This window comes from Nelumbo lutea, chromosome 3, assembly GCF_056320005.1.
Source record: "Nelumbo lutea isolate HS-2025 chromosome 3, American lotus-T2T, whole genome shotgun sequence".
NCBI classification, from domain to species: Eukaryota; Viridiplantae; Streptophyta; class Magnoliopsida; order Proteales; family Nelumbonaceae; genus Nelumbo; species Nelumbo lutea.
The window spans coordinates 27,479,153-27,597,007 of NC_142686.1; the positions used below are offsets into that span (position 1 = coordinate 27,479,153).

Here is a 117,855-nt window from a genome sequence, read left to right on the forward strand (position 1 = left end):
TGAATTCGCTTGGTGCAGGTCGGGTGCTTTAATTTCGCTTGGCGTGGTGAATCTAAGCGCCCACCTGCACCAACTGAGTTCAGTCCCTCGGCGAAGCAGCCCTTCTAGTTAACTTATTAAGTTTCTTCCATAATTCGACATCAAGGTCTTTTACCATCTCATCTCTTATTTATATTTGATCGTCTCATGTCTCTATGTATCTGTTTTGATTTTGGTTTTGTTTGATTTATTTCGAGTTGGTGGGCTATGAGAAACACCAGGCTTGATTTTTATTTGCATGTAGAGATGAAATTGGTTCTGTTATAGATACAAGTGACTTGCATTTCGAATCTGGATATCTGTATTTGTTACTTCTGAAATTTAGGTAGATGAATTGCTGATGGTAGAAAGAGGATTAGATTTTGTAACCTTGTGAAGCTAAGATCTATTACAGTTTTTTTATTAATGTCGAGTTGAAGAGCTATAACTTATAAGAGACAGTAGGCTTGGGATGAATTTGGATCTGTATAAGATGGCAGTGAATTATTTTTGAATATATAGTATCTGTATTCTTTACTTTTGATACTTGGATAGATGAACTTCTGATGGATAACTTTGTGAAGCTAAGATCTATTATTGTTATTGATTGTTGGCTTTCCTCTTTAACTTCAATATTTCCCTTTAGTTGTTGAATCTGAATATCAACAGGTTAAAATTGTAAAATTTGATCAATGCATTGCTGAAAAGTACGTCCTGGAAGTATGGATGAGAGAAACCTTATGATTATAAGTTTTACAGACTTTCTCCTAATTTGCATCTATGCAATAGTTTCCTTGCCAATGTGTTTTTTTATTTTTTTATTTTTTTTATTTTTTATTTTTTATATTGTTTTTTGTGATTGTATGTCCTCTAAGTTTGGTTTGTGTTGTAAGGCCTATTTAATTGTTACTTTATAGTTGTTGTTAGTAGGTTGTCCTCTTAAGATACTGTCAGTTAGTTATTTTTCTTTCTTTTTTATTAGTTTGTCTCTAGGGTGTGCCGCCAGGGGCATACTTGTAATTTCTATTCTTTTTATTAAGTTAATATAAATAGTGAACTGGTGGCCGCCAGAGATGTCGGTTCTTTTTCTCTCAATCGTATCTTCCTCTCCTTCTCTTTCTCTCTCTCTCTCTCTCTCGTCTCCCACTCTCCATGAATGATTACATGGTATCAGAGCAAGTTTTTGGGCTGCAAAAGAATTTAGTCTCTCCTATTTTGAACCTGCTCCACATCTCTTTTCCTCCTTTAAATCCTTTGATGTGGAAGACAGAGAAACCCTAGCAGACTACTGGTGGCACCTCCTTTGGGTTCTTCCTTGGTTGTAATATCAAGGAAACCCTAGTCGAAAAAGGGCGATGCAGATAGAGACTCCCTTTCTTCTCTGTTCGATGCTATAAAGTCAATTTCTGGTTGGCACCTTCATACAGGTGCTAGACAGGTATGTGTTCTTGTTTTTTGTGTTTTGGCCAATGCTGTGAAGGCCTTATTCCTTGGTTCTATACATTTGTTTGGATGTTGGTTTGTTAGATTGTATGGGTTGTAGTCGGACTGATAGTAATGTCTGCCTTGGCTGTGTTGGACTGATTATTGGGCTGGTTTAATGACTGAACCATCACAGAGTTGATTTCAGTAGTTTCTTGTTTTCTTTTCCACATCCTAGAAGTAAGTTTCTTGAGGGGTGGTATTTTGTTTGTGGCTGTTGTGTAGTTGTGTGGGATTTGGACTGTTTTCAGCAGTATTCTATGGCAAATTATGAATCAACTTCATCGGGGGTTACACCGACCCGTAGCATAGCTGGTATGGGAGGTGAAAACATGATGTTTCCCATGCCCATTACCCCCTTAAATGGTCTAAACTACCTGGAGTGGGCTAAAAGTGTAAAACTTTATGTAACGGCAAGGGGAAAAGCTGGTTACATAAATGGAATGGTGAAAGAACCCAAGAGTGAGACAGTTGAACATGATAGGTGGGACCAAGAAAACAGTACGGTGATGTCTTGGCTCCTTGCAGCCATGGAACCTGATGTGAAGAAGAATTTTATGTGGGCAGACACCGTTAGTGAGACCTGGAAACAGGCCAAAACTACCTATTCTGAGCAAAGGCATTATGCCAAAGTTTACCAGTTACAAGCTGAATCCTCAACCTGTAAATAAGGAAATCGTAGTTTGTCTTCCTATTTCTCTGCCCTTACTTCCATATGAAAAGAATTGGATCATTATCAGGCTATAGAGTGGAAACATGATGACGATGCTAAGGCCTACAGGAAGTTGGTTTCTCAGCAGCGTGTGTTTGCCTTCTTGTTGGGACTGAACCCTGCCTATGAACCTTTGAGAGTTCAGATCCTAGGAAGCAAAGAGTTGCCGTCAGTTCACGAGGTATACTCCCTTGTTCAATTGGAAGAAAGTAGGCAGAGTGTGATGGTTACAGCTGAGGGGGAGCAACAAGTTGCTTTGGCTGCGATGAATAATAACAACACGGGAAAGAAAAGTGGCACCAAGAAGACTGATGATAAAGACAAGTTGTTTTGTACCCACTGTCGGCGTTCACGGCATACATGTGACACATGTTGGGACATTCACAGGAAACCCAAGTGGGCAGTAAAGAACTAAGAACAGGGTAAAGGTCAAGGTCAGAAGAAGATGAACACAACATAGAATGCAGCACATGTGGCAACCCAAGATACTCAGGTTGCCGGTACTACCCGAGACCACCTTAATAATTCTGACCCCAAGGAAGATATAATGAACTCCTTCAGAGAACACCTGGAGTCTTATGGTAGGGCTTTGCAACAAATGGATAGCTCAGTCACTGGTACTCCCTCTACTTCATTTGCATCTACATCAGGTAATACGGCTTCTGCATTCCATGTCACTCCCACGGGTTCCCCTTGGATCATTGACTCAGGGGCCTCCAACCACATGACCGGTAAGCCGAATGGACCAACTTTGCATCTACATCACATGCTAACACGTATCAATATCTACATCACATCCTTTTGTCAGGAAGGGATAAAGTGAGACTTGCAGTTGGCTCATTTTCCTCCATTGCAAGCCAATGATCAATATCTCTTCCCCATGGTCTAAACCTGAATTGTGTATTGCATGTCCCTTAACTTCCTATAAATTTTCTTTTAATTAGTACTATCACGAGCTCTTTAAACTGTAGTGTAACATTTTTTCCTGGCTCATGTGTTTTTCAGGACCTAACTTCTAAGAGGACGATTGGTAGAGGGAGCCTAGTGGATGGTTTCTACATTCTCGATAGCAAAGCTGGTCTCTCGGTGTCATCCTCAGAGTCACATAGTCACTTAAATAAGAGTCAATTTTTTTTGTGGCATAGTCGATTAAGTCATGTTTCTTTTGAAATAGTAAAGTCTTTGTTTCCGGTTTTAGTTAAGTCATGTTCAGTGTCAGAGTTCTAGTGTCAAACGTGTCAGTTGAGCAAACAATGTAGAGCTACTTATCACTCAAATAATAAAAGATCAAGTGTTCCTTTTCATGTTGTATATTCTAATGTATGGGGGCCTACTAATGTAATCTCTGAGGGCGGATATAAGTACTTTATCACATTGATCGATGACTACTCTCGCTATACATGGGTATTCTCTATGCGTAGTAGAGACGAAGTTCCAAAGATTGTGAAAGACTTCCAGAAGATGGTACTTACGCAGTTCCATGTTGAAAAACAAATCTTCCAATCCGACAATGCAAATGAATACTTCCACGGTGAGATCAATGAGTTCTTTGTCTCCCACGGATCTATTCATAGGAGCTCATACGCCATAACACCACAACAAAATAGTGTTGCAGAAAGAAAAAACAAACATCTCCTTGAGGTAGCTTGCGGGATGATGTTACACATGAATGTTACAAAAAGGTTTTGGATGGATGCTATACTTGTAGATGCTTATGTCATCAATCGCATGCCCTCCAAAGTGTTGAACTACATGGCCCCTCATTGGTTGTTGTTCCCTCAGTCCCCTTTATTCTCCATTCCCATAAGAGTTTTTGGTTGTCGTGCCTTTGTCCATGATTTGTCTCCGTCTCGAGGTAAGTTAGACCCTCGGTACATTTCTTGTATCTTTCTGGGGTATCCCTCCTCTCAAAAAGGATATCGGTGCTTTGATCCCGTTAGTCATAAGTTTTTTGTGTCTATGGATGTGTCATTCTTTGAGTCTGAGTCATTTTTCCATGCTTCTCCTCAGGGGGAGAGTAGTAGTGTGGAAGAGAAGAAGTAGATCCAGGTCCGCAAAGTCTCTCTTCCTTCTATTCCGGACATTGCTCCCTTTCGTGTCTTCCAACGTACATGTCGTAGAGATCAGCAATGTGATAGAGATGTGGAGCAGCCAAACATTGAGCAACCGACACCGTTAGACTCCCAAGAGGTAAGTCCAATCCTTGTTGCACCTATTGATACCCCCCCTACTCCTACTGTGGATGACTTTGACATTCCCATTGCTCGACGAAAGGGAGTCAGGTCATGCACTATCAGACACCCCATTATCCATTTTGTCTCCTATGATCACCTTTCTCCCTCATACCGAGCCTTTTTATTTGCAGTTGATTGCATCCTTGTTCCTAGAAACGTTGTAGAAGCCTTAAAATGCCCCAAATGGACAGATGCTATGAAGGAGGAGATTAATGCTCTTTACAAAAATCAAACTTGGGAATTAGTGGATCTTCCAAAAGGGAAAAACCCCATGGGGTGTAAGTGGATGTTTACTGTTAAACACAAGGCAAACGAAATAGTTGAAAGGTATAAAGCAAGATTAGTAGTCAAAGGGTACACTCAAGTGTACGGGGTTGACTATGATGAGACTTTTGCTTCAATAGCTAAGATGAACTCAATTAGGATTCTCCTGTCATTAGCTGCTAATTTTGACTGGGAATTGCATCAACTGAACATAAAGAATAATTTTCTGAATGGTGACTTAGAGAAGGAAGTATACATGGTTCAATCCCCTGGATTCTGTGCCAAGGGAAGTGAAAATAAGGTGTGCAAACTGCGAAAGTCTTTTTATGGTTTAAAACAATCTCCTAGAGCTTGGTTCAATAAGTTTCACATGGCAGTTCAGCAAATGGGCTTCAAACAATGTCAGTCTGATCATACACTATTTGTGAAGAGATGTCAGAAACAGGTTGTTGTATTGATAGTACATGTGGATGATATCATCATTACAGGAAGTTGGAGTTCAGAAATACAAAAATTGAAACAATTCTTTGCCTCTAAATTTGAAGTGAAAGATCTAGGTCCCCTGAAGTATTTCCTTAGAATTGAAGTCGCCCGCTCAGAAAAGGGTATCTTTATCTCTCAAAGGAAATACACCCTTGATCTATTACAGGACACAAGCAAATTAGGTGCAAGGCCAACAGATACTCCCATGGATGTTGACTACAAGTTGGGTGACTGTGATGGTGAACCTCTGAAAGATGTCAAACAATTCCAAAGGTTGGTGGGAAGGCTGATTTATTTGTCCATGACCTGTCTAGACATTGCCTATTCAGTTGGGGTTCTAAGCCAATTCATGCACTCTCCTAAGAAACCACACATGGAGGCAGCAAAGAGAGTTCTTAGATACTTGAAAAAATATCCTGGAGCAGGTCTACTATTCAGTAAACATAATCACCTAAAGGTGGAAGTCTTTACAAATGCTGATTGGGCAGGTGTTGTGGATGACAGAAAGTCCATGAGTGGGTATTGCACATTTGTGGGAGGAAGTCTAGTGACCTGGAAAAGTAAGAAACAAAGTGTGGTAGCAAGGTCAAATGCTGAAGCTAAATATAGAGTTATGGCACATGGGGTAGCTGAAGTCCTTTGTCTAAAGAATCTTCTAGGGGAGCTTGGAGTTGTTCATAATCCTATGTCTCTTTACTGTGACAACAAGGCAGCCATAAACATCGCCAGCAACCCTATCCTACATGAGAGGACCAAGCACATTGAGGTGGACAAACACTTCATAAGGGAAAAATTGGAAAAAAGAGAAATTTGCATCCCTTATGTCAACTCCAAGGAACAACTCGCTGATGTCCTCACAAAAGGGCTTTCATACTCGCGGCACAATGAGTTATGTGACAAGCTGGGCATGATAGACTTATTCAACCCAACTTGAGGGGGAGTGTTGTAAGGCCTATTTAATTGTTACTTTATAGTTGCTGTTAGTAGGTTGTCCTCTTAAGATACTGATTTTTCCTTCTTTTTTATTAGTTTGTCTCTAGGGTGTGCCACCAGGGGCATACTTGTAATTTCTATTCTTTTTATTAAGTTAATATAAATAGTGAACTGGCGGCCGCCAGAGATGTCAGTTCTTTTTTCTCTCAATCGTATCTTCCTCTCCTTCTCTCTCTCTCTCTCTCTCTCTCTCTCTCTCTCTCTCTCTCTCTCTCTCTCTCTCGTCTACCACTCTCCATGAATGATTACAGTTTGCATATTGCATATTATAAATAATATTGTTTTATTTGTTTTTAATTAGGCTTTGATGCAGTATTTGCAAAAGTATCATTGATTTTTGTTGTTTATAATCTGTAGGTCTTGCACTTGACCTCAGTAATGAGATGAATTGGATTTTTTGAATCGTGGTTAATGATTTGGAAAGTTTTTACTCATCTTTATTATCCATAGATCCTATTTCTTCAATGTTGTCACCTTGCCAGTTGTCTATTAGAGAGATAGATAATAAATATTCTATAAATATAAATGAGAACTATATTATACATGCTTTTCAAGAAGAAAAATTAAAAAGATGTTACATGAAAATACCGAGTGGTTAAGTGCCTAATTTTAGGCCTAAATGCACTCATATCAAGCCTAAGTACCATATTGCCTGCCTAGCTGGTTGACTAGATATCAGATTGTCTGATGCAAAGTGAATGCCTAGACCAAGCTTTGATCATACTAGTACAAAGTAATTAAAGTTCTAGATTAGAGGTCAATTATTCTTCGAGCAAACTCTTTTTTGTTTGGGATTTAACTAATATCAGATAATTGTTTTTACATCTATTACTTATTTTGGAACTTGATGTCAAGGAAATCTGGTATGTCATTTTTTGACAATTTACATTTTTTATTTTCTCCTCTGTTAACTCTAAATACTTAAAGGATCTTGATAGACTCAAGCTGAATTTTGATAGGAGCTCTAGTGGAAATCCTAGAACATCTGGACCAGTTGGTGTAGGAGACCCTATGAGGGAAGAAATATCAGTTTTATACAGGGTTATCAAAGCAGCTGTGGTTCAGTCAATTTGAAGTGGAAGGTGATTCCCAATTGGTAGTAAGCTGGTTGAAAATGAACAGTAGAGGATATGGAACCATAGACAAGCTATGAGGGAGGTGAGAAGCCTAACAAGGGATATGGAGGTCACTTTTAGCTGGATGAGAAGAACTGCAAATGGGTTGGCACTATGAGATACTGACTTAATAAGGAGCAATTATTTTGGCAGATTCTTTAGCCAAACAAGGGACTAATAAGGAGCAATTATTTTGGGATTTGTTGTAATAAGCTGAACCATGATGGGGTCTTATTTTCCTCAATTGTGGGATGCTTGGAATATTTTAATATTCTAAGTTTTTCTTAATTAATAAAGTTTTCATGTTTCCAATCAAAAAAAAAAGTCAAGGATTTTAATTTCAGTTCTGCTGGAGAGCAGTCTGTATAGCCTGGTAGGTTGTTGTTTTGATGTCAACGAAGTATGTCAATTAGTCTGCTCTTTGGACATGCCTCTGTCAATAAATTTAGCTGCAATTAATTGATCTGATTAATGAGCTGATCAAACTTATATTTGTTATAGTGGTCAAGGTTTATTGTAGGTTTTAGACCTATAAAATTGAGCTGAAGTAAAAGGCATTTGGTTGGAGCTTAAAAAAGGGGTTGAACCAAGTTAAGCTTCATTAGTTTTTAGCTTCCTCTGAAGTGGAAGAAAAATTTCCTTCAGTGTTTTATTATATATAATGATTCCATGTGTTTTACTCGGACTCCTAGATTATAGAGATGATAGGATCTTACAATATGTTAGGTTGTCCCTCCAAGTTGGAGAGATTGGATACTTAGGGTTACCATTTGATCACATGAGGCATCCTTGTGAAGCATTTAGGATTACATGTTCTGTATTCATGAGCAGTTGTGAGCTAACCAACTTGTTGACCAGGTATTGCAGACATTAAACTTGCTTGTTTATACTGAACTGTTTTGTTCTTCTCTGCTGGCTGCTGCATTTCTTCTTTTTCTCATGATGGACTTGACTGAACCTTGTGTGTATTTTCATGGTAACCCCAAAAAGATGTTGGTCAAACTCATTATCTATCTTGCAATTGAAAGCCTTCAAGTATGATACAGAAACATCTAGGTTAATTAGTAAAAACAAAGAAATTTTGGATTTCAAGCCACCTGTTTGTTTGGTACTTTAGCTTGGATTACATTCATAATTCATTAGCTTTGAGGTTTAATCTTATGTAATGGTTGGCACGATAAGATTTCTTCCTTAGTCACAACCATGGTTTCCAATGCAATTAGTAAAGGGAAAACATGGTACTGCTATTGGTTACAGAAATAGGTAATGTAAATTCTTTGTCATATGGTCATGACAGTTGCATGTGTTGCAGTTTGCATACCATGTTGAACAGAGAGGTATCAATTATCCAACCTAATCAATGCCATCATATATCTCAGTAGCAGATTTTCTTCAGATGATTATAATACATTCCAGGAGCATGCCATCCGACTGACATGCAAATTTTCCTTACCGTTAATCCCTAAGAAGATGGTGATGGTTCTTGAAGCCCAAGATTAAGGAATTTGTTCTCATCTTTTCTAACTTGTGTTTGGGTATTATGTTCAGCTGTATAATAATTTGGTACCTATGAAGCATATCCCATGATCCCATCTTTGCGATTTTATCATCAAATGCATGTTTCTTAGGAGATTAGATGGCTCAATTTCTGTTGGTACTGACATGTATATTTAAATAATAGTTTGAGGCATGTATTTTGAAATTTTAATTGGCATTGGAGATCCTAACGACCCACAAGTCAGTTTCTGTTGTGCATCTGCATGAATCAATCTATCACCTTCTTTTGTTTCTTGTGACCCTTCTGTTCAGGGTTACTGACAAGTATTGTTCATACATCTTCTCTAATTCTTTATGGTATCACTGAATGTGTACATGCATGCTAAATTGCTTCATGGGTCGTTTCATCTATTGGTATCATGCATTCTGTCAATGTTTATCTGGTTGTTTTGTATGAATTCTTTCATCTAATTTTCACTATTCAACTTGTTGACAATTTGTAATTGGTTACTGTCTTCTACTGCTAAACAAGGTAAAGATTTATTGATCCTCCAACTTTTTAAGTTTATTCTTTCAAGATAAAATTCTTAATTCAACCCATACAAATAGTGATTCTAGTGTTCTACGAGAAGATGTTTGTAGTTAACAGTTATTATGGCAAGGATAATACACCACCGCAAAATAGGTGTTTCCTCCAATACTACTAGGCTATACAACCAAGAGTTGTTCCTACTGCCTTCTCCAAACTTGGTCTTTCACTTGGAGATGCTTAGTGGGAATAGTGATATTTTGTCCTTGGGATCAATACAGAAATAGAAGATGTTGTGAACCAGAGGATTGAATTCTGTTTCACCATGAAACAAGTAACAGCTTATTTGTTTATTTATAATGCCTGCAATGTTAACGCTTATTTCCCATGCATCACACCAGCATATCTTTTGTTGATTATTTTTAGCTTCACATCTATATCAGTTTGGATGAATGGTTCTTGGTGAAGAATTGTGCCTTCCTGCCTTCCTCCCAATAAGATCTATCCTTCGTCAATGTGAATTATTTTTTAACTCATCATCATCTAAGCTTTGTCCCAAATATTTGGAATCAGCTACATGAATCCTGTTTTGCCATCCCGTTCTTTTCATTGGAATATCCATTGTTAAATTATAAGCCATTAAATCATTTTTTACTACTTCAACCCATCATCTTTTTGGTATCAACTTGTAACATATCACATCTTCTTACAGGTGCTTTAGACGGTCTTCTTTTCACATGACCAAGCCATCTTAATCTAATTTCTCTTATTTTATTACCTATTGGGGCTACCCTTAAGTTCATTCGAATAAGTTACTTTTGGATAGTATCTTTTCTAGCTTTCCTACTCATCCACCTCAACATAAACATATCTTCCACTCAATTTTTGGAGATGTTTCTTGACTGCATAACACTATTCCATAATCCATTTAACATTGCTGTCCTTCCAACAGTCCTATAAAAATTTCCTTTTAATCTGTGTGGTATTCCCCTTTCACATAAAACTCCTGATGCATCCCTTCATTTTGCCCATCCTGCTCTAATTCTATGGGTAACATCCTTATGGAAAGCCTATTTTAACTGTACCTCCTGATGGCTCTCCCACTGTTGTTCTTATGTTGGTCATTGCACCTCCATACATACCTTAATCAGTTCAATATACTCATAAAATCTGTAGCACGATTTAAGTGATGTTCTTCAGTTGGTTCTTCATGAACCAAATGCTATTTCATTTTCATTTTGTTTTTTCAGGCAAAAGGAATAAAAACACTTTCATTCAGTTAACCATAATTACATATACCTCATCCAGTCCAGTGACTTTCCTGTATATTTGCTATCATTCCAAGTGCTTCTTTCTTTACATGCCAGTTGTTGTGCTATTACATTCTTTTCTCTACATTCGTAAATCAAGAAAGGAATGTGAGGATAGGACATGTTCCTGTAGTGCTTGCTCCATCCATTTACTATACTTGTCTTTGAACTTGTAGACTAATAGTGCTGCATCCACAAAATGTTGCACCTTCGTATAACAGAAGTTCGATCCATTCTCTTTTTCCTTTTTTGATAAAACAAACAAAAAAAAAAGGAGAGACATGCTCTATCCTCCACTAAACCTCCTCTTCAAGCATATCAACACTCCTTTTGTCTACTTCATTCCAGATGAGAATTGCATCTTCTACCTACTGTTGCAATAAGCAGGCCATGTAAAGAAGCAATTAAAAATCCAATAGCCACCATTAGGGCATTAATAGTATTATTAGCGTTGATCCCTAAACAGTGATGTTTTCCTGTTCAGTCCCCATCAGCCCCAGCATCTACCAATGGGGCTCTGCCCTACTCCGCCCCGGTTGGGGCGAGTTTTTTACCACTGATCAGGGTTCGGGCAGGTGTCAAGGAAACCAGAGGGGATCAGGAACCGGGTGAGGATGGTATTTGTCCAACCCACCCCGGCCCTGACCCTGGACCCGCCTCGATTATATATATATATATATATGATTGTACTATACTAACATTATATTATACTATATTACATTACTTCCAAATAAATAAAAAATAGAAATTTGTAAGTAGGAATGACGGGGGTGGGACGTGGCAAATTTGGGGATCCCTGTTCCCTGCAAGGATGGGATTTGTAGCCCTAGAGGGGTTCAATGTGGGGACAGGCGGGGTATTTGAGTTTGGGGTCGGGAATGGGGCATGCAAAACCTGGGTCCGACCTGGCCCACCCTGTTGCCATTCCTACCTCCATCTTGCATGTTCTTCCTGTTTTGGTTTTTTAAGATACAATGCTCCATTCTAAGTTTTTCTCTACATATTAATTTGGATTAAATGTGACTTGGCCTGAAACCTTACTTCTCTCACAAGAGGACATTTAATAAAAGTATCATTACGAATTTCCTCAAATTGATATAGAAAAGGAATATGATCATGTAAACTCAACTTTGGGATTATATATTCAAAAGAATGGGGTTTGGAGTGAGATGGAGGAATTGAATGAAAGTTTGCACCTCTATTTTGGTGTTCTCAGTTTTAGTTAATGGTGTGACTTGGCAGTGGGGGAGGTCCAAGATCTAGAGAGCAATGGGCAGATGGGTGGGGATGTAGAGTGCGTAAGTTACCATGTAAATACTTGGTTGTCTTTTGGGGTTAAAGTGTAATTTTAAAGCTATATGGGAACTCATTGTGGAGAGAGTAGAAAAAACTCTGGCCTCTTGGAAAGGCAAGTACCTACCAAAAGAAGAAGATGGGGTATTTTTTGTGGATGGGATGGAGAGAAGAAAAGAAGTACCACTTAGTGAGTTGGGATAAGGTGTAAGTTTTAGAGTACCATTTAAAGAGTACGGTTTTAGAAGAAGAGTCCTGCTCCGCAAGAAATATATTCATCTTTATATGAGCTGGCAAGTGGCAACAGACAGGGAGGCACGGGTAGCTGATTACCTAGCATAAAATAATTGAGAAAGGGTGTGGAATCCTCAGTTTAGGAGACAACTTAATGACTTGGAAACTGAACTTCTGATGGATCTGATGAAGGACAGTGGACAGTGTAATTAAGGCTCAGTTTGGAAAGAGTACAAATACAAATTTGTAAAGTACAAAACCTTGTATTTTATATGTATTTATGCTGTATATATTTGTATTTGTACTCTTTCCAAACTAAGCCTAATGGTCAAATAAATAGAATATGGGGAAATCCAGTTCCCCCAAGAATTGAAACTTTTGCCAGGCTGATTGCAATGGACAATGTCCTCACAATAGACCATCTAAAAAGTAGGGGGTTTTGCTTAGCTAGCTACTGCTACATGTGTTAATAAACTGTTCTCCACTTGTTTTTCTCCTGCCACTTGGCAAATTTCATCTGGAGCTTCTATTCTTTCATCTTTGGGATGCCCATCTTTCAACCAAAGATTGAAATATCGATACAATACGTTCGACATGGAGTGTATCGTATCGATATCATTAGTGTTCGGCACGAGACACACTACGACTAAAGGTGTATCTTGCTAGTCATGCGTATCGGGCCGATATGGATGTATATCAATCCGTATCGCATTGTATTGGTCGATACATATCGATATGGATCAATATAGAACAATATGCTACCCATGAGACACGAATGCTCATGCATATACTCTTCTACTAAAAAACAAAGTTGCAAGGATTCAAACCTATGTCAAGAGCTAAGAGAGAAACATCCATGCTTATAAACCACCACGCCACTCCATCTTTTATGCTTATGAGTAAATGAATATAGCTTTTATTTCTTTCTTGCTTAAATGCAATTCAAATAAATAATACATATTACAGTTAACTCCAACTAAAAATTTAAAAAGTAATATTTAAAATCAGTATTTTATAAGATAATAGAAATAAATAATATATCAAATTCACATTTATATCAAAATATTATTTAAATCTCAAAAAATTATAAAAATATAATATTAATAAGATAATAATTATTTTAGTACTTAAATTTTATAAATTTGCACATGATATATATATATATATATATATATATATTAATTTACATTACATAAAATCCTATTTATTATTTATAAAATAAAAAAATTGTTTACAAAATATTCAAGAATATAATCTTAAATTGAATACAAAAAAAAAAGATTTTTAATTAGAAAATTATAGGAATGAAAATGTAATAATGGAATAATCATTTTAAAAATTAAAAAATTATGAATTTGCATATGATATGTATCTTAGAAATTTTAATAGATTTGATATATTTTAAGTTGAGATTATACATTTTATAAATTATTAATGGATATTTTAATTTACATGGAGAACTTACTATTTGCTTGATCTCTTTATTAATGTAAAAAAGTAAAAATAATAAAATTGAAAACAATTGATATAATAATTAAAATATAATAAAAAAATATGTTTTGCATTTTGGACTCTTGATTGATACATTATCAATAAAACTGTATGATATCTATACATCATATTGTATTCAATGCAATATATTTTTTTTCATATACATCATTAAAATATATATTTTCTATGTATTTATACATTATTTATGGTTAGTTGACCTTAAATTTAATATTATTAATGTATTCTAAAATTTTTATGTATTTATCTAATATATCCATATTTTTTGTCCATATCCATGCGTTTCTAAAGCGTATCTGTATCTGTATCCATATTCAAGCTGTCCGATTCGATACACGATACTGATTCTTTAATCCTTGCTTTCAACCATCATCAGCAGAGATCTTTTCTAGTTGGAAAATGGTATTCTTGTGTTAATCTACACAAACTATTTAAGGGATTATAAGTCTTTTTTTTTTTCGTATCCAAAAATTCTTTTGTTAATGGCCATGGGGTGATGGTATAGGGTTCAATGATGTATCTTTCTGTACATTCCCTTTGTACAGCCTCTTGTTGTACAGGGGCCATCTGTTTTTGTTTATTAATGAAATTTTCTTTACCCTATCTCAGAAAAAAAATCTCCTGAAATTGGTGATATAAAGCACACTCCTTATCCTTTGCTAGTCCTCTTCCACAGATAATTGCTGTTAGGTAGACCATAACAATACAGCTTTATAAAAAATTTCAAAATGATATGTCATCTTCAACTCCTAGATTCTCATCCATTTTACTTGCCATGACGAGAAATATTTCTATTGGAGAAGGATCTGTAGCCTGATCATACTGAGTATCAGCCATCTTTAGTTCTTTTTCACATTAGGCAATCTTTTCCACCATGCAATGAAGGTACCCAAGAGTCCTCAAGTATAAAGATCTCCTTTCCATCTCTCACCTCCCAACAAAACTCCTTCTTGACCTCTTCCTTTACCTTCAAAAAAATTTCCACCATGACGAAGGTTTTGCTTGAAAAAAAAAAAAAAAAAACAACTTCTGCTTCAATTTCCAGACTTAAGATGCCACCCTGTAAGCTGCAGATCTAGAAATATTAGCCCTCCATGCTTCATGAGTAATTTGTTCCTTCACCTCTTTTTCCCCTGAATATGTCACAAGGAAAACTGTAGACCAATCTAAAATGCCGTTCATGCATGCCTTCATTTAATAATTTGATGGAAGTAGTATTTAAATGTGCTGAAATTAATAGGAATGTCTTGAGAATTATTAATTTCTCCATTTGAATCTAGTAGTATATATAGCCAAGAATATGGAACTATGACCTAACTTACCCAGACGTGGCAAGGACATGGCTGGACAAGGTGTCGCATATGGAACTACCACTAAAATTTGAAGTACCCAGCACAATCAGGCGGGTTCGGCTTCAGTTAAAGCTTTATACGTTCGAACCCCATTCGAACATTACGAGAAAAGGACACACGTCTATAGGCGTGTGCATATTCCATAAACGTGCGAGGATCACGAACGCCGTTAGCCATCTCCAACCGGCGATGAAATCTTCTTCGGCGACTGGCGACATAGAGCAGGTAAATCTTCTTTCTTCTTTACTTCTCTAAAACACAGTCTTCTGCCATGAAAAGCCTGACCCTTATTGTTGATGACAGTGATATTGGCTTCATCTGCAACTGATCCGCCAGTGATGCCACCAAATGTCCAAGCCTGACCCTTCTTCTTTACTTCTCCAAATGTCCAAGCGATGCCAAGGATGCCAACTCCGTCACGATCACCACCGTTGTGGGCCTGGTCAGTCTGGCTTTTGTAACCGATGATCGTCAACACAGTAATGTAGAGAAACAAAAGAGTGGCAATGAATTCAGCGATGAGAGCCCTGTAGAAGGACCACTTGGTCAATTCCACGGAATCGATCAAAGGCACCGGAGGTGGGTCGTGGTAGTCCTTGGCGGAGAAATGGCCATGTTCAGCAACCTCAACGTCCTTCCCCATGCCGTAACGAGGTCAAGAGCTCGAAAACAATAAGTTTACAACAGCTGGGAAAGAAGGGAGGGGAGGAGAGAAGGAGAAAGGAGGCACTCGTTGTTATGCTTGGATGGGTGTGGGAATGAGTGAGAGGAAAGTAAAGTGGTAAGGGGTGAATCTGAGGAAAAAGAAATCAAGGTTTATTAAGTTGATTTTGCCGCCCCTGCTCCCACTGAAATCGATTTTGTCCCTGTTTCATGGGCATGGGCCCCTCTCTGGCAGTCTGAGAGGTAATGTTGTGTTGGGAGATATTTCCATTTTTGTTTTGGTAATAAAATTTTCTATGATTTTTCATGGTAAATCAGGAACTGCTGCTGGCCTACTCGTTACCCAAGATTTATCGCCGGTTGCTGGCGGATCAGTTGCAGATGAAATCGTTCGTCGCTGGCGGAATATCACAGCCATCATCAACAGTAAGGTGAGGCTTTTCATGGGAGAAGACTGTGTTTTAGAGAAGCAAAGAAGAGGAAGATTTACTTGCTCTATGTTGCCGGTTGCCGGAAGAAGATTTTACTGGTGATGCCTTTTCTCTTCGCCGATTGGAGAGGATAGCAGGGGTTCGGTGGGTTGATTTGGGTGGAGACTGGAGAGTGGTAAACGTCCGCTTATCATCCTTGCACGTAATGTTCGAATGGTGTTCGAACATATAAAACTTTGACTGAAGCCGAACCCAACTGTCATAGATTTTATGTTGGCTTCAGAAAATCTAGATTTAATTAGTTTGGTAGTAATATTAGTATAATAGATTTGCAACTCCTTTTTGCACAGTTTTCAAAACCGGATCGGATCGGACGGTCGGACCGGAAAAATCGAGAATCGGTCACTTGATTGGTTCTGTTTTCTTCTAAAATCGTTTTTTCCCTTAAAACCATTGATTTTGGTCAGCAAACCGCTGAGTCGGCTGGTGAACCGCTTGAACGGTTTTAACCATTTTTTATTTTTTTAATTTTTTGTCAGAACGGACCAGCCATTCAGGTCAAACGGTCGGACCGTTCGAACTGGTAACCGGACCCTTGACCGGTTCTTTTTAAAAACCATACCTTTTTGTGTAATCAACGGTTTGAGTTTTCTTCTAATAATAATACTTGATTTCGTTCACACTATCTAGTAATAATCCTTCTCTAGCATCTACTTCATGTGTAAAATACTGTGTTTTTGTCCTTCAGCTTAACCAAAAAATTAATTATGAACACATCTTATTACATTGAATTCGTTCTTAATACCAAATCGTCCAAGAGAACACGTAATTAATTAAAAAACAACCTATACCATTTTTGTTTAGTTGACGCAGGGTAGGAATAGTTGCCTTATTAAAGAACCAAGTTCGGATATATTAATTAATTAGTTTCTTTGCTTCTCAAAGGAAAAATTACAGTTTCTTCTTCAATAATATAGTTTTTATGAGTTAATAATCAATTACGCATCTACAATAACATGCTTGCTTACTGGAGATAAGTAGGTTCACTCTAGCAGTTTCCACATGTTGAGCCAAATCACAGTGGATGGATAGGATCTTGATGTTCAATGACCCCAATCGAAATGGTACAAAGGCTTGCTATGTAATCTCATATCAAGTGACTTAAGATGCTTTTTAATTTGAAGATTTCCAGCAGAATAAACCATAGAAATAATTGAATTTTATGCATTATACTTGCATTTGGCAAACTTTCGGCCCAGATTTATATAACAATTGTCATCCCATATGTTCTACTATAAAAATGCACAATCCAGTTTTCTCTAACAGAGTATTTCCTCCATATCCAATAAAGCTATGGGAATGACAAGTAGGAGACAGGTATTTCAGGTCTTAGTGTCCTGATCAATATCCTGCCTAACTTTGAGGCTAGGACAGGTGGAAATGACAGTATTGAATATGCAAAGAGAAAAATCATGTCTTTCCCATTTCCAACTGATAATGGAAAATTTTCTTACAAAATTACTATTCCGAACCAAAGTAAAACTAAGTTCTCCTCAAGTAAATTTATTTATCTAAGTTGTGGTGGATGATACAGGATTTATCTAAGTAAATTTATCATTTCCATGGTCATGTCTTCAGCTTTCTTTTAAAGGTCTAGTTTTTGAGATTTTTGCTTTTATATTCTCCCACCATTTACATAAATAAGTGTTATGAAACTTTTTTGTAATTCCTTTGTGATTTATCAATTTGATCACCTTAATAAGCTTTTCACCACCATGTATTCATTTACCTTTAATAATTATTGTTGAATATTTTCTGGCGCTTTTATTATTGTTATTTTATCTCACTCCTATTGTTTATTCTAAGAACTCATAGAAATTAACCACTGCAGAACTTTATGCAGATAACCATAACACATAGGAAATCAGGAAGAGAAGCCTCAGAAAATAGCACAAAATGAAGTCCACGACTGTTCAGTAGACTCCAGAAGTCTGTATGACATCACATAAAATGAACAGTCGTGGAGATGGTATTTCCCCTCTAATCATCAAACTTCATGACTCCGTCTAAATGACCAAGTTGACACATCAGGGTTGATAAGAGACTGAAAGATTTCTAATGAGGCGAGCTCAGAACCAAATTAACGTACTACATAACCAGGAGGTATGGATGAAGGGCATATCAATCAATGATTCAGTGTCATGCAGGTACATAAATAGTGACGATCCCCATGTTTACTTTGAATCTTTGACGATGCAACTAAGCCCAAGGACGAAGCAGGAGCAGGGCGTCTCTCTGTTTTGATACCAATGGAAAGTATGTTGCCATGGCAACCATCTTTGGAGCTTGAGGGAAGCATCGTTAGCTTCACCCGTAGGCCGTAGCTATCCTCAAGAAGGTGCTTGAGTGATTCTTTACAACATCATATTAACAATTTTCAAGAACGGAACTGTTGGGTGATACCAAACCATTTATGATGTTCCACTTCATAAAGTTTGTATACAATATGACAAGCCAAAAGCTGAAAATATCCTTTTTTTTTTCATTTTTATTACAGGATTCTGCCTTTTGAGTGATTTGTGTCTAGATTGGTCGCGTAAATAATCAACCTTTGCAAGGCAAGTGTTAAAAGAGTAGTGTAGTAGCTCAAAGAATGGGTACAAAATTTATAATCCAATCAAAGTCCATTTCTCGTTGAAGCAAAGCTCATTTCTTAAAGCTCTAACAAACAGTAGTCATTCATCAAGGTTAATCCCTACGAACCTTCTTAAACTAAAATCATACCCATTTACCTTCCTCACAATAAAAACGAGGAAAAGATTTCTCATGGATCAAAATAGTAGGAAATGATTTAAATATCCATAATTTATCCATGGATATTGCATAAAACAGCGGAATTATGAAAAAAGATTCATGTAACTAATCCCGTATAGTTGGGATAGGCCTGGATGATGATGATGATTTCTTGTGTAGAAATGGATTTCACGTCGTGTTAGTGTTAGTGTTAGTGTTGTGTCATCTAAAACAAGATCAATGAAGAAAGAAACAGGTCACAATATCGACCCCCATAAATTTATGGGATGTTGACTTGTTTCTCGCCCAAGAAATTTGTAGATACTGAAAACGAAGTTTGCTTTTTCTGATTTTTCCCTCGGTTGGTTGGGCGAAAAACCCAGTGCGAAAACTATGCTTGGATGGATCAAGTGTTTTGTTTTTTTTGGGAACTCGGTGATTTTTCATGTACCACTTTAAACCTGTTGAGTCTGTCACTTGCAGAAATCCCACCGTGGCCACATTAGAGGTAGGTTTTTAAAATCGAACCAGACATAGAACTGTTTTGAGGACCGGTTCCCGGTCGAGTGGTCTGACTGACTGGTTCAAACAAATGGCATGTTCTGACTTGGAAAAATAAAAATAAACAAAAAAAATGACTCAAAACCATTATTCCGATCAACGGTTCAACCACTCAAATCAATAGCTCATAGACTAAATCAATGATTTTTCGCTAAAAAATGGTTTACTTAACCAATTTCTGTGTTTTCTGGTCTGACCGTCCAGTTCGGTCTGATTTTCAAAACCTTGAGTAAAGAAAAAGGTAGCAAAATGATTATGATTCTACCGATGATAGGAATAATGGATCAGTACAGCTACTTGGCTGATACTTGCATTGATTTTGATGCCGGTCAAAAGTTAAATTCAATATATCAACTTATATCGTTATCAATTAATTGCACACATATAATTGTTTAATATTGCTAATAGACTACACTAACTAGGTATTATGGTCTGACGATGATAGGTCTAAGTCTGCATGTTGGGATCCATGTAATCGACGTACTGACGTCGATATCTCCATGCATGATGCTGGGCTTTGGGTGAGGGCCGTGAGGCACGAAAATGAGTTGGGCCGATGGGCTGTCGAGTAATTGTATCAAACTATCGATTACTAATTTTGACGGGAAAAAAAAAAAAGGTAACAGTTACCACAGCCTACAGGGTGTCTACCATATGGACCAATAACTCTATATTGTGAAGAATTAGTTAATACCATTATGAAAAATAAGCCGATCTTTATGGTTACCGAGCGGAGCCTTTGAACTTGTTCAAACTTGAAAGATGAAATGGCATTGATCATCAAGGCTACAAAAGAATTAAATTTTTGCATTAACTACCGGACTTTCACCAGGGTCCCACAGCCAACAGAACGGAAGGGACCCTTCACTTAGGGGTGCTGCATGCTTTCTGTTTGGCTTTCTCAATCAAAGGCTTGAGCTGCCTCTTTTCTGCAAGAATCTTGAGGAAGTTGAACAAAAATGGTATGTAGTTGTGTTTTCGACGAATATCTTCTGTTCTCCGTTTCTTGAATTTCTCCTCCTCCATTAGTATCTTCTCGGTTGCACCCTCAATCCCAGAATTCACTTCTGCAAGTGATTTGTTTAATGCTTCAATATTACTATTATCCCCCATTCTGTCCGACTGTGCAGCAGCAAGCTGCTGCAAGAGACGTTCCCTCTTTCTTTGGAGATCCTTGAGTTCAGCAGTGTACATCTCCTTCCTATTCTTGATAATTGCCATAAGGTTGAATCTTATCTCACTTCTAGAGTACCTTTCAATGCGTTCCTGGATCACTGGCTGCACCATTCGCAACCAGTCCATATCACCTGATCCACCAGGGCACTGTCCAAGGCTAATGGGTCCCTCCTTCAATCCATCAAGCTCATACAGAACACCATCAACGGGCAAATAGCTTATAAAATGGTATACATCATCATCCTTGCTTGCAACCTTTTGCTCATCCGGTACGAAAGGCTCAGGTCTTGCAAAGCTATTGTGTGCTGTACGTATGGCTTCACTATTGTTGATTGCCAAGCCTTTTAGTTCAGGTGGAAAGTTCTTTGTGAACTCCTTCAACATTGACAGTTCTGGCCCAATGTCAATGTCCGGACAATTCATAAGAATGGAGAGAATTGCTTGGGTTGCACATGCATTATTAATAACCTGCAAGAACAACACTTCGTCATGAACACATATAGGTAAATGCTCAGAAAAATATCCTTCTTATTTAAACTAACCTGGCTTGCAAAAAATAAATTTGGGTTTGGATCCTTAATTACAAGGCGATCGTCCTTTTCTCCGGGACGCCATTTGAAAAGGAATATCAACCCATACACTGGCCTGTAAATATGACAAGATCAGCAACTCTTACACACACAAACACACACACACACACACACACGCACACACACAGAGAGAGAACTAACCGAAGATTGCAGAGAGAATCCAGGTCTAATGAATATAATTCTTCTACCTGCTAGCACATCAGTAGGAAACATATTTTCCTATATTAACATAAGGTGCTTGAAGGAAAACCAAGTATACTTCTACAAGATTTTCTTTCCTTTTTTGGGATTGGCAACTTAATTAATTAAGAAATAAGATAGGTACAATAGAAGTATCCCTATAAGTGGTCACTATCAAGATCAACAAAGCACTATACTTTCCATTAGGTGGGAAAGAACACAACAAAAAAATAATAATACAATAACAATAAAAACAGGAAAGATTGAATGTGATTCACCACCCAACCCAACCCCAAACCTGTAGTTTTGCCTCTCAAGATTTAATATTTCAGGATATCACCTTGCATTCCATAATTAGATAAAACATCAACCTCATAACAAACATGATAGAGCCATCATTCATAAAAAAAAAATAATAATAATAATAGAACCATGACACAACTGGAGATTCAATGGAAGAGCTTTATGACAAATTATGGCAGTCACTTGGCCAGGCCATACACATGCTGACATGCATCAACTTTGCTCTGACTTGAAACCAGAATGGACCATGACGCAACTGGAGGTTCAGAAAAGAAACTTTCATGACAAAAGATATCTCTAACTTGGCCAGGTCATAAACATGCTAACACGTATCACTTTTGCTCTACCTTGAAAGCAGAATGTGAAGGACCATCAAGGGCATTTTCCCATAAAAATTTTAATTTCATCTGGTAGAGTTTGGGAGGATAGAGGAGAGGAAGAATACTCTTGTGGACCAAATTGAAGAGATTAATCAAAAAGAGGAAGATGGGAGTCTAGAGGAAAGAGATAGGGAACAAAGATGGAATTTAAGAAAGCAGCTTGAGGATGTTTTATTCAAAGAGGAGATTAGTTGGAAACAAAAATCGAGGTGTAAGTGGATCAAGGAGGGTGATAGGAACACAATTCTTCCATGCCCTAGCAAATGGGAGAAGAAGTAAAAATTTCGTTTCCAAGCTAGAGGTGGAGGGTGTTGCCTTAGATCATCAAAATGAAATAGCAGAGGTTTTTCCAAATCATTTCAGATCAATTTTCAGGAAGCCTCTGAATGCGAGAGTGGATTGAAGGGTTGGAGTGACCTAGGCTGAATTTTGAAGCGAGAGTTTGGTTAGAAAGAAAGTTTGAATTGGAAGAAATCCAAGAGGCAGTTTTCTCTATGGATTGCTCCAAAGCTCCAGGCCCAGATGGATTTACAATGGCCTTTTATCAGGTTTGTTGGGATATACTGAAGGAGGACACCTTGGGAGTCTTTGAGGAATTCTATATAAGGGGAATAATTAATCCTAGCTTGAACTCCACCTTTGTGGCCTTAATTCCCAAGAAGAAAGAAGCCATTCACCCAAGAGATTTCAGACCGATCAGCTTGGTGAATAGTCTTTATAAGATCATAGCAAAGGTGAAGGCCTGAATTTTGAAGTGAGAGTTTGAGAAATCTCAGATCTGTCTTTCTCGCACGAGAAGGTGAGAGAGAGAGTGAGATCTGAGACTGAGAATGCCGCCGTTGTTGCCGCTGTAGTTCGCCATCGCCGTCGCTGCTGCAAGCCTGCAAGTCCTCCTCCTCCTCCTCCTCCTCCCCCTCCTCGTCCTCCTCTTCTTCTTCTTCTTCTTCTTCTTCTTCTCTTCTAAACTCTTTCAGTTCAGCCAACAGTTTTCTTTCAAGTTTCAACCCTTGTTTTCTCTTATATAGTATGCATCTTACCCTAATATTCCAATCTAATGGGTAAGATGCTCAAACCATTCGAACCGCTTGACCCGGACAGTCGAACCGCTGACCCAAAAACAGGTGGCCAGAACGGTTCCGTTTCCGGGTCAGTTTTTTAAACCTTGGGACACTGAATACTTCCCAATTAATTCCCCCTGAAGTTATAATTCCAATCTCAGCATTTTTCCACAAAGTTTAATTCCCCCTGAAGCTCCCCAAGATTGTGCGTATGCCCAACTTATGTCTCTCCCTGACCATATACTTCTAACCCAATTCCTATTTTACTCAGACAACTTAGATTCTTGAATCAGCACAATATCTGGCTTTTCTCTTCTCAATAGATCCCTAATCACTCCTCTTTTTCTTGAGCTTCCTATCTTGTTAATTAGAAAAGGAACAGGAAAAAAAAGAAAAGGAACACCAAGAACAACAACAAAAAACAAATGAACAAGCAAGAGAAAGCAAAAGTCTCTTTTAATGTAGATACAGGGAGGACTAAGTGAAATTTATTCCACATTTAATACACTCAGAGAACATAAATAGGCTAAAAAGTGGTTCTATCTGTTTCACCAGAACATGTAAGAAATGAAATGGTGTAATTCAAAATTCAATATGACATGCTAGGAAATTCTTGAGTTATGATTCAGTCAGACAAAGCAAATTGGGTAATGGCTTTTTTAGCATCACTTCAATAACTTGGACCAATAATATCTTTGAATCTCCCTCTACTTCCAATTGCTGAAAATTTGATTGCTTGGAAACTCATAATCCTTGTAGTGATGCCATCAGCTCAGCCTTCAATGAATCTCCCAGCACCAAAGGTCCTGAAAACATAGCCAAAACCTTCCCTGTGCAGTCTCTAAATACTCCTCCAATACCTACCATTCCTGTGCTTCCCATGGAGCTTCCATCGAAATTTAATTTTATTTTGTTAGCCATTGGTGACCTACTGGCCTCCACTCCATAACGAATTGCTTTTCCACTTCAGTCCATGTCCTCAGTACATCATTCACTAAAAATTTTTTGAATAGGTCAAGTGTCTTTTCCAATGTGCTGCTCTGATTTTTATCACATCAACCATTTCCTCTTTTGATCTATATTTTTCATTAAAAATTCTCCCTTTCCTTTCCTCCCAAACAATCCACACAACTGCAGCCCGAATTGCTTTCCACATCATTCTTCCTCTCTTTGTTGGTTGCTTTAGGAAACTTGGGCTGAGAAAGCTCCTACATCCTGCGGAGAGGTCCACTTGCATCCAAAAAGAGAACAGAGGTCCCAAACAAAAGCACAAAAGGGCAAGATAGCAATAGATGAGATAAGGATTCACCACTTGCAAGGCATAGGAAGCATATGTGGGGCAATAAACATTTGTTTGGCCTTCTTTTTTGGAGCATATCACTAGTGTTTACCTTGCCAAGAAAGACTTCCCAACACAAAGCCTAAATTTTAGGTGGGATGGGCTTGCTCCATATTTCTCACAATGAAATATTTCATCCACATTATTGGACTCTGTGTTTTAAAAGCGCAAGGTGCAAAAAAGGCACAAGGGCCAATTTGCACCTAAGACGCAAGGCGAGGAGCACGCATTTTTAAGAATGGTGCAAAACTACAAAAAAACCTAAAAGTCAAAAAAAAGTTAGAAAATTCAAAAAAATGCCAAAAATATTTTTAAAATGCAAAAAATTCAAAAAAAATATTAAACATAATGTTAATAAAAATATAAACATAAATTTTAAAATAAATGTCTTAAAAAACCAATTATCTAAAATTAAAATACATAAACATAACATGTAAAGCGTATTCAAATAAAAAAATAAAAATAAAAGCAAACATATAAAGCATTTTCAAGAATGTAAAGCCCACAATCTCTTTTTTCCCTTAATTGCATTGCTTCAAGTAGCTAATGTGATGTAAAACATATTGCATTCTTGATTTATGAGTCGCCTTTGCACCACACCCCTGAGGCAAGCCCAAACAAGCCTATGTTAGGGTTTGATATTATTATTTCTCACGTGAAAAATAATAATTTTATAACTTTAATTGCCTTTTAAGAAGATATTTTATTGGAATGAACAAATGAACAAGGCGCATCAGGCGCACCATGCATGTGCCTTTTGAAAGGGGTGCGCCTAGGACCTGGGCGAGGCACATACCCCAAAATGCGCCTCGCCTGTGCACCTAGGCGTTCCTGAGGAGCGCCTTTTAAATCACTGGTTGGACTGTAAAAGAGCATTGAGGAAAGAACCTCCACTAACTGATCCAAAAAGGTTAAATGAAGTTTGTCCAACAATTGGATAAGTGCCCCACATTCACCATCCCACAGTCCCCTTCTAAAGCCAAAATCCCAACTTACCCCTAAAGGAGAAAAAGTGACAAACCTCGACATAGGCTGTTGTTTATAGTTGGACAATGAGAATAGGCTAGGGAAATTAATGAAAGGTCTTACCAGAATAATACTTGGGTCCCACATCCCACATCAAATCTAGTGAAATTAATGGAAGTTGGATATACTACCTATATTGATTTCCAAGGAGAAAGAGCCATCGGGGAAAAAGCTACTTTTGCATCCCATCCATTATTCAATGTCCCGTGAATTCTTGCAATTACCTTATGCCAAAGCCTGTCTCTCTCTAAAGGAAATCTTCATAACCAACCATTTCCTTGGTAGTGTTGTATTCTTACAAATTAGGTTTCCTATTCCAAGTCCACCTGCTCTTTCGATTTGCTAACTTGCTCCCAATTCACCAAATGGTCTTTCTTCTCATACCCTAGTTCCCAAAGGAACTCTCTCATGATCTTCTCTAGTTGACACGCAACTCTGGCTAGAATCCTGAAAGTGGAGACGTAATAGATGGGTAGGTTAGCTAAAGTTGCCCTAATCAAAGTTATCCTTCCTCCTAGTGAAATGTAATTCCTTTTCAGTAGTGCCAGTCTTTTAGCGAATATCTCTACTACCGGTTTCCAAAAAAAAAACCTCTGACCTTGGGTTTCCTCATAACAGAAGACCAAGATAGTCCAAGGGCTAGTTCCTCGCATCACACCCTAGAATCTCTACCAAGCATCTTAATTCGTCCTCCTAGCGAAATGTAATTCCTTTTCAGTAGTGCTAGTCTTTTAGCGAATATCTCTACTACCGGTTTCCAAAAAAAAACCTCTGACCTTGGGTTTCCTCATAACAGAAGACCAAGATAGTCCAAGGGCTAGTTCCTTGCATCACACCCTAGAATCTCTACCAAGCATCTTAATTCTTCCTCCATATTTACCCCTGCTACACAACTCTTCCCCATATTCACCCTCTGATTAGATACAAACTCAAAAGTTGTTATGAGTTCCATTAAATTCATCAAATTGTTTTAATTACCTCCTTCACATGGCAAAATTATGTCGTCTGCAAACTACAAATGACTGATTATCACCTTGTTTCTACCTACCCTCCAACCTCTCAGTAATGAGTAACCTATCCTGATCAACTTTGACAATCATCATGCTTAGGACATCTACTACTAGGGTGAATAGAAAAGGGGATAAGGGATCTCCCTATCACAATCTTTGTTTAGCTAGAAAGAAATCTCTAATCACCCCATTTATTAAGATAGAATTGTGCATAGAATTTAAGCATCCTTTAATCCACTTCCTCCACTTGTCACCTAACCCAATTCTTTCTAGGATTTCTAGGAGAAAAGACCAACCACTAGATCATAAGCCTTCTCTAAATCCAATTTGCAAACTAAACCCTTTTTCCCTCCTCAATCTCTTCCCTGCCACACACTCATTTACCACCAAGACTTGATTGATGATCTGTCTCCCTTCAATAAAAGTTCCTTAAGGACTTTAAGGGTCTGTTTGATTGCTGAGAAAGGAATTAGAAAAGGGAATATTCCTGAATTATTCTTCCTTTCTTGTGTTTGTTTACTAGTAAACAGTGTTTTGGGATGAGAAACAAGAGGGATGCGGGATCCCAAAATTAAGTGAGCGAGGTCGCACCAAAACAGTGCGACCCCGGTGAGAAAAGAAAACGCTAAGAAAATTACTCGGGCTTTGTCAGAGCAAAAAGTCGACAACCATCTTCTTCTTGTTATCAGCACTTCCACCACCGCCACCACCACCGCCAATCATCACCACATCCTCCTCCAGCATCCCAACCATAACCTCCTCTCTGTTCGCTCATTCGCCAACTCCTCAGCGGAGGAGGCTACTGCTGAGCATCGCCACCGGAAGCGCCGCCTCTATATTGAACCCCCACTCCTGTTATTAGCACTTCGACTCTTTGGAAGTTTGGACTCCTCTCTTTCTCTCTGCAACCCCAAGGCCTCCCTTCTATCGTCTATTTTCTCAATGGCTGCCGCAATGGTCGAAGACAGCAGTTTCGAAGATGACCAACTAGCTTCCATGTTGTTGAACGACATCGTTAGGGCATCTCGTCTTTTCGACAACGAAATTCGAGTCCTCAAAGTGGGGAAGTTTTCTGATTACCTCCTGGTTTTGGTTTCCAGGGATTTAAGGGTTTTTTTCCTTGCTGATTTTATCTTTATGTTCTTTGATTACCGAAGGAAGAGTTGCAGAGAACGAATCTGGAGTTAGAATCTGTCAAGGAGAAGATCAAACTCAACAAACAGCTCCCCTGCCTAGTCGGTAACATTGTTGAGGTGACTTTCTATTCTCTACATAAGCATTTTTCTTTTGGGCTTGCTTCGTAAATTAGATCCAGTTTTGGTGGCATTTCTCCTCATTGTTGCTTTGGTTTCTATTCGATGTGCCTATAATGGCCAAGGTCTCCTATTTAAGATTTTCATATTGACCTATGATGCGATAATTGGGTAAACAGAAACCTTGAGTCACACTTTCACTTCATCTTGCTAAAAGTTTTAAAACAAATGAAGAACCAGCTACTGGATTGATGAAAATTGGTAGCAATACAAATTGTATTAAACGGACTCATTAAACAATCAGAAACCGCTAATTTGGTCTAGTGAATCAAATAAAAAAAATATGGCAAATTCCCTGTTAATACATGAAAATGGGGCCAGTTCGCAATAGTATCCAGATAAATATATCCCAACTCAATGGGGGCAGTTCGCACTAGTATCCAGATAAATATATCCCAACACTCCAATGCAAATACATGGTAAAATCCTTAAAAATAACATAAGGTATAGGATCTAACATCTATGGCTGTATAGCAGTTCTATCATCAAAATATCAGTCCCTTTATGATGCCAATGTCGTTACTTTGTCAAAAATACATCTTCTCATAGTCTTTAGACTGAAATTCCTGGGAATAGGAATTATAGTATGCTATTTCATGACATTGTGGGTCAAATGTATGGGTCTTGGCTTTTTTGGAAAGATGGTTCTAGCATTTCTTTTGTTGGGTTCTTGTATTTATAATAGAATTTGCTTTCAGTTATGTTGATATTTTTCTTGAAATTTCATATGCCATTTACTTGAGCTTCATGGATCTACATTGTCATACTTAATTGACTCGTGCATGTGCAGCACAGACAAATGCTACATTTTTGAAGTTAGCTGGTCCACAGTTGGTTCAGGTCATTGTTCTACCATAAAGAAAAGGCTAAAATGTTGCTGATGCTGTTTATGTTCTTCAAGCATTCTCTCCTTACTGTTGGCGATCTGTTATCTTATGTTTCTTCTGTTGCAAATAGAGTATTGCTTTCTCATTATTAACTTTGAAGAATTAATTACTACCTTCTCATTTAGAGTTAATAATCCTCATTGTTAAAAGGTTATTTGATTTTCAACATTAACGAATCAGGAGTATGTTCTGTTTATTTACTTTCATTTAAGGATATTTATCTGTATGTGGTTTAAAATACATGTAAATAGGAAATTTTATTTTATTATTATGCTGGTCCTCTCCCAGTTGATATCAAGACCAGCCATTTGTTTGCAATGCTGCAATGTGCCTAATGATGATAAGTTTTCATCAATTTAGTTCATCTAGAATTTTTTCATAGTAAAGTTCTTATAGAAAATTTTATTTCTTTCGTGAAAATATAGGAGCTCAGTTTTCAGATTCATTAATCTGTTATTCTTGTTTTTCATTAATGTTGTAGGTGATGATGGCTTTAAAGTTTTGGATTCCAAATGATCCAAATTATGATCACAATTGACAAAAATAGAGAATCAGGAATTTGTTAAGAAACAGAGAGGTGAAGAATTCTATTGTTAAGAAACGATTTCAGCAAGCTCTGGACTAATTTTTGTTTTCTTCGTAGGCCACTCCCTTCTTGAATTGGAGGTCAAGAATGCTTGGCTGTCGGTGGAGGGCTTGAAATCAATGCCGGCGCTCACAAGTTTAACACTAGAATTTATAAGACTGGATGATGAAGACCTAGACAAGGTGAATGAGTGCTTCCCCTCACTGCAAGTTCTTAATTTGATAGGTGTTGGAGGGCTTAGAAACCCTAGAGTTCATCTGCTGCAGCTCAAAAAAATTTTCTTGCAAAACAAACACTAGAAAGTGGATTTTCTCACAAAAATTTTCTCAGCAAACAAACACATTATAACTAACTGAGAAAATAAATTTTCCTTTTCTCATCCCAACATTTCTCATCCCATCCTTTCTCAGTCCAATTTTCTCAGCAATCAAACAGACCCTAAAAGAAAATTTGGTTAGTAAATGTTTGCAATAGAAAAAAAGAAAGAAAGAAATGTCATTAAAATGCATTTGTGGAGATGGCCCTATATATAACAAATGATGTAATACAAATCTGAAAAATAAAAATATCACCTGCACGCCTTTCACTTGCATTTGTTGTATAAGTTCAGTAAACACACCTAGAATTCAAGCCAGGATAGTGTTAGCAACAAGAAACATAGTACTTAAATGCAAACTTAATAGGAGGTGAAAACAAATATAATCTTTGGGTCATGGTTGGAAAATTCAAACTTCACTTGTTATAGTCACCATATCTAATCATATTTAGGCATATCCTAGTTAAAGATTTGAATAGGTTGGCAAGGCTTAAAAATTTTCCAGAATTTGGCTTCAAGTCGATCCAAGTTTCATTTTAACTTGGTAAATTAGCAAGTTTGCAATATAGGATTGAGTCAGGGAAAGGGTAAATTTGGTAGTTAGATAGCTTTACTTCCATCTGCATCTTTGATTGGATGATAAGTTGACTACTTTTTTTTGATAAATAACAGATTTTTTATTAATAAAAAGAGTAAAAGAGGAAGATACAACAGGAGGGAGAGGTAAAATCTCTTAATACTCCCTAAAAGTAGACTTCAGATTACAACATTTCCCAAAAAAGAGCTCTTCCCACCCCTTGTTTGGCCAAAGAGTCTGCCAAAGAATTGGCACTCCTCTTAATCCACTGAAACTGAATTTCCATGTTTTGAGACAACTGTTTAATTTTCTTCTTCTCATTTAAGTATTTCCACAAACTGAAATCTTCCTTCTGTAGCCAACTAATAACCAGCCTAGAGTAACTCATTTGCAGTTTGCGGATAACTTGATGATCTTTTGTGGTGGTGGTTTGAGTGAGAAGGTGGGAAACTTGAAAGAATTGATTAAAGCCTTTGAAGGAGTGTCCAATTTGAAAATCAATTTAGAAAAGAGCTGCATTGCTGGAGTCAATCTAGACTTTGAGGAGGTTGAGGCTATTGCAGATTGCCTTCAGTGCTCCATTTCTACTTGGCCTTTGTCCTATTTAGGGCTGTTGTTAGGAGCAAACCCTAGGGAGAGTAGGTTCTGGACCCCAGTTATAGAGAAGTTTGAAAAGAGATTAGCTGTGTGGAGGAAAAATTACATCTCTTTGGGTGGGATAATCACCTTGATAAGAGCTACCCTTGCAGACCTACCTACTTACTACCTCTCTATCTTTAGGATACCATCTGGGGAAACAAAGAAACTGGAAAAATTAATGAGAGATTTTCTTTGGGAACCGGGAGAAGGTAAAAAAGACCACTTAATCAGTTGGGAGGTTGTGGGTAAAAGCAAAGAGGAAGGAGGATTAGGGCTTGGGAATGTGCTTAAGAAGAATTCAGCCTTGTTAGAGAAGTGGTTATGCAGGTGGCCTATGGAGCGAGATAGGTTGTGGCATGAAGTGGTAAAGAGTATTCATGGATTCTCAGAGAGTGGATGGGACCCTGGTGCTTCAAGGAGGGCTAACCTAGCAACACCTTGGAAAGCAATTCACAAAATTCTTCCGCAGTTCCTAAGTTGTATAAGGTATGATGCTTGTTCTAGTAACTCTATTCAGTTTTGGGAGGACATTTGGACGGGAAGTCTTCCCCTAAAAGACCTTTTTCCATCCTTGTACTCTATTTCTTTGTATAAAAAAGAGGTGATTTCAAAATTCCTTCAATTTTAAATTTGTTGTCTTTGTCTTGGGACTTTGGTTTCCATAGAGGGTTAAGAGAGGATGAAATTGATTGTTTGTCTACTCTTCTAGGTCTCCTTGATAAGGTTTGGTTGGATCCTTTGAAGCCTGATAAGAGGATTCGGGCCATTCACCCTAATGGGTCTTTTTCTTGTGGTTCCTGTTTTAATTTCCTGTGCCAAACCTCCTCTCAACAAAGTTTCCCTTCTAAAGAAATCTAGTGTAGACCAGTTCCCCCCAAGGTTACAGCTTTGTGTTGGGAAGTGTGGCATGGTAAGGTAAGCACGATGGATAACCTACAAAAGAGAAGACCCTTCCTATGTATTTCTCCAAACGGGTGCACTCTTTGCAGATCTCATGGTGAGGACTGTTATCACTTATTTTTATCTTATAGTGTCACTGCAGAGCTCTGGGTTTGGCTTCTATCACTGTTTGGGTGCAGATGGGATATGCCAACAGAAGCAAGTACAATCTTTAACCCTTCTATGTTTTATTGGCCCCATAAAAGAGGAAGGAAAATGTGGAGATGTGCACGAGCAGCCTTGTTATCGACAGTTTGGGAAAAAAGGAATGCCAGGATCTTCCAGGAAAAGGGGAGAAGCAGTCAGGCCTTGAAGGACTACATTTTGTATAGGGCAATACATTGGTTAAAGACTTTGGATTTGTTTGATCATTTCTCCTTTATTGATTGTTGGAGGGATTAGTTATCAGTAGCAAGTTGTTCATCCTCAAAGATAAAGGTAATGACAAGCTGGGTCCCCCCTCCTCACAGTTCTTTGAAGCTGAATTTTGATGGAAGTAGCCAGGGCAACCCGGGTTCCTCTGGTTTGGGAGGTGTATTGAGGAATGAGGCTGGAGAGGCTGTCTTACTTTACTCTATCCCTTTAGGTGTTGGTAACTCTAAGGGAGGAGTTTTGGGAGGAGTTGGCCGTGGCGATGGAAAGTTTCTCTTATCCTTGGGTTATTGGTGGGGAGGAGTTTTGGTAATGTTTGTCAAAGAAGGTTCCCCAGGGTTGATTTGTAAACTTGATACTGAAAAGGCCTACGATCATGTCAACTGGAGATGTGTTGATCTTGTTTTACATTCGATTAAATTTGGGCAGAAATAGAAGAATTGGGTTGATCTTGGTTAATGGACAGTCCACAGGTTTCTTTGATAGCTCCAGGGGTCTTAGACAGGGTGACCCCCTGTCTCCTCTTCTATTTATATGTGTAATGGAGATCCTCACTCTATTCTGTAAGGCTGCAGATTCAAGTGAGTGGGAAGGTTTTGCAATTGTGCCAGGGGGAGAGAAGGTGAATATTCTTCAATTTGCAGATGATACATTGTGCTTTGTGGATGCCTCTCCCTCTCAGGTGGAGTTAATCCTTGGGATCTTGTCTTGGTTTGAAGTGACAACAAGTCTAAAAGTTAACTGGAACAAGAGCCAAATTAACCTAGTGGACCAGGTTTCCAACTTAGCAGATTGTGTTGGTATCTTGGCTTGTCAGATTGAGTCCCTTCCAATCAAATATTTGGGACTCCCTCTGGGGGTGAGTGGTGGTTCTCCTGCAATTTGGGACCCGATTATTGAGAGAATGGAAAGAAAGTTGGTCTCTTGGAAGGCAAAATACCTCTCCTTTGGGGGTAGGGTGACTCTGATTAAGAGTACTCTCTCCAATTTACCCACCTACTTCCTATCTCTATTCTCCATCCTTAACAAGGTTGCAAATCAGCTTGAAAAGCTTCAAACTGTAAGTGGATTTGGAGATTTGCAGCAGAAAATGATGCATGGTGGAGATCTCTCATTGTCAGCAAATATGGTGTGAATTGGGGTAATTGGAGAACTAGGGACCCTCCTCCCAACTGGGGTAACTCTCTGTGGAAAGGGATAATGAAGAACTTTTTAGCTCTGGCCGCTGGGGTCTCAATTAGAATTGGTAATGGTAACAGGACCAAATTTTGGAAGGACCCTTGGTGCTCAGATGAACCCCTTGCTGATTCCTTCCCCCTCCTCTTCCAGTGTGCTTCGGATCAAGAGGTTTTAGTTGCAAAGTGCTATAGTGTATCTGGTGGTTCAGTTCTTTGGTCTCCATTTTGAAGGAACCTTTTTGATTGGGAGGTGGAAGAGGCTTTGAATCTGTTGACCTGTCTTCAGAACCAAGAGTTGGATTACAGTTTGGAGGATAAGTGACATTGGAAGTGGAACTTGATGGGGTGTTCTCTGTCAAATTTCTAGCTGCTAACCTCGGTAGGAGGGGTGTTCCTGATTTCCCTGATCGGCAAGTGTGGAATCCCAACAGCCCAACTAAAGCCAACTTCCTAGTTTGGACTATGGCTCTTAATAAATGTCTTACTAGAGATAACCTAGTGAGAAGGGGCATTCAGGTGTTGGACTTGTCTTGCAGTCTGTGTGGGAGAAGTGCTGAATCTACTGATCATTTGTGTATCCATTGCCCGTATACTGCTCAGTTGTGGAACCATTTCCTCAGCTCCATGAAGGTAAGTTGGGTGATGCCGGTTAAAGAACTGTTGTGTTGCTGGCAGCTTATGGGTTTGAGCAAGAAAAAGAAGACTGTCTGGAAGATGATTCCAATTGCTGTAATTTGGTCCATCTGGACTGAGAGGAATAGAAGGATTTTCAGAAACAAGACCCTAAGTCTGGAAGAGCTAATTCAGAAATCAGTGGGCAAGCTGATGTCTTGAGTGTATGTGGCTGCGGATTTTAGAAATTGTAATGTGTCAAATGTTTTTCTTTCTAGCTCTTGATGGATTGTGTATTTGCTGTTTTGATCAGTCGGCCTTTTCTGGGACTGAGCTCAGCCTCCTGTGTGTAATTTCTTATCAATAAATATTACTTTACCTTTTCCAAAAAAAAAAAAGTTTTTTGAAACATTTGTTTCATGTTGTAACCTTTGCTCAATTATTCTCTCCCAAAGTTCTTTAAGAAAAACAAAGTTCTAGAACTAGAAAGGATCAATGAGAACCCTTATTGTTCACTAGAGCTAAAGAATGTTGTAGCAAGTAGAAGACTAAAAAAATAGAGAAAGCATCAAGATGTTTTGGTTTCAAAGGGGGTCTCTTTGGGATTAGACCAAACAAGAAGTTATCAAAGATCAAGAAAACCTCAAGAAGAGTTCAGTGGTTTAAACTTCACATTTTTTAGGGCGGCCTTGTTCCTAGTCTTGTAGAGAGAAGGTGTTGCTCTTGTGGGTTTGAAGTGGGTTTGCTTGTATTATCTTTGAGGTTGTGTTTGGTTTGGGCTGTTTGGGGTTTATGGTTGTTGTGGGGTTTTGTTTTAGGTGGTTTGTTGGGCTACTGTGTTTCTGCTTTTTTTTTTTGATAGGTAAAAGTTCATTAATAATTCATGAGCAACAAAAAGATGATGTTTGTTACAAAAATCCCAAGGGGAGGCGTGAGGTGCAGCCTCACTATTTAAAAGAAAAAAACTGCACAAAAATTACAAGTAGACCCAATATAATTGGTCCCTAGTTACTCCCTGCTTAGCTAGATAATCAGCAAATGCATAAGCCTCCCTTCCCACCCATTGTATAGTCAAATTCATATGTTGTATTACCCATTTAAATTTCTTCATTTCATTTCTATAACACCATATCACTTTGACTGGATCTCAAAGCCAGCAGCTCGCCACCACTTTGGAGTCCCCTTCTATCACCAAATTCTCCAAGCCTATCTCTCTTGCAATTTGTACACCTTGTAGGACTGCATACAGTTCAGCCCTTAAGGAGTCTCCAATCCCCATTGGTCCTGAATAGAGTGCTCTTAAATTCCCATCCTTGTCTCTTATGGCCCCTCAAATTCCAAAAAGGCTTGGGTTGCCTTGACTGCTCCCATCAAAGTTTAGTTTCATAAAGCCTTCAATGGGAGGTGTCCGAACCAACCGTGTTTTAGTTTTCTGCACTAAACTAGAAGCCACTGAAAGCCAATTCCTCCAAACATCATCAAAGGAGGAATGTCTAAACAATTCCATAGTTCGTAGCCAGTATATAATTCTGGTTATTACACAATCCATAATCTGTTGTTTACTTCTCTCCCCTTGGAAGATTCTGGCATTTCTTTCTTCCCATAATGTCCAAACCACTGGTTGCTCTAGTGCACCTCCACATTATTCTTCCCCTTTTCTTCGGCCAAGCAAAAGTAGATGGATCAAATAATATCTTAATCTCCACTGGCGTATTCCACCTATGCCCAAACAAAGGAAAAAACAACTCCCAAATTTCTGAAGCAAATGAACAAGAAATAAGTGGTAACAAGATTCACCATCTGATTTCCAAAGAGTGCACCAATTTGAGGAAATACACAAAAAAGGCCTCTTCTTTTGCATGTAACCCAAAGTGTTAACTTTCCCATATACCACTTCCCAGAAAAATGCCTTAATTTTAGGGGGAAACAGTTGAAACCAAACTTCATTCCAAGGAAAAGACTGAGAGGATGGGTACTAGCAAAGAGCTTTAAAAAACAAAAACAAAAAAAAAAAAAAAAAAAAAAGTTTCTGCTGGATTTTGCTGAGGAGTGTTTGGGTTGGAGTTCTTTTTTGGGAATTGAAGTGTGTTTTTCTTCTCTCTCAAGTGACATCTGGTCACTCTCCTTTGTACTTTCTTTTTTCTTTTTAATGAATTCTATTTTATTACCAAAAAAAAGTTTCATATTGTGGCTAATGAATTTAATTCCATGATAATAATTACAACTTTGTATGTCACCCTTACTTTTAAATGTAGGCACCATAGTGTTCTTTGTCCATTCATTTAGCATTTTTTTGGTTGTTTTTTTTTATGAATATTGTTTTTTGATGAATATTTTTTTGGTTGTTTTCAGTATCTTATTAAATAGTTTAGTTAGCCATAATAAGCCTACCTTTACCATACCTTTCTATATAGGGATATTATTTTTATCAGGTCCTAATATCTTTCCCTTCTTCATCTTGTTTAGTGCCTCCTACAATTTGATAATTCTAATTTTATTAAGGTATATGTTATTTTCAGTACTATTAGAATTACTAATCCCTCCCCCACTACCATCTGTTACATGTTTACCATTTAATATTTTTCCAATAAAGTTTTTCCATCTTTCATTAATTTCTTGATCTTATATCAAGAGATGCAACTAACTTGATTTAAACCTCTGCATTTTCTTTCTCACCTTTTTGTCATTTTACAAATTTCATTCTCTCCTTCTTTAGTGCCTAACTTGTGATATAGTTCATCATACGCCTTAAATTTAACTTCACCCACTTTCTTTTTAACTTCCTTTCTTATGATTTATATTTTTTCTATGTTTTCTATATTTTTAATATTTACTTCTTTAGTGTGTGGGCGTGTGTGTGTATCAATGTTATATAGTAAAGAAGTAAAGAATATTATTACTTTTTCAAGTTATATGCAAGCTAATTAGCATGTAAAACCAGGGAACAAACCTAGAATTTAGTTTTTATATTGTCAACTTCTATTTTCTAGGCACCTAGTCATGTAGGTGTTCATTGTTGCCTAGAACTGCCTATATGCCTTAACAACTACAGGTGAATGCACAAACCCAGCTGCCTGGTTATGGAAGTTAATCCTCTATTTTCAAGATTGAAAATATATATATCAAGGTGAATAAGCACTCAAAAATGCAATATGCAAGACTTATCCAAAAAAAAAAAAATGCAATATGCAAGTTGAAATGGTCACATCCAAATATATTGCACTTCAACATGATATCCCCATAGCCTCGAAAAGTTAAAAGGCCATTACCCAATGTTAGTCCCAGCTATTTGGGGCCTTGGAAGGGGTAGACAGGATATGGCCCTAACATTTTGTATTTTTTGGGCACAAAGTGGCCATTCTCAGACTTGAACACATGTTCTCACACTGCCAGCCCAAGATTTTACCTTTACACCAAGCAATGGCCTTTATAGCCTCAGAAAATTGTGAAAGAAAATATAATGCTATTAATATGGTATGTCAAGAGGAAATTTTGATATTATTTTCATATTTAAGTTTATCTTTCCCTGAATAACTTCATTAAAATCAATCACATTTCACAAGAAATATTTCTTGTGTAAAACTGTAAAGAAACACTTTTGATTTTAGTAGATTGATTTCAGCAGCATGGAACACTAGATTTAATCCAAGAAAAGAAAGGAAGAAGAGAGTAGCAGCAAGGAAGGAGAATAGGAGATAAGAAGAGTAGAGAGTAGAGAGTAAAGAGAAACTAAACAGATTGTGGGGTTCGTTAGAGTCCCCACTATCTTTTATACTTGAGTATAATGTGGAATGAAATTACAATCACGCCCTTAATAGGGCAGCAGCAGTAAAAAATGAAGAGACCCATGGGCCCAATAAGTGACATAATAAAATCCTACTAACAAACATAAAATAAGAAACATAAAAAAAAAATGCCTAATAAATACATATAATAAATACTTAAGTAAACAGCATAACCAGCCTATTGACAATTTTCAAGGAAAAAAAATCATTTAGAATAGAAACAAGCATAAGACAAGATGTAATAAGCCTTACCAGGATCAGATTCAATAGTGCACCAAGACATGAAGTCGAGCTTTTGGAAGTTGCATAAACCAAGAAAGGATAAAATTTAGAAAATGCACAAAATCCAAGAATTAGCACGCAATTATTATCTTAAAAATACATATAATCTATGATACAAAACAAGAATCACATGGTACAAAATGTGTTGAAGAATGAATTGATCATATTATTGTAGGAGATATTGGAGGAGCTTTCAGAAAAGCAGAGGGTCAGATTGTTGCCTTCTCTGGTCCAATTGGAGCGGGGGATGCGGTTAATGCAAAGGTCCAAGCAGTTCTACAGGGAGCACAGATTGCTAGAAAGCTGAACTGGGAGATTGCTAATTGAAGGTGATTCTAAACTGGTAATTGGGTGGCTGAAGGAGCCGAAGATTGTAGCTTGGTCCTTTAGGGGGCAATGAGAAGAGTTCAAGTGGCTAACCTCAAACAATAACAGTTAGAGTTCATTGGGAAAGGAGATCGGAAAATGGGCCGGCAGACCTTCTAGCTAAGCAAGGGGTGCATAAGGATGAACTATTTTGGGCTCAATTGCAATTCTGCTTTGTTTTTGAGGCTGCATCTCACGCCTCTTTGTAGGAAGTTTTTGTGCTATAACTTTTGATAGTTCATTTTGATTGATCATTAATAAAATGATGTTTATTACTAATCAAAAAAAATTGTAGGAGATATTTGTCTGTCTAATTTAGATTATGTTATACTTAAATACAAGGTGTAATTGTTTTGACATAGAAAGTTTAACTTATCAGAATCTCAAAAAAAAGTATAGCAGTGCAGAGGATGAGCCTAGGGATGTAAATAGATCGGGTTAAATAGTAAACCTACCTAAGTGCCTATAGGGTCTGGTCAGTGATTTTAAGAGGTGCACCTAGACACATGCAAGCAAGGCGCGTTTTAAGGTATGCGCTTCACCTAGGTCCCAAGCACACCACTTTCAAAAGGCACATGCCTAGAGCACCTTGTGCCTCATTCCAGGTGTGCACCTTTTTTTTGCACTTTTTGGTGTTTTTTGAGCATGGTGGCTCTCCTAGACCCCCAACCAAGCCCAAAAAAGTCCACGTTGTTCATTCATTCATCCTAATAAAAGATATTTTAAAAGATAAATTAAAATTATAAAATCAATTTTTAGGGATTACGCATTTTAAGACCCTAACATGGACATGTTTACACTTGCATCAAGGGGCTTAGTACAAAGGCAGCTTGTAGAATTAGGAATGAAAGATGTAACATCACATTAACTATTTCCCACCGTAGGTTGGGAAAGAGGACCACAAGCACCTAGAGCAAAAACACAGGGAGCAAAGTGAGTAGTATGAGGTGACAGTAAAGGAGAAGAAGGTTCAGAAGAGTTACAAGAGAAGGGATTTGAGGAAATTCCATAATCAGGATTTACAAGCTGCACTGGCTTCAGAAGTTCCGAACTCACACAGACCTCTCTGTTTTCGAACAAAGCTTTAGATCTTTCCAGAGCCACCTCCCGGCCATCGAAGCTAGCCTCGAACTTGTAGGAGCTTGAATCTGAGTCTAACTCCTCCGAATCTTCTAAAGGTGAGCTAGGAGGCATTGGAGAACGATTTGTTTTTCTCATACCTTCTTCAGTAGACAGAGGGGTTCCCTTTTCTGGTCTACTTCCTTTCTTATTCCCGCAAATTTTCCTAGAATGGATTTTTTCCCGATGTTTCCTCTTGGGTGGAGTAAACTTCGCTTCTATAGCTCCAGGAGCTTAAGCCTCTTGCAACATCCTCTAATCGGCAAATGGGGCTGCAATGATTCCCGTTTTGCCATGTGCACCTAAATCAGAGTGATAAGTCAACTCGACCAGGCCCAGTTGTGACTCAGTCATCTTCTCCACCTCAAACAAGTGGTTTGTCTTCTCTATCTCGATCGAATAGTAGAACCAGACATCGCTGTCTAGAATTAGAACTAAGCGAGGGATAGCATGCACTCCTCTTCCCCTTACCTTGTTTCTTGCATAACGTAACTCCTATAGGTCCCTTGTCCTGGCATCGGTAGTCTCAAGAGTCAAGACCACCACAAAGGCTTCCCAGAAGGTTGAAGACCTCTGTAGTCCAGAGATGAAATGGAAGGCCATAGATCGTCACCCATACTTCAAAGGATAGACTATTGGGGGCAGTATTAACCATTGACCACCATCTCTCAAGCAACACATGCCTTTCGTAGATGAGTAGAGAACCTAGTCTGGTCCAAATGTTCACTATATCCTTCGAAGGGGCAAATCCCACCGCCCTACTTACGGCTAGGGGTTTCAAATGCAATAGATCAGGGGAATAGAGATTTGCTGATAGGCCTAGCTCTACGTCGTTCCAGTTTAGACTTTCTTCTTTGGTGCATATAAATGTTGTCTTCCATACGCCAAAAGGTCCAGACTGGTGAAAGATGGAGATAAATGGTTGTCCTCCGACCACCACTACTTTGCTTCTGCCTTTTCCAAGAGCTGGAAAGTTCTTCAACAGGGGGGTATCCGTCTTTGGTCTCTCCTTGCTGGTGAGAAGTGGTTTAAGAGTGTTTGCGAAAGTTTTCCACCCAAAGTTATTTCCTTCTTCAGGGATGCAAATGTTGCATGTTATGCCTGCACCGTCGCAATGGCCAAGTCTAATGAATCTTCCCCACTTGTTTTTAGTTGCATAAATAATAGTTATCCTTCCTCTGTCTGCTCGTTGTTGAGGTCCGCTTGGCTAGATACAAATGCTCAAAAGCTTCTCTAAAAAATCCACTGTCCAACTCACCTCCGATTCATTTAGGGAGAGCTTCATCCAAGCTCCTTTTCCTCGTTCTATAATCACCAATTCACCGTCATTGTTGAAACAACTGTAATCTAGCTCGAACATCTTGGAGCCGATAACAACCCAACGTCGCAAACTCTCCATCATCGTTGCACTAATGTGTTAACTACCTAGTTGGTAAGGACAGCAACTGCCGCGGAGAACATTCCTCAATCTATATTTTGGGAGCAGTACTAACACACTCAATATGGAACTATCTATTGAGATGGGTAGGAAAGGAGCCCAATGAAATTTTGTCAATTCTTGTTGGTTCACTGAAAGATAGTTTCATGTTTTTCTTTACCTTCTTGCTAGATGCAATCCCAAATAATCCCCCTCTTAACCAGAGTTATGTTGCAATTACCTTTTTGAGAATTAATGAAATGAATGTGGAATTGAGGCTTCTTTTCAAGAGTTTCTGATTGGTGAATTTCCAAAAGCACCTTAAGAAATCATTTTAATAAAGTCACAATACTTTTTGTAGAAGATGATGATGAAACCATTGAGCCTAGGGGCATTATCTGCCTCCATATCATCTATAATTTTCACTTCTTCTGAGAAGGGAGCCTCCAAATCAGCTGCTTGTGAATCAGTGAGCATACCAAAATTCAAACCATCCAGCTTTGGTATGGACTTACAAGGCACTATATATAGCTTCACATAAAATTCCACAATGGCCCTTTCCACCTCACTGGTTTGTTCCACAAGCTGCCCTTCTATTACAATCTTCTTAAGTGTGTTGGACCTGCGATGCTCATTGGGAACTTTGTGGGAAAAGGCAGTGTTATTGTCCCCTTCCTTCAGCGAATTCATTCTGGAAAATTGCCTCCATTTCACCTCCTCCCTATATGCTAGCACATCAAACTCCTTCACTTACCTCTTTTAGCTTTCATATCTTCACAGAGACTATTGATCTCCTCTTCTCTGTCAATCTCAGAAATCGCCTCCAAAAATTCTTCTTTGCACCTATCCGCTTGCCCAACAGTGATCAAGTCTGAAAGGGATTGATTTTCTGCCCGTACCTTCACAGTCATGAAGCGATGGGATATGGTTCGAAAGGGGTTTGGGTTCTTGGGCTGAGTGAGGAAAGAGATCCTCCTGTTCTACAGAAATCAGAAACCTATTGAGGTATACCAAAGGTGGGTGATCTTGATTAGTGGACCAAGTAAACTTGACCCCTAAGAGGGGCAGATCAATCAACTTCCGCCTTTGAATGAAAGTTGAAAACATTCACGTACTCTATTTGCACAAGCACTACCTGCTTATTCTCTAAGCTTCTGATTGCATTAAAGTCTCTTCCAATTACCCAGGGTACCTCTCACTTTGTACAAACTACGTCCAACTCTTCCCATAGAATACACCTTAGAGAATTCTGCATGGAGCTGTAGATAGTGGCTATGATCAGCAGGATGCTGCTCTGCTGCCACTGTAAATGAACCAAAAGAGAGAATCTTCCTTCTGCTTTGTCCACCAAAGAAAAACAACTGTTATCCAAACTGATAGCCATCACACTTTCCGTGTTGTCCAGAGGGACAAAGATCCAATCACAAGCTTTGGAGCCCCATAGGTTTCACATGACTAGAAAATCCATGTTTTGTAGCTTCATTTCCTACAAAAGCAAAACATTTGGACCTCTCTCTTTCAAAAAATTGTTGGCCACCAATCTCCTTGTCTTTTTTAACCCAAACCCCAAATGTTCTAGGAGATTATTTTGAGTCTATTGACTCTATTCATAACTGATCATTTTCTGCCAGTGGAATTACAACCCCAATGAGTGCTGATTGCTCCATCCTTCAACCCCCATGCTATCCGAAACAATTTCTTCACTTGTTTCTTATTCTTCTTTCCCTTCTCCATTAAAACATATGTTCAACCACCACAAACAAAAGACAACCCAAGGAACTTGCTGAATCATATTAGGCCTATCCGCTTCATTGCTTTTCACCTATTGAACTTTGCCTCCTTTAGTCAAGGATCACAACTAGCGTCAACGAGGATCTCTCTTCAATTTGTTCATTGATAGAGACCATCACCCAAGTATTACTGCTATCTTCTTCTGTAATAGGATAACCCCTTAATAGGTTCTCCTGTTGCTTTTTGTTATGTCCCAGAAACTTGACACACAATTCTCAGACTCACAGCATAATTCACACAACTAGAACATCAACAAAGGAACTGGTATTCATTCAGAAGAAAAGAAGAACATTAACAGTTGGTCAGTTCTTCGAGAGACCGCCGGCTCTCCCAATCACTCACAGTATTCTTCACAGTATTCTTATACTCTTCTTACAGCATAACTGACTCCCTCAATAAATGCCCAGCTGGCCAAGTTATAAATGCCCACACTCTTCTTATTCCTGACTGACATAGCTATAAATGCCTCAAGACTCTCCTTATTCCCTCCAGCCATAATTGCCCCCATGTTCAATTATTTCCCCCCTTAGCCGAAAGCTGACCTTTCCCCTTCCTGGCATACATAAGGTTAATTGGGGGCCTATCATTACCCTGCCACCCAAAGTCTAACCTTGTCCTCAAGGTTAAAATGAGGAAATTGGTCTCGAAGCAAGTCAAAAGGCTCCCAAGAATCTTCGAAATCAGGTAGGCCCTGCCAATGAATAAGCACTAACTCCAGGCATAGTGGATGGATGCACACCGTGATCTGATATGTCCCTGCACAGGCCAAGCAGCAGCATCGCCCAATGCACAGATGGTGTGTCTACTTTGTCACCTCTTGAAGCATGTCTATTTCCTCCAGCTTCACGTTTCCAACCTTCAGCCTCTCCATGATCATCCACAGCCATCCTGTCCCCTCCCTACATGGTGTGCACTATACACAACTTTCATGCTTATAGAAGTAAGAGAGCCTAGCAATTGCATCCACAATATCAGCTTACTTGTCCATCACAATTACGGCAGCTGTCCCTAAACCCGTTTGGACAGCCTTGAGTGCATCATAATCCATCAACACATCATCACATATGTGCTTTGGAATCAGTGGACAGAAGAACCTCCTGGTATCACTGTAAGAAAATCATCCCATCCACCTCTAACTCCTCCACAGTGCCTCTCTATCAGCTCCTTCAATGGAATACTCATCTCCCCTTCAACTGCACAAGGCTTATTCACGTGGCCTGAGACACAAAATAGCTTTGTCCCAGAATTGTTCTTCCTGCCAAAACTAGCAAACAGGACCATGCCTTGAAATGGGGAGGGGGGGGGGGGGGGGGGGGAACAGCCACAGTTTCAACATTTGTAACAGTTGTTGGACATCCATATAGCCCTGCATTAGCTGGAAAAGGAGGCTTCAACCTTGGTTTTCCTTGTTTTCCTTCAAGGCTTTCCAACAACGCCGTCTCTTCTCCACAAATGTAAGCATCAGCTCCATAGTGGATATGAACATCAAAATCATATCCAGATCCACTTGCATTTTTTCCCAAAAGTCCAGCTTGATAAGCTTCCCTCCTTGCCTTCTCAAGGTTTTTCCGCTCATTTACATACTCTCCCCTTATGTAGATATAAGCAGCAGTGGCCCGCATACCAACCCCTGCAATCAGGCAACCCTCTAGTAGTTTATGTGGGTCATGGCGCATAATTTCTCTGTCCTTACATGTTCCTGTCTCACTCTCATCAGCATTGACAACAAGATGAGAAGGACGGCCATCAAATACTTTTGGCATGAAAGATCACTTCAGGCCAGATGGAAAACCAGCTCCACCACGTCCTCGAAGACCAGATTTCTTCATTTCATTGACAATCCAATCAGAGCCCTTAGGTACCAAGTCTTTGGTTCTATACTAGTCACCCCACTTCATGGCACATTCAGGAAAGGGTCGTGCAACCCATTAACAAATGCTGCTTCAAGGGCTGATTCCGGCAGGTCACGTAAGGGAGCGGAGAGCACCTCAAATTGGCGACAATATCCCTTAACAATAGAAGACTGATGTAACGAGAAGAGATGATCCTATAAATTACCCTCCTGAGTCGATCGAAAACGTTCAAGGAGAAGCTCTTTGAATTCTGTCCAACCACGAAAAGGTCGCCAACCAACTTCCCACTAATACCACGCCAATGCATTGCCCTCTAAACAAACAACTACAGCTCGCAGACGCACTACCGGAAGCAATCCATTAATCTCAAAATAGCGCTCCGCACTAAAAAGCCAGTCGTCTGGATTTTCCCCATCAAAATTAGGTAACTCCAACTTACGAGGAAGTGAATCAGGAGTATGTTCCGACACTGGCATCAAGGAATACATCTAAAATGCCACACTCTTCCCTTTGTCAGCCACACAACTCGATGCGACTAAAGAATGAGCAATGTCAATCGTAGACAAAGGAGCTGAATAGGCCTGTTGCTGAAGCAACAAATCAAAACGTCTCACCAGATCTTGAATGCTTCCTTCTAGAGACGAGATCTTCGAAAGTCCAGCTGTTATCTCATCACATAAGCCATCCACTTCAGAATGCAGAGAAGTCAAGCGTTCTTCGAAACCCTCCACCTACGATGCCACTTCCTTAACTGTCACCATGGCCGAGGAAAGACGCGCTCTGATACCACTGTTATGTCCCAGAAACTTGACACACAATTCTCAGACTAAGCAGAATTCACACAACTAGAACATCAACAAAGGAACTGGTATTCATTCAGAAGAAAAGAAGAACATTAGCAGTTGGTCGGTTCTTCGAGAGACCGCCGGCTCTCCCAATCACTCACAGTATTCTTCACTCAACAAAAGCCTATCTCCTCCATCCCCCAAAGCCCCTTCTTATACTCTTCTTACAGCATAACTGACTCCCTCAATAAATGCCCAGCAGGCCAAGTTATAAATGCCCACACTCTTCTTATTCCTAACCGGCATAGCTATAAATGACTCAAGACTCTCCTTATTCCCTCCAGCCATAATTGCCCCCATGTTCAATTATTTCCCCCCTTAGCCGAAAGCTGACCTTTCCCTTTCCTGACATACGTAAGGTTAATTGGGGGCCTATCACTTTCCAACTTGGATGATCTCCCCCTACAAAGTAGCTAGGCACACCACCAAAGCCCTAACTTCTATTGGAGATGCCCCCACTTTGAACTCCCATTTCTTAGCAGTTCAAATGAGACTTGACCACTTCCTCTCGCCCCACACTTTGTGTCCTAGAGCTTTCCCCTGCAAATGTCACTTCATATTCATCTTCTTCATCCTTTGAGAAGCTCATAGATATCCTCTTTGTGGTATGCAATACTTTTGCCTTCCCCTCTAATTCCCTAGTCTAATTTAATGGGATAAAATCAGCTCTCTAAAGAAAATCGGCCTAGGTAATTTTAGCTCAAAAGATCTGGATTATGGGCCAGGGATTGCCTATGAAGTCCACGAAACCGACCCAATAACTCTTTGTGTTAGGCATTCAACCACCTGACAACAATCATGTAAACAAACACCACGTCCCCATCTTCCACATTCAAATTTCAAAATACCCAAAAGATTCCTTTCCATTAACCCTTGAAGGATCCCTAGATTATTCTTCTTTTCTCCCTCTTCTATGTTGTGCAATGCACCATGGTTCCTCCTACATTGGTTGTCTTTCGGCTTCCCCAAAAATGTTCTCCACTTGCTCCTTGATTAAATCCTCACGTCTCTTCTCAACAGTGGCAGATAGTTGCTTCATTTCCTCCACCAACTATCCTACCAAGCATCTATGGGTCAGGTCAATATCAATCAGCATAGCTACTTTGAAATTCTCAAGGGTCCCCATTCTTTCCTCTCTAATCTCTGAACATATCATGACAACAAACATGGCATTGTTGGTTATGATGCATTCCATAGACCACATAGAGGGTGGTGATTTATCTACCTCTAGGAAACACATGCACAAATCCTTGCTCTTATGAGCCACCTCTTCACTCGATAGTTGCATCAGGAGTCTCAAGACTTACACCCAAACAAAGCCCAAGATGTCCTCAACCTTGGGCCAAGGTTACAAGTGTAGGAGCACTCTCTTGTGACTCCTCATGCCAATATTGAGAATATGCTTTGCCTCCGTGAGGAAAGGGTTCAACTTTCTCACTCTAATGCCAAAATGAATATTCCCGAAACAAATATTAGATCAATAAACCACTTTATGTGTAATCCTTGAATGAAAGAAGCACAATTATATCTTTTTTTCTTTTTTTGATAGATAAGAAGCACAACTATATCATAGCCTTATATGTGTTGGGCTGCTAGCTTCCGACCAAAATACCTGGCTGCAACTGTCTTCCTCCATAGACTGCCAGTCTCTTGACTGGAATTCCACCACCATTTGCCCAGATGGAATGTTTCTGACCTGTCTGATGTGTCTTGCATCCAGCCCTCTTCCAATCAACAATGCAGTACTTAAACTGGTCTTTCCAAATTTTCCAAAGGAAGTATAGTTTGGAGCCTTTCAAGTTTTTAAGCCACTTCAACTAGAACAAGGAAAGAAAAAGAAAAAAGAAGAAAAAAAAAAGAATAGAAAATGGATGGGAAGATGAGATCAGATAAGGAGCTTTCAAACGAATGAGCTGACCTCCTTTTGATTGGTAATTAACTTTTCACTAGGGTAATCTCGTTTGAAACCCTTTTACAATTTCCGTTCAGGCAATAAATAAATAGAGGGGTTCTGTGACTGAGTAACATTGGTCTCTCTTTCCTTCTCCCTCTTTTTCTGTGCTCCCTCTTCTTTCTTCCTTTCTCAATTCCCACCACTAGTACTTTCAGAATTCATAATTCCAGTCAGACAGAGTATCAGGGATATACAGCTCATCTTTTATAGTTTTATTGCGGCAACCGTCCTAGTTATGCAATGCAGTTGTGGAATTCAAGCAATTCATTGTAAGAAGATTGAAAAAAATTTATTTTTATGGTCATAATGTGTTAATAGATGCAACGCGCTAACAACTTGCAAACTAGACTCCAAACAAAGGCCGTTTTTTACAGAGAAAGAAACGGTTAGATGAGGCAAGTGGGCTGCCGGAGCCATTATCAATAAGTTCTTTCGTAGTTATCAAAGAACAAAGGGAAGCTAGGTCATGAATTTTAATACAAAATGGGAAATTAATAATTCGCTTGCCTAGTTCTTTTTAATCAATTAGTCTGCTTCCCAGTTGAAGCAGACCATAGAAATCCGGGAGAGGAGAGAGTAATCAACTAATCAGTAATCAAATAAGTACAGGTAAATAGCCAAAAGAATGAAGGGGGCAGAGCCCCTGTTATAATGTTATGCAACAGAAACATAAAAAAGAGAGAAACGGGAGGGAGGACGTGTGTCTGTGAAATTGCAGAGGAAAGCAAACAAAAATAAAAGGGACAAAGCCTCTGTTTTGTACGCAGTTCACAAAGGGAGAAACAGGGAGAAGAATGACGTGGGTGTGTGTTCGTGCGTGAGAGAGAGAGGTAACGTAAGGACAGATTCCCGGTTTATCTGAGAAGAAGAAGAAGAAGAAGAAGAAGAAAATGCAAGCACCTGGATCTGGATTATAAGTGTCTTGCTCGGACTGATACCCTTCCTTCTCACTCCTCAGCCTTCTCCCTCTCCTTGTTTTCGTTCTTCTCCTTTACCTAGTATTATTGCTGGAACTGGAATGCTCTCTACTCCTTTCCGAAGTCTCACCAGTAACCCTCAGTAGTTGGTTGTCGGTTCGGTTCGGCCATCAAACCATGAAGGATATCAACCCTACACGTGTCATTATATTATATTATATTATATATATTAAGACAGTCCACCTCACCATGTCTTTTTTTACTAAATCCTCTTTTCTAATTTTCTATTTTTCTGAATTTTTTACCTTTTAATTCTATATAATTATCAATTAAACCAATAAAAAAATAACATATACTTAATTATTTCTTACAATCATAATGAAAAACGGATATGTTTTTCTAATATTTAGTTAAGTAGCACTACTTTTCTCTACTTTCTCCTAAATTTTCTCTAATTCTTATTTATCTCCTAAATTATCTCTCATTTTCATTTATCTCTTAAATTATCTCTAATTTAGTAGAGAAATTAACTCCTAAACTATCTCTAATTCCTATTTATCCTCTCCCCAACATTTTATCTACATGTATCTAAAGACATTTTCAATTAAAAAATTTTAGAATTATTTAAATATTATAACAAAATTATATACTAACTTTAAAATATTAATTCAAAACACAAAAATTAATTATAATAGATTTAATAATATTCATATTATTAATAATTCTATATTTTTACAAAACTATTATCAATTTAGGTAGTAACAATATAAATTACAATTTTAAGAATTATTCAAATTAAATGTTATTCAAACAATAAAAATTTAACATTAAAAAAATAAGCATAATAACTTTTAAAATAAATAAATTTCAAATAGTGAAATTTTTTAAATATTTTAGATTATATTTAAATATTTAACATGACTAAATTTTAAATAATTAAAATAACGAAATTATGTAAAAAATTACTTAAAATTAGAAAATTAATTATAATAGATTTCATAATATTCATATTAATAATAATTTAATATTTTACAAAATTAATAGCGAATTATGTAATAAAAGTACTGATTATAATTTTATGGATTATTAAATTTAATAAATAACTAATATTTTAAATTTAAATAAAAATATTATTTAAATAACTAAATAATATTGCAAACAACTAATTTCAATTATATCAATTAATAATTATAGAAAATAACTTTAAAATTTTAATATTTATTAGTAATAATTTTACAATAATAGTATACATTCATTATATATTTATGTATAATAAATTAATATTTATTTTATTTTTAGTAGTTGTTTATTGTATTTTTTTGATAAATTTGTTTCCAATAATTATTTATAAATCTATTTTTGTTATGTTATTTAATAGAAATTTTTCAATAAATATTGGAGATTAAACAATTATTATTTAACTTTTGAAATTTAATTTGTCATATTCTATTTTTGTTATAAAATTATTTTTAGTAAATATGTATTTTTTATAATTTATTGATTAATATTTATTAGAGATTAAGCTATTATTTGATATTACACGATTTATTGACTAATTTAATATATTTTTAGTATTTATTGTATTTTTGTAATTATTATATTTTTATTAGATATCTATTGTATTTTCATTATAAATTTATTTTCAATAATTGTGTATTTTTCTACAAAATTTCAACAATTATTGGAGATTAAACTATTGTTGTTTATTAGAGATTAGACTATTAATTTAGCTTAAATTAGGCGTGTTCAAGGATTGGGTCAATTTGGTTGCAGGCTATTCGCTAACCAAATTGACTTGGTCAGGTTGGGAGTTTGTCACCCAAAATTGATTGACCATTAGTGAAAACCCACCAACTCAGGTTGTATCGGTTTGGGTCCATTTTCGGTTTGATTTGTTTGTTCAAAAGGGTTAACTTAAAAAATAAATTTTAATTTAATAAATTACAGTGATATTATTAAAAAATAAATTTATGATATAAAATATTTTAGGCTAAGAAATATGGGAATTTTCTCATTTCCCGTATTAAAAAAGTTGTATTTATAATATATACATATATATATATGATTGGGTTGGTTCAGTTTTGGTTTGTTTACAAATGACCAAACCAAAACTAACCTAACTTGGTTGGGTTAGAAAGTTGTTAAACCAAAGCCAATCGGAAATGCTAGAATACCAACCAATTCATGTCAAGTTCAATCAATCGAGTATTAAAAAATTAAAATATAAAACAATTATATACTCTATGTATTTCTAACTTTTGCTTAACAAAACTCATGCATTGCTAAAGTCCTCACTAGTAAAATAATAAATAATAACATTCACACATCGCTCTCAATCTCACCACAATAATACTATACAAAAATCTAATATAAAAAAAGGGTAAATCTCTTATACCTCTACTTTTCATGAAATTAACAAATTGTACCCTTATTGTTTAGATATTATCTTATAGTATCTTTAAGTTTTCTAACAACCGTCTAAAACCTCCATTACCGTTAATTTTCTGTCACACTTCGTTCACATGCGACATATGTGAGTGGTAATTATTTTAAAATTCTTAAAATAACCTTACTTGTTTATCGCTGCTGTTGGAAGTTGCAGCGGTGGTGGTGATTTTAGTATCATTGTCGCAAGTGACAGTGGCGACTGCAACTTCCAAACAACAAAAGTTTGGTGATTACACAACATTGATCAATACCCACCATTCACCGCAACAGATCTGAGCGTTGGTCTAGATTTCCAACGCCTCGAGAAAAACTGGAATCTTCGGACTTCCATGCCTATCTTTTTTTTTTCTCCTTTGATTTTTGTTTATACGGACGGATTCAAGGACCCTTGTCCTCCCCCTCATCGTTACAACTTGCTTCGACCATCCTTCACCTTCGATCATCTCTCTCTCCCCACCTATCCTTCTATCTTCTTCTTCTTCCCCTTGTTGGTCTCTGTAATTAGCTTGGAAATAGAGCACCACCACCAACATTGAACTGTGCTTGCACCCTCCTTCCTTAGTGTGACGGCGACGGCAGTGACAACCCACTCCAAACTCCCATCTCTCTTTCTCTCCCTATTCTTCCTCTGGGCGGCGGCGTCAGAAGCCCCTTTGAACAAGAGATGAAACAAAGGGGGGAAATGGAGTTAATTTCCAGTTGTCTACAAAGGAGAATCCAGAGTCGCCAAGCTTGTAGGCGGAGAGTCAACGAAGGGTCACCTTGCTATGACGGACAAACCTGCGAACATCTGATCGATGAGATCGAGCAATTACATCGGTGGCACCATTGCTTGACGTCAATGTCAGTCCAACAGTAGGGTCTGACAACGACTTCTCACCAGGATTTGCAAACGAGAGGAATCACTCAAACCAATTGGTCTTTCAGGATTCGAACAAATATCAAGGCCAGCAACTCCGGGATCAACCCTTCCCACCACCATGATACATCAGCTTTTCGATTACCACCGACGTTATTAGAAACGGCGACGGTACCTGTGAAGGAATCGGAGTAAAATCTCTTGGTTTGCCGCTCTCCATCCATCCTGTCTCTCCATTTCCCTTGTAGTAGCAGAAGTCTTTCAGTCTTTTGGACTCTCTATTAGAATTAGTAGGTACCGTAGAATTAGAAGACATGGCATGAGTTGTGGGTAATTACAATTTATCAATCGGCAACATCGGCGGTGAAGTTGAAATAGTAAGGTGGGTCATTGGGGAAATCAGTTGTGTAAACCCCACGAATCATCCTGTAGTATGCTTCAAGAATGTCGATCGATGGAGTCACGAAGCTAATGTTGTTCATGCTGGCAAAGAGTCAGCTTCTAATGGGACCACCGCAGGAGTTGCTAGCACAGGGCAAAGTGTTGACAGAGATGGTCATATAAACGCGAGTGTCGATGGTTAACAGAGCGTCGATGGAATGTTCTTTGCTTGCCAATCTCCTGAAGCGGGTGGTGAAGCTGGTTGTTGCCTGTGTCATTGTAAGGAGGGAGGGACGGCATGGAAAGAGACAACGGAGGGGTGTAATTGTCTCTATACTGTAAAATGGTCGTAGTTGTGGTGTTATCATAGACCACACCAAGACCACTCGAGTAAGCTCTGGAGGCCATGTAATAGTGGTTGGGTGCTTGGTTAGCTTTCAACAAAACATCCATGGTCTGTTCGGAAATCATCACCACCAGCTTTTGAAATAGGGGCGAGAGGGAATGGAGGAAAGAGAGAGAGAGAGAACGAAGGGGAGAAAGAGAGGGAGGGAGCCCTTCGCCGGTGGCTGTCGCCCATGTTTCATCATCGCCGATGATCCCACCAAATCAGTGCTAGAAAGCAATGTGAGGTTGATCTTTAAAGTTCCCAGACGATCTGACATCTGGGGATTATTCATTGCAGCTCGATCCACAAGGATCCCCACAATTATTTCAGAGGCGGAGGGGAAGTCTGAGAACAGAGAAAGGAGAGAGAGACCGGAGGCGGAGGGGGAGGTTTGAGAATGGAGAGAGTAGAAGCAGATGGTGAAATAGGGTACGGCAAATGTCAATGGTGAAATAGGGTACGGCAGATGGTGAAATAGGGGGAGGTTTGAGGAATAGTGGAGGATAAATTCATATTTCATTTTCTTCCATTAGCATTTAATGGCAATGTCAATTGTCAAAAAATTTAAGGGTACGGTAAGACAATATCCAAACATTAAGAATATAGTTTGTCAATTTCGTGAACAATGGGAGTAGTTTAAGAGATTTATCCAAAAAAAACGAAGGTAGAAGTTTGGGTGGATTATCTTATCATACCCTTTAATGTTTTATTTATCTAATTATTTCATCACAGCAATAAGCGTTCAGCAACTTCTAACAATTATTTGAATCTAATCTGAGTTTTTTTCGTTGGCTAACAATCTAATCTGAGTTATGTTAGCTGTTTAAAAAACTTTGAGTTTCAAACAGATGTGAAATGATCATATCCCTATCAAAATATCAAAGTGGCAATTTACATTATATAGTTCGGAATATGGATATGCATTCAATAATTATGAATATAATAGAAAAATATTGATATATTTGAATGCATTAAAAATTATAAATTTTATAAATACATCAATAACATAATAACATAAGATTTAAGATTCAAATAATTATGAATAAAATATAATTTTACCTTTCAAAAAAAACTTTACTAAACTACATATTTCTGTAATTGAAACCCCCAAATATACATCAGTTGAACATAATTTTATACCCAAAAATTGAACACGAATGATTAATAAATAAAAAAAAAATCAAACATTGGGAATTTGGTCTCCGTCTCATGATAGGCCTTTTTCCTTAATCTCAGTTTTGAAAGAGTATAAAGACAAATATGTACAGTGCAAATGCATGAAAAATAATACAAAATATAAGGTTTTGCACTCTACATATTTGCATTTGTACTCCTTCCAAACTGAGCCATAAAAAAAATGGAAAAAAAAATCATTGAAAATTTGGAATCAAGATTAATTCAAAGTATTGGTACGCATGATACACAAAAAATTATATGTATCACACGTTTACAAGGGTTGATACTTATTCATGCAATGTGTTCCATGTGTTAAGCTTTAAACCTAAACACCATTGGGAAGGGTATTAACCATCAAATATACCTCCTAGATCCTAGTAATTAGCGTATCGGTGACCCTCGAAATCAATACATTACAAGTGATGCACTAAGATGTGTATTGATAAACTTTGACTGGACTCAAGTAAAAGAAGGAGAAGGAGAAGAAGAATGCATTTTTATTTCATCCTCCAATATATTTAAAAGATTTGTATATTTGGTGTTTAAAATGCAAAGATACATTGATTTGTTGTTAGACTTATGAAGGTTTTAATTACACTAGTAGACCCATGGTCCCCCCTAAAGATGACAATTTTCCACATCCCTGACAAGGACCCAACTTCCTTGACCCCATCGGGTCGGGGATGGCGATTGCTTTGGTGGGGAGGGGACGGGGACGAGGATTAATAGGGATCTCTGATCGGGCTCGAGGTCGAGGTTTTATATTAAATATATATTATTATATATATGATATTATTTATATTTTATATTTTTATACTATTTGTATATATCAAAGCATATTTAAAACATTGTTTATATTTTATTTATTTTTTATTTTTTTAAGTACAATTATTTTTTAAAAATTATTATTAACTAAAACATTTTGGAGATTCGGGTCCCTACGGGGAAAACCATCTCCATCGGGGATCGAGGATGGAGGACAACTTTTACCCCAGCAGGGATCAGAGATTGGGGACAAGGATGGGGATTAGTTTCAAAATCGAGGTCAGGGTTGCCATTCCTATCCACCACCCCCCCCCCCACAAAAAAAAAAGAACCAGAAAATCAAAAAGTCATAAAAATTATCTATTCTGAATTATTTTCATGGTAGGAAAGAATTATAAGATAGATCCATAAATAATTTCTCAAATCTCTTGTTCAATCTATGATTTTTTAAAATTTTGGTAAATTATTGAAATAAAATTAATAAAAGAGAACATTGTTTTAGTAATTAAAATTTATAAGTTATATATGCTATGATGTGAATCTTAGAAATTCTAATGGATCTGATATAATTTTAATTTTTAAATTAAGACTATATATTTTTGTAAACCAATAATTATTTAACTTATAGTATATAGCAACATAAATATTATATGTGGAACTAAAAAAATTAAAAACAAAACTAATTTAATTTACTAATTTTTAAGATTTTTTGTAGCAATTGGCTACCATATTAAGAATTTAAGGTTATTTTTTTCTATGAAAAATTTAAGATTAAATTTACTTATTTTTCTTAGTACTATACAATAATACAAATGTAAAAATGATAAAACATAGAAATTGATTGAGTAATTAAAATATAACAGTTGCATATGATTGTCTCTTGGCCTAATGGATTTACGAATTTGCCACATTCTTATGGATCTAATGTATAATGTTTTAAATTAAATCATATATTTCTATATAATTTAAATAAATACTAACATACTAATGGTTCTATGAATGTAGAGGATGTTTAGGAATATTGTGTTTCACAAGCATTCTATTTCACCTAGATTCATGTGTGTCGTACACCACCCCCTGATTATGCCAAGTAGACCTGTTCATGGGCTAGGTAGCTTGATGGACCAGCCCGGCCCGACCCGTTCTAAATCGGGCTTAGACATTATTTTAGGCCCACAGGCTTGGGATTGGGCCTAAAACATCGGGCCCAACCTTTTTTAAGATCGGGCTTGGGCTTTCTCAAAAAAAGCCCGACCCAAGCCTGGGCCTGACTTAATAATATATATTATATAATAAAAACATACTTTATTTAATAAAAAATATATACAATATTTTATTGTGTTTCTCTTCTCTTTTTTCAACTAATAGTGAGATCTTTTGTTATTTTTAAGTTTTGAGGGATTTTAATATAAATAAAACATCTTTTTATTAAATAAAAAATCTCTTTTTGAATTTTTGATCGGGCACAGTCTTAGGCCCAAGCTTCGGGCTTTATATGAGGGCCAAGCTCGGGCTCAAGACCTAGGCTCAATGGTCAGGCTAGGTTTGGGCTCGGGCCTAAATGTATTCTATTGATACATAGGCAAAGCCCAATCCCAACCTGGCCTAGCCCATGAATAGGTCTAATGCCAAGGATTAAAATTTTGTCATGTATTAGGGCATATTAGTCGATATGTATCGTATTGGTGACCCTTTGTCCGATGCACCCCTATACTAATGCCTTGTTTGGCGCATCTTTCCACATGGTTTGTTGGCTATTTACAAGCTCAGTAGAGTGCGATTCGATCTTTTCCTATTTGGTTTGCAATAGATCTATCCGCCAAAAGCCGATGCCGTAAAAAAACGCGAGAATCCCAAAATGGGCAATTTTGGGAAGCTCGAAATGGAGCTTTTGCATTTTTTTTCTATTCATATTTGTGTAGAAAAGATGAACGGAAAGACATGCCTTAACCAAATAAGCTTTTAGGCTGCTCAGATCTTAATGCAAAAGCTCAATACGTCTTTTTTTACTATCACCAGAAGATCTTCCCAAAAAGACTTGCCAAACAACCCCTAAGTGCTTTGGGGTCTAAGCTATTTTAGGGGATAGGGAGGCCTTAAACTAACCCCCCGAACTAGTTTGGAAAAAAAAAACTAAAAAAAAAAAAAAAGATAAAGGTTGATATGCCCCCATTTAGCCTATATCAATATTTTGAACCTTGAATTATGCTTTCTTTTCTTTTTTGGAAAAACACAAAATCCCATTTGGAATTTGATTTGAGATGCATGCTGACTGAGCATATAAAGTGCTTTGTCTTTATTTTTAATATATTTTCATTAGAACAAGGATATAACATATAGAAAAGCTGTTAACTTTTTCAAATTTTAATGTTCCACATAATAATGATGACTCAAGAAACATTATTTTTGGTGGTGTTTAGGACCAATGCCAATTTCTTATAAATTGGTGCCACATCATTGACTATATTGCTATTTGGTTGGCCGATTTTTGAGAAATCAGCAAATCACTTAGAAATCTATTATTAAAATCAAGTTGAAAAAGAGAAATCACCATTTTGATGATCTCTCTTCAGGCCTTTTCTTTAGGATGTGGCATATGACATGAATAGGGGAACTAGTTCCCATAAAAGAAAAACCACTGGTAATAATCACTATCAAGCAAATTTATAACCAATTTCTAAGAAATCGACTCACATGGCAGCATATGGCACTTTCTCTAATTTTTAAGAAATCAATGATCTTAGGAATTAGTGATTTATGAAAAATCTCATCAGAGAAATCATCATCAATCCCAAATACCCCCTTGTGATTCAAGAAATCCCTTCTCAAGAAACCCAAGGCACAATCACAATGTTTTTCCGAAAAACAGCTCGCCAAATGCAATTTCCATTTTTTTTGGTGTGGCAAAATTGTTGAAATGGAACGCTTGTCAAACACATTGGTGCCAAACACATATATAATAATTTGTAGTAAGCTATATAATGTCTTGATATCTCGTTAATGCATTATCAGTCAAGTTATTATATTATATCTTAGATGTTCAGATATGTTGATTGCAATGTATTTATTAGTATAAACTATTAAAGTGCATTTCTTACGTGTCTATATACCATTAATACACCCATAAGATTCATGAGAGTTTTCTAATGTTTTAACGCACATCCAGATCTTTCCATCATTTCCTTGTCTACCCAAAGTGTATCCATTTCCAACCCAACCCCGCTGATGCACTGCAGTAACGATATTTTGAACCTTGTCCTAAGCATACCTCGATGCATATCTTTAAATTGTTTGCCTAATATACTTCGTGAAACCAACACTTGAATCCATCTAATCAACGCTTGTAAAACTGTTCTTTGCATTGCAACTATGTAATAAATAACAGTAACAATAAAAGCAACACAATACTGATGATACAATCGTAGTGGTATTGCACAGCTAGCAACTACCTCAAACATTGTGAACATCTTGGACGCAGACTATGTTGGCAGCCATTAGTGAACAAAATGGAGGGAATGTTCAGGCCCAGAAAAAAAAAAAGGCCATCCCACTCAAATGATCTGATCAAAGGTACAACTCAAGCATGGAGTGCTGTAAGCTTATGTGATAAACCATCCACCACCTCATCATTCTCAGCAATTGGTTCATCCTGCAGAAAAGCTAAGTCGTTATAGCCACAAAATGAAAATCATAGTTTATATATTCCATGACTGCAATAATTTAAGGCGATTACATAACAAATAGCATTTTAATTAAAAAAAATAGCATTTGTTTTTGGTTGACAAAGGAAACAAATAGCATAAATTCCGTAAGTTCTAATAGACCATAATCTTGGCAGTTCACCATACACCAACTCACATGATTTGGTCATATAATCAATTTATGACTGAGCACCAGATTAACGGCATATTAAATTCACGTCAGATCACCATATGGAGAAATGACAATCTGCCATTAACAAGGTTTAATCCTACCAACAAGAACAAAAGTTTCTGTTTGGTCAAGCCTAACCGGGTTAAAGCATCCCCTTCAACCACCAGGAAGCCAATCCCAAGGGACCTTGCAAACTTCAAACTTCTAGCCATGCCAATGTACAGTAATTAGCTTGATTTGGAAACACCAAATAATGGCAGTCCATGTCAATTCATATAAACGATGAATAAGGGGTAAGATGGAAGGAGAAAGGTGGCAGAAAATTTTACCTCATTATCTCTTCTTTCATGTACACCTACACACTTGGAGGCACTGATGCTAGCACTCTTTAACAAACTACGACCAATGTAATTTGATTTTTTGGTGCCGTTCTGCATGATGGGTGCAGCCCCGTTTGCATTCTCAGGTTCCTCACTTTGTTGTGACGGTGGAGGGCTCTGAAGGGTTATAGCAACAGATGCTGCTGTTCGCTTTTCAAAATCATTAGTTTGGTCAGCAGAATCATCCTTTGGAACACACACCCGCTCTCTGTAAAGGGAAAAAAGTTAGACAGTAGTATCATATGATGCAAAATATTAAATGAATGAGTTACAGCACAAGCACAAGAATTTGTCACATGTTCAATTCAAGAAACTACCTAGGCAAGGAGGCATGCTGCCTTTGAAGTGGTGTACTCCTTTCACCTTTACCATAATGCTCCTCAAGATGTGCAAATTGTCGCTTAAACCGGTCAACTCCACTGCAGTTACATAAAAGGTTAAATTGCTTTAGTAGGTGATTATTGAACTTCCAAAATGCCCAACTTAAGCATTCATTTGTCACTCAGATGGTAATGTGTTTCATATCATGTGACTCCAGATTATACACACTAACAAGAATGCCAACTTGCACTTAACAGAAAGTGGCATATCCGATTTCCATGACATTAAAGATGATCATAGATTACTGAATATCTTAACTAGAAAAATTTTGGTTCCAATGAAAGGAAAACAACCCAGTATATATAAGATGTTAGCTAGTGTATGTCTCATCAAATTAAGATTTAGGAGTAACATCTCATGTTGTCAAAGCTGGGTACAGATGAAACCTGGAGCAGGTTAGCCCAAAACACAAAAATATGAATCTGACTTAACATCAGGTTGGATTAGGGTTGAAACCTAACAAAACCAAACCAACCCAAACTTATTTGCATATATATACGTGCATCAACAGTTTAATAAGATTTTTTAGTGTACCTCTATTACTCCTAAAGAACCATCACTTTGTCCCCATATATATAAGGGTAAATTGCTGAAACCTCCCCTGAAGTTTGGTAATTGCCATCACCTCTCCTGAACTTTCTAACATAGTTGCAAGTAGACCCCCTTTGTAAGAATCCTCTAAAAAGAGGCATGAAAATGTCCAAAAATACCCATATAGTTATTTTTGACCAAAATGGTTGTTATCCAAACTTCAGGGAAGGTTTCAGCAACGGTCAGAAACTTCAGGGGAGGTTTCAGCAATTTACCCTATATATAATAATGTTAAATCCCTTGTTGGCTAATCCTAAATCTAAGGCGTTGGGAAAATTTTTTAAAAGCAAAAAGAAGTGAAGAAATTGGGTGAACCCTAACCCAATTTGATGCCATCAGGTTGGGTCAGGGTTGATCTCAGCCCAAGTTAACCTTAGCCCATCTTGCTGCACCTCTATAGCTGGGATACCAAAATTAAAATCCAGAAAATGGAGTATTATGGGCAAGAGGCCTAGATATGGATTCAATCTGTCAAACTTGTAGTGAAGAGACAATTGATTACAACTTTTTTTTATCAATGGGCAATTGACTACATCTTTATGAAATGCAACTTGCTTTCCGAATGCAACACTCCATAGATAATACACTACCCAAAATCTTCGGAACAAGATTCATCAATAATTAGATGGTGGAGCAGAATTACTACGAACCATAAGGATGGTGATTGGGAGAATATAGCTTTCCTACTTATAGATAATTTGGATCAACAGGAATGAATTTATATTAAGGGAAAGAGACTAGACCTCCAGAAATGGTAGAGATGGCATGCAACATGTTCATAAACTACCTCAGTGCAAATGATATTGATTATTGAGTTGAAGGAAGAATAAGTGTATTCCAATGGTTTGATAAAAGAACCTAATACATGGAAATCAAGATCAACTTTGACACTTAGGTTGGAACTAATGGGGACAAGTTGATTGGAATGGTAGCAAGAGATCACCATTGGGGAATTTTTGGTGCAAAAGAAAAATTATAAGCCAGTGACTGTTGATATTGCTAAAACAATAGTTGTTTGGGAATCAACCAAAATAGCTGTTGATCAAGGATATAATAACATTTGGCTAGAACTACGAGACTCCAAGAAAACAAATTGAGTACTTATTGGAGCAGATTGAACTGCCTTGGAGAGCTGTCCCCATCATTATTGACACATGACAATTGGCTAGAGAAAAAAGGTACAATTGTTAGTCTTCCACATCCAGAGAGAGGGCAATCAAGTTGCTGACTTGATTGCAAATAGAAAACACATGGCCAAAAGAAGGTATTGTTGTTAAAGAAAATGCATGCCCTGGGCTCTCAGTATCTGATCTGGGGTGACCTTTGGGATTGAGCTAGCCCCTGTTTAGTGTAGCATATTCTTTCTTTCTCACAAATGAAAAAAGAACAAAAACTACATTGCCCATATTCACTGATGCAATTAGTAAATTTGGATTAGAAAGTGTATGTAATGATCAAATAAGAAATGCCAACATTTGTTTTTTGATGGACAACTGAAAATTTCATAAAGAGGAATAAAAATATACAGAAAGTTGTACAATCTAGGCTAGACATACTACCTATCCCCCAAAGGAAAAGAAAAAAAGAAAAAAGTTACAGAACAGCCTAAAATAATTGATTCCTGTTTAACCCTTGTTCAGCCTGTAGTGAGAATAGGCCAAATAGGCCCTTGTGTTCTTTATTTCTTTTTTGTAGTGTTCAAAAGTTATGTTTCTTAGTTATGGGCCTTATGGGCCTTCTTTTATTTTCTTTAATTATTTCTTTAGTGTTGGCCGCCTCATTAAGGGCATCCAAGTAATTGTACTCAGACTTAGAATTATTAATAGAAGTGATGAAAGGGAGATAGAGAGAGAGAGGTTCGAATTCTTCTTCCTCTCTTCCCTTCTTTTCTTCTTCCACAACCTATTGCTGAAACTTCTTTCTTTTTCTTTCTCTTTCTCTCTTTTATTCTTTTCTTGCATTATCTGAATAGGTGTAATTTTCAACTTGGTATCAGAGCGGGTTCTCACTTTCGACTTTTTTCTCCTTTTGCCCATACATAGTGTGTATGGAGAACCGATTGGTTGATCAAACAGCCACTTATGCAGCCCAGGTAGGAAGGTTTTTGGAAAGTTTTGTGGAGGTTTTTCATCCTTAGTTGAAACCCAGGGCAACTTCTTGGAGATTTTACCCAAAAACCCTAGATAATTGGAGAAACCTTGTTACAGCTCGTAGAGATAGTTTGAACCAGGCACTTGGGGATCAAAGGTAAGCCTTTTGATTTCTATTAGGGGCGTTTTTGGTTGGATTAAATTCTAGAAGCTCTGGAGGGGACAGTTGAAGTTTCTCTCTTTCTCCCCATCCCACAAGACCCTGTAAAACCCTAATTTTGGGGATTGAGAGATTGTTCTTTGCTTAGAACAGTAAATCTAGCCTAGTAAAGCCCTAATTTGATTTTCGTTTGCATCTGTTTACTCCAATGTTTTAAAACACGGAGGCGTGACGTGAGGCGTTCCACTACCTAGAGGAGTGAGGCGTAAGCCTCCCGAACACAAGGAGGCATAAGCCTCCTTAAGAGGAGAGGGGTTAGGAGGAGGATGAAGAGGAAGGGGGGATCTCAATTTTTCTTTATTTTTAATAAAAATCTTTTATATTAAGAAGAATAAAGATGCATAACATTAGTTCAAAGGGGGGGTCTTGTTGAAGCGGTCGGCGAAGCAAGACCCCCCTAACTCAAAAAAAAACAAATTGGGCTGCATCAAATAGGGGGCGAGAGGGTCTGGGGAAGAAAAGGCCCCCAGCCGAAGGGGCAAGGGACAAACCACTTTCTTTCCCCTTATCTTTTCTTCCCTTCCCTTTCCTTTCCTTTTCTCTTTTTTTTCTTCTCTTTCTTTTTCTTTCCCTTCCCTTTCTTTTCCTTTCCTTTCATTTTTTTTCTTTTTCTTTTTTTTTGTCTTTTTATATAAAAAAGATATAAGGGTCCGAGGCATACGCCTCTAGCACGCCTCATGAAAAAAGCGCAAGAGGCTTACGCCTCTTGCACCTGAGGCGTACGCCTCAGAGGTGTCAGTGCCTCTGGCATACGCCTTAGGGCATTTTGGGAGCGCCTCGCCTGGAGAATGCCTCCCATGCCTCTTAAAACACTGGTTTACTCAATGGAGCAAACTAGAGGAGAGACCAGATATTCCACACATTCCGGGTTTGGACATGGGGGGTCAATTGAGAATCTTTTGGGGGCTATGACTAATGTGAAGCAAGATAGGACCAATTATTTAGCTTGGTCTCAATCTATTAAGATACATGTGTGTAGTAGAGGAACATGGGGTTAGATTACCGGGAGCAAGGAGAAACCAAAGGAGGATGATCCTACCTATGAAAGGTGGGTGTAGGAAAACTACATAGTAGTGGATTGGTTAGTGAATTCTATGTAACCACACATTAGTCAGCATCACTTGTGGACGAAAATTGCAAAAGAAGTGTGGGTAGTGTCACAGAGACCAATTCCCAAAAGCTTAATGTTGCTCAGGCCTACAAATTGAAACATGATGTGAATAATCTTAGACAGAGGGAGAAGCCCTTAGCAGTCTACTTCTCTATGCTGAAATCTCTGGCAAGAGATTCATTTGATGGAGACCGTTGTTTGGGGTTGCACAAAGGATGCAAAAACATATAGGAGGTTGGTGGAGAGAAATCAGGTCTTTGAGTTCTTCACTGGACTCAACTCAGAGATATTGTGAAGTAGAATGTTTTAGCAAAGGATGAGGTGACTTTGTCTCGGGCATATGCTATGGTGAACAGTGAATAGAGTAGAAGACAGGTTCAGTCTATTGAGCTGCAAGTTGATCACTATGCTAATGCGGGGATGAAGTTGAAGGTTAGCACTGGGAAGAGAGATGTTATCTATGAATACTGCAAGAAGCCTAAACACACTAAAGACACATGTTGGAAGCTGCATCCAAAGCTCATTCCTACCAGATTCAAGAAAGAAAATGGTGGGAAAGTGGTTGAAATTGGAAAAGGTGGAAATGCAAATGTAACCACCTCTTCACAAGTGAACAAGGACAGGGTGGAGAGAAGTCAGTGGGAGAACAGCTTGCAGCCACTAGGGCTGAATATAAGAAGTATGGCCGAATCATCAGCCACTTGGAGTCCATTGCTATAGCTCCTTCAGAGGTTGTTCCTTCCTTGGGATATGCTCACTCAGGTATTCGTGCCACTACACATCATGCTTCTATCTCAGGTACTCATAAAACCCCTTGGATAATTGATTTTGGTGCTTTTGACCATATGACCAATGTTTCATAGTTATAAACCTCCTACCAACTTCTTTCTGGCCGGGATAAGATATCCTTGCTGATGGCTCCCTAGCCCCTATCATGGGAAAGGAAGACATTAAGACCTCTAATGCCCTGACCTTATCATCTATTCTTCATGTACCTAAACTTAATACCAATTTGCTTTCAGTTAATAATTTGACTAAATCCCTAAATTGCAATGTGACCTTTTTTCCTTCATATTGTGTTTTTCAGGACATGGAATCTCAAAAGGTGATTGGGAGTGGCCATGAGGTTAATGGGATCTATCTGTTAGACATGCCTGAGCAAAGCCAAGTACAACCTAAGAGAACCGCATTTGTTACAAAGTCCCTAGTCGTATTATGTTATGCCATAGTCATTTGGGTCATTTGTCCTTTTCTTCATTGAGTCAGTTGTTTCCAGAGTTACTTAATGGAATTAGTCTATTGAGTCTTCATTGTGAGTCTTGTGAGTTCTCAAAGCAATGTAAGAGCACTTATCCTTTAAGTAATAAAAGATCAACTATTCCTTTTAATATTGTTCACTATGATGTGTGGGGCCCTTACCAATTACCATGTATGAGTGGGTATAAATATTTCATCCTGTTTATTGATGATTTTTCACGATATACTTGGATTTACCTTATGCGCTCTCAGGCTGAAGTGCCTAAACTTGTGCAACAGTTCCATGAACACATACTCAGTTTAATATTTGCATCAAAATATTCCGATCAGACAATGCTAAGGAGTATTTTGAGAAGGACCTTGCCTCTTATCTTGAGAAGTTTGGGGTTATTCATCAGAGTTCTTGTGCCCGCACTTCAGAACAAAATGGAGAAGCAGAGAGGAAAAACAGGCACATTGTAGAAGTTGCAAGGAGCATTCTTTTTGCTACCCATGTTCTTGTGAAGTTTTGGGGTGATGTAGTTTTAATAGCCACCTACCTTATTAACCACTTGCCTTCTCGAGTATTCAGGTTAAAATCTCCTTTTGGAGTCCTCTTTCTTGATTTTGAGATTTTCTTTATTCCTCTAAGGGTCTTTGGTTGCACTTGTTATATCCACATTCCCAGTTCCAAAAGACACAGGTTTTGACCCCAAGGCTCAGAAGTGTATCTTCCTTAGTTATGCTTCCACATAGAAAGGGTGTTGTTGTTTTGATCCCACTAGTGGCACCCAGTTTGTTCCCATGGATGTCACCTTTGCAAAGTCGGTTCCTTTTTATAGCCATCCTTTTGAGGGGGAGAGATCTCTCAAGTTGTTTTCTTCATCTCTTCCCTTGCCAACTCTAGTTGAGTCTTGAGTCGAGCCCTCCACAGTTACCCCTATTCCCATGGAGGGATCCTCTCCTTTGAGGTCTTCCACTCCTGCTCCTCCCCCTCCTCTTGCTAATCCTCCGGTTGTTTGAACTCATCCTATTATCCAAAGGTGGTATCGGCGGCAAAGGTTAAGGAAAACACAAGTTGATCCCACACCTCTAGTTGAGTCTCAGGCGCAAGTGAAGAAACTACTTACCACTTACTAATCTCCTATCCGTTTTCTTTTGATGTTTGACAATGGTTTTTTTTCCCTCTTTGGATGTAGGTAGATTGCTCCTTCAGATGTGCCTATCTTGTTTAGTTCAATAAGCAATCCAGTGGCATGAAAAAGAGGTAGGATAATGTTGCAAGGCACAAGATAAACAATCCTATGAACCATTTGGGAGCATAGGAATGCTAGAGTCTTCAACAAGAAAACACATAGAAAAGGAACAATCATTGAAAGTATTACAATAAAAGTAATGCATTGGGTGAAGACGATGTTATACTTTCGCCAATACAGTATGGATGACATCTTTAGATTGTCATTTAGTGGCAACCTTGTCAACTACTAGACAAGTAAACAACATGCAATGGGACCCTCCAAAAAATGGCCATCTCAAACTAGACTTTGATAGATGCAACTTTGGTAATTTGGGTCCCTCTAGAACTGGGAGTGCTTTCAAGGATGCAAACAATAATATGACAACCTACTTACCAAAAAAGGTAAATTGTAGACATCTAACAGCCACCATGTACTTAGGGGGTCGTATCGCTTAGACCTCTAAACTTTGTTTCGTGACAAAGACCCCTTGTACTTTTGGATTCCGGCATTTTTCCCTTGCGGTTACCAACTTACCATTTCATCAGTTAAATTTGTGGAAGTTTCCCATATGACAATCATGTGTGGGATTTTATACATTTTAAAACCCCAAACTACTCTTAAGTTAATTTTTAAAATCACTTTCCCTTTTAATTAAGTCTTTCTAAAACCCTAAGTCATACTCATTTCTAGTGAGAAAATAGCTTCCTTTTTCAATTAGGAGATGTTAGCAATAACAACTCAGTGTCTTCTTCAACAAGGGTTTTGTCCAAACCACTTGGAAACACAAAAACCCAATCCATAGAAGATATTGTGCTTTAGAATGGGCATTTTCATAATTTTGGTGATTATTGCTACCAGCCCATAGAATCTTGAATGAGCAATTTGGTAATTTCAACATTAACCCTGTTAACTAATCAAGGGAAAAATGCTGGAATCCAGAAGTATAGGGGGTCTCTGTCATAAAACAAAGTTTATTCCTAGGTATAGGGGGTATATATATAATAGTCATGTATTTGGGACTGGTTGGCAATGAGACTCAAGAGAAAAACTTCTGTCCTACAAGGCTTGATGATAGGCAAATCAATGAATCTCAAGAAGGTAATACTAGAAGGGGATTCCAAAGAAGTGATTGGATGGTTAGTAAACAATAGTCAAGCAATATGACAGTTCAGGCAATAGCATAAAGGAAATCAGACATTTGGTAAAAGAGCTTGAGTTCAGCTTTCATTGGGTCAGAAGATCAGCAATTTTCTTAGCTGATGCATTAGCCAAGCAAGGGGTGAATAGGGAACAACTGTTTTGGGCTCAATTGCCAAAAAAAAAAAAAGAAAAAGAAAAGAAAGGGCGATGTGACTAGCCCAGCAATTGGGATGCTTGGCATTGTACATAATATCATTTTTTAGCTGTCTATCATATCGTTAGATATGTTTGTGGCACCCTATCTCATGGGTTGTTCTTTTCCTCATCGTCTCTCAATCTCTCTGCTTATGTTAATGCTGATTGGGCTGGATGCCCAAATACTAGGAGATCTACTACAGGCTAATGTGTTTTCCTTGGTGGTTCTCTTATCTCTTGGAAATGCATGAAACAACCCACTATCTCTAAATCTTCCACAGAAGCTGAATAGGCTGATGTCCTCCATGTACAGTGAAATTGTTTGGCTCAAAGCTCTACTTCATCATCTTCACATTGATCACTCCTCACTTGTTCCACCATTTGTTGACAATTAAAGTGCTGTCAAGATTGCTTCCAACCCAATTTTTCATGAGCACATGAAGCATATTGAAGTTAATTGTCACTTTATTAGGGACCTCCTCCTTGAAGGTCAGGTTACAGTTTCTAATAAAGCTTCTAAGTCAACCATAAAAAAATCATTTTCAAGATATGAATTATTGGATAGAGAGGTCATTCTTCTCCACTCTGGCCCTTTGGGAGTTGGGAATTCTGTTAGAGCAGAATTGTTAGCTGCCATAAAAGGAGTTCTTCTTGCAAAAGATTTGGAAGTGGAGCAGTTGCTGATTGAAGGGGATTCTAAGATAGTAGTGTGGTGGCTAAATAATTCAGAGGAGGTCGCTTGGATCTACAAGAACAAGCTCAAGAAATGTACATGGCTAACAAGAAACATGACTGCTATAGTACAGTGGGTGGCGAGATCAGCGAACGCCATTGCGGATACTTTGGCAAAACAAGGGAGGGTTAGGGATACACTGTTTTGGAATAAACTGTAAAATTATAATAGCAAGCATGTATTCTTTGTTTTAGTTCTTTTGCTTCATTTTTGTGGGTTCCTTGTCTTCGAGAGGTGGCAACTCGCGCCTCCCCAAGGGTATGTAATCTCCTCTTGATTTTAATGAAAAATTATTGGGTGAATCATTAACTCTAAAAATATCAACGATCTTATATATTTTTCTAGCAATGGGGCATTTAATACTAAATAACTCTAAGAAATATAGTTGTAGAAAAGGCTTTAGGACCAAATGCTATCCCCGTGGAAGTCATGACAAATGAACAACAATGAAGCAGACTGCTATAGGAGTAGGGAATAAGGTAACTAGCTAGATGACTGGGAATAACAGTTTCTTGGGTTCAACCATTGGCAACAAACTAGCTAATGGGTCAGCCAAACAAGGAGCACAATGGAACAACTTTGGGGAACATCCCTCAGAGATTAGACTATTGAGGAGGAACGATTGTAAAAGAATGGGCGGCTATCTCTCTGTCCAGCCCAAGAATCTTATTTATAAGGAAGTTTGAACATTACATAAAGTCAAAACTGCCCCTGCTTAGGTGGTGGTAAGTAAACATAAGAAATGCATTATAAGACATAACAGAGCTCTAGAGGCCCAGGAAAGAATAGACGATCGAGGGGGAAAGATTGTAAAAGAATAGGCAGCTATCTCTCTATCCAGCCCAGGAATCTTATTTATAAGGAAGCTTGAACGTTACATAAAGAGACAAAACTGTCCCTGCTTAGGTGATGGCAAATAAACATAAGAAAGACATAATAAGCCCAAGCCCATACACTTGTCAACAGGAAAAGAAAAACATAACAAAGCTCTAGAGGCCCAAGTGCACTTCTTTATGTCTTACAACACTCCCCCTCAAGCCGAGCATAGATGTCTATCATGCCCAACTTTCCTAGAAGCTCCACAAGCCTTGATTTAGTAAGGCCTTTGGTGAACACATCAGCTAGTTGTTTTGTGGTAGGCATGCAAGGAATATAGAGGTCACCAGAAGCAATTCTTTCTCTCATAATGTGTCTATAATTTCAAAATGTTGGTCCTATCATGTTGGATTGGATTATTAGCAATGTCTATTGCTGCTTGGTTATCACAATAGAACTTTAGAGGTCCATTCACATTTATCCCCAATTCACTTAGAAGGATTTGAAGCCATAATAACTCAGCAACCCCATGTGCCATGGTTCTATATTCAGCTTTAGCACTCAATCTAGTTACCACAGTTTGTTTCATACTTCTCTAAGTAACAAGGTTACCACCTACAAAGGTACAATATTCAGATGTATACCTCCTATATCCAAGGGATCCAACGTAATCGGTACAAGCCTCCACCTCAATTCTATCATGTTTCTTGAATAGTTATCCTTTTCCCAGACATGTCTTGAGGTATCTTAGAATTCTTTCTACTTCTTTCATGTGTGAAACTCGAGGTGCATGCATGAACTGGCTGACCACATGAACTGAATATGCTAAGTCAGGTCTGGTAAGAGATAGGTAGAGCAATTTGTCAACAAGTCTTTGGTGTCTTTCTTTGATAGAGTAATATCCTGTTGCAGCCCATGATTTTCTTCTATATGAGTATTGACAGGTCAGGTCCCTAACTTTCCCGTCTCCTTCTAAAGACCCAATGTGTATTTTCTTTGACAAATATAGATCCCTTCACTGAAACAAGTTACCTCTATTCCTAGAAAATATCTTAGAGGTCCCAAGTCTTCAATCTCAAACTCTATGGCTAAGAAGGATCTCAACCTTTGTATCTCCACTAGAATCATTTCCTGTGACAACCATGTCATCAACATATACAATCAATGTTGTTAGGCTTCCCCCATTTCTTTTATGGAACCATGCGTGATCTGCACTACTTTGCTTATACCTTAAAGTCTTTATTGCCTTGCACAATCTCTAAAACCAGACCCTTGGAGATTGTTTAAGCCCATACAAGACCCTTGTTATTTGACACTTTTCCTTTCACATCATACCCCAGAGGAGGATCCATGTATACATCTTCCTATAGATCTCCACTCAAAAACGTGTTCTTAACATCCATTGATGCAACTCCCAAGAAAAGTTTGCTGCTAAGGAGGGTATTACCCTTATGGTATTAAGTTTAGCCACTAGAGCAAACTTCTCTTTGTAGTCCACCCCTTCCTTATGAGTGAATCCATCTACAACCAATCTAGCTTTGTACCTCTCAATAGAGTTGTTTTCTTGGTAAAGAACAACAAAAAGAAAGAACAGAGAGAAGAGAGAAGAGAGAAAAAGGTTTTGGAGTTAAAAACTTTGGCTGGCGGCGCTAGCTTCTACTATTATTTATATTAGGGCGACCAGAGAATAAAAAATAAGAGGAAAATTACAAATGTGCCCCTACGACACTAAACTCCAAAATTTTAACAGTTTTAACACTCTCCCTCAAGTTGGGACATAGATATCAATCATGCCCAATATGTCATATAAGTCATTGTGCCACAAGTGATGTACGCCCTTTGTGAAAATGTCTGCAAGTTGCTCCTTGGAACTAACATATGGAGTGCACACTTCCCCATTAACAAGTTTCTCCTAGATAAAGTGTTTATCCGCCTCAATGTGTTTAGTTCTATCATGAAGAACAGGGTTGGCTGCAATGTTGATTGCAGCCTTGTTGCCACAATACAAAGACATGGGCTTATCAATTGGAAAACCTAGCTCACATAGCAAGTTCTTTATCCACATAACCTCAGCTACTCCATGGGACATAGCTCTATATTTGGCTTCAGTACTAGACCTTGCCATGACAATTTGTTTCTTGCTTCTCCATGTGACTAGGTTTCCTCCCACAAAGGTACAATATCCACTTGTGAACTTTCTGTCATCAACTGATCTGGCTCAATCTTCATCTATATACACTTCAACCTTCAAATGCCTATTCTTTTGTAATAGTAAACCAGCTCTCGGAAACTTCTTCAAGTACTTGAGGATTCTCTTGGCTGCCTCTAAGTGGTCTTAAGGGCATGCATAAACTGACTAAGAGCCATCAACCTTGTGTTTTATAGTATACACCCACTTGCTTCCCATAATGTTTTTTTTTCCAATCTAGTAGATCCATTAGTTTCTAAGTATTTGCCTTCAATAAGGCTCTTATTTCCTCATTCATATCTTCCCTCCATTGCAGATCAACAACAACCTCTAAGTACCTGGAAGGGGTAGACATAGAGGACAAGGCAGAAATAAGAGTATTATGATAGGCAAGAGACAAGTGAGAATATGACACAAATTTAATTATAATCTGAAGAGTACAATAGCAGACAGGTTACGAGGCAATAGGGAGATCTGAATCAGAAATAATGGCAATAGTAGGATGAACAATACCTTGATTGGATTCAGAAGCTCCCAATTGGTTGCAGTCATCAGCTGGCATGTCTCTCCTTTTCCTGCAATAATCACTTGGTGCTCTTCCCTTACCAAGGTTAGGTGCAACTACCTCAGTGCTAGGTGCATCACCAACAAGAGTTCCATCTGAATTAGGAGAATTTGATGAAGTTCAGAGGGAGCAGTTGGAAGAGAGGGATCAGGAGCCAAAATAAAAGGATTAGCCTCAGAGGGAATCTCTTCGACTCCACTAGTCTCCCCTTGAAGAGAATTTCAAGGGGGATCAAAGAAAGACTATGACTCACAAAATGTGACATCTTTAGTAATAAAACTTTTACCGATAGCTGGAACAAGGCGCTTGTATCCCTTTTGTGTAGGAGAGTATATCCCAAAAATACCCCACGAATTGCGCTAGGATCCAATCAAAGACTTTTGGAGGTAAGGGAAACAAAGGCTAACCTAGACAAAGAGTAGAGAAGGGAATTTTCATACCCAGTACCTTGAATCAAGGTTCAATATTTTGAGGGTGTATTGGGATTTGAACCACATACAATATATTTTTTTTGTTTTTTTTTTTTTTTGTTTCATACTTTCAATATTTTACATATAAAACTAATGTTTTATCCAAATCTCCTAAAATAGGCGTATCGGTGACCCATCGATCATAGTTTTCAAGGCACCAAGGAGAGGCTAGGCAACCATAGGGCACCTAGGCGCCTAGGCATTGCCTAGACAATGGAATCTAAAATAGGAACCCTACAGATTTCTACGCCTCCTGAGCAATTTTTTTTTTTCAGTTTTACATGTTAATCTACAAACCTTTAAACTATTTTTTGTGCTTGTGATTCTTGCAGTCTTGCTTCAAGTAAACAAAACAGAATATTGAGTTTGAACCTAAAACTTAAAAGAATTGAAGGGGCACAGCCCTGCTTTAGACCAAGAACAAAAAAGAACTTAAGAAGAAAATAGGGGGCGGAGCCCCTATTTTAGACCAATGATGAGAAAAAAAAAAAACTAGGGAGGATCCCCTATTTCAAACCACCAATTATGAGAAGAAAAACTAAAAAAAATGTAAGAAATTCTAGAAGAAAAGAAGGGGGTGGAGCTCTTGGTTCAGACCACCAGTGACAAGAAAAAATGAAAAAAAATGCAAGAAATTTAAGAAGAAGGGGACGGAGCCCATGTTTCAGACCACCAACGATTAGAAAAAAAAAAACTAATAGGAATGCAAGAAAGTTAAAAACAAAGAAGGGGGCGGAGCCCCTGTTTCAGTCCAATAAAACAATTCAAAAAGCTTGAGGAAAGATCTAAAAGAGAAGAGGAAGAAAATTGGGCATGGCCCCTATTTTAATTCAACAAAAGAAATGAACCAACTCTAAGCTTTTGCAATCTCGCCCCTCTTCATTGTGCTGTGAAAAAACCCTACTAGAAAAGTCAACGATCAACTATTATTTTGTTACGCTTTAGTATTCTCATAAGTGAAAACAAAAAGTGATTATGTATAACAGGTTCTATTGTAACTAGTAAAACTAACCAATAAATGTTAAGGACAAAACAATAAAAGATTTAAAGTAATTTGAACAAGTTCTAAGCGCCCACCTTACAACTAGGCACCTGCCTTGCCTAGGCGTGTGCTTAATTCATTGGGTGTGCGCCTTTTGAACTTTTCACATAATCACATGGTGTTTAGGCATGGCGAAAACCAATAAGCACCTACTCACCTAGGCATCACCTTGAATGGTAAGCCACTAGTACGATATGTATCGGGCTATACGGGCTGATACATAACAAAATTTTAAACCTTGCCCCGGATGGCATCCTGTTAATCAAATAAGAGGCTGTAAGTATTGCATGAGACCAAAACTACTTCAGAACCTTGCTCTGGAACGATGAGGCATGATTAGTCTCCATTAAATGCCTATTCTTCCTCCCTACCACTCCATTCTGTTGTCAAGTATAAATGCAAGAAGATTGGTGCAAGGTTCCTTCATCTTCAGAGAACAGGTTCAAAGATATTTTGAAGTATCCAGCTGCATTGTTGGAAAAATATGTTTGATTTTCTTTCCAAACTGGGTATTGATCATCTTGTAGAACACCGTAGTGATCCTAGGTACTTCCTCTCATTCCATCATCAAATAAATCCAAGTGCATCTCATAAACAATGGTCCATAGAGGTAATAGGTGAAGAACCCCACACATCAAAATGGGAGATTTTACTTCATTAATAGAACTTAGATAGTTGGTTTTACAATGCTTGGAGAACTAACACACATCACAAAAAAGATTTCCAAGTTCCAATTGACACTTCTTAAAACAACTCTGGAAACAAAATACTCAACAAAGAAAAAGACAAATGACCCAATCTAGCATGCCAAAGATACATTGTAGTATGCAACTCCTTGTAGGTGTTGCACTAACTAGCCAAAGCCTTAAGAGCTGAACTGATATCTTCGTTAAATTAGTAGAAACCACCAGCTGCACAATTACTCCCAATCATTTTCTTTGTCAACCGGTCCTAGAAAACACAATGAGAAGGAAAGAAAGTTGCAATATAGTCCAAAGTTTTGGTTATTCTAAAGACTGAAAGTAAATTAGTACTGAAGTTAGTAACATGTAAAGTAGACTTGAGAGACAGCCTTTCCTAGTTGTATGTCTCCCTTCCCATGGATATTCGACAGAGATTATTCGACAGAGATCCATCAACAACTCTTGCTTTGTTTCTCCCAAACACAAGCTGATATGATGAAAATAATGAGGAATTATTGGTCATATGTTCAGAGACACCTGAGTTAATAACCCATGGAGCCGAAGAGCAAGGCTGAGCAACATAAAGAGCAGAAACAATACCTATCTTCAAAGATGAGGTCAATCAAGCCATGCCCAATTGAGAATATTAACCTCTTTTGGAGTAAACTCAGGAAAGCAATTTGAGGGAGAAGTGATTTGTCCCATCTGAGAAGAAGAACTACTGGTTGTTGTCTTGTGCACTCAATCAGCCATATTTAAACTTGCTACATGTCCACGAGGCCTCGAGCCCTTACTAGGCTTCTTCTCCTTAAGTGCTGCTGGTTTCAGACAAGGATATAGAATCCACCATGTATCCTTAGTGTGTTTCTCCCCTCCACAGTGTGAACACTTCAAACTGTTCATATCTCCCCGTTCCCCCTTTCCGTGCAGCTAAAACTAAAGCTGAACGTTCAATTTGTTGTGAGGGAGAATCAGCCTTCACCTCTTTCCTTCTACTCTCTTCATTTCTAATAAGATAAAATACATGTTGCAGGTCTGGAAGCTCATCCCCTCCCAAAATCTGAGATCAAATCCCATCATAAGAAGGGCCTAGACCAGCCAGAAATTTGAACACCCACCCTTCCTCAATCTGTTTTTGATCCATCTACTTGTCTTCAAAATTTTTGCAGTCGATGATTAGATGGTGATCAAGCTCTTTCTACAACCCTACAAAAGTAGCAAAAGGTAGCAACTGACATTATTCCTTGAGTCAAGGCTGCAACATCTTGAGTAGTCGATATACCCTAGCATTGTTCTTCCTCTGTCCATATGTGTTTGATAGCTTTTCCCAAATCTTTTTGGGCTGTAGGGTAATATTGAACAGCCATATGTCACGGAGTGACACAATGGGGTGCTTGGTTAGAAGCTTTCTAGATGTTTCTTGAGGCTTCTAGCCAGTTCTGCATGTTTCTGGGGTGTTCTGGAACGTTCTAGGGTGTTCTGAAGTGTTCTCCATGTGTCTAGAAGGGTCTTGATGTTGGTGGAACTCTCTAGAACCTTGTGAAACAATCTGGGTTTGTGTGGAACAACCTAGAGGGGTTGGGAGCAATCTAGACTTCCTCTAGAGTGTTCTTGTATCTTATGGAGAAAGCATCCCCCAGAAGATTGTAGAAGGTAGAATGTTCTAGAGGTGCTTCTAGATTATGCTAAGTGTACATAGTTCTAGATAAATCCTTTAAGGAGGTGGAGGTGCCTATAAAAGGGGACCCCCTCCCTCATTTGCACCAAGCAGAGAAGCAAGAAGCAACCAAGCAATGAATCCCTCTCTTGAGTAATATAAAGAGTTCTTTGAGTTCCCATCTCTCTTTCCTTGTGTGCTTTGTGCCTTTGTTGCCTAAGTGTGTGCCTTAGTGTGAGGGACGAGTGGTAAGCTACTTGGTCCTAGGAGCCAGGAGAAGTGCTCTAAGCAGGAAAGGCTGACTTGTGGAGCGACGGACTGCTGCCCAAGTGCCGCACGAGACACTAGAAGAGACTAAGTCCGTGACACATAGCTATCTTAGGTCATTGAGGACAACAGCCATGACATAACTGTAGCAATTTCCCTACACCATTTTTCATATCCTTGTGCCTCCGTCTTTGGTTGTTTCACCTGGCCATAAATATAACCCAGCATTCCACAACTAGTGATATGGAGTTTTGCTGAAATAAACCATTCTTTGAAGTTGTACTCATTCAACTTCACACTTGTGATTTGAAGACTAGGTAAATTAGGTTTCTCCATGTTAAAGAAGCCCTCGCCAGACCAATTTTCTTTGGATGACACCTCACTTGAATCTGAAGACATCTCAATTTACTGGAGTTCAGCAAAAACTTCTACACAGAAGTAAGGAATAGTCTACCACTTCAGTCCAAGTATAGGCAGAATATTCAGCTTACAATGAGAGAAAAGAGGAGTTAAAAAAGACCCTTGGATAGCAGCCTTCTCTGGTTCAAATCCACAAAAATCTGTGAACGTCAGTCCCCTTCACTGTCAATCTCCAGAAATCTGCCTGAGCTGCTGGGTTTAACAGTCCAGCATCTAGACCTGCAGTAAATAGGTCTCTAGTAGTTGTTTTTGACTACTCACTTCAGCTTGCAAACTAACAGGTCATGTACGACCAGATTAGCATCTCCTTTCAGCAATACCAAGTTAGAACCCTAGAAAACAGGGTTCAGCAAGTTACAACCATAACTAGGGTTTCTGAAAGGAACGAACAGAAAAGAAGAGAAGAATAAGGAAGAAAGAAATAAAGAGAACTTCCAGGACCTAGGACAAATTTAATGTTCTGATACCATGAAGATATTCAGCCCTAGGTTAGAGAAAAAGAAGAAAAAAAATGAGAAGAATGGGTGTCTCTCTCTCTATCCAGCCCAGGAATCTTGTTTATAAGGAAGTTTCAACATTATATAGAGACAATACTGCCCCTGCTTAGGTGGGAGTAAGTAAACATAAGAAATACATAAGAAATACACTTAACAAAAGGAAAAAACATAACAGAGCTCTCGAGGCCCAAGCCCACTTATTTATGTCTTACAACAGGAAGCAGCGGCTGAGCTAACTTGAAAAAGAGGTGCAAGGCACATTTTTTTCGGATATCAATAATTCTCATAATATATAAAGTCCACAACAGTTACTGGTTAAAAAAAATCATATCATGCGCACCAAAATCCTATTCCAAGTTGCCAAAGAAAAACCAAAATAACTTGAACCAAATGATAAGACTAGATGGATGTCCGACCTTGGGTACATGAAACTAGTCTGGTCTGCACCACGAAGGTACTCCTGAAGCATCTGGGGATGATACTCTAAAATCTGTTTACTTTAAAAGGAATAGCCATTATAAGTAAAGGTTTAAGAAACAGGCCAAAATACTGAGAAAGCAAGAACTGTCAAACTAAATGGTCATACCTCTCGATAAATCAACTCTCTCACGTCATCTTTCGTCAATTTCCTCCTCTCAAACTCAAACTCAAGTTTGGAAATGGGTTGTGTTGATGGTTCACGGTCCACATTGGCCAAACCATGAAAATATGGATCAGCTAATGCCTGCAAAAATAAGGAATACCAGTGCCTAAGAAATTATTAAAATTAAAGAAAATTTAAGTGTCATGTGTATACAAACTCAACTTGAAATGCCAATTATCTGAGATGGTACATTTTACCTCTTGAGCAGATGGGCGGTCCTTTGGATCAAATGAAAGTAGACGTTCAAGCAGACAAAGAGCCAATGGGTCTATACCAGGGAATTTCTGTGAGAAAGGAATTGCTGGCTTTTTCCGCATGCTACTTAAATATCTTCTAGCCTTTTCATTCCGAATCTACAGATGTTATGACAGATAAACAGCAATGAGAAAGATCTGAACCGAGTCTAGATCAATGCAGTGACAGATTAACAGAGCACCTTAATGAGGCCCAACCCCCAACCCCACCCCACCCACCCAGAAAAAAGGAACACGAAAAAAGAAAAGACAAATAGAACAAATAAACCCTATAACTAGAGGGTTGGAATAACAATTTAGTGATAGAATGCAAAGGATCAAATAGGATGATGTATAAAATAACGATCATTTGAAACTTATGACAATATTCTAAGCACAAATCTAGTGGCAGACAAATAAACCATTTGTAATAGAGAACTAACCCGAGCAATGGTTTCAGCAGAAGGGGTACCAAGTAAATCGGTCATGAGATCCAACTGATGCACCACATTCTTCCCAGGAAACAGTGGTTTCCCTGTAAACATTTCTGCAAATATGCATCCAATGCTCCAAATATCAACTGCAGGGGTGTACTGCAAAATTTGTAAACCTTAGAAACTCAATCACTTCAAATGCAGAGTGACTATTTAAAGAAATAAATCTCCACAAAATATTCTACAGTTGGAGATAAACTGAGTCCCTTGTTACATAAAGGAATAGCCAACCATCAGGTGTATCCAAACATAAAAGTAACTAAAACATCTACCATATGCAATTTAAAACATACAACACTAACACAAACAGCAAATGATCAGCATATACCAGAAGTAGAAGCAACATGATTTTTCAATCCAAACTCAAGAAATGGAATATAACTTAGAACATCTGATAGTTTAATCATTACGTACAGTCTGTTCATAATAACGACACTGATTTTACTATTTTCCTTGTTTACAAAGATTATATAAGACCAATATCCGTTCATGAAGGGAATCACACTTAAGAACATTCTAATAAAGGAATTCCATAAACATCAACATTCAATACCAGGGCAGAAGCAATCATACCAACCACCTATGTGTAGAGATGTGGACTGATGGGACCATTTTTACATTGCACATTGCTTGTATCTTATCCTGTTGTTTTTTTCTCATTTTTTCCTTGCTTGTATTTGCATTTTGTCTTGTTAGTAAGGGACATAACTATCCTTTTGCACTATTTGAGCTAATATAATTTGTTCTTTTCTGGGCGGTTGAAAACACACTCGATTCAAATCTGTGTCATTTGAACTGCTCTAACATGGTACTAGAGCAAGTTCGATCTCACTTCCAGTGAACACAGCTTTCATTCTCAATTGTTAAGACTATGATTAGGGCCTTCAAGTCGATCTGTTGGATTTGTTACAGGGTTCCCTTTGTGACTATTTCATTATTTCAATAAGTACAACGTGAACTGCGTTTTCTGGGGAAAACAACCTTTGAATCAGTGTTCTTGCTTTCTCTCTTGATGGGCTTTGTAGGAAACTGTGGACCCCACATTGAGAGTATTCGTGTGACACCCTGAGATGTACTTAGATTTAATTGATTAGAATAGCTTTCCAAGTAGGATAAGGATAAGTTTTATTCTATCTTATCTAGGATTAGTTTTTTTAATCTTATCTTTTATTGCCATGTAAGCATTAAAGTTCTTTTACAATTAGGAAACCATGTATATAAATTAAGGAGTGGGGCAGCTGTTTTAAGCACTCCAACCATTCTCTTATTTCAAAGCTTCTCCCACGAGTGCTTCTTCTCTCTCTTCTTCTCTTCTCACTTTCTCCTTTTCTTTTATTTTCTGTTCAAAACCTAAAGAGTCTCTGTAGTCTTGTACGACTACTGGCTTATCTGTCGGGGCTGAGATTTTTCATCTTCGGTCACCCTACCCTCATTGTTAAACCTGCAAAATCTCATGGAGTTTGGATTTTTCATGAGTTCTGGTCTGAACAAGAGGAATCACTTTTTACTAGAAAAGGATGCCCCTAGACTGGTAATGTGTTTTTTCCCTGTTGGATGAACTTTTAGGGCTGAAATTGGATATTTGTGTCGCCCAGACTGATTTTCCTTCCCCTTAAGTCTTGTTGTGATCTGAATTTGTTTTGAAGGGCTTTGTTCCCTTTCTTAGTTCAGCAGATTAAGTTTTTTACCTTTTTCTGGGCTTGGAATCAATACTGTACTTGATTATCATCTGTTCCTTGCTCTTTGTTGTCTTCTTAAAGCTATTTGTGATGGAAAAGTCAGATTTATTACTGGTCAAGTTCAACAGAACAAAGTATGCACTGTGGAAATTTCACTTTCAGTTTTATGTGAAAGGGAAGGAGCTCTGGGGTTTGGTTGATGGTACAATTGAGAAGCTGAAAAATTACAAACCTGGAGGGTCAACAATGCAAAAGTGGTTTCTTGGATTCTCAGTTCAATCACTATAGTATAGATGTTGCAATACCTACGTGGAGCTTCCGTACTGCCAAGGAAACGTACTCATACATGGAGAAGGTATATCAGCAGTCCAATCTTTCCCATCTATTCCAGATTGAGAGTTTGAGACTAAAATATTTTTAACTACAGTCAGGGTGAAAAGAAGATTCAAGAGTACTATGCTGGTCTCATAAATATTTGGACGGAATATGAGTTGGCGCATATTGGTAAAATATCCTCTACCTATTTTGTTAACGCCTTGAAGGAACACTTTGATAAATGAAAATAGGAAGGTAATGCGTTTCTTAATGCACCTAAGGTTGGAGTATGAAGTTATTAGGGAAAATATCCTTAGTAGGGGTAGTACTCCATCTCTTGATGCCATCCTTGGTGAGTTGCTGAGAGAGGAAACCTGTCTGGTTACTCAGTTGACTATTGGTGGAAAGCTAGATTCAGTGATAGAGACAGCTTTTCTTACCAACAGACCAAAACAGAAGAACCTATCGAAATCGCTATGCTATGAATGTAAAGAATATGGACATGTTGCTTCTCATTGCAAGAAGAGGAACCTGTGTACTTATTGCAAAACACATGGACATATAATTACTGAATATCTTACCAGGCCACCTAAGGGACAAAATGAGGGTCACAAGAAAAGTCAGCTGAAAGCCTATTAGGCTACATGGGTGGATAGGATGATGCTTCTGTGATTTCATTTATCTTTGGACTGAAGGGTGATACACATATGGTATTTTCACTGAGGAAAAGGTTTGACAGCTTGTATCCTCATCCATCTCCTCTGTATTCTCAACCATTGGGGTTTATCTGTAAGTCTTTTTCACAGTGTTCCTCAACTAGTCATATATGGATTATAGACATCACATGAAAGGGGCATACTCAAGTTTTGGTCAATCACTTAAACCTCCATCTATGAATAAACACATCATTACTGCTAATGGTGAGAATCTCGATGTATAATAGTGATTTGTACTTGGCTACCTCAGCCACTTCTCAGCTTCACCTTCTCAAAACCCTTTTTGTATCTAAGCTCACCAATAATTTGATTTCTATTGATCAGTTAGTTGAAAATGGTAATGTTGTTTCCTTTTCTTGTGATGGTTGCTTAATACAAGGCCAACACACTGGAAAGGTGAAGGGGAAGGAACTTAGGCTGGGGTAGTTGCTCTCCTTGGATTTTGGATAGTCATCGACTTCTTCTTGCTTATTATCTACTACTTTACTCTAAAGTTATCTGTAGTAGATAACTAGATAACTTTTGCAAATGAACTGTATTTTTTGTTTCAATCTAGATGCTTGACTTCTAAGAACATTTCTTTTAACAATATTGACAAATCTTGCATTTCTTGTTCTTTGAGTAAAATTGGTGTATTTGTTTTGTTTTTTTTTTTACTTTTTTTTATAAATGAATGCAATTTTATTAAACAAAGAAAGAGCGCACAGTCAACATAAGAGGCACGAGGTGTTACCTCCCCCCCCGGACTGAACAATATGCACATAAACACAGACATGCCTGAATTACAATTATGAGGTAGCCCAAAGCAGATCTCCCCTTGATACCCCTTGTTAGAGAATCAGCCAATTGCATTTGTTGATCTGCTAACCCACTGAATCCTAACTGTCATGTTTCTTGTCAGCCAGTTAGCTTTCTTTAAAAGATCCCTGTAACCCCAACAAACTGTTTTTGGATTTGTCAACCAGCCCAGTACTACCTTGGAGTCCCCCTCAACTATCAAGTTGACCACAAGTTGACTGGCCAATTGTATGCCTTGTACTGCTAGTATCTCAGCCCTTATAGAATCACCGACACCCGCTGGTCCTGAAAATAAAGAAATGATGTTGCTTTCTTCATCTCAAAATCCTTCCTTTGCATGATGGCCATGGGTTGCCTTGACAGCTTCTGTCAACGTTCAATTTTACCATTCCTTCTGGTGGGGGCTTCCAATCTATGAACTGTTCTTTGTGGAGGCTGTGGATGCCACTGCTGCCCAATTTATCCTTGAATCATCAAAGGAGTAATCCACCAACAAGTTTCAAGATTTCAGCCAAGAGGTTCTCATTGTCATTATACACTCCTTGACTTCAGCAAGACTTCTTTCCTTTTCTTGAAAAATTCTAGCATTTCTCTCCTCCCATAAAGTCAACAAGCTAGCAGCTCTAATACACTCCCAAATTAGCTTCCCTCTCTTTGTCAATCTCCCAAAGGCAGACGGAGTAAACAACAACTTTACTTCAAAGGGCAAGTTCCACCTGCACCCAAATAATGGCACAACCCAATTCCAAATATTGGCAGCAAAAGAGCAAGATACCAGCAAATGGTTACAGTCCTCACCCTTCACTTTACACATAAAGCACCAATTTGGGGACAAGCACATATAAGGTTTCTTCTTTTGCAAGTTTTCCACAATATTGATCTTACCAATAAAAGGCTTCCCAATAGAACATAGCTATTTTAGGAGGTATTGGCCTTGACCAAACTTCTTTAACATGGAATACCAGAGGAGGGGGTGGAAGAGAGGTATTTAACGAAACATGCACAAGTAAAAGATCTAACCAGGGTTAGACACCAAATCCTTTCGTCATCCCTTAAACCTCTTCAAAACCCAAAATCCCAATTTAAAGCCAAAGGGAGAACAGGGGGGAAAGAAACCTTGAGATAGGTTTCTTTTTAATGAGGGAGATAGAATAGAGGGAAAGGAAATGGTCTTTTAGGGGTTCAGTGCCCACCCAAATATCTTCCCAAAAAAGAACCAAGTTTTCGGAGCAAGCATCATACCTTACAAACCTGAGGAATTTGGGGAGAATGGCAAAAATTGCCTTCCAGGGTGTTATGAGAAAAGCCCTTCAAGATACGCGTCCCAACCTGATTTAGAACAGCCATGGATACTCTTCACCACTTCATGCCATAACTTCTCTCTCCATGGGCCACCTCCAAAGTCACTTACGTAAAAGAGCTTTGTTCTTAATCACTACATTTCCTAACCCTATACCTCCTTTTTGCTTCGACTCACCACCTCCCACCTAACCAAGTGATCTTTTTTCTCTTCCCAAGGCTCCCATAAGAAATCCCTCATCAATTTCCCACCTCTTTGCCTCCCTTTTAGGAATTCTAAAAACTGACAGGAAGTAGATTGGCAAGTTGGCTAGAGTAGTAAAGTTGACTTAATCAAAGTTACTTTACCCCCTAAGGATATATAGTTTCTCTTTTAGGCTACCAATCTTTTTTCAAAATTTTCCACCACAGGGTTCTAAAACCTACTTTCCTTTGGATTAGCACCTAGGAGAAGTCCTAAGTAGGATAAAGGCCACTGTGACCAAGTTCATTCTAAATAGGCTGCTATAGACTCTACCACCCCTCTATTCAGATTTATCCCCACTACATAGCTCTCTTCTCAAAATTTATCTTCAGATTTGATGCCCTCTAGAGTATAAATCATGCATTGCTTTTCCCTTCTAATTCAGAGCACAGTAATGTTCCTATTGTTATACATAGTTATGTTTGGTCATCTCTTGTGGATTCTAGACTTGGATATAAATACTTTATTTCATTTATTGATGATTGCACCAGTATAGATGGATATATTTTTTGAGATAGAAATCAGAGGTATACCATACATTTAAGTTATTTCTTTTTATGATGAGGACATGGTTTAATGTCTTGGTGAGAGTCCTACATTCAGATTCAAGGGGGAATTCAAGTGCTTTTCAGAACTTTTTGAAAGACTAGGGAATTAAATCTAGGAAATCTTGTCCCGGTAGCAGAACGCAAGAATGAGCATATTTTGAGTGTGGTGAGGACCCTTCTTTCTAGCTCCCATACACCTAATCCTTTTGGGTGAAGGTAGCCAACACTATTGTGTTTTTTACTAATTTGCCTCCATAATCTCTGTTACACAATTCTTTACCATATGGATGTGTTTTTCATCATTCTCCTAATTTTTCTATGCTCCATGTGCTAGGATGTATTTGCCTCATTCACTCTTTGAAGAGTAAGAAGAGAAATTTCATTAAACAAAAGAAAGAAATACAGTTTGGGAGTTGGATTTAAAATGTCCCTAATTTCCCAAATATTTCCACATGTTTCTATTTCCATGGGTAGCGACATAAAATTTTATCGAAATCTGCATATTCCCAAATGAACACTACCAACACTGTGGAATACAAGAGATAGTTTCCATGACATATTTCTATTTCCACTTCCATAGGTAGTGACATGAAATTTTACTAGAATCGACATATTCCCCGATGAAATTTTATTGAACCGACATATTCGGAGTACAAGAGATGGTATTATAACTTAAATTGGTGACAATACTGTAGATATGTGGAGTAGCAATTTCATTGCTTGCCTAACTTACATGATTGCAACTTCAAACTAGCTCAATATTCATTTAAAACATGAAGTTAAATATTAGTCTTTCTTTGTGTAAGAGATTATTTTGTTGATTTATTACAACCATTTACATTTTCTCTGAGTTTAAATTTTCTTTTAACTCATTCTATCATGAAGCTTTGAATCTTAGGTTTATAGGGCAATTTCAAAACATACTCTTTTTCCTTACTTTCACTCACTTTGCTTGCTAACCAAAGCTCCGAAAACCCCATATTTGCTAATGTTGCTCATTCATTCATCGTAATAAAAAATATTTTTAAAAGACACTAAAGTTATAAAACCGTTTTATAGGGATTAAGAATTTAAGACCCTGATATTGACTTGTTTGGGCTTGCCTCAAGAGGCTTGGTAAAAAGGCATCTCACAGAATCAGAAATGCATAATATTTAACATCACATTCGCTATTTGAAGTAATGCAATTGGGAAAAAAATAAAGACATTAAGAGTTTACATGCTTGAATAGTTTTATATGTTATGCTTGATTTTATTTTAAATTTTTCATTTTAAATATGTTTTGCATGTTGTGCTTATGTATTTTAATTTGAGATAATAGGTTTTTTAAAGTATTTATTCTAAAACTTATGCTTATATTTTTAATTAATAATGTGTTTAATATTTTTAATATTTTGCATTTTTTTGAATTTTTTGCATTTTTGCACCTTGCTTCAAAAAGGTGTGCGCCTCTTTACGCTTTTAAAACACTGATTTCATATGAGATGTATTAGTACCTTGAAAAGGTATATCAGCAACCCAACATTTCAAGACAATATTGGATATAAGTTGATATATATTCTTATCATCAAGGTGAGAGAAAAACTCAAGAATATTATGTAGGGTTCATTAACCTATGGACTGAATATGAGTTAGAACATTTGGGAGATAATCCTTCAGGCTACTGTGTGAAGTTCATGAAGACACATCTTGACAAATGAAAGATTATACATTTCTTAATGCATCTTACATCCGAATTTAAAGTTGTTAGGTCCAACATTCTCAACAAGGAGAACCTACCAGATCATGATACTATTCTTGGGGAGTTGTTAAGAGAGGAAACTAGGTTGGTTACTCAGAATACTCTTTGATGGGAAGAGGGCCACTAATTTTGATGTTATCCTTCTTGCAACTAAACTTAAGGGCAAGAAAGATTTCTCTCGAGTTCAATGCTATGAATGCAAGAAATTTCATCGTGTGCACTCCGCAATAGCCTCGACTTCCCCTACCTCCAAATTTATACCCGCTATGCAGCTCTTTTCCAAATTTATTCTCAAATTAGAAATACTTTCAAATCCTTTGATTAGCTCCTTTAGGTTTGCTACCTTTTTGCTAAAGATCATTAGGCCATCTGCAAACTGAAGGTGGGTAACGGGGACTTGGTGTCTCCCTATTTTCCAACCCCTAATGGCATCTTCACTGTCAGCCTTAGTAATGATCCTACTAATCATCATCAGCTACTGAGGTAAAAAGGAAGGGTGAGAGTGGATCCCCTTGCCTGACACCCCTGCAAGCTAGAAAAAAATCCCTCACCATACCATTTACCAGAATAGAGTAGTGACAAGTACCGATACACCCAAAAATCCAACTACACCACTTGTCCCCAAATCCACAGTTTCGCATAACCTCTAATAGAAACTCCCAGTCCACCAAATCATAGGCCTTTTCAAGATCCAATTTACAAATGAAACTTCTCTTCCTAGACCTTTTCATTTCCTCCACACACTCATTCGCAATTAAGATCTGATATGTTATTTGCCACGCTTGAATGAAAGCCCCCTGAGTTTCACTAATGATAGAAGGGAGGACTTTTTTGATCATCAACGAGAGCACTTTAGCCAGAATTTTATAGATGCTTGTCACCAGACTAATAGGCCTATAATCTTTTGGGTGGTTGGCATCATTCTTCTTAGGTATCAAGGCAAAAAAAGTGGCATTAATTACAAGGCTTATAATGTGATTGTCTGCAAATTCCTTAAAGACTTCAACTAAATCCTCTTTCAACACCTCCCAATAGTCTTGATAAAAACCCATTGTAAAGCCATCTGGACCTGGAGCCTTGGATCTATCCATTAGAAAGACAACTTTCTTAATCTCTTCTTCCTCGAAATCCCTTTCCATCCCCATTGCCACTCCATCATCAATTCTTGGCCATTCCACCCCTTCCACGACTGCTCTCTCACTCAAAGGTCTTCTATGAATCGATTTGAAGTGGTCCACAAATTTTCTGGCCATGTCATCCTGGTTGGTAATCACCTCCTCTCCTATCTCTAGCTTGGTTACAAGATTCTTTCTTCGTCTCCCATTTGCCAAATCATGGAAAAATCTAGTGTTGCCATCGCCTTCCTTAATCCACTTGTGTCTAGATTTTTATCTCCAACTAATTTCTTCTCTCAATAGCACCTCTTCCAAATCCTTTTTCAATTGTCTCCTTAACACTCTGTCCTCCTTGGTCAACCCATTTTGAGATTCTTTTACATCCAAGTTTTCTATTCGAGAGATTAGGCACAATTTTTGCTCCTCAATTCTACCAAAATGATCTCTATTCCACTCTTTTATTTTGGCTCTCAACCTTTTTAATTTCTTATGAAACTTGATCCCCTTCCATCTTACCCCTCTCTCCTCCTCACCCCACCATTCCTTCACTTTTGTCACAAAATCTGGATGGGCAAGCCACATACTTTCGAATCTAAAAGGTTTGGGTCCTGTAAGAAAAAACTCAATACCCATCTGGATAGGACAGTGATCGGAGGTGACCTTGGGTAACACTCTAGCAACCAAGTTTTCCAAACTATTCTCCCAAGCAAGGTTAAATAAGAACCTGTCCAACTTCGAACACAAAGGGGTTTCCTGAAGGTTGGACCAAGTGTAACTGGCTTGTAGTAGAGGTATTTCCTTCAATTCACATTCTTCAATAAAACCATTAAATTTCCTCATGCTTGTTGTAATTACCTGTTGGGGATTACTGGTTTCATCAGAGAATCTAATGGCATTAAAATCCCCGCCCATGCACCAAGGGCCATACCATAGCCCCTTGATTGCATATAGTTCCCCCCCCCCTCTCATTCCTCTCTCTATAGGAATTAGGGCGATAAACATTGGTTAAGACCCATACACACCCATCCTCTACATTCTTACACTTAATGGAAACTGAGAATCTACCTATCAATTCTTCCACTACTTCCACCATATCCTCCCTCCACAGTGTTACGATACCCCCCCGAGGCTCCCCAAGAAGGAGACAAGCTCCAACCTAAACCTCTAGACCTCCAAAAACTCCTCACCCATCTCCCATCTAATTCCATCATTTTGGATTCTTGTAATAGCACAATATCGGGTTTTTCCCTTCGGAGTAGGCCTTTGATCACCCTTCTCTTTCTTGCACTCCCTAACCCTCTTACATTCCAACTAATAATTTTCATCGAGACAAAATAGCAAAAACACCCATTAAAAGGCCATAATCTCCTCATTTTAGACCCTTCCTCCTATCCCCTCTACCACTAAATTCTAAATCCCCCTCATTGTTTGAGATTAGCCTTTCCACTTCAGATCTTTTTTCTTCTTTGTTCCTTTCCCCCACCCCCCCTCCTAATACAACAATCATCTTCTTTCTTTTCTCCACCCTTTCCAGCCAATGTCTAAGGAAGAATTTTACCCTGCTCACACTTATTTTGGCTACAGCGTCTGTCTAAGAATCCTTCCTTTGTTTTTAGTTCCTCCATCATTGTACGGATCAACTCCCAAATTCTATCCGCCTCCCCCTTACTACTTCCTTCCATCACCCTCTCTCCTCCTTCCACTATCACCCTCTCTCTTGCATCAGAACCTCCTGGATGGGAAGCTGGCATATCTGTTACAGGCATAGCACACAAGTCAGTACCTAAAAAAGAATTGACACTCATACCTGGTAGGACGGGGTAGGACTAAAATCACTGGAATTTAGTTGCTGACAGGCGACAAATGGTTTCAAGGCCTTTCCCCGTTTTGGACAAAGTTGTGAAGTAGACATAGTGACAGAATCACTTCCTGACGACCTACCCACTTGGAAATCCTTTCTCAGTGTTTCCGACACTGGAATACCCACATCCATCCTCACGGCCGATTCTTGTCCCTATCCAAAAACATCCTGTAATTCATTAGACTCAGGGTCAGCTCCCTCGACAAAGGGAAGAGGAGTTATCACAACTTTAGGACCATTTTCTTCGCCATTTCTAGTCTTCCCGCCACCTGCCTCTTCAATCTCTTCCTCTAAAAGTAACAACTCTGTATGCAAACTTTCTATTTCAAGTAAATCATTGTTGCTTTTCGGAGACAGACTCCCCAAACTTATAGTTTCATCTCTATCAGAATCGTCACTGTTGTTTTGTTCACTCAACCAATCTTCAAAACCTATTCTGTTCAAATCACTAGGCTTCAAGTATCTCGGGTAGCGCCTATCTGGTGAGAGACGGTTCGCCAGGTTGGATGGGACCCATTGTAGAGAGCCTCGAGACTGAGAGTCTTGAGATTTTGCGCCTGAACGTTCAACCGAAAGGAGGGATTCGGGGTAGAAGAAGATAGACGCTTAATCTCGTCTATCATCTCATCTCTCCTCCCAGTCATGTGCTTACTTAAAGGGTCCCTCGGCCCATCTGTCTTGTAATGGGCCTTGGGCACGAAACTTGTAATATAAGAACCCAGCTTTAAAACCTTTACTTGAGTTGCCTTCTCCGACCCACCAGAAAAGGGATCCACTCGACTGGGCCCATTTTCTAAGTCTTTTCCTCCCATGTGACCTCTCAACAAGTCACGCCCCCCTGTTTTAATGGTCGAACCAGCAACCCTCCCTGTTTGAGGTTGCTGGTTCAGCCCTCTCCCTTTAGACACTGGTATATTTTTGTCTATTTCCCCTGACACCACCTGCACAAAAGATCTTCCATTTGTCATAGCCTTTTCTTGCTTTCTACAGGTTTGACCTTCCATCTGCCCCAAAGCTTTTTGGCTTCCCAAAATTTGTTGGCCCTTTTTAGTGAAACATTCCTTCCCATTTGAATTAACCAATCTCACAAGTCCACGTAATGATTCTTCTTCCTCCTCCCCTCCTACCATACGAGCCTCCTTCCACAGCCCTGCTTCAATGGAGGACGCTAGCCACACAGAGACAAAACTCCCCTCTGATCGTACCTTCCTCCTTTCGTGGAATGTCTTCTGCTTCACACCACTTAGCAGAATTGCTACTGAATAAAGATCACCCCAGAAAGCTCCTTTCAAGATTCCTCCACACAATACTGCTATAGACTCCGCTACTTCTTGTTTCCACATGTAAAATGGCAAGCCTATTACACGCACCACCACACCATCTTCGACAAATAAATCCTTGGAGTTGGATGTTGGATTCCATTTAAAAGACTATGAATGATCCGAAATCAGCCTCAATATTGATAGCTGATATTTCCAATTCATTCTCTACTGGATCTAGGAGGGCTTTATAGTTATTGAAGGGGGTTACTATGAAGACACTCTTCAGCTTCAACCTGGTTGCCAGTAAGTCAACTGCCCTCCTCCAACCATTAACCTTTTTCCTTGGCTTGTATCACAAACTTACTATCTCACTCTTCTCTCTCTAGACCTCCCACCATTCTGCATTGGCCTTTTGTTTTTGCCATAACCACTGGCCCTTGTTCTACCCTACCCTGCTGTTGCTGAGATATGCCTTCTCCTCCCTTATGGAGGCTTTTTTATCATTTGCTACTCTTTGAGCAACCAATCAACTTCCCCCATCCTTGGCTCTGTTTTCCTGCTGGTAGACACACCAGTTGCCTTTGTCCCTTTTGAACAGGCTCCAGCTATGAACTCTTAGCCACTCGATCACTTCCAATCCTTCTAGCAATATTGTACCTTTTTCGCTTCCCTTACCTTAAGGCTTACCTTCCCCTTGATTCTCATCTCTTCGAACTGGAAATTTTTTGCTTCTATCTTCAAGGATCTCCTCCACTGACCTACCTGCACGAACTCCATTCCCTTCAGGGATCTTCAAGGTCTCTTGTCAAATTTTTAGACCAAAATATTAAAAAAAAAAAATTGTTTTGTTGAGCTGAAACTCTCAATACACAAAATTTGCATATCAAGGGTATTGATACCTTGAACTAGGGCTGTTCACGGGTTGATTCAATTCACCTAAAATCTAATTGTTCTCTATTAACTAATTTAATGTTTCTAGAAAACTTTCCTAATTTTTTAGATTTTCCAAATATCTTAGCTGAATATCTCCAAAATTTCTCCAACTCCACATGGCAAATTGTTCATTGATACCGATATTATGAACCATGTTCCCGTTCCCTCAATCCATTAACCATTTATGCCTTCACTCTTGTCTCCAAAACACCTCCCTATAGAGCACATCTTCCAACTCCCTCTTTAATCACAACCTTAATTCTCTTTCTTCCCCACTAAGAGTTCTTTGGCTCTCCAATTCATCCAGTTGTTCAATTTGGGACACAACATTTAACTTCTCCTCTATTCTTCTGAAGTTGCCCCCATTCCACTCCTTGATACTATGAATCTCCTCACTAGAATTACTTGTTTCATCAAAGAATCTGATCACAGAGAAATCTCCACCCAAGAATCATGGCCCTACAACTTTTCTTATGAAAGTTATGAACAATTATTAAGGAAATATGGTTATGGTACCTAGAGAACTACCCTAGGATCTATGTTTTCTACATAAAAAAAAATCATCACCTAGGCAACTAGGCAACCAGGCGCCCCCCTGTCGCCTAGCCTCACCTTGGCACCTTGAAAACTATGCTAACCACAACCCACTACTTTGGCCCTTTCCTCCTTTCCCATCTTGCACTAAACTCTATATCTCCCTCAATATCTGAAATTAGCCTTTCTACCTTAATCCTTTTCTTCCACTTATTCTTTTTTTCCTCATTCCTTCTTGCATAGACTCTCATATTTTCTAACCCCTTTAATTTTACTCCCGTTTGTTCAGCTACCTCAACTACTTGTTTTCCTCCATCAACCCAAACTTCATCCTCTTCAAAACCCCCTCATCATATTAAACAAAAACCAAGTGTAATTGATGAGAATTATTGTTATTAATGACAGAAATGGTTAAAATACCAAAAAAGGAGTATAGGAGAAATAATGCCTAACTCATGACCTACTGGCCAGATTAAATGGTCCAGCAGTCAACCATCTGAGTCACTAGGTCGTTGAGCGAGTCAACATTTTTTGCAAGTAAGCAGTTTGAGGTGACATGGACCCAGAAATCTGGCCAGGTGATGGTTCAACAGGTTCAGCTGACTGGTAAAACTGCATGCTGAAAACATTGATTAAAACCTTACAAATCTTTCAAATAAACTCCCTGTAATACCCTCAGACACCTCATACACCTTTTTAAGACCAAAATCTACTATAATACTCCTACAAAGATGCTAAACAAAAAGTAGAAATGTGGTCATTTTGCTACCTCGCCCAAGACTCCACTATATTTCACATAGGGGTTAACCAAATTAGTAGGAGACTAATTTTATTATCAGTTGCTAAACAGTTTAGATTACTTAAAATGTATAATGTATCAGCAACTCATTCCATGATTCAGAAACTGAACATGTCATTGAAAAACAAATCTTATAAACTGCCAAAAGCAATAAAAAATAGTTAACCTTATAAATAACAATAACATAAAAAACAATGACCCAACACTCCAAAACCGACAGCTTCATGAAGAAAGTAGGATTATAACCTTCAAGATATCGATAACATGAATTTGCTTACTTTGGAGAAAAAAGAACCACATAGTTCAGGAGCACGATACCAACGGGTTGCCACATAATCCTTCCAGAAGCAAACAAAAGGTAAGCAACATGTAGTGGTTGAATATTGATATCATCTAAAAATTGTTATAATGAAAAATTATCTAGTGAAGTTATAATTTATTGTATGGTGAATCCACATACAGTCCAGAAAATGGCTGATGGGGAATCATTAAATGACACACGAGCAAGCCCAAAATCACAAATCTTCAGTTTGCAGTCTGCATTAGCAAGGATGTTTTTTGGCTTCAAATCTCGATGGAACACATTTGCTGCAATAGATTAAGAATGGTTCATCAACAATCATCAGAAATGATAAAAACTAATGAAAGAACTATAGCATGTAGAGATGCACAAAAGATCAACCTGTATGTATGTATTTTAGAGCTCGAAGAAGCTGGTATAGGAAAAACTGATAATGTTCAGGAGTAAGATCATCATTAGCCTTGATTACTTGGTGAAGGTCAGATTCCATCAGCTCAAAAACAACATAAATATCTTTAAATTCTCTTCTAGATGGAGGAAGCATTATATGCTTTATTTCTACAATATCTGGATGTCTAAGCAGTCGAAGGAGCTTAATTTCTCTGAGAATACGAGTAGCATCAGAAACATGCTCAAAAACGTCATTGATCTTCTTAATTGCTACCCTCTCTCCAGTACGAGTGTCAATTGCAGAGCCAACAACACCATAGCTTCCTTTGCCTATGACCTCTTGAATTTGGTATCGAGTTGCCTCACCATACTCTGTGAAGAATTCCGTGTCAAGCATGCTCTGAGTAGAAAGAAACCGGCTTTAGTGACAAATAACTAATAAATAATTCGATAACTCAAAGAGGAAGGGAGGAGAAAGAATCAAACAGAAATAAAAAAAGATAAGCATGAATTGTCCTGTGTTCATCCCACATCCCACCAAACTGTTGAGCGTACATATTCTAAAATGTGACTTAGCCAGAAAACAGCAAGAACTACAACTATACCATAACACTTAAATAGAATGCATTGGGTAAATTTGGTTAAAGACAGGAATAATTGAATGAACAGAATAGAAAGGTCAAGGAAGAGGGAATTCTAGGTCAGGAAATAAGGATAGAAGCCTTGGCCTCCAGAATGAACATCCTGCCCAAGTGAATCCGCAGGTCAGCTAGTACATTGAACAATGGTATTTATAGAGTTTGGATAGGGAAAAGTTACTTGTAATGGGTTTATGCTCTTCCATAGTGATTCTTTATTTCCATCTATGTGCCAGCATTATCAAAGCATTAACTAGCAAACAGCTAGTCAGTTGAGGGGCAGACCAACTGCGTCACTAACTAGTCAGTCAATTACTCATGATGTGGTTACTTTGCACTACCAAGCACTGACTAGGTCAACTGGACAATTAGCAACAAATCGACCTAGTCAACCACAACATATAGAATATGTTTACGTTTTGTTATATTCAGGTTGTTGCTTTAAATATTTGTCATGGAACATGGTTGAAAAATGATATATAAAATAGAGAAAAAAAAAACATAAAATAAAATAAAGCAGTGGAGGAGTTCTGTTTAGTTTTTTTCCAATGAGTTGTGTATCGGTATCGAATTTCCACAAACAAAGGACACATTGAATGATCAAGATTGTACTCTTTCTTTGGAAGAAAAAAAAAAAGAGTAACTCCTTATTCTAGTATATCAGCCTAGCTACTGTAAAATAAATGCTCTATACCATTCTTTTCTTGTGTACTTGTAGTCTATATTAACTTATTTATGATATTGCATCAATGTCTAAATTTAGAACATATCTTTTTTTTGTCAACTAGTCAGTACCTAGGCCTGACCATTGCATTGATTAAAGAGGCCAAAACAACTAACTATTGCCACCACATTGATAACACTGTAATATGCTTATGTTGTCCTTTTTATGGTTTGCCTCATTTGAATCAAGTGGTGTCCTCCCACCATTCACTAGGCAGTGGGTGCTTCTTTTCTTCCCTCTCCGCCTCTGATAGTGTTTTCTCTATCTCCTTTCTGCTTTTTTTCTCTTCATTTAAGAGATCTAGAATTGCTTTGTTAATCTGCTTATTTGTGGTTCCTGTAGATGTCTTGAGATCTTTCAGGTTTAATGAAGCTGAAGGATCCCTTAGAAAGGAGAAAACAACACTCTATTCTCAGTGTTTCAGTCTTGACTGTTCTCATTAATGGCTTCTATCCTAGAACTGTTGCCAGATATTATCAAAACTGAATGCCTCAGTGGCAATTAATCCACAATTATCGTTTTGACACCCAACAATAATGTACATGAAGGATACATTGGGCTTTGTAAGTGGCAGTTGACTGATGGTCTCTTTATCAAATCTTACTTCTACTTCTACATTTGATAATGCTGCATACACCTCTGAATGGGATGGTATCAAGGCAGCCCTGCTAGGGGGGCATTCTTCTTTTGCTACTAGTGCTCTCAGACCAGTTCATTTTGCTTTTTTCTCATCATATGATAGATTTCAATGTGACAAATTTCCTATTCCCTAGTAATGGGGAGATCAGAAAAAATGATAACTTCAGTGATACAGCTTTGTGCCTGGACTTTTTTGGCTATGGGAAATAAAGATTTCCTATTCCCTAGTAATGGGGAGATCAGAAAAAATGATAACTTCAGTGATACAGCTTTGTGCCTGGACTTTTTTGGCTATGGGAAATAAAGATTTCCAAAGATATAGATTCCAGTAATAACCATTGCAATTTATCTGCCCAAGTTCCACCTGATGATGGTTTCCAGTCAGTAATTGCTTTAGGTCCCACACCAAGTTACTATCATGATGATTACTACTGTGACGTAGAAAAAAGCAATGGAACTGCTAATAAACCTAGAGAAAAGTTGTCTTCTTTTGATGACTCTGGTATTCTAAAACTTGGCCTTCCTCAAGGAACTGGGGATGCCATGAATTCAGATGAAAATTCATTCGCAGACCAGGGCAATGACCGCAATGTGAATACATCTTTTCATCTAATCCAAATGTCTGGTGAAGAATAGAATTCCCATTCCTATTATTGATGAATGTTCAACTTCAGCGAAGAAATCTGGTGGCTATATGTCATCCCTTCTACTGACATCTAGGCAGTACATGGGCAGCTTCCTTATGGAAATCTAGCCACTTTTAGAGTTAGGAACCAGGTCCCATTCTCCTCCTCCTGCTCCTGTTCAGTTGAGCCCTGAGCCTTCAGTCATCACAGATTCAACAGGAAAACAATCTGAGCCTGTAACTAGTTTGGCTTCTTCACAACACAGGATCCACCATCCTAAGAAGTGCAAGTTCAATGGATGTTCAAAGGGAGCACAAGGTGGATCTGGTCTCTGTATTGCACATTAAGGTGGGCAGAGATGCTAGAAACCATGTAGAGAACACTAATGTGGACCCCACTAAGGTGGTCCCCACTGTTCGTATGTCAGCAATAAGTTATGATTAGGATTAGTTCTTTATGATAAGATTAGGACTAGTTTTTTATAAGATTAGGATTAGTCTTTTTTCAGCTTTATCTTATCTTGCCATGTAAGCAATTCAGTCCTTTTACAAGTATGATAAATTTAAGAGGGGGCCAGCTGTTTAAACACATCAACCCAACTCTCTCTCTCTCTCTCTCTCTCTCTCTCTCTCTCTCTCTCTCTCTCTCTCTCTTCTTATTTTTTTTCTTCTCCTTTTAAGTGTTTGTTCAATCTTGAGCGACTACTTGGTATCAGAGCATTCGATCTAGGGTTTCTCATGTGGAACTAATTCAGCCGACCACATGAGAATTATTTAGGGCTGAGTTTTTTCATTCGACTGATTCTTGGAGATTACAAGAAGTCTTCAGCAACTGTCCAATGATTGAAAAGTGCTCCTTGTAATAAGGAAGAATCAGAGAAGAATTAAGTGATCAAGGTTAGGTCTTTGGTCAAGATTGGAGGTGCCAATCAGATTTTTTGGTTCTCTAATCAAGATTGAAGTTGGCGATCAAAAAGATTTTTCTCTGAGATCAGTTCTGTTTCAGAAGTTTCTCGGGTTGATCAGAATCAATATCAGTTTTGAGCAAACTGAAGTTGGCGATCAGAATTTCAGCAAGAATTTTTTGAATCAAGATCAGGTTTTTTTTCTCAGAAATTCCTGGGTAAGGTCTTATTCCTTCTTGAGGGCAGCAACAAGGATAGCTTAATTTGTGAGGTACGGCCATATAGAATTTTTTCTTTTTCTCTTCTAGGGTTTTAAGAGAAAACCCTGAAATCCAGGACTGTTATTGTGTCTAGATAAGAGATTAGACTTGTTTTTTAAGTTTGGCTGCTATCAGATTTCTGCTCTCTGATCTTTGTTTTTAGAGTTTTGTACCCAGGCCAACAACTATTAGTTTTTTCAGACCCAGTAGGCTGATTGTTATAGTAAATAGAATGTGTTTTTTGCTTAATCCCTAACCAAGAATGGAGTTCGAGCACCAAGGGGAGAGTGTTTTGGGGATTGGTTCAGGTGGCATGACTGAAAACACCTTTCAGATTACAACTGTAAAGTTTGATGGTTCAAACTACTTAGAGTGGGCCCAATCAGCCATGATGGCCATTGGGGGAAGAGGAAAACTGAACTATTTGTTGGGAGATGTGAAAGAACCAAATAAGGAGGATCCCACTTATGCTAAGTGGATTCAGGAAAATTATTTGGTGATGACATGACTATGCAATTCCACGCAGCCACACATCAGTCGAAATTACTTATGGGCAAAAACAACTAAAGAAATATGGGATGTTGTAAAAGAAACCTACTCTCAGCCCCTTAATGTTGCTAGGGCTTATGAGCTGAAATGTGAGGTTAAAAATCTCAAGCAAGGTGAGAAACAAGTTTCTGTTTATTTTTCAATCTTGAAATCCCTGTGGCATGAAATTGACCATCTTGAATCAACTGAATGGGAAAGTCGAAAGGATGCACAGATTTACAGAAAGCAGATTTAAACTAATAGAGTTTTTGAGTTCCTGGCTGGTCTAAATTTGGAATATGATATTGTGAGGCAGCAACTGTTGACAAGAGATAGTGTAACTCTGTCCCAAGCCTATTCCTTAGTGCATAGCGAAGAGACTAGGAGAAAAGTTATGCTACAGCAACAGCCTTGAATCAATTGAATGGGAAAGTCGGAAGGATGCACAGATTTACAAAAAGCAGATTTAAACTAATAGACTGTTTGAGTTCCTGGCTGGTCTAAATTCGGAATATGATATTGTGAGGCAGCAATTGTTGACAAGAGACAGTGTAACTCTGTCCCAGGCCTATTCCTTAGTGCATAGCGAAGAGACTAGGAGAAAAGTTATGTTACAGCAACAGCCTTTTGAATCAGCTCTGACAGCAGTTAAGCCCAAATCTGGGAGTGATAAGGAAAGAGACATGAAGAAGGAAACTAAGAAGGGCCTAGTATGTGAGCATTGCAAGAAACCTAAACATACTAAAGAGACCTGTTGGAATTTACATCCACATCTAGTTCCAGCAAAACTCAAAAACAAAAAGGGGAATGCAAATATCACTGTTAACATTAATAGTACAACCTCATCTAGCACAAGAGGCAATCCTCTAAATACTCTAGCTGTTGTCCAAGCTACTCTAGTTCAGTTGGAAAATGAAGTTGGTAATTCAGCTCCACCTCCTCAGACACCATCAGCACCCCCTACCCCAGCTTTTGCTCATTCAGGTAATCAGGCCTCAGCTCACCATGCCTCAGTTACAGGTAATATAGAACATTCATGGATAATAGATTCTGGAGCATCTGACCATATGACTGGCTTGTCGTCACTATTTACTACCTATCACTTATCTTCAGGCAGAGACAAAGTGTCCATTGTTGATGGCTCCCTCGTTCCTATTTCTGGCAAGGGAGACATCAAGTTGTCAAATGTTATTTCCTTATCTTCGGTTTTGCATGTTCCTAAGCTTAGTACTAACTTGATTTCAATTAGTAGCATTACAAAAAACCAAAATTGTTCAGTAACCTTTTCTCCAGATCAATGTGTTTTTCAGGATCTGGAGACAAGGAAAGTGATTGGGACTGATCGTGAGGCAAATGGAGTCTACCTGCTTGGAGGGAGCCCTCATTGGGAATATGCTTTGAAATGTGAGAGTTGTGAACGTGCAAAACGCTGCATGACAACCTATTCATTAAGTAATAATAGAAGTAATATTCCCTTTGAAATTGTGTATATTGATGTTTAGGGACCTTACCATACCACTACCATGGGGGGTACAGATATTTCCTATTGTTTGTTGATGATTATACTCGTTTTTCGTGGACTTATCTCATGCATTCTTGATATGAGGTTCCAGAATTAACCCGAATATTTCATCAGGTGATTTTAACCCAATTTATGGTCAAAATCAAAATTTTTAGATCTGATAATGCGAAAGAATATTTTGCAAACCCATTAGCCTCCTATTTGCTTGAACATGGGATTATCCATCAGAGTACCTGTCCTCATACACCACAGCAAAATGGGGTTGCTGAGAGAAAGAATAAACACATATTGGAGGTAGCCAGAAGCATTATGTTTACCTCCAATGTGCCTATACGTTTCTAGGGGGATGTTGTTCTTACAGTAGTGTATCTCATCAATAGGATTCCTTCACGGGCTCTTGACATAAAATCTCCATTTACCCTCTTATATCCTGATAAAGAGTTATTTACCATTCCCCTTAAAACCTTTGGTTGTAAATGCTTTGTTCAAATTCTTGGCCCTCATCATTCTAAGCTTGATCCTAAGGCCTCAAAATGTATTTTCCTTGGTTATGCACAAACTCAAAAGGGATATTTCTGCTATGAGCCTACTTATGGGAAAAGATTTGTTTCAATGGATGTCACTTTCTTTGAAGATGTACCCTGTTATCCAAGGGTTTCTCCTTAGGGGAAGAGTAATAAGGATGGGGTTAACTCGTCAAAAGTTCATTTACCTATCTCATTAAGTGAAGAGGGGTGTAATGGGGAGGGTTGTCAAAGATGCAGGGATATGAGAGCCTATCACAGACAATGGAGACAGGTTGATTTCGGACATCAACAATGCAGGCCAGTCCCAGTCTCCTTTGCAAATCCAAATCCCGGTACCACAGTAGCCCCAGTTCCTTTTGTAGAGCCAGATCTAGGTACCATAGATACTATAGATGAAAGACATCCCACCATGGAGCCTTCACCTTCATTAGATGATCTTGATCTTCCCATAGCAATTCATAAGGGCAAGCGTCGTTGCACCACATCCACAACTCATAGCATTTCTCAGTTCTTGTCCTACGATCATTTGTCTCCCTCCTGTAAGTCTTTTCTCGCATCCATTGCCGATGTTCCCATTCCCAGAACAATACAGGAAGCATTGGAAGTACCATAATGGAAATATGCAATAAAAGTAGAAATTGATGCCCTCATCAGAAACAATACTTGGGAGATAGTTGATCAGCCTAAAGGTAAGAAACCGGTTGGATGTAGATGGGTATTCATTGTGAAACATAATGCTGATGGTTCTATTGAAAGGTATAAGGCCCGGTTAGTTGCAAAAGGATTTACTTAGACATATGGTATTGACTACTTAGAAATTTTTGCACCAGTAGCAAAGACGACCACTATCAGAGTCTTATTATCTCTTGCAACCAGTTACTCTTGGTCGTTGTATCAGATGGATGTTAAAAACGTCTTCTTCAACGGAGACTTGCAAGAAGAGGTTTACATGCAATTGCCTCCTGAATTTTATGGTACAGAGACAAGAAAGAATGTTTGCCGGTTGAATAAAGCCTTGTATGGACTAAAACAGTCCCCCTGAGTTTGGTTTGATAAATTTAGACAAGCCCTTGAAAGGTTCAGATATGTACAGGCCTAGTCAAACCACACCTTGTTTATTAAGAGAGTGGATTCTTCCTTAACCTTGCTTGCTGTATATGTGGATGATATTGTAGTAACAGGAAATGATAACACTGAGATCGAGTCCCTTAAGCAACTCCTTCATCAAGAGTTTGAGGTAAAAGATCTGGGAGAACTATGATACTTCTTGGGCAGTGAGATAGCCAGATCCAAGCATGGGATTTTTGTTTCTCAAATAAAGTATGTTCTTGACCTGTTGGAAGAAACAGAAAAGTTGGGTGTTAAGCCTAATGACACACCCATTGAACAAAATCACAAGATCAGTGCAAAGGGTGGAGAACCCCTTGAAGATAAAACTATGTTCCAATGGTTAGTTGGAAAACTTCTCTATCTTTGTCTCACTCGACCCAACATCAGTTATGCAATCAATGTGGTTAGTCAGTGAGAGGATACTAGCATATTTGAAGAGGTGCCCAGGCAGAGGCATTATATTCAAGAATAATGATCACATGAAAATAGAAGTTTTCACAACTCTCTTTTATGATAAGATTAGGACTAGTTTTTTATAAGATTAGGATCAATCTTTTTTCAGCTTTATCTTATCTTATCTTGCCATGTAAGCAATTCAGTCCTTTTACAAGTATGATACTATGTATATAAATTTAAGAGGGGGGCGGCTGTTTAAACACATCAACCCAACTCTTTTTTATCAAAATCTATCTCTCTCTCTCTCTCTCTCTCTCTTCTTCTCTTTTTTTTTTTTCTTTTTAAGTGTTTGTTCAGTCTTGAGCGACTACTAACCAGAACGCAAAAAGGGTGCTGAAAGCAAACTGTCTATTGCAAAGCCCATGGAGGGAGGAGATGCCAGCAGTTGAGCTGCACAAAGAGTGATGAGGGAAAGACAGATTTCTGCATACTGCATGGGAGTGGTAGGTGGTGTGGACAGCCAAGGTGCACAAAGGCAGCCCGAGGCAAATCAGGATGGTGCATCAGGCATGGTAGGGGCAAGAGATGCAATGTTGAAGCCTTAAGGTTGTACTCATAGTGCAGACGGACGAGCGGGATTATGTATCTCTAATGTGTGAGTGGGGGGACGCTGGTGCCAGTACCCAGGATGAACTAAGGGGGCCAAGGAAGCACCGTGTAGTAAGGTTCATGGTAGGGGGGAAGTGGTGCAAATTTGCAGGGTGCACCAAAGGTGCTGAACACAAGGGTCAAGAATGGGGTAAATGTTGCCTATTTCAAGGTGGGGGTACATGCCCCAAAAGTGTGCATGTGTGGGACTGATTATTGTGTTGTGCATGGTAGGGGCAAGCATTTTTTTATTTCTTTTGAAGGGCTACATAACGGGGGTAGCCCATCCCCCAACCCAGGTGCAGGCAGGATTCGATCCCAAGTCTCTGCTACGACAGCAGGAGACCTTACCAACCTGCTGGCTGGCATCTTGCATGGCGGGGGCAAGCACTGTGCCGTTCAGGCTGCACCAAGAGTGTCCGTGGTCAAACTAACTGCTGTGTCAATCATGCTGGGGGAAAGAGGTTTGAGAACTGTGGAAAGAGGAAGCACATATTTCTGCGAAGTCCATGGTGGGGGAAAGCACTGCACATGGGGGCAAGGCACATGTGAGAAATTTGCTAGAGGTAAGAGTGGGCTTTATGCCAGCACATGGCAGCATGGTCCAGTACTGTGACACAGACAAGGGCAGTATGATTGAGCCAGGACTCTAGAACGTTTCCACGGACTAGTATCAGTTTCAACAGTTGGGAGCAGCATGGACAATGGATATTCTTCTACAGCTGTGAGTGCCATCTCCGACTGCATTGACTTAACAGAAAACCCAGCAAAATGCAAGCACCTACTACCGCCCCAAGTCTTGGTTCCTCTGTCTATAAAGTCCTCATTATTTTCTGGGATATTGGGGGCTGAGAGGGAGGAAGGAAGCAGTCAGGGCGGTGGGGCCAGGAGTCTTGATTTCATGATTCCTGAGAGAAAGGTACATGGTGGCAGTTTCCTGTCCTTGCTGGTGGGAGTCTAAAAAGCGCCATAGATGGGATCTAAATTTCACTTTCAGTTGGCGCCTTTCAAACTTCAAGTGATTATTGTTAGGAATTTGAAATTAAATTGTGCATATTATGGCTGTGATTGTCCTAGAGTAGGAGTTCAGTTTGGTCCTTGTAATTGATGGGTTTGGTCCCAGAGTAGGAGTTCAGTTGTCTTAGCTTCCTTCTCCCCAAACCTCCTTTCTTTTTTTAAGAACATGCCTTGCTCCATTGCACTATAAAATGGAGCTATCTAAAAAACCAGTGATCCTCTATCCCTTTTTTCTTCATGTTTCATCATAGAAATTCAAAGACACCACCAAACTTATCTAAAAACAAAAGTTTGAAAACAAGTACGGACGAACAGGAGATCAAGTACAAACCAAATACGAGAAATAGATAAAAGGATCAATAAAAACAAGCTTATTCCTTCAATAAGACTCATAAATGAAGAAACCAAATAGAAAGACGACATTTTCTCCCGAACTAAACCAGAATAAAAGAAAATACGTAATCAGAGATGACAAAAAACAAACTAAACAAGCCAAACCAAATCAAAACAATTGATCGAAATATCCCAAACAAAACCCAACATACCAATTCTACCTCCATATATAACACATACAACCCGAAGGCCGAAAGTCCGTATCCAATAAAAAAGGGTTCTTCGAACAATAAATCGAGACCATGACTTCCACAAACTGACCTTCTTATGAGCATCCATAGCGGTGATCCTATTATTGCAGTTTCGTTTGGGGACTTTGATCAACTTTAAACAAGCAATATCGAAATCAGTCACGATCTTAAGCTCCTGCTGTTCTTCCTCTTCTTTCCGTTGCCGCCGTCCAACTGTTATATCTTCGTTTGCAACTAAACGCTTGCTGGCGCTGTTGAGCTTATTATCATCATAACTACTGTTACTGTTGCTTGAAGAAGATGAAGAACAAGTACGACGTTGGAACCAACGACGAAATCCGTCCACGAGAGCTCCTCCCCCCATATGCACCGCGCGATCGATGAGCTACAGCCAATCGATCGCAGCATTGCCCGCGCTCCCCTCTACTTTACCTCCTTGTTCGACAACTCTTCTCATTTTTTGTCCCCCCATCTTCCGATGCACTCACTTGCAATTGCAGGGACGAAAGAGAAACAGGGCGATGGATATGGAATGGAATCGTCTCCGTCGTTTTTCGGGCTCTGGTCCGTTTATGTCAATCCCCGCAAAAGATAGATTTCTTTTGGTATCATTTTCTCTGATTTCTAGTATTTTTACTCAATTTTATATTAGGGTAAATTACAAAGACCCCCTGTAATATGGGGTCTGTGACAAAGACCCTGCAATTTGTTTTGCGACAAAGACTTTGTACTATGACCTTGAGACAAAACCCCCTTCCGTTAGTCTTTCGTCCAAAAAAATCCATTGTAATATTTTTTAATTCTCATACGACCCTTGTAATATGGGGATGGCGGATTCACCTTATCGGAAGCTTGGGTTTTTTAGTTTCAAGCAGATCTTCACTAGAAAAAATAAGGTCTATTTTAATCTTGCTGGGAGATGGACCACAGTTGAAATTCAAGTCTCTCTCAAGGCAATACAACCGGAGGTCTCCGGATCGGAGAAAATTGTCGGAGAGAGGGCGATGCCGGAAGGATCAAAGCTAGTAGGTGTTATTTTTTCTTTCCTTATGTTAGTTTTGAATTGCAGAAACTAGGGTCTCGACTTTAATTCATTGGAGAAATCTATGTATATCTATTGAAATTAATTATTATTTTTTATGCAGGTTGATGGATTAAGCTTATTTGCTGGGCTTCCTTTGGATGCTATTTCCCACGGCAACACATTAACCATGTAAGAGCAATCTGGGCAGGGTAGAAAGCTCTGAGGCTTTTGGGGGTAGAAGGGGTTGAATTTTCCATCTGGTGGGGCTAGTCGCCCATTGCCAACACCTTCTTCAAGGAGAACGGAGGCTCCCGGGAGACCCCATATAGAGTAGCTTTTTTTTCTGATCAAAAAGCAGAGCAGAATACAACACAGCAGAAGTGAAACTGCGAGGAGGCCCCCGGTGGCTATGAGAATTATGTCTTTCATTTCGGAGAACTGTGAGAGAGAAATAATGAGAGAGGACAGTGAGAGAGGGGAAAAGAAGATAAGAAAGGGAAAACGATAGGTTAAATAGGTTTTAAGAGAAAAAGGGCAAAAAATAAGAAAATAGAAAATTTTTAATGGGGTATTTTAGTAATTTAATGCATTCCATCATCTGACTTAACGGTCAAGGGGGTCTTTGTCTCACGGTCATAATACAGGGGATTTTTGTCGCAAAACAAAGTACATGGGGGTCTTTGTCTCACACCCCACAATGCAAGGGGCCTTTATAATTTACCCTTTATATTATTTATGGTCATTGAAGTGCAAGTGGGGTCTTTGACTCTTTTCTCATATTAAAGTGATATAGTTAAGTGGGTCACATATGGGATGATTTACTTAAGGTCCCATCTAAGATGAGTCCAAATCTACTGCCCACGTCTACTCATGTAACATTGCAGTCACACATGGAGAACATCTCATCCTCCTACATAATATTATGGAGGAGGAGATGTTCCCAATTCACGGGGGTAGTGTGTTGTGGGTAGACGTGGGCAGAGTTCTCGTAGGCAGGAGATCCGGATTCATCTAGGATACTTCCTGGACATCCGATGACTTCATAGTGGCTATATGCTATTGTCACGACTCATGAGCACTGATGTAAACAAAAAAATATATCTTTGCCACATGGCAACGGTCTCCATTTGTTTTGTTTTCCAGACGAATTCACATCTCTACTCCACCAAGAGCCGCCCCACAGCACATCCCCACCATGTATTGTGAACATCTCCCAATGATAGTACCAATCCCAATGATGTCACCATTAGGAGATGTTTCCAATACATGGTGGGGATGTGATGTGGGGCAAAGATGTGATCTCTTTCTAGACAGGGTAGTTGGGCAACAACCACAAGGTCCACAATCTTGAGATCAAATCAGCCCCCACAAGATTGCCCGTTGCCCCCCCACAACTTCCCACAATGCATCCCTGTCATATATTGAGAACATCTCCCAATGATAATGCCAAAAATAATAATATCATCACCGAGAAATATTCCCAATACACGATGGGGATGTGTTGTGGGACGTTATGGGGGTAATCTTGTGGGGGCTAATTTGAACTCCACAATCTTAAGTCAATTCAGGTGTCTCTTCACATGTGGCAAAGACCAGGCAATAAGTCCCTTGCCACGTGGCAATGAAAACTGATTTACTTCAAAAAAAAATGAAACACTAGTGGAGGGCCCTTGCTTTGCAGGGATGGAATGGAACCATAGATTCGTTGACCCGTTGACCTGGTCCTTGGCCAAAAACCATTGAATTGGTCAATGACTCATTGATCCGAGCGGTCAAACCATCGAGTCATTGACCCGTTCAATGGTTTTAGGACCTTTTTTTATTTTTTAATTGGGAACCATCCAAGCAACTGATTCCGTTTTATCCTAATCTCAGTCCTTGGCCAAAAATCGTTGAATCGGTTGACGACCCATTGACCAATGCGGTCGAACCGTTGACCCGTTCAATGATTTTTGGTCATTTTTTTATTTTTTAATTTTTGTTGTCAAAATGGGCTATCTGTTCAAACCGTTGACCCAAAAATTGGTAGCTAGGACGGTTCCATTTTCAGGTCGTATGAGTCACATGCTCGAATGACATAATATGTATGGTACTACTTAATGGACCTCACACACTCAATTTTTTGCCTGTAATTTTTGTTGTCATAATGAGTCATCCATTTATTTATTTATTTTTAATTGGGAACCGTCTAGGCAACCAGTTCTGTTTTACCCCAATCCCGGTCCCTGGCCAAAAACCGTTGAATCGGTCAATGACTCGTTGACTCGAGTGGTTGAACCATCAACCCGTTGACCTATTTAATGGTTTTTTCCGTTTTGTTTTTATTTTTATTTTTTATTTTTGTTGTCAGAACGGGCCATCCATTCAAACTAGATGATTGAACTGTCAACCCGAAAACCAATGGCCAGAATCCATTTTCGGGCCATATAAGTCATACGCTCGAATGACATATCATGTCTAATACTGCTCAATGGACCTCACACACTCAATTTTTTTCTTGTAATTTTTGTTGTTAAAATGGGTTGTCCATTTGAATCGGACGATTGAACCGTCAACTCGAAAATCAGTGGCCAAAATGATTTCGTAATTTTGTGCTTGTAATTTTATGTTATCGGAATGGGTCGTCCATTCAAACCAAACAATCGAACCATCAACCCAAAAATCGGTGGCCAAAACGGTTCCATTTTTTGGGTCGTATGAGCCACATGCTCGAATGACATAACACGTATGATACTACTTAATGGACCTCACAAACTCAATTTTTTTACTATAATTTTTGTTGTCAGAACGGACTGTCCGTTCGAACCGGATGATCGAATCGTCGACCCAAAAAATGGTGGTTAGGATGGCTCCGTAATTTTTTGCTTGTAATTTTTGTTGTCATAACGGGCCATCCATTCGAACCGGACGGTCAAATAGTCAATTGTCAGAACGTTATTAACAACATTTATCAATAATAGTAAGTAATTATACTATTTAATTAAATAATCATTAATGATAGTTTTAATAAGATTATTTAGTTATTTTTAATATAACAATAATTATTAAATTTATGAATAGGATTTATTAACAATATTCACCAAATTAATAATTACCAAAATTAAATTAAATTAACAGTATTTATTATTAATAGTCAGTAATTATAATATTTTATTAAATAACCAATAACAAAACTTTTAATAACATTTTAAATTATTTGTAATATAATAATAATTACTAAATTTATTAACAGTATTTATAATTTTAATTTAAAGTAAAGTCAAAGTAAATATCTAATTATTAATTATATATTTTTTAAGTTACTATAATAATCAGTAGTTATTAAATTATAGTAATTAATTACTGTAATAATTAAATTATTAAATTACTATAATAATTATTCTCACATGGGATCTACTCGCACGAGTAGATTCCATTTCATGGACGTAGAGAGCATCCATTTTGTATATATATATATTTGAAACTCAAGCCATTTATTAACCAAAAGAAAAAAAAAGAACTTTAGAAGCCATTGAAATTAAATAACAATGAAAACGGTTTGTAAAATTTTTTGCCCTGGCCAATCCAAATCGAATGAGTTGGGCCTTCCTACCATTCGGGTGGGTAATAAATGTGGTCATGGGCTAACGGATAATGACTGATCTGATTGTGCTGTTAGAATCATCTAAGCCTTGGTGTTCCAACTCCCAAGTACCAACTCCTAAACTCCTAATCCCTTCCCTATGAATCAAAAAAACAAATCTTATTGAGATCCTTTGGGACTGAACCTAAACTAGTTAGACGATAGGATGGGGCATTGTGAGCTAGCTAATCAGCCACCTGGTTTGCTTCACGATATGTATGCCAGAAGGAAATGCTTGAACTAAATTCAGACTTGAGGAAGAGACACTCACTGATGATGCTTTCCAACCTCCACGGGGCCTTAACTCTTTCCTTGAGGCAGTCAACCACGAGCTTCGATTCTCCTTCAATAATGATAGGAGAATCTTTAAAATTCAAAACAATGTTGATGGCCTCCCAAGCAGCCTAGGCCTCAACCTGATTTATTGAAGAGACCCCAATACAATAGGCTTTGAGGTCCAGAATAAAACCCATATGGTCCATAGAAATGCACCTTATGGAGCACCAACTATCCGACCTACAGAAAACATCAAAATTAACTTTGATAGTCCCGGGATTGGGATTATGCCATCTTATAAAATTCCATTCTTTATAAATCTCATTGGTACTAGAAGAAAAACAATATTTGATTTCTCCCCAATAAGCAAAAGTCCTTTCTACAATAATTTAGGGATGAGCAGATTTATTGTTAAAGCACTTGTCATTTCTATTCTTCCAAATAAACCATAGCAACATTGCCAATTTTTCTTTAACAAACTATTCACTAATAGAATCTTGGTTCTTCAAAGCACTAGACCACCAGTCATTTATCGAATTATCATTAGAACTTGGGATCAGTAGCAAGGAATCTACTTAATAAAGGGGCACACAAGAAACAAATGCTCATATGTTTCATTTTCATTGCAGAATTCACATTTGGGATTCAAATTCATGCCTCTTGTGTTGAGCTTACTTTTAGTTGGAAGCTTGTCATTGAATAAGAGGAATAAGAATACTTTAATTTTTGGAAGAATCTTAAGATTCTAGAAAAACCATTGACCACTATCACCAACACCACTTCCACAATTCCGACTGCTCTCTTCATTGTAGGCTAATTTTATAGAAAAGATTACATCCGGAGTGAGTCTCCAAACAATTATATCCTTAGATAACTTAAAGGGAATCAAGATTGGTTTGATGCAATGCCAAACACTATCAGGAACAATAGTCTTAATAATATCCTCCTTCCAAATCGTTCTATCATGGTCAATATCATTGCAAACACTAAAATCTAAGTTTGACACAACCTCTAGATTAACAATCTCAAGGAAAGGGGAGTTACCAGTCCAAGTGTCCCTCTAGAAGTTGACATAATTACCGTTACCAATCTTCCAACATATTATATCATTAAATAACTTAAAGGGAATCAAGATTGGTTTGATGAAATGCCAAACACTATCAGGAACAATAGTCTTAATAATATCCTTCTTCCAAATCGTTCTATCATGGTCAATATCATTGCAAACACTAAAATCCAATTTTGACACAACCTCTAGATTAACAATCTCAAGAAAAGGGGAGTTACCAGTCCAAGTGTCCCTCTATAAGTTGACATAATTACCGTTACCAATCTTCCAACAGATACCACTCCTAAGAAGATCTCTGGAGGTAAGAACACCTCTCCAAGCCCAAGAGATACCACTCTTAGACTCCACCTCCATAAAGTCTATGTTATTTAAATATTTGGATTTGACCACCTTAACCCATAAATTGTCTTTGTTAGTAAACCATGAGTGCTTAAATCTTTGTTAGTAATCCATTAAGTCTAAGTTATTTACCCTTTTAGTTATTTAAACCATGAGCGCTTAAATCATTTTTTTCCACACAAATTATTATAATATGCAAAATTTCTACTAGTATACATGAAACTAGTAGGTAGAATGACCCTTGGCTGAAGGGTCGCTTTTTCCTACACATCAAGGAAAGGGTAAATAACAAATCGGCAAGTTGAAAAAAAAAAATCTTGGAAGGTAGAATGACCCTTCTGAATGCTATAATGAATATAATGCCATAATTCCTCATAAGTTATTTCAGACTTCTCCAAAATATCATAGATAAAATTGATAAAAGTTAAAGGAATTTATTATGAACAAATTACAGTAGAAAAAATAGTTCATTTGATTGGTTGGAATAAGGTGTGTACTCCAAAATGATGGGGAGGCCTAAGAATAAAAAACCTTCGGTGGGTTAATGAAGCTAACTTAGCAAAATTGGGATGGAAAATATTAGTAAAGAGTGATAGCCTATGGGTTAAAATTATTATAGCAAAGTATCTTAAGGGGAGAGATCTCCTTCAAAAAAGTTTAGGTTGGGAAATAAGCAATGGCAAATCTATTACATTTTGGAAAGATATATGGGTAGGTGATGTCCCCTTGGACCTAGTTATTTTACCAGACAGGATTGAAAATGATAATCTCCTTGTTAGTGAGGTTATTGATCAAAATAGGGATGTGGTGTGTGGATATAAAATAGAATTTGTAGGTTGGTTCTTTTGAATACTTGGGGGAAAATAAAACCAATATTTATCCCCTCAAGCCCAAAAGAACATAAATTAGTTTGGAGTCTTAACTGTAATGGAAAATTCTTCATTAAGTATGCATATAAATTAAAATGTAGCATGTCTCTTCATGAAGAATTGAGCTCAAAGTGAAGCTCGACTGTTTGGAATGTAAATTGTCCCCCAAAATTGAAAACTTTTTTCTATCTTCTTCTAAATAAAAGACTCACAAAAAAGAAAATGCTCCTTCAAAATAGATGTTTCAATGTGGATGGAAAATGTAATTTTTGTGGAGATAACGATGATGTGGATCATATTTTTAAGAATTGTATAGTTGTTAATCAAATATGGGATGCAATCAAACTTGTTTTAGGGGGTCTTACAAGCATAAACTCTTCCTTGGAGGAGTGGTGGTTGAAAATTGATAAGAAAAAATTGAATGGAGAAAACAATGAAAGAGAAAAGTTTGCATTCTTATTATGGTATATCTAGAAAGATAGAAACCAAAAATCTTTTAATAGTGTGCCAACCCCTATTCAAGTGGTGATTGATAGAACTCTCTCGTCCATTTCGGAATACTATGAAACCAATATGAAGACTAATGGAGTTGATTATCATAAGTTGTGGATAGGGATGCAAATGGATCAGATCATATTCAAATCAAGGTATATTTGAATCTGATCCGACACTGTTCATGTCAGATATGATCCGGTTGGATCTAATAAGACTCAATATGAATTCGAATCCTATCGGATATTTGGATCTTATTTGATATGACTTGTTTTCTTTAAAAATTAATAAATTATTAAAAGAAAAAATAAAATATACCAATTTAAATAAGGTTAAAATAGAAAAAATACAAGTATTTTTTAATTATTTTCATCATATATATATATATATATTTATAAAAATATAATATAAATAATATATTTATAAATAAATAAATAACATATTATGTATTATATATATTTATATTTATAAATATATAACACATCAGATCGGATCTTGGATCAGATAGGGGGTGATCTGAATTCGACCAAATAGATAATCGGATCTCGGATCGGATCTTGGATCAGATAGGGGTGATCTGAATTCGACCAAATAGATAATCGGATCTCGGATCGGATTGCATCATGATCCAATCCATGTGCACCCCTAGTTGTGGAAGTACGTTGTTTGGCAACCTCTAAAAGTTGGTACTATCAAAATAAACTTCGACATGTCATAGCTAAACAATGGGATGTATTCAATTGCGGCCATGGCTAGAAATTTTATGGGTCAGGTGGTAGACTGCAAGGTTCTTCAACCATTAGCTTGGTAGAAACTTGGGCTGCTTGGGAGGCCCACAACCTAACAACAAATTTCTAAAATCATTCCATCACCATTGAAGGCAATTCTTTGCTCGTGATATCCTGTTTGAAGTGGTTTATCAACCCCATGGAATCTACGGAACATCATTGGGGAGTGTCTAGAATTGAAGAATCGTGCAAATAAAGAATTTGTCTACAATCATGTGTACGGGTAAGCTAATCAAGCGGCAAATCGACTTGCTAATCAAGCATTCTCCTCTCAACAATGTATAATAAGTCTCAAACTAAGTGACCTTCCATGAAATTTAGCTTTTATTTGTATGTCTGATTTGTGGGGACATGCTACCCCTATATTTTGTAGCCCCCTTTCGATTTCTTAAAAAAAGAAAAGAAAAGTCTTCCCCTCTCACAAAACCTAAGAGGTATGAGCCACACACGTTCCATGAATTGAGCTTCTCACTTTATTACCGAAATCACACTCTGCTATTCAAGTTGTGGTTGATTGATTATCTAGCAAATGAAACATACATAGTGGTGCAAGCAATCCGAACTCTTATCTAAGATTGCATGAAACTAGGAGGACAATTCAGGTTAGCTTAATTAGCATTTGCAGCAGCTTGATTATTTCAAATTTTGACAAAAATCCAGACCGGGTCCTATTTTAGTAAACTGGTACCTTTAACTCAACCCACCTCCGCTACCGTGAAACAGCCCATGTGATCTAACTATCTAAAATCCTAATCTATATATCTACTAGTAGGGGTGTAAATGGATAGAATTATAATCAATTAGATAATATTTGAATTCAAATGCGATTAGAATATTAGATATCCGAATTTGATTCAATATTCAATGGATATTGAAAATTAATATTTGAATTCAAATTCGATTAAATATTTGAATATTCGATTTGAATTTAACAAATTAATTATTTTAAGTAATTAATAAATATATAAAATAAGTATTTTACTTATATAAAATATATAAGTTATTTATATAATTTAATTATTATATATAAATTATAAAAAAATTAAATATTTTATATATTATATATAAGAACTAAATAACTGGTCAAATTCGGATATTTATTGAATCAAATCAAGTCATATCGGAATTTGAATTCGACTAACTACTCGGTATGAATAGGATATCTGAATTCAGTCGATTAGATATTCAAATTATCCGAATTTGATTCGATTATGTCGATTCTTAAATTTAAAATCAGGTTTTCAAATGGCGCTGACACTCCTAAATGCTAGCAACAAAACTAAAACCTACTCATAGAGAACGCCTCACACTAACCTTACATCCATGTCTCACCATGTATTGGGAACATCTGTGAAGAATAAATACAAGAACGGGAGATGTTCCAGATGTGCAACTAAGACATGTTGTGAAGTCAGTGTGAGGGGCACATTTTATGAGGAGCAGATTCAAACTTGTTTTCCAACAAACCTAAATAGGATTCCATGGGAATTCACATATACGCTCTACATCATATTCCAACCATGTATTAGGAACATCTCCTGGTGACAACTTTAGGAGATGTTCCCAATGCACATTAAGATGTACATGTGGGGCATAGATGTGATCTCATTCCATGATGAAAAAAATGGAGTATGTCCATTAGGTTCAGTTTGGATAGAATGTACAAAAATATGTACAATATAAAAATGCATATAAAATCCATAATACACAAAAATATGTACAATACCCTATATTTTTTTTAAGAAAGGGTATGAAAGTCATTTTATTACAATTTTAATGCCAAATTTGATGATTACTAAAATAACCATATTTGTCTATTTAGTCAATCTTTAATTATAATGGTTTAAAATATAACTTCAATTATTACTTTTCACCTCTAATCCTCTCTCATTAAGTCATATACTTAAGTTATTACCCCTCATTTTCTCTTATTAAATCTTATATTTAAGTTATTTTCACTAATAAATGCTATAATTAGATTTATGTCAATATTTTTTACAAATATAAATCCATACATTTTAAAACTAACTCAAAAATAAAACCATTCTTTATCCAAATGGTGGCTAAGCAATTCAACCATTCGATTCAATTTAATCAACCTATGAAGTCATAATTAGGTAATAAAATTTTTAATATAAATGAATATAGAAAAAATTAGACACAATTATGATTTTTTTGTTAATCAAATTAAAAAATAAGTGTAATAAATAAGAATTATTTTTATTGGTAATTAAAATGAAACTGACCAAAAATAAAATTATTTTACTATTTCTCAAAGATCAATAGTTCAACTTTTGGGTCAAATGTTTTAACATTTAATTTCATAAATAAATAATAAAAAATAATAAAATGTAAAAATACATAAATTTTGCAAAAAAAATTCGGGCACATGTATAATATTATATAATTATCATATTGAATAAAAAGTAAGGGTGACATATCGGAATTATTTTTACACACAAATACAAAAATTATAAAAAAATTGAACACATCTATAATTCTATATTTACATTAATATTAAAAATATGAATAACATTATGAAATTTTATTTTGACTAAAATACTCATTTTTGAATTTAGTCCATATTTAATTGTGAGGTTTAAATTGTAAATTGAACTACTATTATTTTCAATACCGCATCTGATTCTCTTTATTTGAATCTTACATTTCTTTAATAAATGAACAAAAAACGATAAAACATTACAAAAAGAAGAATTTAGCCAATCATTTAGGCTTATCAATAATACTTGAAACTTCACAACTTGATTCGATTATCATATATTTGGATGATGTGCTTATGTAATCAAATTTGGATTTTGCAATCTGAATTCGTTTAATAATAAAAAACAAAACAACTATAAAAACAAAAAATAAAAATACTTATCTATACCTATACTACCTATAAAAGAGTGAATGCCCTTTCTTTCAAGAATTTTCATTGGACATTTTCTATCCCCATTGTTTAAACATGCAATAGGCATAGAGGGCATATATGTCTTTTACTCTCATTTTACGAACTACCCACTTATTACTATCCATAAACTGCTCACTTATAACTGTTTAGAAACTGTCCATGAATTTTAAATAGCTTTATCTTAGAGATACTACCACATAAAAATGCATTTACATATTTAATAGTTTATAGAAAATTCTGGGTACATTATTATTATCATTATAATCATATAGAATTGCCTGGTACACACCTACTAATAACACTAAATATAAGATTGATTTTGCACTTCGCATATTTATATTTATACTCCTTCCAAACAGATACTTTTTTTTGGCAATCAATGTCCCTTATTAGGGAGGTGTTTTGGTAAGAGGATCAGAAGTCAGAACGACTTTTGACTTTTGAGATATTTTGGGGAATTAATGATTTATTGATTTCTCCCAAAAAAAATGTGGAAATCCATTCAAAATCGTCCAAAATCTAGTTCCTTTACTGATTCTTGGGAAATCAATCCTACCACATGCTCGATTGAGATATACGCTGATTAAAGTAGTTTACCATTTCTTTTGAAAAATAATTTGAAATGTTGATGACCCAATGGTTGAGACTTTAAGCCCTATTTCAATAGTTTAGACTTAAATAAGCATTTGTCATCCCTACTATGACCCTTTACTATGTACAGGGCCACTTATCTGAACTCTTTTATTTTTTTTGACATATTCAATTTGACACCCACTGTTTATATTTAGGTTAGGTTTTTTATTTGATTTTTTGATAGATCGATTTCGTTTGAAATTAATTCATTACTTATATATGCTATACATTATAGATCATTTATTAATTCTACAATAATTTTATTATTTAATTAAATATTTTTAATATAATTGTTTTTCATAGTTTAACTAATCGTTTCTTTTAATAATTTAATGATAAATATTTTATGAACTGATATTTACCACTAATATTTATTAATTTTAACCATTTTGCTATTTAATCAATTGCTAATTATTTATCATTTTGAAATTTGCAAACGCATTTATTACTTTATATTCATAACTAATAGATAGAAATAACTGTTAGCATTATTTGTTAATTGATTTAATTAAATTAATATTGTTGGCCCATAATTAATTAAATTGTTACTTAACTTATTAATTTAGTAAAATTAGTTTAGTTTTATTAATTAATTAAGTTGAGATGCAGGCCATATAGTGGTGTGTTAATTAATGTTCTATAATACCCATGTAGAAGGACTGCAAAGTTACCAGGGTGAAAGACTTGATTATTCTCCCGATGAGGTCAGAGCCTCCCTTGAGCTTGGATGAAGAGGAAGACAGGCTCATTTGGACTTTCACCAAGGAGGGTAGATTTATCAAGTGGCTTGTAATTTAAACAAAGTGACTGATTCAGCTATAACCACCCAAGCTTCTTCCATGTGCCTGAAGCCATATGGAAGAAAAATTGGAAATTAAATATTCCTCTAAGGGGGGCATTCTTTTTTTGGATTTTGAGAGGGGGGAAAATTGGTCAATGGGATTTTGTTTTCTATTGACCAAGAAACTCATGTTCTTTTTTCACATTTATGTGGGGACCAAGAAAAGTTTATTTTCTTGAGTATCGCTTATCCAGGTAAGTAATACCCATCTTCTACATGGATAAATAACTTTCCCACTTAGGGTAAAATTACCAACACTTAATGGAACAAAAATGTCCCTTTTAATAATTAAATTTTATAGTTAAAATGATCATTGCCTTATTTATATGGGAAATAAAAGAACATTGGTAAATGCACTTATCTGGATAAATCTTTTCTGAGAAACAATTACTTAGATAAGTGTATTTATCCAAATAAATAACTTACTGAAAAACGAATGGAACCTAAAGATAAAAAAATTTACTTGGCGGATTTATTGGTAAGCAATAGGGGTTGGAATGGCTCTAAAGCACTGTCATATAAACGTGGAGGGCGCTTACCCAAGATGCGACCAGGAAAAAGATCTGCGTCACCTCCTCCTCATTTGTCCTTTTGCGAAAGTCCTGTCACCGCTAGGATTTTGATCTGAATCAGTGGATGCAACACACATTAATGTTTGGATATTATCATTAGAGCTGTATATCCGGCCATACCGGGCATAATCTGCCCTATAAAAATTATCCCAAATGCTAATTTTTCCGGGAAGGGTGGAGCTAAATTTTTTTTGTTGAGGGGACCAAAACTAATAAACATGGATAGGGGGGCAAAAAGCTAATAAACATAGATAGGGCGTCCAAAATATAAGTTGTATTTAAATGAGTGCTATGCGGATTTTCAAGGCAGTGGGGGAAATGGCTCCCCTCTGCCACCCCCGTCTCCGCCCCTATTTTCTAGAATGCTTTTCCCTCCATTCTTCATGAGCTATATTCATGTCTAACTTAAGAGTTAAAATCTTGTTTCTGCCTAGAAGTTTTCAGGGGTAATTCAATAAATGTTTGTCTCAACAAATTTTTTCATGGGCAAGTGGAATTTAAGAAATTTAAGCATTGTACTTTGTACATGTTTCTTTGAAAAGTGAAAAGAGGTTTTTGAATCAAGCTGAGTAACAACCCGGACTCAACCCTTAAGGTACATACCTCGAGCTTAAGCCTGACCCTTTCCTTCAACTTTCTATTTCTCCCTTGTTTTCTATAAAACCAGGCACAGCCTAAGTGAAAATGTTCCATATTAACATGTTGTTCCATGGTAGGAAAAAAAAAGCATTTTCCTGGAACATGTATTTATTAGCCATGCTATGAGAAGTCAATTGAAAGCTTAAGCTTGTATAAAAAAACAAAATCAATTGAAAGCCAAAAGCTATGCTTATAAGAAAATTGTTAGAAATAAACTCCCATCAAATACTTTTTATCAAAACTAAACGCATGAAAATAAACTCCACACTTACATTGTGTAATGAAGAGGAATAGGCATTGACCCATCTTTTTCTTCAAATGTACATTTATTCAACCCATCTAGAGTCTTAACATGCGCTGGTGCAGTGGTTTGTGCCAAAAATAATTATTCGATGGTTTTCCAGTACAAGCTTAAAGCTGATAATTAAGTAGAGTAATGGGCTAAGCCTTTTGGTTAACAAGGCTCATGCAGCTTATAAATTTAACAAGAATTGGAAATTTACAAAATAGTGCCACTCTGTATAAGAATTTGAACTTTCTTTCTTTCTTTTTTCTTTCCAAAAGAAGAAAATGCACTACTTCATTGAGAAAATGAGAAAGTTATATGCGCAGCAGTAGTGGAGTTGTAGTATATAGGGAAATATCCCGATTAGTATTCTGTACTTTGGACCTAGTGCCACTTTAGTCCCAAAACTTAAAAACGTGACAATTCAGTATCCGAACTTTCAAAATATGTCATGTCAGTACCTGTCATTAACTAGCCTGTTAACCAGCTTTAAGTGCATTTGAAAATACACAAATGCCCTTCAAGTACTATCTAATTTTCTTTATCAACCATCCAAACATTGATAAAAATACATGATTGTATTGTCTATAAATATGTACAATATGCATAGAGGCAAAGGTGGAGATGAGCGATCAGTATTTACAAGATTCACTAAGGTAGAGCTGTCAGAAAAAAAAACAAAAGATGATTAAATCCATGTGCAACTGCAGCTTGAAGCCCTACTAGAAGCGCTCGAATTTCGGTATCATACCAACCAAAACATTGAACTCAAATCCAAATTCATACAAACTTGATATCACTTACAGCCCTTGGGCGGAAGCTGATGAATTTTTTTATAGGCCTTCGGGATACAAAATTTCCACTGCCAAAAAGTGCAAATGAGAGTATAAATTTGCTTCAGATGGAACTGTAAATCAGAGCAGTAAACAGATCAGATCCATCTACAGCCACGTCCTATCGATTACAGAACCTTTGGATCTGAATCCGATCTAAAATTTGAAAATCTGACATGTTAGATTGAGCTCAGATTTAATCCACAACTAACTCGTTGTGTTTAGGGGTGGACACGAGTCGAGCTTTTCATGAGCCACTCGAATTCGGCCCAAATCGAGCTTCGAGTTGAATTCGAACTTCTTGTTATGTTCATTTAATAATCAAGCCAAGCCCGAGCATTTTGAAATTCGGCTTGTTAGGCTCATGAGCCTTCGAGCTTTTATATATATATACTATGCCTTTTTTAATAAATTTTATTGACGAGACTATATTATAATCATGGTCCCTTTCTTTAGGGTATTGCAATTTGCAAGAGAGGGAAATGAAAAACCCTTATTCGACCCACCCACCGTACCCACAGATCTCAGTCTCCTCTC

General features: G+C 37.8%; 2 protein-coding genes, 1 long non-coding RNA gene and 2 pseudogenes across 3 annotated transcripts; 2 read left to right on the forward strand and 3 right to left on the reverse strand.

Moving 5' to 3' along the window:
• Positions 1-20,146: 20,146 nt before the first annotated feature.
• LOC148863834 (ubiquitin carboxyl-terminal hydrolase 2-like) lies at positions 20,147-48,443 on the reverse strand. Its single transcript, XM_088978396.1, has 6 exons — positions 48,267-48,443; positions 37,992-38,031; positions 29,894-29,940; positions 21,381-21,427; positions 21,192-21,294; positions 20,147-21,117 (listed from the first exon to the last, which is right to left on the reverse strand). Exons 2-6 carry the CDS (start codon positions 38,020-38,022, stop codon positions 20,338-20,340), a joined length of 1,008 nt encoding a protein of 335 aa, XP_088834522.1. The 5' UTR covers positions 38,023-38,031; positions 48,267-48,443; the 3' UTR covers positions 20,147-20,337.
• Positions 28,639-38,676, forward strand: LOC148863835 (uncharacterized). The gene is made up of 4 exons (XR_016109964.1): positions 28,639-28,688; positions 29,217-29,312; positions 29,379-29,503; positions 38,197-38,676. It is a non-coding gene; the product is annotated as an uncharacterized LOC148863835 (long non-coding RNA).
• LOC148863836 (NADH dehydrogenase [ubiquinone] flavoprotein 1, mitochondrial-like) lies at positions 43,289-51,814 on the reverse strand (annotated as a pseudogene).
• Positions 51,815-57,641: 5,827 nt separating this feature from the next.
• On the reverse strand, positions 57,642-103,468 carry LOC148863837 (mitogen-activated protein kinase 9-like). The gene is made up of 11 exons (XM_088977478.1): positions 102,192-103,468; positions 91,990-92,398; positions 91,768-91,895; positions 91,586-91,645; positions 77,413-77,562; positions 76,934-77,089; positions 76,680-76,817; positions 76,510-76,583; positions 58,871-58,972; positions 58,503-58,761; positions 57,642-57,949 (listed from the first exon to the last, which is right to left on the reverse strand). Exons 1-11 carry the CDS (start codon positions 102,483-102,485, stop codon positions 57,878-57,880), a joined length of 1,842 nt encoding a protein of 613 aa, XP_088833604.1. The 5' UTR covers positions 102,486-103,468; the 3' UTR covers positions 57,642-57,877.
• LOC148863838 (uncharacterized) lies at positions 93,942-100,651 on the forward strand (annotated as a pseudogene).
• Positions 103,469-117,855: the final 14,387 nt, after the last annotated feature.

What these genes read in the sequence shown, in the direction of transcription:
- LOC148863834 (XM_088978396.1), bottom strand. Translation starts at nt 38,022, where the DNA reads ATGTCTTGGTGCACTATTGAATCTGATCCTG. An exon ending in CACTATTGAATCTGATCCTG is followed by an intron (nt 29,941 to 37,991) that starts GTAAGGCTTATT and finishes CTTGAATTCTAG; the next exon opens with GTGTGTTTACTGAACTTATA. An exon ending in GATTCTCTCTGCAATCTTCG is followed by an intron (nt 21,295 to 21,380) that starts GTTAGTTCTCTC and finishes TCATATTTACAG; the next exon opens with GCCAGTGTATGGGTTGATAT.
- LOC148863837 (XM_088977478.1), bottom strand. Translation starts at nt 102,485, where the DNA reads ATGGGGGGAGGAGCTCTCGTGGACGGATTTCGTCGTTGGTTCCAACGT. An exon ending in TCTAAAATACATACATACAG is followed by an intron (nt 91,896 to 91,989) that starts GTTGATCTTTTG and finishes AATCTATTGCAG; the next exon opens with CAAATGTGTTCCATCGAGAT. An exon ending in ACCGCCCATCTGCTCAAGAG is followed by an intron (nt 76,818 to 76,933) that starts GTAAAATGTACC and finishes TTATTTTTGCAG; the next exon opens with GCATTAGCTGATCCATATTT.